This window comes from Heloderma suspectum, chromosome 1 (genome assembly GCF_057233095.1).
Source record: "Heloderma suspectum isolate Gila_16-S chromosome 1, 16-S_ref, whole genome shotgun sequence".
Classification (NCBI taxonomy): Eukaryota; Metazoa; Chordata; class Lepidosauria; order Squamata; family Helodermatidae; genus Heloderma; species Heloderma suspectum.
Genome location: NC_139458.1, coordinates 183,122,658 through 183,230,913, shown reverse-complemented (window position 1 = coordinate 183,230,913; position 108,256 = coordinate 183,122,658). Strand labels below are relative to the sequence as shown.

At 43.0% G+C, this 108,256-nt stretch overlaps 1 protein-coding gene across 1 annotated transcript; it reads right to left on the bottom strand.

The window, feature by feature from the left end:
* Window positions 1–17,918: 17,918 nt before the first annotated feature.
* On the bottom strand, window positions 17,919–104,188 carry CSRNP3 (cysteine and serine rich nuclear protein 3). The gene is made up of 5 exons (XM_084829696.1): window positions 104,044–104,188; window positions 51,770–51,940; window positions 30,506–30,765; window positions 24,894–25,190; window positions 17,919–21,478 (listed from the first exon to the last, which is right to left on the bottom strand). Exons 1-5 carry the CDS (start codon window positions 104,186–104,188, stop codon window positions 20,399–20,401), a joined length of 1,953 nt encoding a protein of 650 aa, XP_084685822.1. The 3' UTR covers window positions 17,919–20,398.
* Between the last annotated feature and the right edge of the window lie 4,068 nt (window positions 104,189–108,256).

Genomic DNA, 108,256 nt, shown 5'->3' with positions numbered 1-108,256 from the left:
ATTTGTGTACAATTCCAAAAAGTTGAAAAAATGCCTGTAAGTCCACAGAATCCACACGAATTGGAAGATGCAAGTCCACTGTGGAATCCGTGGGTAAAATTCATAGAAATCCAAATTCATTTGAATCTGTTTCGGATTTCTCCAAAGTCCATAGTAAAGAAACCTATTCCTGCTGACCACACCCATAGCAACTGCAGCATCACAGTTCTGTGACCAACCCTAAAGAAATGTTTGAAGTTCTGCAGGCAAATTACACTTGTTGGTGTGGTTGCATTGCACACCCTGTCAGGGGAAGGAGTAGACAGCCTGATGAAAACAGAGCAGAATTAGGGAATGGGTAGCAGAAACAATGAAAGCCTGAAGCAAGTGTTGCAAAGTCACCTGATGTTTACTTACTCACTGATCAGCTGTCTTCATCCGGCTATTGGGCGGTATAGAAATTAAATAAATAAATAAATAAAACTATAGGCTAATTAGCTGGGATTGGAGGGAAGCCTGTTGTGACAGAACGAACTCCTACATTCTGAACAGACTGACAGTGATCAGGTTCGGATGACACACCGCAGTTAAACAGCCCTCGCATAACTCCCAAACAGACCTTTCTGGGTTTGCACGACTCAACAGCCCCCGAACGGGGGATGCATATTCAAAATGGTGGCCACACACACTGCAGTCTCACCTGTAGTGTTGTGTGAACAGCCCCAGAGTCTGATTTAGCACCCTGGCAGTGAAATTCTGAATAGCAAAGTAACCTCTTTTTTTTTTTACAATAGGCCAACTGGTCTAAACTGGCTAGCTCTTCTGTAATGGAATTCCAAAAACAGGCAGAACAGACTAATAAATAAATTTCTGACTGGCTACTTGGCCTACTTACACTAGAAATGGAGTTTTCCCACAGGTAGTCCACACAACAACCTGCCTACATCAAGAAGTGGTTTTTATTGGCCTCAGATTTCCATACACCTCTGTATTTCATCTTCCTGGAACCATCCAGATCAGGAATCCAAAGATGGTCTCATGCTCTCTCATATCCTCTTCCCTGCAAGGAACTCTACACATGCTTTGAAACCCAAGATTCTACTCAAAGCATGTAAAATGTAAGTAGTTAAGTTAGATGGACTTTATTGATTTTATTTGCAAGCCTGTGTGTGTGTGATTGTTGCCTTCCCTTTTTTCCACTTTTCCTACATATATACATGGACATTTGGCTTCCGTGTTTTTAAAAGTTGTTTCAGATTTCTCATTAAATCTTCCCTTCGTGTGAAGATTGCATGGGTATTAAACTATCCTTTGTGGTGTTAAGATATTTTACAGAATTTTGTTAAGTGACCTCTGGGCTTTTGGAAAGTAAATCCAAATCTCCTTACTGTTCAATATTTCTAGAACTGGATTTAAGCGGGAGAGGCTTTTGGCAGTAAGACCTAGAAACTCCCCAAGCAGTTGGACAGCCTGGAGCAGCCTTCCCCAACCTGGTTTGCCAGCTTTGGACTACAATTCCCATAACCTCTGACCATTTTGTCAGGAGCTGTAGTGCAAAACACTGCAGGGTGGTGGTGGTAACCACATTGGGGAAGGCTGGCCTAGAGTGTTCAGGCTACAATCATCTTGTGGTAACAACTATTTCGATTCTGTTTGGGTAAAACCTTTATACAAAAGGGTGCCTGCCATTTGAAAAACCATCATATTTGGGTTTATCTCTCCTAGTCTTGACAGTCCTAAAAAAGGGTGATGACAGGACCAGGATTTAATGGGTGTAATGACCACTCATGAAACACTTGCTGTTCTGTCTTAACTGTAATGTAATTCAATGATAAAAAACCTGCTTGGTTAAAACCAGAGTAAAGCTATCACATGTTGGGTCAAGCTCCGCAAAGCCAAATTTCACAAATTGTACTTGCTTACAACTTACATTCCATGCACCCACACTTTTCCTGGGTCTTTCAGGCCCAAATCTAGATGGGGAGGATGAAATGCTTGGGACCAGCAAAAAGATGCCCCACATTGTCCTGGTCCCCACTGTCATGAAACATGTGAGCCTTAATGAATTGCTAGAAGAATCCTCCTGTGAATTGACCCACGCCTATTTGTTGCTTGCAAGAAAGCACAGTTTGTGACATTACTCAACGCCATCGCCGATCATGGGGTGTATTGTTAAGGCATCACCTTCGCTTCCAATTTCCTGGCTTTGTAGAGCTTGCGCCAACGTGAGATAGCCTTAATTACTCTGGTCTTAACTAGCAGGTATTTTTTTTATCATTGAATTGCTCTGGTTTTTAATAAGGGTATTATTACAGTGTAATGATCCCCAGATACCCACTCTGCCCCCCCCCCCCACACACACAATCTCATGTCAAAACTATCACAGTGGTCAAAACACATACTAAAAAGTCATTAACTGAGTAGATGTATAGAAATGAATAGATATGTCCCTATATGTTCAAAATAGCTTACGTCTGAGTAAGCCTGCACAGGGTTCCAGCATAGCCTTTTCCTCCCTCTTCATCAGTGATCTGTCAATCAGTGAAAGTGATTCTCTAAGTGTTCCAAATTAACACACTCTTATCTCAGTTGACAGTTTCCTGCTGCCCCTCTCCCACTGTCAGAATGCTGATAGGAACACAGGAATTCTTCTCAAACACTAAAGTACTGACCGCATTCAAGCTTCAGAGTGGAATGGCATGCCCGGCATATCTTTGCCAGCAATTGCTGCCATAGGCTTTCATGGGGCAGAAAAACCTCAGCTTTTTAACCACTACTCAGATCTTCACAAAATCGATATAAGATACATCTCAGCAAACCTGAATAAAGCTCATCAGTAGTTTTCACCAGAATTTGAAAGAAATATATGATATGCTGAGCTGCAGCTTGGAATAAAAGTACAAATATGTCAATTTTCAGCACTTTTTAACTTGCTGTGCCTGTGACAATTTTTACTGGTTCACTTTGAAATTTTGCACAAATACTGAACCTTTGAACTGCTGAATCCTTTCAGAATGCTGTCCTTGAAATCCATTAGAAATTCGTGGAGCATATCACCTCAAAGGTGTGTAAATTCGGTAGTCCTTGAAATGACATGGAATATTCTGTATTGCATAGCTGAGAACTTGTAGTGCTTAGATAATAGATAAGCTAGTCCCCTCTCCCCTTCATTTACTGCCTTTGGGGACTTCTCTCTCCTTTCCTAGGCCCCAGTTCCAAAACCCTCATTATGTAGGCCCACTTACCTTACCAGCTCTTTGGAATGCTGGCAGCTTAAAAACCCTCTGCTTTTCCTGCCTGTTTGGCTGAATTATCCGAATGTCACAATTGGTGTCTGTGATACCAGTTAAGAATATAAGAACAGCCATGCTGGATCAGACCAAAGGTCCATATAGTCCAGCACTGTGTGGCACAGCATCTAATTGTGTCCATGCAGAGGATGAAAGGAACAAACCAGAGACACTAATTTAAATGGGTTATTAAATTGGCCACAATTTTAGTAATTTTTTTAATAGGATTGGCGGAGGCTGTTCCCATTTAGCTCCTCTTCTCACAGCCACACCCCAGCCGAGCCAATCACCCTTTTGATTGGCTTGGCGCTATCAGGCTGCAGGGAGGTGCTGCTGCTGCTGCACAGGCTCCTGCCAGCTCTCTTCCTTTCCCGCCACAGGACCATGCAATGCCCACAATGATGGCTCCCCGGTAAGTGGGGAACTCGATTTCTGTTCACACAGTGGTCAACCAGCGGCCTGTAGGAAACCCATAAGTAGGACATGAGTGCAATAGCACCCACCTGCTCATGTTCCCCTGCAACTAGTGTTCCCAGGCCTCTGACACTGGGGATAGCATATAGCCATCAGGATGAGTAGCCATTGATAGCCTCCTCCATGAATGTGTCTAATCCCCATTTAAAGCCATCCAAATTAGTGGCCATCACTACATCTTGTTTAACTATGTGCTGTGTGAAGAAGTACTTTTATCTCTCCCAAATCTCCCACCAATCAGCTTCATGAGATGACCTCAGGTTCTAGTATTATGAGATAGGGAGAAAAATGTCTCCCTATCCGCTATCCATACCATGCATAATTTTGTATACCTCTATCATATCTCCCCTCACATGCCCAGATGTTGTAGCTTCTCCTCATGGGGGCATTACTCCAGCCCCTTGACCATTTTAGTTGCCCTTTTCTGCACTTTTTCCAGCTATACAAAATCTCTTTTGAGGTGCGGTGACCAGAACTGTACACAGTGTTCCAAGTCTGGTCACACCATAGAGTTGTATACGGGCAGGATAATATTGGCAGTTTTATTTTTTATTCCTTTCCTAACTTCCAATTGTCTGTCTAGGTGTTTTAAACTTCCTCCCATGAAAGAGCAGAATCAGATACCCTGACATGCCCCCAAGTAATCATCAAAAATTCCCAGGGTATGATGAGGGAACCATGACTGTTTGGTAATACAGATGTGCTCTTAACGGGCCAACCCTGACCTGAATTTTCTTTATTAACTTGTCCATAGCCTCAAACAGCCTGCATTGCCAGTTGCCTGAGCAAATGAGCACAGTAAGCGCATTCCTTGTCTGTGTGCCGCCACTGTAAAACATAGGTGACTTCTGACTTTTCCCTCATTTGCACGTACATCATTTTAATTCACCAAGTCCTCATTTGCTGAATTATTACAGCTGTCACGACAACTTATTTGTTGCATTACAGGGCTGTCCATCCAGATAGGTCCAACTTTTAAGAGCAGCCACAAAACAACTGGGTTGGGCTTATTGGTGATAATAAATATGTATGGTGCTAAACCTAGTGATCCCTTCATGGATCACTGACTTGTTGTGGCGAAGGGGCTTGCATAACTCAGTGAAGCCATAAGCTATGCTGTGCAGGGCCACCCAAGATGGACAGGTCATGGCGGAGAGTTCTGACAAAATGTGGTCCACTGGAGAAGGAAATGGCAACCCACTCCAGGATTCTTGCCAAGAAAACCCCATGGAACATATCACAAGGCTAAAAGAGATGACGCCGGAAGATGAGCCCCTCAGGTCGGAAGGTGTCCAATATGCTACTGGGGAAGAGCAGAGGGTATTTCCAAGTAGCGCCAGAAAGAGTGAAGCGGCTGGGCCAAAGCCGAAAGGACACTCAGCTGTGGATGTGTCTGGTGGTGAAAAGAAAATCCGATGCTGTAAAGAACAATATTGTTTAGGAACCTGGAATGTAAGGTCAATGAATCAAGGTAAGCTGGAGATGGTCAAACATGAGATGGCAAGATTGAACATCGACATCTTGGGAATCAGCGAACTAAAATGGACAGGCATGGACGAATTTAATTCAGGTGACCATTATATCTACTACTGTGGGCAAGAATCAGAAGAAATGGAGTAGCACTCATAGTCTACAAAAGGGAGGGAAAAGCAGTACTGGGGTACAATCTCAAAAACGATAGAATGATCTCAGTACGAATCCAAGGCAAACCATTCAACATCACAGTAATTCAAGTCTATGCCCCAACCACTGAGGCCGAAGAAGCTGAGGTTGATCGGTTCTATGAAGACCTACAACACCTTCTAGAACTAACACCAAAAAAAGATGTCCTCTTCATCATAGGAGATTGGAATGCTAAAGTAGGAAGTCAAGAAATCACCGGGATAACAGGCAAGCATGGCCTTGGTGTACAAAATGAAGCGGGACAAAGGCTAATCGAGTTTTGCCAAGAGAACACGCTGATCATAGCAAACACTCTTTTCCAACAGCACAAGAGGCGACTCTACACATGGTCATCACCAGATACTCAAGATCGAAATCAGATTGATTATGTCCTTTGCAGCCAAAGATGGAGAAGCACCATACAGTCAGTAAAAACAAGATCTGGAGCTGACTGTGGCTCAGATCATGAGCTTCTTATTGAAAAATTTCGGCTTAAATTGAAGAAAGTAGGGAAAACCACTAAACCATTCAGGTATGACCTAAATCATATCCCTTATGAATATACAGTGGAGGTGAGGAATAGATTTAAGGGACTAGACCTGATAGACAGAGTGCCTGAGGAACTATGGATGGAGGTCCATAACGTTGTTCAGGAGGCAGCAACTCAATCCATCCCAAAGAAAAAGAAATGCAAGAAAGCAAAGTGGCTGTCTGATGAGGCTTTACAAGTAGCTAAGGAAAGAAGGGAAGTGAAAAGCAAGGGAGAAAGGGGAAGATATATCCAACGGAATGCAGATTTCCAGAGAATAGCAAGGAGAGACAAGAAGGCCTTCTTAAATGAACAATGCAAAGAAATCGAGGATGGGAAAGACTAGAGATCTCTTCAAGAAAATTGGAGATATCAAGGGAACGTTTTGAGCAAAGACGGGCATGATAAAGGACAAAAAAGGCAGGGACCTAACAGAAGCAAATGAGATTAAGAAGAGGTGGAAAGAATACACAGAAGAACTATACAGGAAAGATCTGAATGTCCCTGATAGCCATGATAGTGCGGTCACTGAACTTGAGCCGGACATCCTAGAGAGTGAAGTCAAGTGGACCTTAGGAAGCATTAGTAACAACAAAGCTAGCGGAGATGACAGTATTCCAGCTGAGCTATTTAAAATCCTAAAAGATTATGCTGTTAAAGTGCTGCACTCAATATGCCAACCAATTTGGAACACTCAACAGTGGCCACAAGACTGGAAAAGGTCAGTTTACATTCCAATTCCAAAGAAAGGCAATGCCAAAGAGTGTTCAAACTACCGTACAATTGCGCTCATTTCACATGCCAGCAAGGTGATGCTCAAAATCCTACAAGCTAGGCTTCAGCAGTATGTGAACTGAGAACTACCGGAAGTACAAGTTGGGTTTCGAAGAGGCAGAGGAATTAGAGATCAAATTGCCAACGTTGGCTGGATGATGGAGAAGGCAAGAGAATTCCAGAAAAACGTCTATTTCTGCTTCATTGACTACGCTAAAGCCTTTGATTGTGTGGATCACAACAAACTGTGGCAAATTCTGAAAGAGATGGGGGTACCAGACCACCTTACCTGTCTCCTGAGAAACCTGTATGAGGGACAAGAAGCAACAGTAAGAACCAGACATGGAACAAACGATCGGTTCAAAATTGGGAAAGGAGTACGACAAGGCTGCATATTGTCGCCCTGCTTATTTAACTTATATGCAGAATACATCATGAGAAACGCCGGGTTGGATGAATCACAGGTCGGAATTAAGATTTCCAGGAGAATTATCAACAACCTCAGATACGTAGACGATACCACCCTAATGGCAGAAAGTGAAGAAGATCTCAAGAGCCTCTTGTTGAGGGTGAAAGAGGAGAGTGCAAAAGCTGGTTTGAAAACTCAACATTAAAAAAACTAAGATCATGGTATCTGGCCCCAACACTTCCTGGCATATAGAAGGGGAAGAAATGGAAGCAGTGACAGAGTTAATTTTCTTGGGCTCCAAGATCACCGCAGACAGTGACTGTAGCCATGAAATTAAAAGACGCTTGCTCCTCGGGAGGAAAGCTATGGCAAACCTAGACAGCAAAGTAAGAAGCAGAGACATCACCTTGCCGACAAAGGTCCGTATAATCAAAGCTATGGTATTCCCAGTAGTAATGTATGGCTGTGAGAGCTGGACTATAAAGAAGGGTGAGTGCCGAAGAATTGATGCTTTCGAACTGTGGTGCTGGAGAAGACTCTTACAAGTCCCCTGGACTGCAAGGAGGTCAAATCAGTCAGTCCTAAAGGAAACCAACCCTGAGTGCTCATTGGAAAGACAGATCCTGAAGCTGAAGCTCAAATATTTTGGCCACCTAATGAGAAGAGAAAACTCCCTGGAAAAGACCCTGATGCTGGGAAAGATTGAAGGCCAAAGGAGAAGGGGATGGCAGAGGATGAGATGGCTAGATAGCATCACCGATGCAATGAATATGAACTTGAGCACACTCTGGGAGAGAGAAGAGGACAGGAAGGCCAGGCATGCTATGGTCCATGGGGTCACGAAGAGTCAGACACGACTTAACGACTGAACAGCAACAACAAAAACCTGGTGATAGTTTTCTATCTATATAGTTTAAAAATATACTTCAAAACAATACAAGATAGTATACTGCTATTATTTGGTAGTGGTTGTTTTTGGTGTGGTTAAGCTTCCACAGCACAACCACATAGTATTCTCTCTCATTGTTTTTAAGTATATCATTTACAGCATAATAGCAGGGTGATTTTTGGTATTGTTTTGATGTATATTTTTAAACTATAGAGATCTAAAAAAATATTATTAGATTCAGCTCCATACATATTTATTATTGCCAATAAGGCCAAACCAGTTGTTTTGTGCCTATATTTCTTAAGGTTGGGGGATAGTTCCTGTTTTTTGTTTGGTCAACTGTGAGAGCAAGCATAAGAAACAGTGCACTAGTCTAGCCAAAACTTTACCTTAAAAATATGCAAGCTTGCTCCATGAAGTAGCAAGGACTTAAATTCCTTGTCAACCAGACTGATCAGTGTAAAGTGGGTTTGAATTCTGTGTGGCCATCAGTGGCAAGACAGCAAGATTGGTGGGTGAGAGGGAGTAGAGATTATGATGGCAGGTGTGTGTTTAAAGTGAACCTTGAACAGAAGTACAACTCCTAGAAGAGATCCTTCCCATTGTTAAAAGCATGCTGAACATGGTACAGATTCTTGTTTTATCCAGAAGTAAAGAAGTAGGTCTATGCGAAAATAAGTTTCTAGGTTTTCTTTAAAGCTGTCTTCTGAATTCAAGTGTTTATAAGAAAACTGTGTTTATATATTTTTCTGTGTCAGTATGTCTCATCCACCAAAGGAAACCCTGGAGCTCCATTAATAATTGTTCACAGCAGAATAAATACCAATCTGGCAGCAGATGTTGATTTCTTTCCCTTGCATCACTCTGGGTAAGATATGTCATACACACAATATCATTCTGAGAGCCAGAAAGCCATATTCAAAATACAGCATTTTTTCGTTACAATTTATCAGCCAGAATCTATTTTTATTGGTTATTTCTGTTTTCAAATGCAAATAATTAAAGGATAATAATTATATAGCTCTGTAGCTTAGCAGATAACATTAAGCAGCAGCTTTAGTTATATTACAGCTCACACATTTTAAATGCTTATTCAATTAATTAACCAGCAGAGGATGCTGTTGCAGAATTATTTCCAACAGTGTATGAAAATGGCTTCCCAATCTTATGTATAACCATATGGAACAAAATTCAGCTGATGAGACTGGTGATGTTTATGATGGAACATACAGGTAGTAGAACATAATTTTCCCCACATGTGAAGTAGACCTTATCATAATTACTCATGGAAGCGTATGATTGGGTACTGTAAACATAAAAAGAAAGAGATGAGCACTTCTTGCCAAAGAGTGCATATAAAGCCACTAAGGGCTTACCCAGATTAGATGGTGATTTATTTTGGAGTTCTGAGAGTGCTGTGGTTTCCAGAATCAATGGCCAGTCCATACCACTGTGCTTTCAGAATGACAGTATCCAGACCGCCTTTCTTCTGTAGGGCTTTCATGACTGGCTTCCCCTGGGGTCATGCCATTAAATCTATAGCTGCAAAGAGCAAGTACAAAGAAGACAGGGAGCACTAAAGGAGAGAAATCTGAGCAGTTTGAAAGCCCCTAGTTCCTCCCCCATCGAAGAGAGCATGCAGGGGTAAAAACTCAGTCCCTTTTTCTGCTCCAATTTTTTCCTTCCGTTCCTCCCCCAGAGAGTTGTGTGCGTGGATACGGCTGTGGGAAAACTGGGGCAGGCTGCCTTTAATATTTCCTTTGATGAAATCTCAGGCCTTGCTGGGGTTTCTGTCACTAAGCTCCTTGCAGTCCTAGAAGGTACCATTTCACCACCACACACACCCCACCCCATCATCCTTTAAACTGCAGGCTTCTTGCTCCTGCTGATTCTGTTGTTGGATGATTAGCAGAAGCAGCAGAAGTGATGTGGAAGGAGGGGGAATGGAGAGAGCCCCCATCGAAGTGATGGGGGAAAGTGGGGCTGCCGGGATTCCTAGTGGCAGTGCAACTTACCCCAGAGACTTGCAGAGAGCATTCCTTGACCTCTGGAATATGTAGGGAGGGACACTTGTCTCTTCTTCATGGGGAGGAGTCGCTATGCTCCCCCAGGCTGGCCCTGCCTAGCAAGCCAAATATTCAGGTTGACTTGGTCCTCCTAGGAGCCCAGCTTCTGTTGCTTCTTAGATTTTTTTTTTTTTATTCCTGCAGTCTACTGCTTTTTTTTCTTTTCTTGCTCCTCTTCTCTGCCCCACTCCCAACACAATGTATCAAGGGACTCTGCCACAGGGTTTGAGGTTGCAGCAGGTACCTCTCCACCCCAGATCAGACTGCCTGTCACTGCAGCAACTCTCTCAGCACATTGGCTCTTGTCTCTTGTCTCTCCTCTCTGGACCAGGCATCCCAGCTGGGACCTGGAGGGAGCAGTGAGTGGAGCAGCCAGGAAGAGCCATTTGTCCCATCTTGCTCGCCTACCAACATGGCAGGGAGAGGACACAGCACCTTCAGCGTGATTGCCCGCACTCAACCACCACGGCAAGAAAATGTGCATAGGCTCCCCAGGCTTCAGAAGAAGGTCAAACAGCTCAACAAAAAGGCATGAAATTGGCACCATATCTGGAGTGGCATCAAGTCTTGGTAGGGGTGAGCCTCAAAACTAGCAAACCCACCACCCCCGCCGTTCCAGACATCTAGGTGAAGGGAGCACTAACCCAGTTCTCATTGTAGATCCAAAGCCTCATCACCTAACCAGTGCTGAGGGCCCTGCCAGATTGTGGGAGGGGAGGAGTGAATCCTCAGAAAGACTTGGGTGACTTCCCTATCATAGATACTTACGAAGTGGCAACATGGGTTTCTGTCAACACATTTACTAAACATTGTAAGATGCAGCCTTTGGACATAGGTTCTGCAGAAGGTTCTGATACCAAAAGGCACTGTTTTCTTACAGACCACCTTAAAAGTCACTGCTCTCTACGAAGTCCAAGGTCAAGGAATTCCCTAGATGACCTCTGGAGGAAATAGAATTTTTCCTTTACCAAGAATGTCTGTTTTCAGAGTCTTGTAGAGGGCATTCCACCCACCCTTCCTTTTGGGAACAGCACATAGATTCCAGATGGGGGATTAGGTTGCAACATCAGCCAGCATCACATATGGAGTCCTGGGATAAGTTCATTCCCATTCATGTACGGTTCTGTCTGCTGTTTAACTTATTCAGTTTTACATATATAAGCCAGTTGGTGTAGTTCTGTCTGTTTTCAGTATGGTGTTGAAGGGCTGTTTGTTCTACCAGTCCAGTCTGGAGGTAGGGTGGGGCTCCTCCCTCTGAAGAAGCAATAAGTTGCCCTGCCTACATGTCCCAGAGGGAGATGCCATCCCAAGGTCAGTCAAGGAATGCCTGTGAGACTCAGAGAACAGACATTAAACATTACAAAAAATTGTTTTTACAGGGTAGAAGTCCTATGAAGAGTACCATGATGTTGCATAGCTTATGAAAGAAGAAATTAGACATTTCCGGGTGAAGAAGAGGGTACCCATGGTAGAGATGAAACCAGGAGCTACAAAGCCTTGATCCTGCCCCCATATGTTGCATATACCAAGGGTAGGCAGATGGTAGACTGTGATCCACTGATGAAGCAAAGCCCACGTTCTGGTGAACCATTTAATGCCTGTTGGTTGCTGAGATTCTTGCAAAGGATATTAGACTAGGTGGACCTTGATTTGATCTAGCAAGGTACTACTTGTGTTCTTAAATAAGGGTGCTCATTTATCAGGATCACTTATCACAAATCAGTTATGCTTAACAGTTAAAAGATGAATATGCACTCTAGCTTTGTCAATTTAAAACATATCAGTGGACCGTGGGGATTCTAGTAAAACAAAAGCAAAAACAGCAGATCACACATGACCGAGGTCACTCTGCCCCTGCTATATATAGGGCTACAATTTTGCACATGAGGCCATACCACTCTGGATAAAAAAAGCACTATGTGACTTCAAGATGGTACATATGGGTAAGCCCTGATTAGTTTTTCAGATTAACAAAGCAGTAACTCCCATACAGAGGAGAGATAACGCATTAATATTTTAACCTCAGAAGAGTCTTATCTCTCACACATGCACACGCACTCAGTACAAAAGAGACAGTAGTTGATGTAACGTAGAAACTTGATTTACTTTGTTGCAAACAAATGGACAATAAATATATATTGTACAATATATAGTAAAAATACAGCATAATACGAGTGCCACTAAGAAAAAAAATAACCTAATTTTAAGACTTATAAATGCTTATTTTGTAATATATACATTGCAGAAATAAGCCACAATAAATACATCAAATTACATATCATTCATCATAAATACTGAAAATATAAATACAGAAGGATACAGTTAAAATAAAGATTACAGCATAAGGTCCAAGTTAAGGTTTTTGTTGCCTACATTACCCTTTTGGTATTTGTGAGGTTGCAACTTATAAAACAAATTAAATCAGCACATGGAGGGTATAATACAGTATAATGTCAAATATAGTGTGTGTGTAGGTTTTTGAGTTCTGAGTTCTATTCTTTTGTCATAAATGTCTTGGGTGTGCGGGTGTGTTGGGGAGATATGCTTGAGGAACAGAAATCTGCAATGACCTCCAAAATCTGCACCATGTAAGGCAGGGCAGGCAATGAGGAGCCCGTGGGCACCACCATGCCCCCGGGCACCTTTCCTGGCACCCACCAATGTGCCCTACCCCTCCCACATAATAATGATACACATTTTCTTAACGGCAGCTGGGATGGCTGTGAAATAAGTTTCTGTCAGTGCTGAAAACTGTGGGTTCAAATAAATTGTTCAGTGTGTTGGGGCTCAGACCCCACCTCTACCTTGTACTCAGTCTTTACGGCAAGTTAGTTGTCCTTTGCCATGCCTCCCACGGCAGTCATTTTGTGGTGGTGCCGAGGACAGGTTCTCAAATTGCCAAATGTGCCCACAGCCCAAAAAATGCTGCCTCCCCCTGGTGTAGTGTCTGATGCCTCTGGCCATCCTGCTTGGATCAGGGGTATATGGCCACTAACTGGAAGCTATGTTTGCATGTTGTAACTCAATGAAATGCTTTGGCAGTGGAGGGCAGCTTCTGCCCATGACGGGTGAGTTGGGAGACCCATTCGCCACAATCAAAAGGTGGCCTAATAACGGGACAATCTTGTGCATCTGCCCTGAAAGCTGTGTTGCTGTTATTTACAATTTTCAAGTAGCTGTGATAACTAGAATCCACATTTCTGTGAAACATCCACTTTGAATCATTCTCTTTCCTGAATGAGAATTGGAAAAAACATTGGAAAAAACAATTGGACCCATGGTTGTATGCACTATTTACTTTGTTTATTGAGACCATTCCTGATCACGGAGTTACTGAGAAGCTTTATCAATTTCTTTCCATATATCAGTGGCTATCAAAAGAGAAACAAAAGGAAGAGGGTAGAGCAAATGATGAAAATCATATGTAGCTCATATTTGTTCAAAGAGATCTCTTATCACAAATGTGTCCATCTTATGACAAATGTTGATTGAGTTTGCTAATGTACAATGTGTGGATCAGTATAAGGTACATCGTTCTAACGAACTGTTGTGCTGCTTGTGTGGATTAATGAATGCTTTTTGAAAAGCCGTCACACCAGCAAAACAAATCGAAGAGAGCAGGAACAGGTTGGTTTCATGATGCTGAATCTCGGGTTCTTGGGGTAAACTTTCTGTTGTACTATTTATTCACTGTTAAATTTCTAGTAAAAAAAACTCCATTGAATACTTTACATGTGTTTTGACGAAGTGCATTTCAGATGCATTTCTATGGCGTCATCTGTAATTTAGCCCACTGAACCAAGATCTAGCTAAGATTACTTAGCATAGATGAGGATAATGTGGCAGCTTTATGAATCAATGGATATGAAACAGTGAAAGCTTTATATTTATGCTTTATTAATATGACTTTGGGCTTTGAACAAATGAGTTTCAGGTTGCTTAGGAATTCTACTTTTGAGGGAAAAAATACTTCATTAAACCTACATATTAAGATTTTGCTTGGGAAGAGAGTGGTGTTATCACAAATAAAAAGCAAGGTTCAGTTTTCACCTAAATTAAATCAGTTGGCCTGCCACTCCAATCCTATGGTTTTCTTAAACTGCAAAGATTCAATTACCTGTTTTGCACAACAGCTCACTGTAGCTTAAATTTATCCGCTGAGGTTGTTGCGTTGTGCCAGGCGCCCATGGGTGCCATTTTTGCATGGCACCTGACTTGCCATGTCATGTGAACCCAGGCAGCAGGGATTGTTTGAGGATTAAACAACTCTCAAAGAACCCAGTGCTTGCTTTAGGGTAATTTGAGGGTTGTCTAACCCTCAAATGACCCCTGCCACCTGGGTTCACATGACACGGACGCAGCACAACAGCCCCTGAGGGTAAATTAAACCAAGGTAGACTGTCGTGATGTGCAAACAAGCCCAGTAAAGTAGCTTGCACTGCACAGGCTGAAGGATGGCTCTTTACTTTGGAAGTAGCTGGACCCAGCTGTATCAGTTCCCCTTCACATATCTCCTCTATTCTTTTCAGTTACAGCTGATGCGTGCTCCACCCTTCGTGACTCCATTTTTGTTCCAAAGATTCATAAAAATGGCTTACAAGGACTGGAGCCTACACTGTTCTTGCACATCTAATAGAGTGGGGTGGAGTAGAAATGCTAAAAGCAGCTGGCATGAGTCCCTAACACTAGCATTGGGACACATTGTTGCCTTAGGCACTGATGTTAGGATGCTGATTCATGATCCTAAGAGCAGCAGTGTAAGTATATGGGATATACATATATTGGTCCATATATTCCTAATGTAGAAATGTCAGCTTTCACACTTCCTGGACAGCCCTGGAAAACCATTCTGCTTGCTAACGTAAATATTTGGCATCTTCCTCTCTCCTTCATGAGACTACATTCTCTACCCGGGTGGGTAACACATGACATCATGTGCCACCCATGACTGTTTTTGCTGTCCCTCTGCCCCGTGAAATTTGCTATGGCGGCAGCAAAAACATGGCAACTTTGCAAAGAAACGAAGTGTGTTCTGATTGCAAGCAAAATCATGCTCCCAGAGCACAATTCTGCTTGCAGACAAGGCACGCATTCTTCACATGCCTTGTTCCCTTGCAAAATCACTGCTTTTTTTTTTTTGCTGCCACGACGGCAAATTTAGCAGCAATTGTGGCGGTGATGGTGCCAATTTTAGGAGGAGTGGGTGCAGCCCCCTGACCTCCAGATGTTGCCTACCCCTGCTGTAGCAAGTAAGGATATATATCAATATTACCTTCAAGAGTCACATTATTTTCTTTGATATGTATATGTGTTTGCAGCAAGTATGAACAGAAAGCACTTGACTACGCTATACAATTTGTGCCTCTCAGTTTCCACCCAGGCTTGCCTATCACTGTCAAACAAGATAGGTTCTATTTAGGTTGATTGCAACATTGTAGTCCTCCCCCGACCCCTGCCCAATTCTCCTTCATCCTCAAGGTCATGTTTTAAACATGATCCTATTTTCCTGTGAAAACTAACAGGAAGACTAAAGGAAAATGTTTAAATGAGGACCAAAGACATTATTTGAACATCCTAGGAATATTGTATTTTTTTCAAAGAATTAGAGTTTTCCCATCTGGTACAAGATAAATTCAGTCACCATCATCCAGCAGAACAATCTGTACATGGATCACATTCACATTGGGCCCCACTGGCAGAAGGATGCAATGTGAGGGAAAATCTGATCTCCCTCTTAGTTCTCCCTCTCACACCTCATCCATCTGTGCATGGGTCCTGATGTGGAAAGGGCCCTGTAGGCAGAAAGTAGACCTCCAGATTTTTTTTTACTTAAGACTCCCAGCATTCCCGGCCATTACACTGGCAGGGTCTTCTGGGAGTTTAAGTCCCAAAGATCTGGAGATCAACCTTCTGCCCACCCCTGCTTTACTAGATCCTGGCTCAGACAGTACCAATTGCCTGTTTGCATCTATCAGGGCAGTGAGTTTACAGTACGACATACATGGTCATGTAAAAAATAATTGTATAATCACTGCAATTCCAACTCAGGTTAAGGGTTTATTAAGTAACCAATACCATAGCTCTCTTGTTTATTGCAGAACTTACACTGGGGAAAGCAGGGAGTGCACAAACTCAGTTTTTTTTCCAGACTCTTTTATATTCAAGTGAATAACAAAACTATAAATACACACCTGGAAAAGAATGTAACTGACTCTCATAACATGAGAACTGCAGTACTGGGCCAACTTCTCTAACTACTCTGGGCATCCTGCTGCCCAAGATGATACGATTGTGTCCTCACAGGTTTCTCCACATGTGCTACATGCCTTCTAATGTCAAGAAAACCATTGGTAATGCCAGGAACCACTGGGTTATATTAACATAGAATCCCAAGGAGATTTCATCATGGAAGGTTTCAGGGCAGAACATTCCAGTCCACCAAATATTTTTTTCTTGAGCAGAATCAAATGACTCTGCCCATGAGTTCTATCCAACATTGAATATCTGCCAGTGGAACAGATTTCCCCTCCCCTGTGTAGTCTCCCTCAACCTCTCGCCCCAAATTGCTCCACAGAGTTGAGGAGATTGGGGAGGGGGCACATGAAGGAGAAGAGACAGTGGAAAGTCCAACTGCACAAGCAGACATCTGCTCACGCAGTATTGGATTTAACACAATAATATGATATGTAGGTGAGATTTAATTGGCTAGGAAAGTGCTCTCCATTGTTTTCCTTCTGGTCTGCTGACAATGTGCAGGATGATTTGTTATTAGACAGAAACAGGCAAAAAAGAATGTGCAGTTCCAATGGTAATGTCGTGTTCCAACTTGCTGACTAGCTTCCAAAACTAGCGGGCATTAACTATCTTATGCACATAAATTTAGCATGATCATCTTCATTATCTGTGCAAGAGAGCCTTGTGAAAATTAAAATATAACATGCAAAACTCGTACAAAACACATTCACTGTTATTTGTCATTTAGTCACAAGAAGCCTTTTGGCACACAGAGGCAAGGTTCACAGATATAAAACCAAAGGCTAATAATGCAAGGAGTACAGCACTTAATTAACTGAACCATGGGAGTTTATTCCACCATCCTCTCCCACGTGTTCTGCTATAGATGACCAAAAGAAGACAGGAAAATAAGATTCAAATGAATCCACAGAGCTTTCAAATATGAGAGAATTATAAATAGGACATAAGCTTGACTTGCTTCTGACATCCAAGTGACTCTGGGCCTTGCCGTGAGGCTGATGTTGACCAGGCTGGTGGAATATACAGGGCAGATAAAATCCTAAACAAAACTATTAAGGAAGCTTAAGGCTTCATACAGTTACATGGCATTTTCCTTCTTGGAACATGAGATGGTTGACAGAAGGGCCATATCACCCTGCCCAGGAGCAGGCAAAAGTGTGCATTCACTTGCTGAAATCGATGGAAAAGCCTTGGTATAAGACCATACTCTTAAGTCTACAGTAGTGAGGGGGAAATGCATTTTTATATGGTATGTACAATCTTGATCAACACTTCTGATAGGGCTATAATTTAAATATTAATTATTAAAAGACAGATTTAGCTAATTATTTTCATCACAGTGCCATGCAATCAAAGGCGCTTCCTCAATAGCCAGTCAATTTCTAGATTAGGCATTTATTTAAATGGGTGCCGTTACCCAAACAACAAAAAGTGATATACTGTACTTTAAATCACCATTTAAAGGGGCACTTATAAATTTAAAACATAGTGCACCATTATTTTAAAGAATGGATGATGCACAGGTGACCTACTAATTCAGTTTTACAAATGTAGAGCTTCCAGTGTTTTTTGTTTTTGTTTTTTTAATGGATTATCGTACCAGAACAAGGTGAAACTCTGACTCAGGTGTTAAGTGGGACAGCCAGAGGTCAGATTATTGTACTTCGGGTTACAATCATAGGTATAATTCTTGAGATATCACAGAAAATTATAAACGGATGTTTTCTATTTGGATCTACTTGATCCAGAAGCTTATTACTGGTAGGCAAGCTCTGATATGCACACAGAGCTAGCACCTGCCTGGAAGGACCCCCTGTTCACTTCAATGGAGGAAGCGACTCTGGCCTGCATTCCTTCGCATAGACAGATTCACCCCCTCCACTGAAGGAAATGGAGGATGCTGCATGTGCAGGAGCTCCATGTGCACACAGGTCTTAGATTAGAGCATCAGTCAATCAATAATTACAAATAGTACCATATTTTAAATCCATAACTAAAAATGGGCAATTGTGGACATTATCCTGTTGACTTCAGTCAACTTTCAGATCAAGGCTTTAATATGTGTACATTACTGTGGGTGAAATCTTGATTTGCACTGAAGTGAATGGCTGAATGCGCATAGAACCCTATCTTCCATTTACAAGTGCTCAGGGTGGGCCCCTTTCTCAACAAACAGAACCATACTCTCCTCTTACTAATCACATATTTAGGCATTCAAGAATTGGCTAGGGAACGTCTGCAGAATGTCTTTCTGATCATTTTTACATGATGCCTATATGGTACATTTAAAAGATGATGATGATGATGATGGTAACCCCACAATCCAGCATGTCTCCAAGACTTTTCATAGCCTCCACAAGTAAGAGGAGGCACTAAAGTGCATTAGTTAAGCTTGATGTTTGCAGGGCAACAAGAGGGTACGTATGCAAACGCTACAACTCTGCTCTTAAAAAGGAGCACAGAGGACACAATCCACCAAAGGGTATTTGCAACTAAGTCCCACTGGAAGCAATGGAATGAGGCTTGCAACTAAACAAGGCTTCATTGCTTTCACTGGCCCTTAGGGCTACTTTTCAATTACTTCACTACTGTAGTTGCCATTTCCATGTGGCTGCTTCTCATACCACTCTAGTACTGTACATAATAGGGAGACAAGGTGCAGGGACTAATGAGGAACAAGTGTGCCACTGCGGTGTAGTGATTAAAGCAGGGGTGGGCAACGTGAGGCCAGCATGTGGCTCCCGAAGCCTCCCCATGGAGCCCCCCGCAACCCCTTGCCACCACTATGCAGCTAAAATACAGGGTGGCAGCTGCAGGAGTGCAGCCCATGGGGCAAGGGTCTGGGGTGTGTGTGTGAAAATGGCCCCTGGACCTCTTGAAGTTGCCCACTCAGACCAGTAATCACCGGACCCAAGCCAATCCTTCCATTAACAGCATTAACACTCTCCACTGATGGGAAGGTGCCAGTGGGAACAGGGAGCTGGTGGCAGGAAACTCCCCTGCATGACCAGTACATGTGGGAGAGGGTGAGGGAACGATATGAAGGGTGGCTGGACTGTGTTCATATTTAGCATTGGACATTCCCTTTGAATAGACAATGGAAAGATAAATGCCTGAAATAAAATAATAAAACATACAAACTAGTTGCAACTAAATTTTGCTGGACTGTGCCCAGCTTCCTGATTATGTTGGTGTCATTATTTTAAAACAGAGGATTGTCCCACATTTCATCTTTCTAGAAAATGTACATACCTATGAGTACAATTCAGAAGGTGGAGCTCCTTGCACATCCTTCACTCCTTTCTATGAAGATTGAGCAGGAGCTTCAACAAGAGCTCCACACATGTGCCATTAAAATGAATGAAGCATGCCCAGCTGGCTGTACTTCCTGGACTGCCCCTTAGATTCCTACTTGTAAATATGAATAGACTCTAGGGCAGGTCAAAAAATATGGTTCCATGTCAGCTTTAGACAGCATCTCAAAAGATGTATATATAGCTTGCCTAATGAAAGTTGAAGTGGCTGTGCTGTTCTGCTCAAAAGTTCAGCTCCAATGAACATGCTGTTCATTTTTATCAAGACATGAGTACTAAGCTACAATAAATAAAATATACATTACTGAACAATTCAGGGTTTTTTTTGTAATCACATCTACATTTAAAAAGTCACTATCTTCAAATATGTGTGAAAATTTAGTACTCTAAACATGAAGATTCGAAAGTAAAATGTTCATTATCTTGCACAGGCCCGACAATAAAATGAGAAGCTTTGAGTTAGATAGCCCAGCTTCACATAGTTTGACAGGTAGGCTTCTATTTTTTAGTGGTTTTTTTAAATCTAGGTATTTTCTATCAAAAGACCATTTGATTTTTTTCCTTTAAATTTTACTTTTTACACGAACTGTTTTTGTGCAATGGCTACAACCAGTATAGCTTGAAAGGGAAAACAAAAATCAAAACGTTAACCACAGTCTGTCCCCCTTACCTCCATTGCTAAGGGGAAAAAGATGGTTCCAGGGAATCCAATTAAAATAGAGTGCATTTAAATATAGGGATTCAGTCCTAAAATAATTTAAACCGGTACTGTTTCCATGACAGGTGATTTGATACACTCTTCACGCAGTCTGCTCTTTTCTGAAAGGCTGAGTGAATTCTCAGTGGGATGATCCGGGAGGTGAGTGCCACCGTTCAAAGTAGAAACAAATCCATCTTGAGAAGGACTTTTCAAGAATGAGGGAAAGTCCAATTGAGAGTGTCTTGGCCTATGCTCAGCATATAAACTACTACACGGACCAGCATTATCACTTTCTGAAGATGAGCAGCAGACTATGACAGACGGATTTGAAGAAGGATAAAGTGAGCCGCTGTAACTTTCCTCTGATTGCCGTGTATAGTCAACAAACTGTTCTGAAGTTGGATTATAAGGCACCAGGGAAAGGTTACCATTCTTTACGGTATCCCTTTCAGAATAAGTCTCACGCATCTGATTAGGAGTGCCAGGCCCATGGTTCTCTATTTGGTAATAAAGTGATGAAGAGTTGGCATAGTAGGAGGAGGCCTTTGAGTGGTTTTCATGCATGGTGGTGCTATCGGAATAGCAAAGGACCGAGGGAAGAGCTTGTACCATGTCAGCATGAGCACCCAATCCTTCCACAAAGTCATCCACTTTTTCATCATCTTCCTCCTCCTCCTCTTCCTCCTCCTCTTCCTCCTCCTCTTCCTCTTCCTCATCATCTTCATCTGTTTCACTTGGTGCTAAACTCTGTGTGCTGGAATCTGTAACTCCACTGCAAAAGCTACTCGCATCTTCCTCCTCCTCCTCCTCTTCCTCCTCCTCACCTGGACAGTCCAAGTCATCAGCTGACTGCAAGTGCATTACAGTAGCCCGAGGTTCTGCTTCAGTTTCAAAGCTGTCTTGAACCGAATATTCTAGAGGGTGGGTTGTGGGGCCCATTGAACTGCTGTGAGCACTTATCTCACTGTGGCAACCATTCAGTGCAGGTACTTGCTGCTCTCTGTTTTTCTCCAGTTCAAGTTTCATTATAGTGTGCAAAAAGTGAGTCCGAACACGGATGGGGTTAAATTCAATTCTACCTGCTGTATTGCTACATCCTTCTTTAGTGCAACCACATGGGAAAGACATACGATCCACCTTTAGAAAAGAGACCATGGATTAACAGTGTGTGTCATGAGGGTGGGGAAGACAATCGTACTACAGACCCTTTACAAGCTAAAAATGGACAATAAAACAAGGAGCTTCAGCTAGGGAACTTGGAAACATGGTTGTAGGATGGTATATGAAATAAATGGATTACATTAAATAAAAACTGCTCAATACACAATATCGTATCTGGCTGAAACAAATCCAGAACAGAGAGCTATTTGAAAGGAAGAACCTCAAAATCAGTAGCTCTGTTGAAGACGCAGATGGCAGTATAGATGTAGGTGCTGATTGCTTGCTATAGTTAAGCAATCAGGAGTGGGCCATGGGCTCTCTTCAGGAGCCTGAATCCTCTTCCCAAGCCATGCTGGGCCTACCAGCTGTTAACGGATATATTACCATTGCTATTAACTATGATTAGGGCTAACCAGGGTTCGGGCTCACTATGTGAAGCCATGGTTTGATGCTGGTTTCAAATTCGGGGTTAACTGGGAACCCCGGCTAACCCTAACTGAACTTAATGTCCATGCTGACATAATGGTTAGCCATGGATAGGATTGGGAAGTGGAATTCATGCCTCAGGATTGTGGACGGGACTATGTGATCCCACATCCTTAACCATTGGCAGCATCAGATCTGCACCAAACCTATAGGAGATGTGAATCTGCAGTGCAGTGCAATGCCACAGCAAAGCAACAGAAGTTCTGGGTCTTAAAGGCAGGGGGGCAATCATTTACTATAGTTAAGGACTGCCAACTGCTGCATTACAAAACTGACTTCTGGGTTTCTCATTACTAGATAAAAATGATTATAAACAGACATAAATGAGATAAACAATTAACAATTATCTTGAAGGTCTATATTAATCTTAAATGGTCAGATGCTGAAAATATGCCCCTGGAGCTGTTTTATGGCCATAGCAGGTACATTTATCTGTGATCTGATTAAGACAAAAGCTTTGAAACATATCTTCTTTGCTGTTTTTTTATACATGAATTTAGAGTGGCTTCTCTCGGCTACAAATACCCAAGTATAAACTAAACATGTATTGTTGTAAAGAGTGTTCATGTGTATAAACTGCTATTGCCCTCTTTTAAATACAGAGAAGTGGCTGCCTTTTCTAATGGCAATTTTAAAGCAAAAGCAGCAATTTACATGCACGTGGGGCATTGAATTTGGAAGGTGTGCATTTTATACTCTGGCATTTATGCTTCATTACAAAATGTAGCATATAGCAAATGCCTTAGTACTGATTCTTCTTCTTAAGGTGTCGTCTCCTATCGGAGATTCAACCCCCCCCCCTGCTTTTGTACAGAGCTAAGCAACAGCGTTACAGTTCTTCCTAACTCCTGAATTTCCATTTTTTAGCTGTAGAAGTCACAAGATGGCTTTAGTCTACTCACTCTTTTCCACCCCAGCATATGGGGTGACTTTTGCCATCACCATGCAATAAACCAGTGTGGACTACTTATGAGTACTAATGCAAAATGCTTTCATGTATTTGTTTATTTTGGCAGCTTGTAAAATTATGCTGGAATTGGCAGCCACTGAACATTAAAGCCCATTTGGCAATCCCATTCCACCTCGTTCTCACTGGGCAGCAGCTCCAAAAGTTGCCACAAGAAACAGCTGATCCTTGGAGGCTATCCCATGAGATGGCATGTTCCCCAGCAAGACCCTGGAGCCACACTATTGACAAGCAGTGAACTTTTTATGGGAAAAATTATGGGTGTTCCCCTGAGCTATCTGCTGTGTACAGCTTGTCATATATATATGACTCCATATAGCCAAATGGCTTGTGGGAAACGCAGGAATCTCATTTGACTAAACATGGATCTCTGGGATCAGAAAAAACAGCAGGAATTTGGAGAGGGGTATCAGTTTTAAAAATTCAAATAACTAACATTATACTATTATGAATGTGACTGTCAGGCCTAAGAAATCCCAGACAAGATTTGTTGGTTGGAGGGGGTTAGGATAAAGTAAAAGGAGGAGCTCTACCAGTGGTGGGGGCACGGCAGCCCTGCAGACCCTCGTTACGCCCATGGAAAGCTCTGCAGGTGTGAATCTACCGCTGGTGGCAGGCCTCAAATCAGGGATTTCTGGGGCTGAGGTGGGAACGACTTTGAATCCACTAGATCCAAAGTCCCCACATTCACCCAAGACGTCTCCAGAAAAGGCCCCTCACTGTTTTTGGGGGGTGAGGGGATTAAAAAATATAATGATCTGCTGGAGGAAGGGCTTTTCTAGATGAGGCTTTTAACCCACCACTTTACCATGGCTTCTGTTTCCAGATACTGTGTGGGATTAAGGTCAGATTCTCTACACAAGTTTTTTTCCTGGGGGTTTCCTTCTCTGCCTTTCTATACGTTCCACTACTAACCTCTAGGTGGTGCTGTGATATACTGGAATTGTGCAACTACACTACCATTTCATTCAACCACTCCCCAAAATACCAAACTTTTCTTGATCAAAACCACCCATAAAAATGCTTGGAAAGCACAGGAGAGGCTCTGGAGGATGACAACATCGTCTAAAACAGCCGCAATCTAATCACGAGCGCACAATAAATGCCTCAAGTAGAAAAGCTCTTAAAAGCTCATTAAAGCCAACCCCCATCTCCTGCCTTAGCCATGGAGAACTAGCAGGGCTTTGGAAGCAGTAGACAATCTTCCACTTCATTTTCCCACCCCACCCTCCCACTTAGGATGGCTCTGTAGCTGTACATAACCTGGCCAACAGATTAATAGTCTATAGTGGCTGGAAAATCTCTCTGGCCTGTGGCATGAGTTAGTGGGAGGGACAGAGAAACAGTCTGTTGCAGTATGAATTCAGGCACAGACAGAAGGAAGGAGCTGGGCATTTAGTTGTACTTTGCTAAAATGGGGATACATAGCCAGGAGTGTGGGGCTCAAAGACTTTATGCTATTAGGGAATCTGATGCAGGATCAGTACTTGTGCTACCTGCTTTAGGAATTTGTCTGCTTCCAATATACTCTGCCTATATATTTGTAAGTGGATCGATATTAGAGACATCCCCTGTCTCCAGTGTTCTCTCTTATTACAAGGAGTCAAATACCATAGACTAGCCTTCCCCAACCTGGTGCCCTCCAGATGTTCTGTACTACAACTTCCAACATTCCTGACCCCTGCTCATGCTGGCTGGGGCTGATGGCAGTTGAAGTCCAAAACATCTGTTTGGAACCAGATGGGGGAAGGCTGCTAGAAAGACATCACACCTCAAACTTCCTATCATTTGGGTGAGTACCTCTTTGGGGGATAACTGTCTGTGGGGAGGATGGCATTTGTTTTGTTTTTACAAACCAATACCTGGAAATATATTTTGGCTCTCCCTCTTCTCTCTTCTGACCCCCACCAGTTAAGTATAGCTGAGTGAAGCTCTCACCTGGCATTTTATGCCTGCAAGGCTGCAAGTACAAGTTTCTGGGTCACAGAAGACTCGACAGTCACAGCCGCAGTCCTCTCTTGAAAGGCGGATGGCTCGCAGCTCGTGTTTTTCTTCCACATCAATCTTCTTGACTCCAGAGGCCCGCAGCAGCGCCCTTCGCTTTTTTGTTGGCAGAGGTTGTAGAAAGAAGTACTCGTCTACTTCTGTGTTGTCGAGATCTAGATCGTCGTCAGAAATGTCATCCAGTGTCAAAGTGTTTGCTTCCTCAGATTCCACCGTCCCATTTTTAGTCATCTGTAATACACCGTCGTGAAAGAGATGTCAGGGCTTCACTGGGAAGAGTTGTTCTTAGCTCAGAAACAGCTTACAAAGACAACAAACTCACATATGCGGGAGTCAGAAGTATTTTGCAAGGCTATGTGAAATTGGCTTTCGCTAATCAGAAACTCCAAAGAGATATTTGAAGGGGCTGGTTTGTTTTAATAGCTCTTTACTCTTTCAGAACTTTTGAACATAGGAAGTTGCCTTATACTGTGTGAGACCATCGGTCCACATAGCCTGGTATTATCTATTCTACCTGGCACCAGGTCCTTAGTGTATTTTTGGGGATTAACCCAAAAAACCTCAGTACTTATAATAGGGGATGCTGATGTTAGGATCAATGCCCTTGTGTGAAGGTAGCTGCAGATACGACTACTACTCAGTGGAGCAATATTAATGATGTTTCATTAGGTACTAATAAGTAACTGACACATTGGAAAAAATATTGCCATGCGTTCAGTGGATGATATTTTAGATGCAACTAACATTAGAAAAGGCACAGTAAGTAGATAAGTGGATGTGACATTTCCAGAATCAAACAGAAGAAGTTGTTTAGGATCATCACTTCCTTTCTCGCGTATTGCAGCAGAGTGCCATTCTTCTGAAGATATTAGCTATTGCTTAATTTAATTCTTAGTAATGTCTGGACTTTGAACTTAGGGGTGGGAAGGAGAACAAGATACCTGAGTGACTTGCAGTTTCTCTTCCATTGCCTTGCTGGGTTATACCACCAAGGTCCATCCAGACAAGCAATCTGTTAACAGTGGCCAGCCAAATGCTCCCGGGAAGCTCACAAGTGGTGGATGAAGATGGTGGTTTGTCCTGTTGTTTTCTCCCAACATCTTGTATTCAGAGGCATACTGCGTCTGAATATGAAGGCTCCATTTAGCTGTCACAGCTAATAGCCACTGATGGACCTATACTCCATTTATCTGTCTACCCGTTCCCTTTTTAAGCTATCTAGGGCGTTGATTATTTCTACAAGTTGTGGCAGTGCATTCAGTTAATCAGGCATTTGAAGAGGCACTTTCTTTGTCTGTCTCGAATCCACCATAAATCAGTGCCATTGGGGAAGGAGTTTGATTTCTAGTATTACGAAAGAGAGAAACATTTCATACGTGTATACACCTCCATCATATATTTGCTTCATCATTTGCACCCTTTACCGTTTGCTTTCCCCCCTTAAACTGGACAGCCCTAAACACTTTAGGCCAGGAGTGAAGAATGTGTGGCCCTCCAAGTGCTATTTGACTACAAGCTCCACCACCCCTGACCACTGGGGCTGATGGGATTTGGAATCCAACAACCTCTGGAGGGCCGCAGCCAGGTCCCCTGTCTTTCTGCTTTACTCTTTCCTTATAAGGCAAGTGCTCTAGCCTCTGGCAGGGGTGGTGGAACATAGGAAGCTGCCTTACGGTGAGTCAGACATTGGGCCATCTAGGCCAGTATTGTTGACACTGACCCATATTCAATGCCTGGCCTCAGCGTGTTGTGTTGTGTGAACCCAGTGGGAGTTGTGCAAGGGTTAAATACTAGCATAAAGTGAGCCATTTACCTGGCTGCAGCAACACATCACAAATTGGATTCAGACGCACCTAACAGTCCTTAGGGACTAGTTGGTCATTCTGACATTGACCCCCTCCCCCCCATTACCACAGATTGCAAAACGTATGGTCATTTTAAATGTAGCGGATGCACAGTGTGCCTTATCTATTCAAACCGCCACTTTTGAACATCCAACATTTTACATTACGCCACTTTTCTAAATGCACCACTAAACTGGTTACTTACATTATTATGTACATTATTATTTGTCCATGTGGACTATTATATGTAGGAAAAACATCACGCAGCATTCGACCATGGATAACAGAACATCATTCTAAACTAAGACATCAGGTTCTAGATGCACCTTTAGTGCAACACTTCATTGAGCATTCCCATCACTACAATGATTTCAGGTTTTTAGTCACTGATCGAGTGTATGCTCAGAAATATAACTGGTGCAATGACAATAAGGAAAGAAGCTGAATGGATTTTAAGGAAGGAAGGTGAATGGGTTTTCAGGTTGGAACCTGTGCAGCCTAAGGGGTTAAATATGAGTTTAGAATTGGTGTCATTTTGGGGTAGGTGACTGCATGTATAATTTCCTGTTAGAATATGAATTACCTTGGTTCTAGTGTGTATTTAAGAAAATTATCTAACATGTAGTTATTATGTATATGTGGCTTTAAGGGATGTATATATAAAAAAGACCTCAAGGGTAAAATGAACACACCTGCCTGGAAAACTCACTGCCATTGAAGCTTACTGATGGAGCAATCCTATGGCCGTTAGACAGCGGCTAGATGGCCATAGGATATGCTGCTTTCCAGGAACCGACCTCAGAACATGCGCTCCGTGGTCGGTTCCCAGAAAACTGACCTCCCCTCATGTCCGCGCTGGCTCGGAGGCAGCGCGGAGAAGCCTCGTCCTCTGCGCTCAGAAGAGGAGCATGGAGCAGCTGAAAAGGGGCGGGGCTGGAGCATTTGGGGGCGGGGAGAGCGGATCTGCCTGTATAATACATCCTATGTGTCGTACAGCAGCCTCCTCTCCCGCTCGGCCCCCCCACGGCTATACAGCCGAAATCAGCTGTCTAGCAGAAATAGTAGGGTGGGAGAGGCGTGGAGGGAACAATGCCGCTGTGCTTCTCCTGCCTTGCTTTGGGTAGGCGGTCGCCTCTGAGTTCAGATTGTGCCTAAGTCACCTGGGATTTGAGGTTTGAATAATTTGGAGGTCTTTCAAAACTGTTAGGTTTGTTGGTATAACCATGTTATTGAAACTACATTTGTTTCTCAGTCTTCGCTTGAGAGAACTAGTAAGATATTTTGGGTCCGAGAGACATCTTAAATGATTGTCTTATCTTCACTCCCACGGTGTGTGCTCATTAGTGGCAGTGAGTTTTGGAATACTTTGAAGTCGTTATCCACATAATTCGTATTTCAAATATTTTATGCTTATGTTGGAACTGTGTAACCTCACATGGGGATTTATATTATAGTATGTTATGTTTTCCAGTTAATGAAATTGTATGCATGAAGTATTGGTTTTCTGAAGAAGCTGTTTATGGTGAAACAGGATTGAAACCAGATTCCTGTAATCTATCTACATTTATAAACATCCAAGCTTCAGCTTTGTGCTTTAATGTTAATACGTGTTGTCCTATGCCTTTGTAACCACTGTGTTTCACTCCTTGTCAGTTTATCTTATAATATAATTAGTGGAGTTCCCCCTATATCAGTTTTGACACTGTATTGGTCTGTTTACCCCCTTTTTGTTGTTACTAATTATATCATTATTCTTTCATTTTTGGTGCAGTTGTATGCTTTTTAGTATTGATTTATTTGGTTTGCATTCAACTGGTGCCCTGGGTTTGTGGTTCTGATTGTAAAAAAGCCTTCCTCAACTTAGCGCCCTCCAGCTGCTGTGGACTACAACTCCCATCATCCTTGACCATTGCTCATACTGTCGGACTGATGGGGGTTGTAGTCCAAAACATCTGGAGGGCGCCAGGTTGGGGGAGGCTGTTCTACAGAGCCACAGGCCCAACTAACAACAAAACAGCTGGGGTAAGCAGCAATATCTTATTTTACTTTTTGTTCTGAGCAACTTGTTGGAAAGGAGCACTGTGTCGTTTGAAACTTGCATAAAACATTTTTGATTCATAGATGATCCAGTAAGGTGTTCTCTTTTCAATGTGTCATGCACTATGCAGTCGGTAGGGGGAGCTCCCAAACAGTCTGCAACAGGGAAGAGACTGTATCTGGAACACACAGCAGCTGATTCTGTTACTTTTTGGTGCGGCAAATTGGTAGTCAGTTTTGATTATGGATCGGCTCTGATCTGTTTCAAAACAGCTTCTGAAATTAGCGGTTTAAGTACTACTGCTAAGATTTTTTAACTGTTATGCCTATGTTTAAGATTAAGCAGATGGCGTGCATGAGAAAAGTGACTTCTCCCTTGGATCACACTGACACTTTCCTGGCTATCATTTGCCATGTGACCTCTGTCCATCTGAGAGGAAAATAAGGGCACAGAAATGATAGCAAAACCACAATGAATTCCTGGGACTGGGACCTGAGTCATACAGGGAACGGGATAAACAGACAAGAGGCACCTGACAAAAGCAAAGAGCTAGGACTCTTGGGGCAGCCATGCTGCTGGAGCTGACAGAACTACTGCCCAACCTCCTTCTAGGCTCTGTGGATGAGAGTAAGACAGGCCTGCACAGCTTGTGACCTACCAAGCCCAACAAAGCCCACCAGCCATGTATGACGGCTGCAGAACCCCTTTTAGCCCGAGGGCCAATTCTGTTTTGGAGAAGCCCTTGGGGGCCACATTCAGTGGTGGACAGGGCCAAAATATTAAAAATGCCAGCATATTTTAGCTTGAAGTTCTTATTGCCAGTAACTATGCCTTCCAACCTTTTAGAATGGGAGGGAAAATGCACACAAAACAGGAAACCACCAAACAACTGGTGGTTGGTGGAAAGGAGGTGAGTCCAAGAGAAGGGGGCCTAGCCTTCTGAGGAACCCTTGGGGGGCTGGCTTGAGATCCTGGACCTGGGGGTCTGCACCTCTGGTGCATGGTGACTTGTCTCCAGGTGTTCTTTCCCACTTGCCTGGGACTGTAAAAATGGGGGGTTTATCAAGGCAATACAAGACCTGAACACAAGTTGTGCAGATACATCCAGACAACAGGTTCACCCACCTTCAGAGGCATGCCCAGTGTCTGTAACCTTCTCCTAGAGGGCGGGAAGGAACCCTCGTCTAAACAGAAAGATGCAAGGCACGCTTCAGAGTTTTCTGCAACTAGGTATCATATGGAACAAGTACAATTGGCTGTTGTATTTTACTCAGCAGCCTGATGCCATGTTACGCTGATTCAAAGGGACAGGGAGCACTTCCTTCTTATCTGGCCAAAATAGGTACTCCACACCTAGCGGCTTGCTTAACCACATTTAAATTCTGATCAAAGTGGGAATACCGATGGGGTGTAACGAATTGCCATCATATCTGCATAGCAGGAAAGAAGCTATCGTCTTAAAGAGCTCAGGTGGAAGCCTATTAAAAATCTGATGAGTTAATGTGAGAAACGGGAAAGGTGCCAGCTTGTTTGGGGCAATTGAGCTGCAGCCATATCAGAAGTGGAGATGCAACCTTGCCAAGGTTGTTAAGTGCCAATTCCACTGTTGACGCTTCCGTGCTCATGCAGCCGGAGACAAGGAGGATCCCTTGCCTTGTTTTTACCTTGAGTTTTAAAGAGTTCAGCTTCTCCTCCCTAAGATGCTCTCTCAACATCTCTCGATGAAGCCTTTCTTGTTCCATGGCAAACTCCCCAAGTGAGTACTGGCGCACACTGTTGTGACGGGTGGACATGCCCAGGGTGCTGCCTCCTTGGCTGGGGACGCTCGTGAACCCTTGCCTTCTTGTAAAGTAGTACACAGTGACGCAGTTAAAATGAACATTCTTTGTCCTCTTCCGCTTCTCTCTCTTCAGAATCGACGAGGCTGAAATGAAAGCAAGTGACAAGTCTGAATAAAGGCCATTCTCCCCATTTCACTGAATTCATTCAGTGAAGTCCTTCAGGATAGCGGATGCAGGGCTTCTCTGCATGGAGAAGCAGGGATGTGGGGTGGGAGTGGTGGGGGTAAAAGCAGGCATAACTGCAAGGGAGGAAAGGCAGGGCAAGGAGTTATCAGGACATTAAAAACTGCAGATGGGAGGCACTGTTTTATAAGAGGCATTTCCTTCTGAGTATGAGAGAGATGGGAATGCCTGTTCTAAGACAATGCCTGATGTGTGACATATGTGTGTCTATATATACAAATGCGTGTATCTGTCTATCTATATACATGTATGTATATTTCCATATGTATGCATTTTAAAGCAAAAAAGTACACTATTTTTTCTTGTATGCACATTTATGCAGATTTAATTGATGACTCAGCTAAAAGTGGTATGATTCATCCATTATTTAATCCAGGGACAGCCATTGTTATTGTTGTTATATAGGTCCATCATGGCCATTTCCCAGAGCAATTTAAATGTTAAAAAAAAGGTCTCTGCCCTGGGGAGCTTACAATTTCTATTTTGACACTGACAGCAAGAAGACATCACAGGGAGAAACTAGGGTAATAAGGGATGAACCAAGGGTTACACACGTAAGTACAAGTACCCTGGTGAGGTGGCAAAGTCTTCTGCTGCCTCTCAAACAACTCGACTCTTCTGTTTCAATAGCCCCCCCACCCACTTACATTACCGCATTTTAGATTCATGGTATGCCTGAAAACATAGAGCAATCATTTCCTTCCTGTTTGAGCAGCTGTTCTCAAATACTGTCTTCTCCTCAAAAGCAATCACAATTCAGAAGACGTTCGACATTTCACACTCTAGAAAACTCCACCAACAGCAAAAGAATTGTGCGCTAGATGTGGTAAATGGGGCCTCTACATCTAAATAAGGTTGCTTACGCAAGAAATGCTGCTATTGTGCCCATAAGATGATAGCTTGCTAATTACCCCAAATATCCTTAAGTGAGAACAACACTTCCTTTTAGATACATGATGCCAAGCGACAGTCAAAGTTCATTCACACATCCATCACTGATATCTCATCATCCAACAACTCATCTGTGAATTGCCTTCATGGAATATTGGGTTTGCAGGAAAGTGTGATGAGAGGAAAATTCTTTATATGGCGTATATACTGGCTGTTTCACTTGAACTTGTGATTGAGAGATGAATAGGCACGTTTTAAGCTTATCCTCAAATCAGGCTCATTCACATATGTTTTGGGCAAAAGAACCATGAACCAAGCAGTTTTTCCATCGTGTCAAACCTCCTATTAATTATCAAGCCATCATATAAGAACCTGGCAACCAGGCTTGGCCATCCTATGATATACCAACTGGAGTCACAATGTGTATTGTTTTAAATATGAAGAAAGAGGAGACTAAACTGATCACATGGAACTGGCCCCAGAGATTAATTTGAGCTAACCAAATCATTAGGTTAGGTTAGGTGGTTTTAATGTTCTATTTATTTTAAATTGTTTTAATGTGTGTTGTTTGGTTTTAATTTTTGTGAACCGCCCAGAGAGCTTTGGCTATTGGGCGGTATAGAAATGAAATGAATGAATGAATGAATAAATAAATAAAATCTAAAGGCGCAATCCTACACACGTTTAGACAGAAAAAAGTCCTACAAATCCCAGCATTCTCCAGGCTGGCTGGGGACTGCTGGGAGCTGTAGGCACTTTTTCAGTCTAAACATGCATAGGATTATACCCCAAGCCTTGGAAATTCTATCCAGTGCTCAACCTTGGAACACGAACAGTAAGAACAAAGGTGACAGGGACAGGGGTAAGAGGAATATCTAAACAGGAGCAGAGTGCCTTTTCTGCACCACTAAAGAACTAGAACAAGTCCCCGTCTGAGATTTTGGGAAAGATCTTCAAGATTAGAGGGCGCAATTTCCAGGCAGCTCAACAGCCAGCGCCATCCATTTTAGAACTTAAGTACTGATCAGCCTACATTCCAAGATAATGTTCTGGTACTTAACAGAAGAGGCATAGGGCTTGCTCATGCACAGAGCTGGATTGGTTACTTAAAGTAAAACCAGATTTAAGCAAAGCAAATTTAACTACCAGCCTAATGGGCATCTCGCCCTTTCTTTTCCTTGCTCAGATACCATAAATTCTCTCTCCTGGCACACCCTGAGGTTGACTGGGCCTAGTTCCATGGTGCATTAAGAAAACAGGAAGGGCCAATATGTGAGAAATTAATGCTATCAATTTAGAAGTCCACCACACCGGTGATACTTAAGTAACAAATATGAACTACCCATGTCTGCCTTGTTTTGTTCATGCCTTCTTCTCTCCATGTGCTGCCCTATCAACTGAACATGTGGTGCAATTGTTACATCAGAAATAACTCAACCAATCCGGGGCATTGGTTTTCCCACACCTCTCACATGTCATGGATATTTCTCCCTTTCTTAAGTAACTGAAATGCACGTGATGAACGTTAATTTTGAAACACTGCCACCTATTGTAATCACAGAATAGCATAGCAGGGTTGGAAGGGGCCTACAAGACCACTGAGTCCTACCCCCTGCTGTCTTAAAATACTGAATTCTTACTTTACAGCTAACTGGAGATACCTCTTTTATTGGAATTTGAAGTGCTTTCAGTTTCCCACACAGAAGCAAGTTGCAGCTGGCCTGTAGTGCAAAATGGGAGCCCCACAAACACAGCGGCTTGACTTCCGAAGTCATGACAGCAGTCTGTCTGATTTACTGGGAGATGGCAACAGCAGACCAGTGACACTAGATGATGGGTTATGGCTGTGCAATTCAGGTATGATGGTTGCACAGGTATGATGGAAGAAATGTAAAAGTCAGAAGGGAAAGAACTGAAATGATCAAAGAAGATGCCGACAGCCTTTGTAACACAAAGCCATACAACTTAACAGCAGTAGCACAACAGGATGCGTAGGGCTGGCTAAAAATTGTTTCAGGCAATGTGGAGTTGTTTGGCCTCCAGCCCCTCTTCCTGCCACACATCAATAGGGAGCGATACCAGGGTTTTTAATCTTAGGCTACAGATGTGTCTCAACTTGTCATGTTATGGGTGAAGGTTTTCTGATCAAAAGCAAAGCAGAGCCAGTCACTAAAAAAAGACCCCAACACATAACGCAATGATTTTCAAACTCTTCTCTGGGGAACTCCACAGTTCTTCAGAAGGTTGTCAGGGGCGCCTCAATGAGAGGATCCCTAATGGTGGATGACAGTCCCTGAAAGACAAGTTTCCGCACCACTGCTAATCTTCACCTCCACTGCCAATGACCAGCTGCAGGGGAGCACTGGGTGACACTGTGCAGAGGCAATGGTGGTACAGGAAAATAGTTTCTTCACCGCCATCACCACCATGGATTAGGCCCTAGCCCACGTTCGGTCAGAGTCATCCCAAGTCTTCCTCCCTGATGCTCAAGCCATCTACCTATGTGCTTCACTGCCCTACGCTCTTCAGAAAAGTGGGGAGCCCGAGCTCTGCACAACAGGAGAGTGCACTTAGAAGTGATTGTGTCAACCACCTGTGGAATCTCCCCATTCCACAGATCAACCAGGTCTTTGGCAGGATCACTAGGTCTAGCAGCTGGGAAATCTCCCAGAACATATAAGAAGCCTCCTGGATCCATCAGTCTCTCAGGATAGATCATTTTGATAGGTCCCCTACCCTGCAGTGGTTTGAGAGACCCAGCAACTCTAAACCCTATTAGGCAGTGATCTGTCCATGACAATGGAGTTCTAGCAAACTTCCCCACCCACAGATCACTTTCATCTTGGCCTTCAAAGTACAGGACTCTTACACTGCAGATCAGCATGTGCCCTGCCATCCAGGTGGGGCCAGATATGAAATGAAACAGGCCCATGGTTGCCATGTAAACCATGAAAACCTGAGCTGCTTTGGATGAGCAGAGACTCCCCCTCCTGCCACAGCATCACCCACCCATGCCTTGAGTTGCACAGCATAGGCAAAACCTGGAAACAAACGTGAGCAGAGTGTGAAATCCCCAATTTAACCTTCGCCCATGCATCCAATATAGCCCAAGACAAGGGCAACACAAGACAGAATTTCACCTCTACATAAAATTAGTAGAAAAACACGTGCTGTCATTTATGCTACTCTTTAGACTTCCAACACAGTTAAAGCTCTAGTCTTTTGTAACCAGAACTAAAATACCTTCCTAAGCCATAATAGTGCCATAATACAATATTTTCAACCTACAGGAAGCAGATTTCCTTTTAATATATAGGTTTCATTTATACCTCCAGGTGGCCTGTTTCATCAGCTTCATAAAAACTGAGTACAATATCACACAGGGCCTATATTACTTTACAGCTACTATTTCATTGCTTTTATTTTTAATTGCAACCGGGAATGCTGTTATTACATACTCGCCCCGATTCAGCAAAGGACAGCTATGTGAGGAAGCAGGCTTTTGAGCACACGGATGATATGCATCCATATTGCTGTTGAGAAATTCACTCTTAGGGTGGCTTTTAATATCCTGCAGTGATGTGAAGGCTCTGTATGAGCTAGTCTAAAATCTGTAGAGTTGTAGTCATTCCGATTAGATACTGGACATATTGGAGTAGCAGGGAGTTTAAACATATGCACACAGAACACATGACATGTGTTGGATCATGACAACCTCCCAAACCTAGGGTGGCCAGATGAAAAAGAGGACAGGGTTCCTGTAACTTTAATAGTTCTACAGAAGAAGGATTTTCAGTATGTGTTGCTTGTCATGCAAGCAGCATCTGCTAAAATCCCCTCATCTGCCCATCGATTAAAGGTGTAAGAGTCCTTCCCTTTTTTGTGTCCGGCCACCCACATGAAGGTGTAACACTGTGCTATAAGCAAGCACACATTGATCTGTTTGCACAGTCTGATAGTAGAGCTTGCCTACCTTGTAATTAAATCTATAAAATGAGCTAACTGGCAAAATATTTTACCATCCTGTCTAAATATAGACATTTGTGGCAAATCAACAACCTGGAACAAAAAGAGGATTAAGCCTCTTCCAAGTTACACACATTCCCTGCCCAGTCGCCTAGAGGCCATTATTGTTTGCCACAGGTGAACAAGCAAGTGGACAATCACCTTATACCAATAGCAGGATCTGGTTGTTTGTTTTGGGTAAGAGCTTGGGTAAGTTTGTCAGTATAAGGCTCCAGGTTCTATTTCCAAATAAAGGATCTCTTGGAGCCATTTTAAAAAATGTCTGTATTATGTGCAGATCCTGATCTCACACGGGGCTCTCAGTGTCTCCCATCCAGACTGGTGTGTGGTTTCACATGTGATTAGCTTCAGGAATCCTACCATATCTGGAATTTTCAGATCATCTACTGGGCCCTACTGTATGAATTCTGAGAAAGATACCCATCTGAGATTTCAAGACCTAGCAAGCCCTTTAGTCAGTCTTCATGGAAGCTCCTTACACATAACCCTGCTGAGGTAAAATCTATCAAGCTTTCCAAAAATAGTTCGGGGAATTCCGCAGTCGGGGGCGGGATGGGTGGGAAGAGTCTCAGTTCAGTTAAAAATAAACCTGTGCCGGGAATGGAAAGCATGTTTGCCTCATTTGCACACATCTTAGCATGAATGACGCGTCGAGCCTTTTAATCTTTTTCAAGCACCAATTTTTACTGTAAAAAGAAGTTATTCAGTTACTAAACATAAATAAATTGAGCTTCGGCTGGCTGAGATCCAACATATAAGCACTTCCCTCAGCAGTCTCAGCTATTCTCCTCATGTCAAAGGCACATTAAAATGAATGCGAGACATATGGGCTCTGCAAAGGAGCCCCCGCAGCTTTACAACCAAGAGGGCAATGCAATTCATTTACCACCATCACAGAAATATTTTAGGGAGGGGGCAAGTCTCAAGGCTAGAGAGAGTAACACAGAGCAGTCCGTTTATTTAAAATACAAGCATTGTGGCAGATGACGACGCTATTCTTGAAACCACTAACCCATTTCCCTGGGTGTTTTTACATCTCCTCAACACTACACTGAAACATTATAGTGAAAAGGATTAACGCTGTTCTCCACCTACTCCAAGAAATTTCATACATAGTATTCATCAACTCTAATGAGATAGAACTGTCAAGTGTAATATATCATGGTAATCCAGGTCAAAACATCACTTTTCAAAAAGGGCCTGGTTAACATCCATCCTAGAAAGCAAAGCCTGGGCAAAAGGATCACACTAATGAACTTTAACGTTGTACACTAAATAAAATAAAATGCAAAATAACACAAACAGATGCTACCTTAATGCTTACTTTAAAATACCTTTGTTCTTCCTTACATACATACAGATGCCTTCTACTGAGTCAGACAAATGTTCCATCTACCCCAGGTTGGTCTACACTGATCTCAGGCAGAGGCCTCTCCCACTTGAGGTCCATTAACCCAAGAATGCAAGAGGTTGAGCTTAGGACTTCATATGTGTGCTGCTGCTGAGCTATATGTGGCTCAAATGCAGCAGCCCCTTTTATTTGGATCCTTGCAAATCCAAATTTGGGGGGAACTTATACCCCCAAACTTCAGAACTGGCCTATTCAGGGAAAGGAGGTGTTCACATGTTACATGAGCATCAACCCCTAGATGCCAGTTTGCTGATACAGCCCCCTTAGGATACCAGGATCTAGACCACTGTGTCGCCAAGCCTTAGGCATACACAGGATAACATTTATGAACCAGAGAGTTGGAATTTACAGCTGAACTACCAGATGCGTGCAACAAGAAAATAAAGGGAAAGCATCCATTCCATAGCAAATATATCCCTTTGGGCCTCCTAATGATTCTGTTCCACTTCCAGTGTCCTCTCAAAGCAGCAGTCATTTTCAAAAACCACTAGTGCATATACATTTCTAATGCTGCCCAATCATGAACACGTTTACTCAGAAGTAAATCCCACTGAGTTCACGTCTGCCTAGGATTGCAACCTAACTCCAGGATATACAGCCCATAGGGGTTGTTTTTAATCCCACAATTAACATTTCATCTACAAAGAGTGTTATCGTCTACATCTCAGTCAACCCCATACACACACCCTCCACAGCTTTATTGCTTCCTTGCCATTTCGCCAGCACTCTCTGCTCGTCATTTGGCAAACCATAACTCTCCGCCTCTGTTGTTTCTTGCTCTGTCACTGTTGTTAGGAATAGTCTGCTGGCCCAGTGCAAGTCCATTATTCCTTTGTGGTAAAGTAAAACTTGCATTGTTCACTCTTATTCTTTGTTGGTGTTCTTAAACTAATCCCCCATGTTAGTAGTCTGCAGTGTATAATCTACTGTGTGTACCACACATCTGCAAAAGCACCTATTATTTGGTGTCCTCTGCATATTGCATGTAGAGAGGAGAGTCTGCATACAAGTGTGAATAAAGACATGGGAGCAGCCCCAGTACCTCTATGGTAGCTTTATATCTGTGATGGCCCATTCACAGCTGCAAGCTGTGAATGTTAAGAACGTAAGAAGAGCCATGTTCTGACAGTGGCCACCTGGATGGCAATGGGAAGCCCACAAGCAGGACCTGAGTACCATCCTGCTCGTGTTCCCCAGCAACCGGCACTGAGAGGCATGCTGCCTCTGATCCTGGAGGCAATATATATTCATCATGACTAGTAGCCACTGAGAGCCTTATCCTCCCTTAATTCGCCCAATGCCTTTTTAAAGCCGTCCAAGTTGGTAGCCAAGCTGCAGTCCTCGAGTGATGAGCACGTATGTGTGAATCATGTTTGAGCACAGAAAACTGCTTCGTGTGGCTAATTATTTCACTGGCTACCCCCTACCCCATAAACTATGTGCACTGGTAATAAATTTTGCTGTCCACAAACCTAACTGAATTATTCTATCTATGCCCCTGACACTTTCACAAGTTCTCAGAGAAGCAGCCATATGAACTAAGTATGAGAGTTGTTGTTTATTCAGTCAATCGCTTCCGACTCTTCGTGGCTTCATGGACCAGCCCACGCCAGAGCTTCCTGTCAGCCGTCGCCACCCTCAGCTCCCCCAAGGTCGAGCCCGTCACCTCCAGAATATCATCCATCTATCCCGCCCTTCCTTTTGCTTTCCACTTTCCCTAGCATCAACATCTTCTTCAGGGTGTCCTGTCTTCTCATTATGTGGCCAAAGTACTTCAGTTTTGCCTTGAATATCATTCCCTCAAATGAGCAGTCTGGCTTTATTTCCTGGAGTATGGACTGGTTTGATCTTCTTGCAGTCCAAGGCACTCTCAGAATTTTCCTCCAGTACCACAGTTCAAAAGCATCTATCTTCCTTCGCTCAGCCTTCCTTATGGTCCAGCTCTCGCAGCCATAGGTTACTACAGGGAATATCATTGCTTGAACTATGCGGACCTTTGTTGTCAGTGTGATGTCTCTGCTCTTAACTATTTTATCAAGGTTTGCCATTGCTCTCCTCCCAAGAAGTAAACGTCTTCTGATTTCCTGGCTGCAGTCAGCGTCTGCAGTAATCTTTGCACCTAGAAAGACAAAGTCTGTCATTGCCTCCAAGTTTTCTCCCTCTATTTGCCAGTTATCCATCAAGCTGGTTGCCATAATCTTGGTTTTTTTGAGGTTTAACTGCAACCCAGCTTTTGCACTTTCTTCTTTCACCTTCGTCATGAGGTTCCTCAGCTCCTCCTCGCTTTTAGCCATCAAAGTGGTATCATCTGCATATCTGAGATTGTTAATGTTTCTTCCAGCGATTTTAACTCCAGCCTTGGCTTCATCAAGCCCAGCACATCGCATGATGTGTTCTGCATACAGGTTGAATACGTAGGGTGAGAGTATACAACCCTGCTGTACTCCTTTCCCAATCTTAAACCACGGTGTTCCGTGGTCTGTTCTTACCGTTGCTACTTGGTCGTTATACAGATTCCTCAGGAGGCAGACAAGATGACTTGGTATCCCCATGCCACCAAGAACTTGCCACAATTTGTGATGATCCACACAGTCAAAGGCTTTAGAAGAGTCAATAAAACAGAAATAGATGTTTTCTGAAACTGCCTGGCTTTCTCCATTATCCAGAGGATATTGGCAATTTGGTTTCTAGTTCCTCTGCCTTTTCTAAACCCAGCTTGTACATCTGGCAATTCTCGTTCCATCAGTTGCTGGAGTCTACCTTGCAAGATCTTGAGCATTACCTTACTGGCATGTGAAATAAGTGCTACTGTTCGATAGTTTGGACATTCTTTGATGCTTCCCTTTTTTGGTATGGGGATATAAGTTGATCTTTCCAATCTGTTGGCCATTCTTGTGTTCTCCAAATTTGCTGGCATATGGCATGCATCACCTTGACAACATCATCTTGCAAGACTTTAAACAGTTCAGCTGGGATACCGTCATCTCCTGCTGCCTTGTTATTAGCAATGCTTCTTAGGGCCCATTCAACCTCACTCTTCAGGATGTCTGGCTCTAGCTCACTGACCACACCGTCAAATCTATCCCCGATATTATTATCCTTCCTATACAGATCTTCCGTATATTCTTGCCACCTTTTCTTGATCTCTTCTGCTTCTGTTAGGTCCTTGCCATCTTTGTTTTTGATCATACCCATTTTTGCCTGGAATTTACCTCTGATGTTTCTAATTCTCTGGAAGAGGTCTCTTGTCCTTCCTATTCTATTATCTTCTTCCGCTTCCGCACTGTATTTGCCTTCTGTTTTCTTTTTTGTGCTGAGTTTTAGGGTTTTTCATGTTGAAACTGTTGTTATTGTTATGTTTTAGTAGGTTTTAGATTTGTAGGTCACGTAGAGAATTCATTTTATGAGGTGATGAATAAATATAAATCATAAAAGAAATAAAATGGTTGACTGAAGTGTGATTGGGCCACTTTCTTTTCTTTTTTTCTTATTCTTTTTCTGAATGAGAAAGCCATTACGCAGAGCTAGTATTCCATTAGGCAGATGGATGGGGTCAGAAGTCAAAAACACATTTCAGTGTGCCTTATTATAGAAGGATTTACTTCGCTACTTACATAGGTTAGGCAGGCTAGGGTTTGCTCTTGTTGATCAGGCTACTGTTCATTAATTGGAGGGCTTTGATGGCTCAGCTGTACATTTAAAACAATGGTGTTGGCTGGGAGTCATGTTAAATAGAAGGGACGAGGTCAGAGAGTCCAAGCGGCCCAGTTCACTTATACAGGCTGCATTTCGCTCTCCAAGTTCAGGACACAGCCTGCTTTGAAATGCAATTGCCACATGACTCATGTCGCTTCAGCGCCTGAGGTTTGTAACTGCTTCCCAGGGGGGGAAATATTTCTCCACTGTCTGCTGTAATAACCAGATGAGATCCCATTCAAGGCCCTTTCTGAAGCAGCAACAGCTTTGCTTTAGCACTAGGCAGGCTTCTGGCTGAGTACCAACTCCTTTTTCCCCAACCTCATCACCAAGGTTATTTCCTGACAGAGCCAGGATATGTGGAAATAAGAAGGATTATTTGTTTGTTTGTTTTCTGTGCAGCAAATCTGAAACCTGGAACATGTTGCCTTATGCAAATTATGCACACAAGACCTAAGGATAGAAAACCTGGCTTTGTGTATTTATCACTTAAGCAACAGAAAGAGAAACTAGTAGGTGTGAGAATTAAAATATGTTATTTCTTTTTTCTTTTATTTTCTTTGCTTGGAGCTGATTTACAGTGTTCTTAGATGCTGTTGTAGCATCTTATAAATTCTGGTGACAGAAGCCATTTGGATATTACTGACCCAACTTCAATTTGACTTTGAGCTCTTTTTTTTAAAGAGACTCCACAATTTCTAAAATAAACATTCACAGGACAAAATGCACATCCTTTATTTCAAATGTCTGTTCTGTGCTCCCCTGTATAGGATATTGGAGGCATGGGGTGGAAAGGAACCATACTAGTTAATCTCTACAAATAATACAATTCTTGAAGTTAGTAATGTCTTTCAGTTGAAAAATTGCTATTGGTTTTCCTTTCTGGTTAATTAACACTAAGATTTGATTAGATTTAGGAAATAACTTTCTACCTGCACAGCAATTGTCTTTTAATGTGATGCTTGTGTCATAGGAGAGGGGAAAGAGTATTCTACAGTGTGTGTTTGTGTATTGTGTGTGTGTGTGTGTGTGTGCGCGCACGAGAGAGAGAGAGAGAGAGACAGAGAGAGAGAGAATATGTGTGTGAGTATGAAAATGAGTAGATGCAATGAATTTACTTCAAGGATTCACAGGGATCTCTTGGGGGGGTCTCCATGACAACGGAAGGAGAAGCAAATGGAGGATTATCCAGATTTTCCTAGGAATCAGCTTTGGTGCCCTTTGGTCTGCACAGGGCTCCATGAGTGAGTGCACTGCACCAGCATAAGTCGCTTCATAGAACTAGGGATGTCAGAGAATTCCGCCACGGACTCCAGTAAGGCCGGATTCTAAGGAATCCGTGGCAGAACAGCCTCCCCCCCGCCGCCACCCCGCAGAATCCCCCAGGACGGCGCTTACCTGGTGGTAGATGCAGCGGCGGCAGCTCTAGTGGCGGATGCGGCGGCGGCTCCAGCTGGTCTCCCAGGTTGCTGCCAGGCTGCTGCGGCTGCAAATGGCGACCGTAGTAGCGGCCGCCATTTGTGACCTTGCAGTCAGCTGTGATAGGCTACGTAAGTATTTATGTAGCCTATCACGGCAAAGAGCAGGGACACAAATGGCGGCCGCTACGCCATTTGCACCCCTGCCCTTTGCCATGATAGGCTACGTAAATACTTACGTAGCCTATCACGGCTGACTGCAAGGATGCAAATGGCGGCCGCTATGACAGCTGCCATTTGCGGCTGCAGCAGCCCGGCAGCGGCCAGAATTCCGTCTGTGGCCAGAGCTGCCACAGAGCAGAGCCGGTCCGGGGGGGGAGGGACAGAGCGCCTCCCCCCCACCGCGGATTGCCCGGTGCGGAGCCAGGTAAGACTTTCGTACATCCCTACATAGAACATACTTCCCGGTGGGATGGGGGATTGGAGTGAACATCATCCGACTGGCAGGGGCTGCTCAAACAAAGAGAGAGCCCCCCCCCGGTCCAGGCTCTTTCCCCCCTTTCTCCTTCTATAAAATCCTGGGAGGTTTCTTCCTGTGTCTCTACAAAAGTATTCTCCTTCTCTCTCTCTCTCTTTCTCCCCCCCACCCCATGCATTAATTACTTGCTTACAGGAGAAAACATTATAGAAACACAGCTGTAAATCCTTCTCCCTCCCTTAAAACTTCTGATGGCGTGATCCTGTAAAACTCCACATTAACTACTCCCTTACAGCTGGCAAAGTGCTTCACAGCCTTTAGGAGACTTAACCCTGTGAATACTTGAAGCACCCTGGCTCTAACCAGCCCTTTTTTTCTAATCCCCTTTCTCCTTTCCCCTGAATCTCCCGATGCAAAGGAGTGAAGCTGCAAATTACTTCCAAAAAGAAAGGAAGTAAACATCAAAGACAAGCCTCACTGAACACAATGGGAGTTACTTCTGAGTATATACACATATGTTTGTGGTGGGAAAGACAGGGATGGGAAACACAGGGACAGGAAAGAAGCCCCCTTTCTAACCCGATGCTGCGCACGATCGAAGGTGTGAATTAGTTATTTCTGAACGGCAATAAACTAAGCAACAGAGAAATGCAGCTTTGAGATAGTGCTTTATAGCCTTTAGGGAATTAACGCTTTAAAATGTGCTATTCCGACTGAGGGGGATGTCTGTAAATTCTGAAATGTGCATTCAGGGGACAAGCCTCATTGACCACAATGGGAGTTACTTCTGAGTAGACACTAATTGGTTTGTGCTGGAAAACATGGGCCAGGAAACACAGGGACAGGAAATACCCTTTGACCAGGGTCATGATGAAAGGCACACCCCTGGGCAGGGCCAGCATACCTTAGGTAAATGCAGGAGTTGGGGCGCACAACTATACTGCAGAGAATCCGACTTAAGGAAAAGAATTGGACTTAAAGTAGTCTCAGGAAATCCAGGTTTTCCACAAAAAGCTCCAGGGTGGCTGCAGGATGGCCATGACGTCATGTGCCCCAAACAACCTTGAAGCAGAGCCAGCTTGCAGCAAATCGACTGTGGAGACACGCCCTAGGTGATTTTAATTTGTGGCTAGGCTATTGAAATGAACCCTGTTTGTGTTTGTGGCCACTAAATGTATTCTCTACACACACACACACACACACACACACACACAATTTATATATAATAACACAAATATTACTTTTCAACCAGCCAAACTAATCACTTTAAAGCTGGTCCTTCATGTTTTGTTGTTGTTCAATCGTTAAGTCGTGTCGGACTCTTCGTGACCCTATGGACCACAGCACGCCAGGCCTTCCTGTCCTGCACTCTCTCCCGGAGTGTGCTCAAGTATATATTCATTGCATCGGTGATACTATCTAGCCATCTCATCCTCTGCCGTCCCCTTCTCCTTTGCCTTCAGTCTTTCCCAGCATCAGGGTCTTTTCCAGGGAGTTTTCTCTTCGCATTAGGTGGCCAAAATATTTCAGCTTCAGCTTCAGTATCTGTCCTTCCAATGAGCAGTCAGGGTTGATTTCCTGTAGGATTGACTGATTTGACCTCCTTGCAGTCCAGGGGACTCATAAGAGTCTCCTCCAGCACCACAGTTCGAAGGCATCAATTCTTCGGCGCTCAGCCTTCATTATAGTCCAGCTCTCACAGCCATACGTTGCTACTGGGAAAACCATAGCTTTGATTATACGAATCCTTGTCGGCAAGGTGATGTCTCTGGTTCTTACTATGCTGTCTAGGTTTGCCATAGCTTTCCTCCCAAGGAGCAAGCATCTTTTAATTTCATGGCTACAGTCACCATCTGCGGTGATCTTGGAGCCCAAGAAAATAAAATCTGTCACTGCTTCCATTTCTTCCCCTTCTATATGCCAGGAAGTGATGGGGCCAGATGCCATGATCTGAGTTTTTTTAATGTTGAGTTTCAAACCAGCTTTTGCACTCTCCACTTTCAGCCTCAACAACAGGCTCTTTAGATCCTCTTCGCTTTCTGCCATTAGGGTGGTATCATCTGCGTATCTGAGGTTGTTGATAATTCTCCCGGCAATCTTAATTCCGACCTGTGATTCATCCAACCTGGCGTTTCTCATGATGTACTCTGCATATAAATTAAATAAGCAGGGCGACAATATACAGCCTTGTCGTACTCCTTTCCCAATTTGGAACCAATCGGTTGTTCGATCTCCGGTTCTTACTGTTGCTCCTTGTCCCTCGTACAGGTTTCTCAGGAGACAGGTAAGGTGGTCTGGTACTCAAATCTCTTTAAGAATTTGCCACAGTTTGTTGTGATCCACACAATCAAAAGCTTTAGGATAGTCAATGAAGCAGAAATAGATGTTTTTCTGGAATTCTCTTGCTTTCTCCATGATCCAGCGAATGTTGGCGATTTGATCTCTAGTTCCTCTGCCTCTTCGAAACCCCGCTTGTACTTCTGGTAGTTCTCGGTTCACATGATGCTGAAGCCCAGCTTGTAGGATTTTGAGCATCACCTTGCTGGCATGTGAAATGAGCGCAACTGTATGGTAGTTTGAACACTCTTTGGCATTGCCCTTCTTTGGAATTGGAATGTAAACTGACCTTTTCCAGTCTTGTGGCCATTGTTGAGTGTTCCAAATTTGTTGGCATATTGAGTGCAGCACTTTAACAGCATCATCTTTTAGGATTTTAAATAGCTCGGCTGGAATACTGTCCTCTCCGCTAGCTTTGTTGTTACTAATGCTTCCTAAGGCCCACTTGACTTCACTCTCTAGGATGTCCGGGTCAAGTTCAGTGACCGCACTATCATGGCTATCAGGGACATTAAGATCTTTCTGTATAGTTCTTCTGTGTATTCTTGCCACCTCTTCTTAATCTCATCTGCTTCTGTTAGGTCCCTCCCTTCTTTGTCCTTTATCATGCCCGTCTTTGCACAAAACGTTCCCTTGAGATCTCCAACTTTCTTGAAAAGATCTCTAGTCTTTCCCATTCTATTGTTTTCCTCCATTTCTTTGCATTGTTCATTTAAGAAGGCCTTCTTGTCTCTCCTTGCTGTTCTCTGGAACTCTGCATTCAGTTGGATATATCTTCCCCTTTCTCCCTTGCTTTTCGCTTCCCTTCTTTCGTGAGCTACTTGTAAAGCCTCATCAGACAGCCACTTTGCTTTCTTGCATTTCTTTTTCTTTGGGATGGATTTAGTTGCTGCCTCCTGAACAATGTTACAGACCTCTGTCCATAGTTCCTCAGGCACTCTGTCTATCAGGTCTAATCCCTTAAATCTATTCCTCACCTCCACTGTATATTCATAAGGGATATGATTTAGGTCATACTTGAACGGTTTTAGTGGTTTTCCCTACGTTCTTCAATTTAAGCTGAAATTTTGCAAGAAGCAGCTCATGATCTGAGCCACAGTCAGCTCCAGGTCTTGTTTTTACTGACTGTATGGTGCTTCTCCATCTTTGGCTGCAAAGGACATAATCCATCTGATTTCAGTATTGACCATCTGGTGATGTCCATGTGAGAATCGCCTCTTGGGCTGTTGGAAAAGAGTGTTTGCTATGATCAGCGTGTTCTCTTGGCAAAACTCGATTAGCCTTTGCCTGCCTCATTTTGTACACCAAGGCCATGCTTGCCTGTTATCCCGGTGATTTCTTGACTTCCTACTTTAGCAATCCAATCCCCTATGATGAAGAGGACATCTTTTGGTGTTAGTTCTAGAAGGTGTTGTAGGTCTTCATAGAACCGATCAACCTCAGCTTCTTTGGCCTCAGTGGTTGGGGCATAGACTTGAATTACTGTGTTGTTGAATGGTTTGCCTTGGATTCGTACTGAGATTATTCTATCATTTTTGAGATTGTACCCCAGTACTGCTTTTCCCACCTTTTATTGACTATGAGTGCTACTCCATTTCTTCTAAAGGATTCTTGCCCACAGTAGTAGATATGATGGTCACCTGAATTAAATTTGCCCATGCTTGTCCGTTTTAGTTCGCTGATTCCCAAGATGTTGATGTTCAATCTTGCCATCTCATGTTTGACCACCTCCAGCGTACCTTGATTCATTGATCTGACATTCCAGGTTCCTAAACAATATTGTTCTTTACAGCATCAGATTTTCTTTTCACCACCAGACACATCCACAGCTGAGTGTCCTTTCGGCTTTGGCCCAGCCGCTTCACTCTTTCTGGCACTACTTGGAAATTCCCTCTGCTCTTCCCCAGTAGTATAGGGATGGACGAAAGTCACTTACCTGGTGCCGCAGCTTGCTTCGCGGTGGGAGGGAGGCGCTTCGTTCCTTTCCGCCAAAATTCTGGCCGGGGGGGAGGCGCCCCATCCCTCCGGCTGAAATTCTGGCCGGGGGGGAAGCGCGCCGTCCCTCTGGCCGAAATTGTGGCCGGGGGGGAGGCACCCCGTCCCTCCGGCCGCGAATCTTCCTGGCCAGCCGGGACACAAATGGCGGCGGCTGTAGCCGCCGCCATTTGCGTCCCTGCAGTCAGCCGCGTGATAGGCTACGTAAATCCTTACGTAGCCTATCACGGCTGACTTTGGGGGGGAAAAAAGGTGTGTACGCAAATGGCGGCGCCCATGGGCGCCGCCATTTGCATACGCTTTTTTTCCCCCCCAAAGTCAGCCGTGATAGGCTACGTAAGGATTTACGTAGCCTATCACGGTGTTTTTTGAAAATTTAGCCGTGATAGGCTACGTAAATCTTTACATAGCCTATCACGTTTGTTGTTGTTGTTGTTGTTTTTACTGGGAAATGGCGGCGGCAGCAGCCGAACCGCCGCCAGGAGCCGCCAGCGCCGGGGGGGGGTGGTGGAGAATTTCTCCACCAATTTCGGGGGCCGAATGCGTTGGCATTCGGCCTCCCAGAGATTCATGGAGAAATTCTCCGCCATCCCCAGTAGTATATTGGACACCTTCCGACATGAGGGGCTCATCTTCCGGTGTCATATCCTTTAGCCTTGTGATACATTCCATGGGGTTTTCTTGGCAGGAATACTGGAGTGGGTTGCCATTTCCTTCTCCAGTGGACCACATTTTGTCAGAACTCTCTGCCATGACCTGTCCATCTTGGGTGGCCCTGCACGGTATAGCTTATGGCTTCACTGAGTTACGCAAGCCCCTTCGCCACAACAAGGCAGTGATCCATGAAGGGGTCCTTCATGTTACTCTGAGGCAAATCCTGATCTCTACAAAATATCAACATCATGATGAGCAAACTCTTGTCTTAAGAGTAGGAAAGCTATTTCAACATCCAGCAGCTGTCAACACCACAAACAAAACTATAACAGTGTAATTTGCTTCACACAGCATATGTATTTTAAAACAACAACAATATAATACTTTTGTTTCACAATACTACCTGAAAAGATAGCTGGCATGAAAAACAGTTTTATTCAAGATGGTCGTAGATAGTATTGCCTTCCATAGTGTCATTCTAAACAGTACTAGCATATACTGCAATTAGGGATGTACGAAAGTCATTTACCTTTTCGAAGGGTGACATTTGCGGTGGGGGGGAGGCGCTCCGTCCTTCCCCCCGAAATTCTCTCCAGCTGGCTCCGCTCCGCGGACATTCCGCAGAGCCACGAGCCGGGGCCACCCGCAGCCGGACATCCAGCTGCTGGGCAGCCTGCAGGGACGCAAATGGCGGCTGCCGTAGCCGCCGCTATTTGCATCCCTGTATTTTGCCAAGATAGGCTATGTAAATATTTACGTAGCCTATTACGGCGGGGAAAAAAAAGGGAACGCAAATGGTAGCCACTACACCATTTGCGCCCCTCTTTTGCCGTAGTAGCCTACATAAATATTTACGTAGGCTATCACGGCCTAAAAAAAAGGGAACGCAAATGGCGGCCGCCGTAGCCACCGCCATTTGCGTTCCCTTTTTTTTGCCGTGATAGGCTACATAAATACTTACGCAGCCTATCACGGCTTCCGCAGGGACACAAATGGCGTCCCTGCATTAGCTGTGAGAGGCTATCACAGCTATAGTGATGAAGTGAATGGCAGCCACGGCCGCAGCCGCCATTCGCAAGTCAGCACGAACGGCAGCAGGTAGGTGTCCCGTTTTGCACGCCTTTCACGGGCAGGGGGGGTGGCTTTGTTCCGCCACAGATTTCGGGAGGCCGAATTCTCTGACATCCCTAACTGCAATGTCTCCTGATTTTTAGCTTCATCCTATGTGCCACCACACTAGTAAAGAGTGCTTAGAGTCCTTAGCATTTATAAAAATATATGAACCTCCAAGCTTTTGTAGGATGCGTACTAGAACAGCAGAACAATAGCATTGCACCATGTGCAGCCCACTAATATCACCATGTGCATTATACAAAGATGCTTCGCAGTCCAGAATTCATTTTTTTAGCAATTTATCTCCACTGTTTCTAATAAAATGCAATACAAAATATACCAAAACCTGTAAAATTTCACATAAAAATCCTAGCAGGCCCAGCTGGTAAAACTAAACCATTCTAAATACTTGTCAATTGAAGGATTCTTCCACATCTCAACTTCACCAACCAAGCACCCTCACAGTCATACCAAGAGCTTTCCACATGAGGCTGTTAATAGTTGTTAATTGGCTGTATATACTTTCAGTTCACCGCAGAGTTGAGATCCGAGCACTATGAGAGGGCCTTTTCCTTTCCTACTTTTCTGCTACATAACCTCTAGGCGGCACTGTGGTATAGCGGAATAGCACAAATACACAAGAGGAAATCACACTTTTTTCGCTTTCACAATTAAATGCTACATTTTCCCTGCTCTAAAAATACTCACCCAAAATGTTTGTTAGACACAGAAGCGAAACTGGAGGGTCATGACATCGTCTAAAGAACCCATAAACAACTGTGAGTAGGGAATGACGAGTTCTAATGCCTCATATAGAAAAGCCCCAAGAACTATCCTTCCCTCTTGTGAGAGGCCCCTCATATTCTACATGTATTTCTTCCTCTTTCCTCCCCAGACATTTCCCCCAAAACTTTTAACATTGTTTCTTCCCCCTGCTCTCTGGAGATCTCCCACGGATCACTAACTTCCTGACATGGCCACTCTCTCTCCCCCTCCATGCCCACCTCACGTAGGAAGCTGCCTTATGCCAAGTTGGTGCATCCAGCTTAGCGCTGTCTGCAACAGGGTGGGAACTTGTAGCACTCCTGATGTTCTTGGACTCAAACTCCCCTCAGCCCAAACCAACTTGGCCAATAGTCAAGGCTGATGGGAACTGCAGTCCAACAATCTCAGGAGGGCCACAGGGGTTCCCAACCCACCCAGTCTAGACTGACTGGCAGCTTCTCTCCATATGTTCAGACAGGGGTCTTTCCCATCCCTACTTGGAGATACCAGGGATTGAACCTGGGAGTTTCCGCATGTAAAGCAGGTGCTTTACAACTGAACTATGGCCCTTCCCCTCCTCTTTCTCATCCTCACCCACGCACCAGGATATGTTTTCTGCTGCTGATCAGAGAACCAATAGAATCCATGCTGGATCTTTCATAGATTGACAATGAAATGTTTCTGTCTGCCCCATGAATTCCTACTGTTCAGTGGTTCTACTAAGTGGAAAGAAGCAGTCTTAGATTTCAGGACTGGCAGCAGAAGAGTAGGCTTGGGAATGACTGACCTACGTTTGTGTTCTTAGATTTTTCAGAGCCAAGCGCAATCTTTTGCTTAACATTTGATAACCACAGTTTATCGTGGGGTGGCAAGAAGACATAGTATAATAGATTTGGCCCCAACCCACATGGTAATGTGGCCTTGCACATTATATTATTGCAACTGCATTGCCACAAGGTAGCTTTGCATAACTATAGAATCAGTTTAACCATGTAGGTTATCGCAAGAAAATATAAAATATGAAAATGACTACTGCTATTATACAGCACTCTAGTCTCGTATAAACAACACGACTACTAGCTTGAATGGCAACTTGCTTCATCTGTGACACAACATCTTATATAGTTCCTATTTATTTCATTATTTGTATTTCAATCATTTTTACCCTGACTTTCTCTATAGAATATGCAAAATGGCCTACAGAATACAACAATATAAAACATAAGCATCTAAATTCATAATAATTGTCAGATTAAAGCATTACATAAAGCATGATAAATGGCAACTGAAAATAAAGTATTCTCTTTAGAGTTGTCAACAACTGAATGCTTATTGAAACAAACACATCAACTGCCCTTTGAAAGACAAGCAATGAAGGAGACAAGCACCTCTCTCCTGGGAGGGGGTTCCATAGGCTACGTGGGTGGCATGACTACAGAAAAGGCCCTGTGCTTCGTGTTTGTCCGTCTGCTGTACATTTGACAGCAATGGGACAGCAAAGTAGGGTCTCTGTTGTGATCTTAATGCTCTGGCAGGTCCATATGGGAAAAGGCAATTCTTACAGTATCCTGATCCCAGAGCATGTAGCGTTCTAGAGGTCAAAACCAATTTAGGTCCAGTTCAGAAAGAAGGCAACATTATTCAACATTACTGTTAACATAAATTATGGTGTGCTAGCATAAGCAACCATTGGTACAATGTCAATAACATTTACTGGCACAACAGTTTCCCCCAAAAAACCCATTGTGCCAGCAAACACTACTGGCGTTGCACTAGAGCTTGATGGCACTAGCGCAACGTAATTTACATTAGTGCTAATGTTGACTAGGATGCTGCCTACAATGTCCCACAATAATGGGGACACTGACACATAATGGGGGCCAGAGCCAACCTCAGCACACCCAACATCATGCAAATTGCATTGGTTGTGTGATGCAACGTGGGCATGCTTCTGAGGCTAGTCCTGATACTCAGCACACAAAATATGTTAACTTGGGGCCAAATCAGTCTATTGTCTAATGAAATTGTAGTTCACACACCAAGTTTAGTAAAGAAAGATCCTGGTATAGAATTTGCTTGTAACAATCTACCGCTCATTGTTATTTGGCTGTAGTACTTACGGGTAAAATGATTTGAAGTGGAAGGATTGACACTATCACCACTGTCAGCGCTTTCACTGCTAGAAACGTCATCATCAGATTCCCGTACAGAAGAGCAGGGCGACGAGCCATCAACTTCTTCAAACTTCCTCTTTAAAATTCCACTCATAGCTGCAGTGCTGTCACATGTACCTGCAATAGGAACAGGTGCAATGAAGCAAGGAAACATTTGACTGCAGACCAGGCAATCAAGGTCTTTAGAATCATTCTTTGATGGGTTTTTCATACCTGAGAAGCCTCAGCTTCTCATGATAAGTTCCACGGAAAATAATGGGACAGAAGTTTTAACATTTGAGCCAAAGGAACTCACAGGTTTTGTTTTTTTAATTGTTTATTAAAACGCTTATGGAATCAGAAAGAAACTCCAACTACTGAACTGTAAAATGTTTTATAGAAAGACTGGAAATCTAACTCAAAATATATGACTATCAGTAATACTGACATCCCCTTCATGGATCACTGCCTTGTTGTGGCGAAGGGGCTTGCGTAACTCAGTGAAGCCATAAGCTATGCCGTGCAGGGCCACCCAAGACGGACAGGTCATGGCGGAGAGTTCTGACAAAATGTGGTCCACTGGAGAAGGAAATGGCAACCCACTCCAGTATTCTTGCCAAGAAAACCCCATGGAACGTATCACAAGGCTAAAAGAGATGACGCCGGAAGATGAACCCCTCAGGTCGGAAGGTGTCCAATATACTACTGGGGAAGAGCAGAGGGAATTTCCAAGTAGCACCAGAAAGAGTGAAGCGGCTGGGCCAAAGCCGAAAGGACACTCAGCTGTGGATGTGTCTGGTGGTGAAAAGAAAATCTGATGCTGTAAAGAACAATATTGTTTAGGAACCTGGAATATAAGGTCAATGAATCAAGGTAAGCTGGAGGTGGTCAAACATGAGATGGCAAGATTGAACATCGACATCTTGGAAATCAGCGAACTAAAATGGACAAGCATGGGCAAATTTAATTCAGGTGACCATTATATCTACTACTGTGGGCAAGAATCCTTTAGAAGAAATGGAGTAGCACTCATAGTCAATAAAAGGGTGAGAAAAGCAGTACTGGGGTACAATCTCAAAAACGATAGAATAATCTCAGTACGAATCCAAGGCAAACCATTCAACATCACAGTAATTCAAGTCTATGCCCCAACCACTGAGGCCAAAGAAGCTGAGGTTGATCGGTTCTATGAAGACCTACAACACCTTCTAGAACTAACACCAAAAGATGTCCTCTTCATCATAGGGGAATGGAATGCTAAAGTAAGAAGTCAAGAAATCACCGGGATAACAGGCAAGCATGGCCTTGGTGTACAAAATGAAGCAGGACAAAGGCTAATCGAGTTTTGCCAAGAGAACACGCTGATCATAGCAAACACTCTTTTCCAACAGCACAAGAGGCGACTCTACACATGGACGTCACCAGATGGTCAATATCGAAATCAGATGGATTATATACTTTGCAGCCAAAGATGGAGAAGCTCTAATACAGTCAGTAAAAACAAGACCTGGAGCTGACTGTGACTCAGATCATGAGCATCTTGTTGCAAAATTTTGGCTTAAATTGAAGAACGTAGGGAAAACCACTAAACCATTCAGGTATGACCTAAATCATATCCCTTATGAATATACAGTGGAGGTGAGGAATAGATTTAAGGGATTAGACCTGATAGACAGAGTGCCTGAGGAACTATGGACGGGGGTCCGTAACATTGTTCAGGAGGCAGCAATTAAATCCATCCCAAAGAAAAAGAACTGCAAGAAAGCAAAGTAGCTGTCTGATGAGGAAAGGAGGGAAGCGAAAAGCAAGGGAGAAAGGGGAAGATATATCCAACTGAATGCAGAGTTCCAGAGAATAGCAAGGAGAGACAAGAAGGCCTTCTTAAATGAACAATGCAAATAAATTGAGGAAAACAACAGAATGGGAAAGACTAGAGATCTTTTCAAGAAAATCGGAGCTCTCAAGGGAACGTTTTGTGCAAAGATGGGCATGGTAAAGGACAAAGAAGGGAGGGACCTAACAGAAGCAGATGAGATTAAGAAGAGGTGGAAAGAATACACAGAAGAACTATACAGGAAAGATCTTAATGCCCCTGATAGCCATGATAGTGCGGTCACTGAACTTGAGCCAGACATCCTAGGGAGTGAAGTCAAGTGGGAAACATTACTAACAACAAAGCTAGTGGAGATGACAGTATTCCAGCTGAGCTATTTAAAATCCTAAAAGATGATGCTGTTAAAGTGCTCCACTCAATATGCCAACAAATTTGGAATACTCAACAGTGGCCACAAGACTGGAAAAGGTCAGTTTACATTCCAATTCCAAAGAAGGGCAATGCCAAAGAGTGTTCAAACTACCGTAAAATTGCACCCATTTCACATGCCAGCAAGGTGATGCTCAAAATCCTACAAGCTGGGCTTCAGCATCATGTGAACCGGGAACTACCAGAAGTACAAGTGGGGTTTCGAAGAGGCAGAGGAACTAGAGATCAAATCGCCAACATTCGCTGGATCATGGAGAAAGGAAGAGAATTCCAGAAAAACGTCTCTTTCTGCTTCATTGACTACACTAAAGCCTTTGTGTGGATTACAACAAACTGTGGCAAATTCTTAAAGACATGGGAGTACCAGACCACCTTACCTGTCTCCTGAGAAACCTGTATGAGGGTCAAGAAGCAACAGTAAGAACCGGACATGGAACAACCGATTGGTTCAAAATTGGGAAAGGAGTACGACAAGGCTGTATATTGTCACCCTGCTTATTTAACTTATATGCAGAATATATCATGAGAAACGCCGGGTTGGATGAATCACAGGTCGGAATTAAGATTGCCAGGAGAATTATCAACAACCTCAGATACGCAGACGATACAACCCTAATGGCAGAAAGTGAAGAGGTTCTAAAGAGTCTGTTGTTGAGGCTGAAAGTGGAGAGTGCAAAAGCTAGTTTGAAAACTCAACATTAAAAAAACTCAGATCATGGCATCTGGCCCCATCACTTCCTGGCATATAGAAGGGGAAGAAATGGAAGCAGTGACAGATTTTATTTTCTTGGGCTCCAAGATCACCGCAGATGGTGACTGTAGCCATGAAATTAAAAGACACTTGCTCCTTGGGAGGAAAGCTATGGCAAACCTAGACAGCATAGTAAGAAGCAGAGTCATCACCTTGCCGACAAAGGTCCGTATAATCGAAGCTATGGTTTTCCCAGTAGTAATGTATGGCTGTGAGAGCTGGACTATAAGGAAGGCTGAGCGCTGAAGAATTGATGCTTTCGAACTGTGGTGCTGGAGAAGACTCTAACGAGTCCCCTGGACTGCAAGGAGGTCAAATTAGTCCATCCTAAAGGAAATCAACCCTGACTGCTCATTGGAAGGACAGATACTGAAGCTGAAGCTGAAATATTTTGGCCACCTAATGCAAAGAGAAAACTCCCTGGAAAAGACCCTGATGCTGGGAAAGACTGAAGGCAAAGGAGAAGGGGACGGCAGAGGATGAGATGGCTAGATAGCATCACCGATGCAATGAATATATACTTGAGCACACTCCGGGAGAGAGCGGCGGACAGGAAGGCCTGGCATGCTATGGGCCATGGGGTCACGAAGAGTCGGACACGACTTAACGACTGAACAACAACAATACTGACATAGTTGTTGAATTATCACAAAAATCAGCCTCATACAAAACTGATCCCTGAGTAATTTGGCTCACTCCATTATAGGTTTCAATAAATCTTCAAAGGCAAGATGTGGAAGGATGAGGAAGAACAGCCCAAGTATGGGGAAGAGTACACATTCCCAGAGATCAGAAGTCCAGGAGCCCCCATCCTGGGCTGCAACCCTATTTCTATGAGGAAAAAATATGATGCTAAATTGTAGCTCATGCTTGAGGATATTTATGGGAACCTAGTTCCCTGCATCTATGTACCTACTGAGATTTGCTGGATCCAATCAGAAGCACAGTTACAGCTGAATAAGCAACATTCTGATTCACAGGGTGTTGTGTAGCACAGAGACTATATGCTTGTGCAGTTAAACTAGTAGCTTGAGGGAAAGATTTGTGCTTCCCTATGTGACATGCTCTGTCAAGAATGACCAATCCCAGAGTTCCATGTGCAGGAGGAAAGGACTGCTGGTAGGAAGGGCAAAGCACCATAATTATCAGAGAATGTCATTGATCCCAGGGACACTAGAAGCCAATGTTGCTGGTTTACAGGCCCAAAATATATGTGAATTGACACACACAAACACACACCATACTGTCATGTATGGGTAGAAATACAAACCAGGCAGCCATAAATATAAGGATATTAAACAAAATTAAAGGAAGGAAGGAAAAGGACACAATCAGCCCTCCAGTTTTTCAAAATGGACAAGGCCTTTCTACAGTCTGGCTCAGTCAATACACGAACTAGGACCAACCAAAAGGTTAAAATACAGTCAGCAAGCTTTGTAGGCTCTCTTTGTAGGCTGGATGTTATCTGCAACAAAAATAGCAAAGGGGACATGCTAGATAAGCCCCTGTGTGGGCACATGTCATTTTAAAAATGTTGAAAATGTAATTTGAGAATTAAAATAAAAACTTGTATTTTGTGACTTATGAGATTGTCTGGACATATATTGGATGGGATTGTAGTATGTTTGCAGGAGGAAGGCCATGTTACAAGTTTATACTGGGCCCCCAGAAATCATGCTTGGGCCTTGGCAGGAAGCATCTACACCAGTGGCAGCTACTCATGTTTCTAGCTGGTCACTATAGCATTCAACAAGCAAAACAAGAAATGATTTGGGAAGGGCAAGTACATCCCTGAGGCAGTGCAAGTACTGTGTGGCCAGGAGTCCCCTTCTGTGTCCTGGACAGTTCTTTTAAAGTTCTGTCTGGTTCCAAATCGCCTCTAAAATTCTGGGTTTTTAGATGGATGCTCTGCATGTGAGTGTGGTTTTCGTTGTTGCTTGGGTTTTTTCCCTTCTTCTACACATTTTGTATCTCCATGGATTTAGTTAAGGTTGGAGCAGAACACACTACAGTCCCCATCCTGTCTCCCTCTATCTTTCTCCTTTAAGGTAAAGGTAAAGGTGTCCCCAACCAGTCGTGTCCGACTCTAGGGGGTGGTGCTCATCTCCATTTCTAAGCCGAAGAGCCAACACTGTCCGAAGACACTTCCGTGGTCATGTGGCTAGCATGACTGAACACTGAGGTGCACGGAACGCGGTTACCTTTCCCGCCCAAGCAGTACCTATTAACCTACTTGCAATTTCTTGCTTTCGAACTGCTAGGTTGGCAGGAGCTGGGACTGAAGACGGGAGCTCACTCCGTCACGCAGCACTCAGGTCTCGAATAGGGATAGCGGAGAATTCTGCCACGGATTTCAGTGAGGCCAAATGCACTGGCATTAGGCCCCCCGAAACTCGTGGCGGAACGGCCTCCCACCCCCCGCCACCCCACGGAATCCCCCCGGGACCTGGGGTGGATGCAGAGGTGACGGCGGCTCCGGCAGTGGCTCCGGTGGCGGCGGCTGGTCTCTCGGCCGGCTGCTGCGGCTGCAAATGGCAGCCGTCATAGCGGCCACCATTTGCGTCCTGCCAGGCTGCCGTGATAGGCTACGTAAGTATTTACGTAGCCTCTCACGGCAAACAGCAGGGACGCAAACGGCGGCCGCTATGCCGTTTACGCCACTGCTCTTTCCGTGATAGGCTACGTAAATACTTACATAGCCTATCACAGTAAAGGCAGCCACGCAAATGGCAGCCACTATGCCATTTGCGTGGCTGCCTTTACCGTGACAGACTACATAAATACTTACGTAGCCTATCACAGAAAGAGCAGTGGCGCAAATGGCGTAGGAGCCGCCGTTTGCGTCCCTGCTCTTTGCCGTGAGAGGCTACGTAAATACTTACATAGCCTATCACGGCAGCCTGGCAGGAAGCAAATGGCGGCCGCTACGACGGCCACCATTTGTGGCCGCAGCAGCCTGGCCACAGCCGGAACTACAGCTGCGGACAGCTCTGGCCGGCGGCTCTGCGGAGCCACTGCGGAGCAGGCCATGGGGGATTCTGGTGGGAAGGATGGAGTGCCTCCCCTCCACCGCGGATCTCCCACCGCGGAGCCAGGTAAGGGATTCGTACATCCCTAGTCTCGAAATGCTGTCCTGCCAACCTTCCAGTCTGCAGTTCAGTGTCTTAACCACTAAGCCACCGCGGCCCCATCTTTCTTCTTACTGAACTACAAATCCCAAGAAGCACTGGGAGAGGAAGGAGTGCAAGAGCCTTCCAACAACTTCCAGTTGATTATTAAGAGCACAATCCTATGCATGTCTAGAAAAACAGTATTCATTTCTCATACACCAGCCAGCATGGCTGTCTGGAGGGATGCTGGGAGTTGTAGAACTTTTTTCTGTCTAAATGTGCATTGGATTGCACCTTAAGAAAAGACAAAAGAAGAAATATAGAGGTGGCAGCATGACTGCTTGCTTGCAGGAGCAGCGGCAATGTGCTCACCAAGGGCTTCTTCACACGGAACTTTTATCCTGCTATTGAGATTGCTTACTCATGGAAGTTTGCAAGATGATGTCATGAACCTCCAGGGCACATCTAGAGGTATTTCCTGATTATTCCATCTCAAAAAGATCCGGAAATAATGAGCTACCTAAGTTGGGATGTTGCGCTATTAAAACAGTCACTAGATGGCAATGTTTCATTGAGTTCTATGGAACCTTGGAAATTAAAAGCTTCTTCTCTCAGCAATCACGTGGTCACCACCGTAAATGCAGAAAGGCTCCACAATGGGAGGACTGAGGGGGTTTTCTTTAACGTAAAGGTAGCCCAAATCTTGAAGTGCCTGTTTGCCCTGATGCTCAGCCAGCTAGCCAGCTGCAGATAAGCAAGGAGGGACTGACCCTGTGTGTATGTCAGCCTTCCCCAATGCTTGCTCTCCATATATTTTGGTCTACAACTCCCAGAATTCCTCACCCTTGGCCATTCTGGCTGGGGATGATGGAAGTTGAAGCTCAAAACATCTGGGGGGCACAAGTCTGGGAAAGGCTGGTATAGATAATAAATGAAGGGGGTGTATATGAGGGAGGGAAGGAGAGAGAGTGACAAGAAGAAAGAATGAGAGCAAGCAAAAAAGGAAGGTTTGGGTGGGGAGGAGAAATGTACATAGCATATACTGCAATTTTTGGAAAATATTTATGTCTACCCCTACCTTGTTCTTTTGGCTTGGGGCCCCACGCGGGGCCTAGAGACATGTTAGAAATAAAGAGAGTACTAGAAGCCAGCACTTCAAGCATAGAAACCAGTTCCCTTACCTGAGAGAAGGGAAGGGCTTCCCTCATTACTGCCAGCAACGGAAACAGAACCATGCTTGATGGTTCTGATATGGTCCCATTTTATAAGTTATTATCACATCAACCAGTTTCATTCATTCAAATATTTATTTTTGTTGCTATGCACTTTCATCTATTCCTCCCAGTAAGTAGCCTGGGAATCCCTGACTTGATTCTCTTACCTTGCTAGCCCATTTGTAGTATTGCCCATGCTGTTCTGTGCACTTACATTGCACAGTATGTGGGAAAATCTTACAGCCGAATGTTCCAAGTGAAAAGTTAGCCCCACCCACATTGGGCAACATTATGACCTCATAACATGATGGGTGCAGGCTATAACCATGCACGCATCATGCGTTCTCAAGCAGAACCTTTTCCATGCTAACAGCTGGCCAATTTCCACTGCATTGTTAATAAATATTATAATACCCCATACTATTTATAAACAAGAGCAAGAGATGGGCACCAGTCAAATGGATCTGGGGATAGGAAAGGTGAATACTCATAATCTTTTCTGAGAACAGTATCCTTGAATACTGTTACTCAGGAACTTAAATGTCAGCTGCCTATTCACTGGGTCATTGTAATTCAATTGAACTTCGACTTTTTGTCTAAGACTGGCTTTGGTCTCAATCTTGAACAAACATGCAATGAGATGCCAGATCTGAATACATTACCATACATAATAGATTATATTTTACAGCTCTCTGCACACCTTCCCCCAAAACGAAACCTCTGCTGTATGACTAGGAAGCTTGCAGTTTTGTGCAAGTAACACTGGTCTAATAAAACTAAGATACTTTCTTAGGTTGAAATCCTATACACAATTGTCTGGGAGTAAACCCTATTGAACACAATAGGGTTTACTTCTGAGCAGACATGCCTATGACTGCATTGTCAATCTACTCATGAGGAATTGTTGGCAGTGTAACTAGTAATTCTTAAATCTCTGTATATTTGCAAGTCATTACAGAGCATCACAGGACTAGAAGGTCATGAACACTGGAGGTCATCAAATCAGCCCCATAACAAGGCAGAACCCTCTCACATAGGCCATCTGAAGATTAGCCTTCATAATCCAGATCACAGTGAGCAACAACCAAGGCAGGAGCAAATAAGGTGCGACACACAGAGAGCGTGTGCACAGCACACAGCCTAGACAACAACTGGATTTTGTTTGTTTTGAGGAGACAGAGCACAATTACAGTGCCTTGAAAGTTTATTTATTTATTTGATTTATTACAATATTTCTGTACCACTTAATAGATTAAAATCCCTAAGCGGTTTACATTAAAATGCAACATAACAGTATAAAAACAAGATAAAAATAATAAATAATTAAAAAAAGTTAAGAACATTTAAAGAATATTACATCACCATAACAATAAAACAAGGTTGTAACGAAGTCTCACTGGTCAGGGAAGGCCTGTGAAAATAGATCAGTTTCCAAGAGGCATTTAAAAGTTGCCACTGTTCCTGTCTCTTGGATCACACGTAGGAATGTTCCATAGGGTGGGTGCCATCACTGAGAAGGTCCGCTTGTGTACCACTACCAGCTGCTGTTTCACTGGCTGCAGAACAACCAGTAAGGGTTCATCAGAGGATCTCAGGGGTCGACTGGGTATAAATACAGGAAGACAGTCAGCTAGGTATCCTGGTCCTAAGTCATTTAGGGTTTGTATGTCAGGAACAAAACCTGGAACATGGACCGGTAGCTAAATGCCAGTGCAGTTCTTTTAACACAACTGTAATATGTGTTGGCATGCATCAGAGAAGGACTTACACATGAACAGAGGGGAGTTGGAGAGAGGTATATTTCCCCTCCTTGCTTCTCTATCTTCCTTGCAGTAAAGACATCTAGCCAAAGAGTGCAGTTTCCAGAATTACAATTACTGGGGGAATGAGGGGTGGGGACAGCAGGGAGCTGGGAAACAACATTCCCAATCTAGGCTGCCCCCACTACGCCTTACCCCCAAAGCAGATATTACCATTCATTATTTTATTTTATTTGGGGATTTCTTTCCTACCTACCCACTACAAAGCAAGGTGCACTGAACGTAGCTAATATTAGAAAAGGTTAAAACAGTGAAACCAATAACACAATTTAAAAACAACAACCAAACACAAAAGACACCAGCGGATCATTAACCTATACTCCAAGAGAGAAAAATAATCAAGCCACTGGGGTTTTGCCACCGCGTCACCAAATTTGGACTCTGGAAACTGGCCCTGGGACCACCTGAAGTTGCCTATCCCTGCCCTAGTGCAATCTTATTTAGCATGTTTATTTTTCTTGTATTTAGTAAACAATAAAGCTAAAAAAACAACAACATGTTAATTGATTTGTCCCATTACACTACAAGTATTTGACCTGAAATATTTGAGGGGAAAAACACACTCAGAGCACTAGTAGTCGGAGGGCTCTGGGATCAGAGCCCTCTGTCTATCCCAAAGCCCTGCCAGCAAGAGCCAGGCAGGGCAGGAGGAACAACAGAGGCAATTTTGCATCCTGTTCCTCCTAAAAGAAAGCAAATACAGCTAGACATATATCTGAGCTCGTCTAGCTGCCGTACTTGTGGTGGGTGAGGATGGAGAGGCCATAGGATCCTGCAGATCTTGGCCTCTTCTCTCCCTGCCCACTGTCCCTCCCCCTTTTTGCCTTCCCTGAGCTCTTCCAAGGTCACTGTTGCAACCTCAGCCGAGAAGCTGCTGCAGTGCTTTCCATGGCAGCTGTAAGGGGGTGAGGCCAGGTGAGGTGGAACAGCTCATTGTCGGATTCACCCTCCCAAGGTCACAGCCTCAGAAGGGGGACTCTGATATATCTTATGGTCCCTCAGACACTCTCCCAGGACCCATAGGATTGCTCTGACTATGTGATCTAAATGGTATAAGACGTAGATTTTTTAATGAGAATACTGTAAAAATTTAAAGACAACAGCATGTACTTCCCTTACATTATTTAAATTTAAGAGACAAAAACGGTACTGAAAACTGTTGACACACTAAAACATTTTAGCAACCCAAAGAACTGTGCATGAACCACTCATTTACAATTTTGAAGCTGCCAAGCTTACTTAATACTGTATTTGCAATTGGCATCCATTCATTGCCACTAATGAACTTATAAACTGGAAAGTTTTCCATGGAAAAAGAAAGCACTGGAAACATTTCCAGGAAAAAAAATCCATTTTGAAAAATGTTCTGCTCCGCATCATCTTTCATGACATGACCCTTTGCCTTCAAGACTGCAATGACACTATAGATACCATCATTCTGTTAATACAAGGTTGCCTTGCAAATAGGCCTACTACAATAACGAACCCAAACCTCTATGTCCTGCATTTTGAACATAGGCAGTAATTCCTGATCTTTACAATCAGTTTGGATAATGTACTACACTATGAGATTGGAATGCATCTAATCCTTTAAACATCCAGCCAAGCATTTACTATTTGGCCTTCTGAAGCAGTCCATATAGTAAATTAAAAATGGGAGGAGGAGGTGACAGTACATATGATTATTAACTGTTTTATGTTTGGATTAGAAATTACTGATAGTGTCAGTTTAGATTTATTGTTTGATCTGTTATGCTATTGTATTCAGTTCATTATTAACTGCTGCAATTTTACAGGGAAAAAGTGGAATGTCTCTTTGCTAAATACTGCATTTTTTCTGTAAACGTTTTGCAGAACATTATACATTATAAGCTGATAATGATGCTCCATGTAGAACATGCTTACACGCACTGACATTTTAAAATCCATTCCACATTTTTAAAAGATTGCAAGTGCAACTCAAACATCATTCCTGTAATTGTCAATACTTTCTGCAGAAATCAAAACCCACTGGATTTAAATCTAAAATATGTCTCTTAAAAATTAAGGTAGAGGCCTGCTTAGATTTCTATGAATAGAAGTTTAACATTGTATATTGTGAATAAAATCAAAATGTAAGAACTACTATTCCTCTTCTTTTCTCTTCCATAAACAATGGATTTACTGAAACAGCGCACAGATGGCTGTCTCTTTGTACCATCTATAACTAGAATTCTCTCTCCTTTTTATGATTTCCTGTGAAAAAGACTAACTGTCCAGGGACGCGTGTGGCTTAAGCATTTAGGTTTAACATAAAATCCCTGCTGGAGCAGACAAAGGGTCCATCCATTCCAGGATCTGATTTTCAATAGTGGCCAGCCAAATGCCTCCAGTAAGCCCATACATAATTCATAAAAGCAAAAGCCCTTCACCTACTCTCTGTCCCCAGTGTCCAGAAGTACAATGCCTCTGCGTACATACAGTCCCAGGGACTGCTTGTCCATGACAAAATGCAAGATTGCCACTTACAACACATGGAACCCATTTAGGGAGGCCACTTGTGAATCAGCAAAATAGAGGACATATATTTGCATAAAATTTGCATTTACTAATTTATATGTATAGACGCAAATTTATAAAGAACTATTGGAATTTAAATAGAAATACAGTACATCTCACCACAGTACAGAAGACTACAACCAGGTAACCTGCATATCTGTCTGTTCGGTCTGCTGCCCTGGTACTAAGTAGCGATGGGCAACAGTTCTTATGGTTCTTTATCTTAAAAGCAGAATTGGTCAAGACAGCCTTTCAAGCAGAGGACACCTTCAAATGGAAAACAGTCCTTTGCTAGCCCCTTAAATAGAGGACTGTCCTCTGTAAAAGAGGGCACATGGCCAGCCTATGCCCATTCCAATGACGAGCACTAAACCCTGTACTTCAGCCTAGGGATGTATGAGAAATTCATTTCAGTTCGTTTTTGATTAGGATTTTACCCAGTTCACACCTTCCGGAACGAACACGGGCTCGGACACCATCTGCAGTCAAAGTCCAGACATTTCTGAGCTTGAAATGTGATTTGGGGACTCCAAAAAATGTGTTCGACAGCATGTGTACATTTGAAAAATGTTCATAAAAATGTGTACTTTGAAAAATGTGCACAATAGATTCATTTGTTGTTGTTTATTTGTTCAGTCGCTTCCGACTCTTCATGACTTCATGGCCCAGCCCACGCCAGAGCTTCCTGTTGGCCGTCGCCACCCCGAGCTCCCCCAAGGTCGAGTCCGTCACCTCCAGAATATCATCCATACGCACTAAAATACGTAAAGATTTTCATGCAAAAAGAAAAAAGCAACGCTTGTAATCTGATACGGACTCAAGTCGGAACAAGCTTCAAGATGAAATTCAGAGAACTTCAGCGAGCTCGGGCTTTGCTGATTTGTACATCCCTACTTCAGCCACTGCACCCACTTTTCTGTCTGAGCCCCTCTAACTCTAAACATTTATTCCTTCCCTAGGCATGGCAGGGGCAGGGAAGGAATGGGTCAGGTAGTGCTACACCGAGAGCATTTCAGTGAGGCCTATAGCACTGCCAAACAGAAATATTAAGGAATACATGCCCTACGTTAGGGAGCATTTTGACATTCTGGATTCATTGAAAATATGTACATAAGGTCGGTTATGGAGGAAAGAGGTGAGGGAGGACAGGGCTCAGAAAGGCACATCTGATCATATTGCTCGAGTATGACATGTGGTTCCTGCTCATGTTACACTCAGGTGGAAGAAGAAAAGCTGTGCAAATATGAGCTCCCAGCCATGATGCACATGTAGCACTATACAACTGCTGGCTGGCTAGTGGTAAGCATGTACAATAGTGGTGACAGGTGAGTTATTCAGCGTCCCAAATTGTGGGTACAAGCAGTTTCCTTTCCCTATGCCTGTGCATATTCCAGTGCAGGGAAACCCTTAGAAGCAGCCATCAGATAAGTCCTTTAACAGCACAACAATGCCCATTTACAGAAAAGGTTCTACAAACCCATGCCCAATGAGTTGTACATTTTCAGAAATACTAGTTGATAAATTACCTATATTGCTAAAAATGACATATGAAGCGTAACAGAAATGTTTTATACTTTAGATCATATATGTTAAATATTTTAAGAACAAAAGCTTAATTCCCTACCTGCTCTAATAAGGGAGTAAAGACTTAAGTTTAACATGCCTCATACCCGGTCAACCTATAATCAAGATCATAACTGTAAATATATAGTTGATATTTGACCAACTATGAAATTCAAATATAACAGCAGCAGCACCAACAAGAGAATCAGCTGAGAGAGACAAGTAAAGGCTGAACAATGTGAGCTAAAGGTCTGGAAAGTGACTAATGCAACCATTTACAAACTTGATTTAAATGACTTTCAAAATTTGTTACTTCAAAGCTGGGGGGAAGAAGGACATTGGTGGGAATGAGGGAGGAGGCCAAAGGAAGGAGAGCACTGGGAGGAAGGAGAACAAAAGAAGGGTAAAAGTCAAGCCAAGGGTAAAGGTATAAATTAGCACTGCCTCTGGCAAGAATCAATTAGTGCGGGACAAGTCGGGCTTTACAATATTCTTTCATTGTCTGCTTTCCTTCCTGGTTACATGATGTATCCCATTCAGCAAAAATCCCCCTTCCACATCTTTAAACACAGCAGGAAAGTCTACATTTTACAAAGTTACGTCAAGTGGTGAGGCATTATTTCAGATAATAATATATAAATAAATAGGAGATATTAACTTTCTGGAAGAACACATGCTTTATATGAACAATTCCGTTGCAGCCACCTGTTCCAGCAGGATAAACCTGCAACAGGAACACCTTTTGTCCTTGGGACTGAATGTTGCAGTAACACAACTGGGCTTACATACACTCCAAGTCTTAAGGCACAACCAAGAGAGGCAGCAGGCTGTAGCTGCAATGGTGCCACAGCAATGCTGCCACTTTCATATGCTGGATAGAGCCCTGTCATGCTCTTCCAAGTCCGGCAGCTGTAAAGATACACTGCTATTGATTTTGTCTGGGCAGGCAAATGTATCAGAAACAGGTTTACAACTCACCTTACAAATTGTTAGGGTAGAGCACTGAATTTAAGGTGAATTATGGATTGTATGGAAATTATTTCACCCCTCACCTCAACGCATGATGAAATCAGGAATGGGCCTCAGCCTCATGCACTTTATCTTTATACCCAACACAATGCACAGAAGGGACTGCCTCAGCTAGTAGATCCTAGGTTGGAACTAGATCAAGTTAGGGTGCAATCCCATGCATCTTTAGACAGAAAAGAGGCCTACAACTCCCAGCATTCCCCAACCAGCCATGCTGGCTGAGCTGCACTTAGGTCCCAAGCTAAGTCATGATGACTAGGATGCTTGAGGAATTCGATTTTGTGAATTCTGATATGAACGGACCTGATTTGCACCTCCCAAACTAATGTGCAGATCAGAACTTAAGTTATCCACTGGCTTGCGCACTTAACGAATGTCCCAATGCAGTTCTTGGCTCGAAAAAGATATCAAAATGCATTTGAAATTGAATGTTTTGAGACAAAGTGTGTTTAGAAAATTTAATAGAAATGCATACTTTGAGAGATAATATATTTAAAAGTATGCATCTAAAAACATATTTAAATGAGAATTTTTGTGACAATTTTTAAAAGCTTCACAGATTAATGCAGACATAGGGCAGAACGAACTGATGAGTAAACACAAGTGGAAGTGACATAAACTAGAAATAGACTAATTCATCCATCTCTAGTCATGACTAACTTTTTACATTGTTTTCAACAGACTCATGTGCAATTAACATGGCTTGGATCCAGCCTCCCTTGTTTATTTGAGCATGTGATCTCTCTTGATCCTGGATATTGAACCTGCTTCAACAGATGATTTTAAAAATCAGGTATTTAATACTTCTGAAAACCTAGGAGATTTCTTTTGGTGAGGGGGAAGAGAAGGAAGAGGTTTTTTGTTCCTGTTTACTATTCTGTACACGTCTCTTTTTTTCTAAAAAGCAGCCAAAATCAAAGAAACAAAAACAGAAGAAAGCATGCTTAAGAAAAGAAAGAGATATAGAACAGGATGAATCTGAAAAAACAGAAGGAAACATTGATAATTTTTAAATAATGTTTTTAAAGTCATTATAGAGAAGGTTATCCAAATAATCATTACCACACTGCAGCCATTTTCAAGGAGGGTCAGCAATAATAAATGCCATGTTATTTTTCTACTCGATTACATTTAAACTGGCAAATTATATGAGCTGCATATGTATGATTAGTAACAGAAAGTCATTATTTTGTGTTCTGTTTATATTGGCTCATATTTTGAAGCCAAGGATTACTGCAGAGTGTTTTAAAAAATCTACTGAATCTGTACTACTTGTATGGAATCTGTAGTAGATGCATTAAAAACAACCGAGTATTCCCTCCATGTTCAAGTGGCATCCTTATAAACCAATTTGTCTCAGCTTTATAATTAGTTCTGAGCAAATACAAAGACTGACAGCTGACAAACAGTGAACCAATTCATTTTTCAAAAAAGCTTTCTTGATCTCAGAACAGATTACACCTGTCTCAAGCAGTACATACAATTGGCCATCTGCTGTTTCCTTGGGACGGGTGCTTAAAACTTCAAGGTCTGGTTATTATAAGCACCTTTTTAGAACAGGAGTGCTGCTATCTGCAGCAAGTGTCTTTATCTTTTCTACTTATTTAGAAGATGCAATTTTGAGCAGGTAGCAACCTTACAGGGAAGCTTTTAAAAACCTTTTTAGCCTCTTTAAACCAGACACATATAAAACGGGAGGAGAAATTAATATTACAACACTTTTTTTATGATCCAGCATTTTGGCATAAATGTATAATGGCTTTTCACTGATCGGATTTCTGCATGAATCCTGCAAATAAATCAACTACATGCCTAAGAGACATTCCTCAATTTCACCCCATCATTCCCCAAAGAAAAAAACGATTTTGCCTCAAAATCTTAAAAAGAATAAATGTTATGGTTTTGTGATAACATTGGGGATGCTCTTATATAGGAATGCTCCCCTCGTTATAGTAGAAGAGCCATTAAATTTAAGTATGTTTTCACTGTAAGCATTTAACAAGCTCATATATATTTCATATTGAAATCTATAATGCTTGCTTTACACAAATATGCTAATTAAATGAGTGGTGGCCGCAATGAGGCTTTCCCCCGGTTATTTTAGCTTTGTGTAACAGATTTTCTGAATGTTGTGCAATTAAATTTAATGGTGAACTAAATAGCTATAGCTCCCCCTCTGCTTTTTTTTTTTTTTAATATGTTACTTCACAATATCTATGGTCCAACGTTCTCAGGAGAGACAAAATTCATCTAATCCATTCACCCATAACCTTCCACACATTAACATTCTTAGTTCCTTCACTCTAATATTCATACATGGCTACCTGTATTACAAACAAATAGCAACTCAGGTATTTCAAAAACTGAAGTTGAGCCTACCACTGGATAATAAGAGCTTTGTTGGACTGCTAGGGGCAGTGGTCATTAGAAGATTTCAATTTACAGTCAGGGGATGGAGTGATGGGGGGGGCAATGAAAGACCAAATAGGGTCCATGGTTTGATAGCTTGAGAACTACTGTCCAAAAAATAAAAGGCAAATGACATTGCATAGTACATTAACAAAACTGATAAATTTATTAACATACTAATATATAGTATTGAGTCTTTACTTCTGTTTTTTTCTCTTGTTTTTCTATCAACATTTTTTTTAAAATAGCTAATTCTTGCACCTTACATTTCTGTGGGATTTAAATGATTCCTGGACTTCTTGTAGAATTACGAAACACAGATTTTCAGGGCCAGTTCGTGTACACAATATCAAAAGGTGTTCCAGATAGAAGGTATAAGGATTTTCAAAGGAGTCGAAGCATATTATTAGCGAGAATCTCACCATCTGCTTCAAAGGACCAGGGATTCACAGCTCGGACCCAAAGACTGGAAGGTCCCATGAGCCCTGGAGCTAGTTTCAGGAGGATGGGAAACTACAGATGGGGGGGGGAGACACCCCCCCAAGAGTCGGGTGGACTCAGGCAGTCTTTAGAATGTGGTGCATCATTGGTCCTATGAATTTTTGTACCATGCTCCTGGTTACAAAACCTTTTTGTACAACACAGCTATACTTCACAGCCAGTTCTCCTGAGTACAGGAGAAGCAGCAGTACTGAAAGCTGCTACAGTGCCAGCAGAGAAGCTAGAGACATATTGCAAACTAGGACAAGGAGATTAGAAGATGGCCTGTGGGACCAAGCAGGGTTTTTTTTTAACCAACCTCTTAGACTTGTACCATCCAATGTTTCCTTCATTAAAAATGTTTAAAAAATCACAACAGCTGTAATTATCAGCTGCCATCAACCCTAAATCAGTTTGCATACTTTTATTTTAGTCTCTAGGCCAGACTTCCCCAATCTGGTGCCGTCCAGATGGGTTGGACTACAACTCCCATCAGCCCCAGGCAGCATGGCTCAAAGGCTCTAGACATTTGGGGTTGCTTTAGTTTCTCAGATAAAACTAAAATATCTGTTTGCCAGGAACATACAGAACTTAAGCACAGAAGAAAAAGAGAAATAGCACATTAAAAAATATATTTGTAGGAAATCTGATCACTCAGCATTCAAAATGTAACAGGAAAAAATGTATTTCTAAGTTTAAATAAAAGTTAGCTTTCTTTATCCCATGATGGCATAAAGCGACAAGGCACATACATGCTTTAGTTACCCATTTTCTAGAAGTCTTTGTTCAGGTTATTCAACTAGTTCAACACCACGACCAACTTGGGGCTGCTTAATTCAAGCTGTCATCAGGTAGCAAGAGAGAGAAGATGGAAGAGTACCGAAAAGAGCTACACCCATCCCACCTGATGTAGACCAATCATATCTTACAAGACTACACAAGGCTAAACTTGTGAAAAGCCAATCAGGGAAACTCATTCTAAGATGAGGCTCCCACTCTTTATTCCAACGAAACTTGATTTGAATTGAACACTCTTTTGAGTGTAGAACCATTTGTTGAGATAGCCAGGAATTGGGAAGTTCCCCTAAAACATTTCAGATACTTTAATTATTGGCTAAACATTAACCAGACCAGATGAAGGGGCGTGGGGAGAGCCTGATCTTGTTGCCTGGGTGACAGAAACGCATTTACTAAGCAAGACAACTAGCATTGCTAACTTCCAAAATGGAGTTTTTCCTTTTAAAATGGAGGCCGGTAATGTGAAACTGACCAATGTGAGTCAGGTTCATCACAGACCCCCATTCCTGGTATTGACAGGATTTGGTCTTCTGCTATGGGGAGTAGAGATCCTAAAGGCACATCATCTCAAGACTGCTCATTTGCATACAGCAAGGACTCTGGAGTCTGGCAACATATTTGTCTCCTCTATAATCTCCATTTTAAGTTTTATTGGGGGTTTTGTGGGGGTGGGGAGGAGCTCCTAAGCTCAATGTAACAGATAACAGCTTGAACATTTACGGGCAATGGCTGCTGAAGAATGAAAATCCCAAAGGGACCCTTTGAAAAGAGGGGTGTGTGTATGTGCGTTCATAATTTCTCAGGGTTCTGTGGTCTTCACAGTCTACCCAAAAGATTCTAGCCTCTGTCCACCTTGATCTCCATAACCCTAGTCTAGGGCTAGATCTACACTAGTGTTTTTTATCAGTATTGAAGTGCACTGATAACTGTTGGGGCACATTACGTATTCCATATACCGCTTTTCTAGCCTTAATCCGAATTATCCAAATTACTGCAAGAGATGTCACTGTGGGTGCTTTGAGGTATAAATGTGCAAGAGGGATAGAGCGTCACCATGATGGGATCGTATCGATATGACATGTGATGTATAACTGGCCCCAAATACTTCTCCTCTACTGCACCCATGCCTTTCCATTTTTCTTTCAAACTCTGCAATAACCCATATATTGCAGTTAGAAGATATTATGCCACTTCATATACTTTGCACACTTATTCTGAATGTAGAGTTTGGGGGTCCATGATTCAGAATGTAGATTTTCTACGCACCCAGCCCTTGTTAACTACTTACCCTAGAACAGACCCAATGAAATCAAAACAGAGTACTCCTAAGTAACTGACTTAAAAAATTTAAAGTAACTTCCATTAAGGTTTCAGCGATACATTCCTCTGAAGTTATAGTCCTCCATTGCAAAGGTGCATTGGTAGAAGGCTCCAGAGGCAACCGTAGTCACCAAGTAAGATTTAGGCCCAAATCCCATGGGATAGGCACCCGAACATCCGCCATCCTAAGCCGTGCCAGCAAGAGCCCAGCAGAAGAGGAGGAATAACGATGGCTTTTTTAGCCTCTCCAGCTTCCAAAAATGCATTTTACTTTAGATGGGTCTTTCAGTCTATCTTACTCACTCACCTTCCCGGAGGCAGGGATGGGAGCTGAGAGGCCTTTGGATCTGGAGGATCCATGGCCTGTCCCCTCTCCACCCACTGGTCTGCTTCCAATACACTCATTTTCTCCCCTCCTGAGCTTACAAAGCCAACCTCAGGAGAGGGAGCTGCCTCTGAACTTTCTGAGGTAGCTGGGAGGGGTGGCAATTTGCTGCCTGAGGCAGAATGGCCATCTGCCATTCAAATCCATCTGCCCAAGTCAAGGTGCATAGCACCCAGGACCAGCCACGTTATCATGGTACATTAGGCAGAAAGTTCCATAAGCACCTTTCCCCATCTATGGCAGTAGAAATACAATAATAACAAAGTTAAATGGCTAACAATTCACTGCCCTGTTATGACACTCAAAATCTGCTGTTTAAGGCAGCTGCTTCATTCTGCCTTAAGGTAGGGCCAGACCTGCCTGCAATTAAACTGATCCTTATTTAAATATCTATCCCTTACTAAAAACAACTTGGCCCTCAGGATCATAACTGATGCTTCTTAGCACAGAGCATGGCACCTCTACAGTACTATATAGTACTATACTACACAGCCCTGCAGTGTTTTTTTACTCTTCCTATACTCCTAAACTGTAGCCTGTTCAAGACTATTGCTAGCCAGCCAGCTTTCCTGAGAATACCTGGCCTGGGAGTACAACCAGATAAATTCATAATACATGCAAATAAATATGAATCAGGTGCACTTTGTTTCTGATGCAAAACTCTGATTCTGAGGTCTGAAGGCAGGGGTTACTCTGTGGAACACAGGGAATGTAAATAACGTTTGTGGCAAAATCCAACTTTCGAGGGACAAAATGCTTGAACGTTGTGAAATTCATGTTTGTAAATTCAAAACCAAGGCACAATCCAAACAAAGGGAAAGCACTTTTAACCAATTTCCGTGAAAAATTTAAGCACATGCTTAACTCTCAATGGGATTTTAAAGTCTGGATTGTGGCATCAGTTTTGGTTTTCTATATTTATTGCCTTTATCTATACATTGAATGTCCAGTGTGCCATTCAATATGCTGAAGTGATATGAGGGTCATCAGTGCCAAAAGAACAACCTAAATGGCAATTATAAGACTACTAGAGTAAACCTTAATTCAGCAGTGAGTGGGGTGGGAAGAAATGTTGCTAAAGGCAGATGCCTGCATAATTAAAATAAGGTGCCAGACTCAACTATCATTTAGGGGGTGGGAAACTGATTTATCAAAATAAAATCACTACTCTACAGTGGATAGATGGAATTTTACTCCTAGTTTGCATATTTTATTAACTGTAGTTATAATGGTGTCAATTAATTCTACATTCTTAATGAAAATGTAGCCTCCAAATTAAACCTCCAAATTAAATGTTTCTGAAAATATTAGGAAAATGCCACATTTATGTTAAATAAAGCTTTCCACAAGCTATTTAATTTATCAATTTTTATTTTATTACAGTTTAAGATCTTAAAATGCACTTAGTTAAAACAAAGCTTCCAAAATGCCCACATTCATGCTAGATGCTAGGTGCGCATTTTAAAGGGTGATGCACAGCATAAAAATGCTATCTCTAGCACCCAGGTTTATACGGTGGTCCTTAATGAATCAGCCTTACATGCACATCCCTTAACCTCTACCTCACAACACGTGATTGGCACTGTCAAACCTGCCATGCCTCCAGTCTGTTATGGGATGAACATGGTAACCTCACGCAAAGCCCAGTGCTACACATTAAAGTATGTGGATTGGGGAAAACAACCCGTAAGAAGTCGAGTATATCATGTATGCCCATGTTTAAGTGTATTCATATTTTTTATTTCAAAAAAATCCATGTGGAATGAACTCATCTTTCATTCAATTCAATGTTTAAAATTCATGAAAGCTCACGTTTCAAATTACCACCGTTTCATTTTAACAGGCCTAACATTTAAAAATTAAAAGACACCGATCAATAGCACATCAAAACATAATCCGTCTCTCGACAGGAGAGAACAAACAGCAGGCCTGCCATTTTCAAAACTGAGGAATACACACACAACCACCAAATGGTGAATCGCTTTATAAGTACACTCAGAGCGTTTCCAGAACGAAGAACAAGCAAGAATACAATCTTTAGATCATACCTGAACTGTGATCTAGCTGCAGATAGGCTGCACGGGCTTCCCAAGGTAGGAAACAAAAACTCGCCTTTCTCATTTTGTGCCGGCAAGGGCTCACTGCAGTAGCCTGTATAGTCCCCCCACCCCAGTCAACTGTTACAGCCTTCCCACAGCTCTGTGACCTTTGAACTCATTTCTCCCCCCCTCCGCCCCCCAGCTCCAGCCCTCTTTCTGCAGTCAAAGCTACTGTGCATGCCTAATTTGCATAAGGCTGGCGAAAGGCCTGCCACCAGCTAAAAGGAGAATGCTGCCTTGGTAAGCAATTGTAGAACTGCAGTTCTGTTGGAATAACCTGAATCACTAGAGAGTCAGTCGAGGCGGAGGAGGCATTAGGCACTACGTTTGCACCAAGCACAGCTGTGACTCACAGTGTGTCGGAAAACTACTCTCTCATTACAACTAACAGAGGGCAAAGCTTTTTGATTCTGAAGAATATGGAACAGCACACTGTCAGTTCTGCAGGATCGCCCACCAAAATCCGGCTCCAATGGCTGGTTTCCAAGGTGACCAAAAGAGTCAAATATTCTGCTTAAACCCAGGGAGGAAAGTGACTGTGAAATCCTCTGCCACTAGGCTCTGCAGCTAGCCAGATATTTTAAACGAAGGGTGTCTGTCTCAATATATGATATTTTAATTTGAAATGTAGTTGCTTCATACAGGCTCATCATGGTGCAACAGCTAGCTAGCTATAGCTGAAGGAGCATGTGGTGCCCATGACAGTAAAACGGCATGAATAAAAAGGGGAGGAAGAAGCCTTGCTCCGATTTTCACATCAGTGGAACGGCTTAACAGCCCACACCAAAATCACACTGCTAAACTCTGCAGACCTGGGTCTGTATTCAACATGGTGCCAAAAGATTAAGAAGGAAAAGAGTCCCCCACCCCATCAGATTAATTCAGTAAAATGTGTCAGGAAGTGGATGTTTTATTTATTTAGAAAAGTGCTTCAGCGTTGTTTTATTTCCTGCTTTCTCCCATTTTGCTTCCTGCAGGATATATCAGTCTTGCTCAAAGCTAGTGCTTCCCTATTGCTGCAATACATACTAAAGAACAGTTCCATTTATTTCAGATAGGAAAGGATATATATTTCATTGCTTTCCAAAATGCTGGACCCCCTCATCACTACAACACTGTTAAATTTTATGTTTTATACGAAACTGATTTCTCAGAATTAAATATTACAAAGTAGCAATATTTAATTTTACATTCTACAAATAATGACCGAGATCCTTCTTTGTCAAAGTGAAACAGAAAAGAGAATTGTATCTCGTAGAATGAATGATTTAAAAAGAGTAGAAAAACACAAAGGAGATAACAGTCGAATGTATTCTTCTTAAAGGCTGGTGGTGGGATGTGTTGAATGCAGTTTCATTATGTGTGTGCATGTGTGCATCTGTCTTTGCATCATCACCCCTAAAATATTTCACAAAAGACAGTGTTAAAAACAATCATACACATCCTAATTAACATTCCAGTGTATACCACTTATCATTTAAAGCATAAAAGAAAATTGCCATAGTTGAAACCACATGGTATCCTCTCAAAATAATGAGGTTGACAAGACATCAGCATAATAAGTTGTTGCTATATTAAAATAATACCGCATTTCATAATTGGCTACTGATCAGTGTTAAGGGTTGATTATAATGAGTGGATGTTCCATTACTCATGGATGTATAACGTTGCTGGTTGCAAAGATTTAAGACCCAAAAATATTCTGTACATTAACTGACTGCTATACTTTGTACAGTTTATTTAGCTAGGCATTAAACTCATGTGCATCAAACAAGCCACACCTTACTGAATTCAAAAATAGCAACAACTAATAAATGTTAGCAGCCAAAAATGTTACAACCAAAGCATTGAATTACATTCAAAACATTTAAATACCTGAATAATGTGAAACAGAGAAAAACTGACCTGTTCAAATGGTTGCTTTTCCAATCCATGCGCTTTTCCTAATAATTATGCACCAAAATAGGTTGTCATTTTGTAAGTGTGTGACGTATTATCTGCCTTCCTAGTTCCAGCGGAATCTTCTTAAATTTCCCAGCCCTGTGTTTTATTGCCAGTACCATATGCTTTATTGTTCAGCGACAAGAGCTACACTCTGCACAAAGACTCATTACCTACTGCTTGCTTAGCAGCTTCAGTCTCTCTGACGCTGCCTATGTGATCACATGGGAGTTTTGTCTGATAAAACTGAGCATACTACTGATTTCACTGTCTATGGATATTTTTATCAGCTAAGGTCTACTATGAGGAAAGAACAACAAATGATAAAGCTGCTTTAAGTCATTAATGCAACACAAATTATGGAAATCCCTTCACAACCTCTTTCCATGCCCATTACAAACCCCTTCGCAACCTCCTTTACAAAACATGGATTCATTAGAGATTTGAAAATATGATTAATATTTGTTCTGTGAAGGCTAATGACAGTATCACAGTATCCTGTCTTTATGCAGGATGTAATCTCCATTCATATAGCTAGTCATAAAAGGAAAAAGTGGCATCTTGCCAGTGAACTTATTATACAATATTTCTAATACTGTACAAAGGCTGAGGTTGCAATCCTAAACATACTTACTAAGAAGTAATCAGCGTGACTTACTTCTGAGTAAACATAATTAGCAAAGAAGACATATAAAAAGCCTTATTCCCAAAGGTTTGGATTAGGCTCCCCCCTTTTTATTATGTTAATACTTTGAGTTAAATCTCAGTACTCAACTGAACAGAAAAAATACTCAACTCAGTAAAATCTGCCCCATTGGATTAAATTACATAACAAATATGGATTAAATTACACATTCGATAAATATTTTTGTATAGTATTCTTAAATATTCAGATTTCAAGATGTATAAATGGAAGAAGAAACCTTTAATTCTATTTATTTATGACCTTGATACTTGTTTGAACAATATTTCTCTTGAGAGGCAATAATTGATAGATACTTCCACAAAAGTATTGCAAATAATCATAATAATGGAGTACCTCAGAAAATGCTGTGTCATTTTCAGGAGAAGAAAGTGTAATTTTACTGTAGAAAATGTGAAATCCCCAGAAATTGTTTTAGTTAGAACAGCTACATAGCTGTCTTTTTCTCTAAAAATCAGCCCTGCCTAATTAATGAATTCTTCTGTCACTCCCTGCACAAAACTATACTAATCCATGATAAAATAGTCATTGCTAGAATAATCATTGCTAGAATTACATTTACATTTTGAAAGTAGACAAATGGTAAATGGTAATGTCATTTACTCATTAACATTCTGCAAATGAAAAAAAAACCCTGCTTGTTATCCTTTTCAGTGGTTCACTCATTAGCATAAATAACTGACAGTTTGTTGCTCATTAAGGGTATGACCAACGTTGCAAGTGGAGTCAGTAAAAACTATGTTAGTGACCTCAATGGATTCAGGATTGGACTCCAACTAAAAACCACATACTAGAGCTCCAGTTCTAAAGTCTATAGCACATCTCCATCTTAGTTTAACTGAGAAGTGGGTGCAAGCCTGCCATGGGGAAAAAAAAAAAAGCCCACACAGTAAGATAATTAGAGGATATCCTCTTTTTAAAAATTTTAAATGAAATATAAACAGATCAAAATGTTTAAAATTTGACTATCCATTTTAGTAATTACATAGTACAAAACATCTAATTGTAATGAGATGATGGAAAAGATACAGTATATGAGTTGTTCCATAGGTCTTCAGGTAAGTCAGGTAGGTTAATCTGTTGTTGACTTATCTCTAGATTCTTTTCTTTTATACCCATAATGATATACGTAATAATTGCTTTAAGCGCCACCATTTTGGAGAAAACACTATAAGGCACTGATTGAGCAGATGGTTCATGGTGAGAATCTATAGGGGCAAAGATGATAGCTTTATATGTTAATGAGAAAAAATTAAAAATCAATTAAGCATCTTTTAATTAAGAGCTTCTTCAGATAACAGCAATGCTTCTTAAAAACTGATGATGTCATAGGATACTAAGGAAAAATAAATAAATAAATGGTAGCCATTTTGTTGCAGCAGACAGAAACAGCAGCAAAACAAATGCTTAGCAAATGGAGGAAGATGAAAATAGATGGGAATAAGAAGTGAAAAGGCCATTGTTACACACTTTGGTAAGATGACTGACTGACAGACGGATGGATGGACAGGTAGCTAGAGGATGTTCAAGAAACATTGATTAAAATATTAAAGGTTAAGCAAACTAGCAATGAAATCTGCTCCTACAGAGACAGACACTAACCTATATTGGATGATCAGTTTCATGGTTTGCAAATTTTTAGTTTTCATTTCTGAAACCTAGTGTTTCCCCAGCTGTATCCAAAATGTTAAAAACTCAAATTCTTGCAGGACATTTCTAACAGGATTCCACTGGAGTTAATTTTAGAAAATGTAATTAGGAAAGGAGAAATCATCTCCTTTATCATGGGTTTTGATATCTCACATCCTTTCTGACCCACCTTTTATAATCTGAGTGTCAACAAACATGGAGACAGAGATAATCTGGTAGAGATTATGTATTTGGATTTTCAGACAGGTTTTTGACAACTTTTCTTATCTAGGGTATTTTAATAAACTTAACCATCATGAGATAAGTAGTTGGATCACTAACTAGTTAAAAAAAAAGGCAGAGGTTATGAATGAATGGAGTTTTCACAATGGAGGAAAGTAAGCTGTGGGGTGCCCTAAGAATTTGTTTTGGTATTTAACATTAATACATGATCAGGAGAACCCTTCAATCCACAGGTGGCAAATTCTGGATTCAGCCCATTGTAAATAAGTGTAAATGATGCACATTGGGCCAATTTTTTCCCCAATTTCATATATACACGGATGGTATCTGAAATGGCTGGGACACTCAAGGAAAGTCATCTTGGAGATGTAGACATGTAGTGGATGTTGGTGACAACATCAAATCAGTGTGTAGCTAACATATGAGGAGAGGCTAAAACAGCCTTCCCAACTGGGGGAAACCTTCCAGATGTGTTGGACTACAACTCACATCATCCCCAACCAGCATAGTAATTCATGCTAACTGGGGGGTGCTAGGAGTTGTAGTCCAAATACATCTCAAGGGCACTAGGTTGGGGGAAGGCTGTGCTAAAGGAGAGAAAGATAGATGTTTATAAAATGATGAATGGTGTTGATAGACTGGATAGAGATAATTTTTCTCCCTCTCTCAACATAGTAGAACTTGAGGTCACTCTGAGTGCTTCTAGATGCTACCAATCATAGTCCTCCTAGCACTAACAATCAAAAGGCATTGAACAGCTATTCTGTCTTTCCCTCCTTTATGGGTTTTCTGCAGTTAAAAAAAAGGCAGAAGAAACAGTGAGAAAATACAGGAGAGTTACAAATGGACACATGGCCATGGACACAGGCGTTTCAAAACGTGGAGCTGGAGCACAGACATGGCTTGCCATTTCTTAGCAATAAGTTCCAAGGGGACATCACGTTGCTCCCCAAACTGGGCACCATCTTATCCCGTGGAAAGGCAAGGAGCAGAGGTTCCATGAATACCCATGTGATACTAACAGCCAGGTCAGGAGAATGACAATGTGTGTTTGCCTCAATCCAGCGCTGTCAGAAAGTAAGTGCAGAACTTCTTCCTGTGTGGTAGTTATCCCAGGCCTGGCTCGGCAGGGCAAGGGTCTCCCACCAGGCCCTCACATGCAGCCTTCTTGTGACAGGAAAAAGAGAAGCCTCCAGATGTCCTGGCAGTCTGAATGATCAGGCTGTGGGATGTGCTAAGGCGCCACTTATGCACTGCCAGAAAAGAAGACAAAAGAGGGCACTGATTTGCATAACATTTCCATATGCTAATTTATATGTATAGATCCACATTTCAAAATAACTTAATAATGTAAATAGAAAGACAAAACTCTTCACCACAGTTGGAAAGACTGACAAGATGACATGTATACCTGCTCAGTCTGTTGTCCTGGTGAGAGGCAATTTGAAGGCCCGCTGCTCTCTTCTTATGGTTCTTTATCTTTCAGCTGGATCTGGACCCAAGACAGCCCTTCAACTAGAGGACACTTTCAAATAGAGAACTGCCCTCTTTTCGCCCTTTGAACAGAGCACTGTAAAGTAGGACACATGGCCACCCTAGGACATGCAGGTTTGGGAGAGGCATCATGACTGTCATTTGACAACTGAGGAGGCAAAGGCACTGATTATTTAACCAGGAGTTCATGGGGTGATGAAGAGGGGTGGGTTAGGTGGTTCATAGATCCAGCAACCAGCACACTCATGCTGATGACATCAGAACATGCTATTTTAGGGAAACAAAGATGGCCAATTCATCCAACTCCATCCATTATACTACCACGTCCCAGCAGGTAAAGCAAAGCCTCCTTGATGTCCCTCCCATCAGCTGCCTGGAAGTGCCTCACTCCCAGCAGCTGTTGGTGCAGAAATACCCTTTACACAGTGGAAAGGAGTATGCCTTGTTTTTTTTAAGCTTACAAAGCCCCACACTCTAAAACAAAAGGTTAGTTAAATGGCCTGGACATATTGGGTGTGGTGTGGAGGATGTTTGACACTAATTACATCAAAAGCAATATGTAATAATAAGTTCCTCTGGTGATATCCATGCAAGGATCATACACCAAGAATCACGACTGCAATGAATGTACTATCTAGGGGAAGACCCACATTTTGCTCTTGGAATGCTTCTAAATAATTGCCATAAAAGTATAACTTTGAGACTTTGTGCACAACAAATTGAAACGAAACACACTTATTGTGCCCCAAACCAGAAAGGCCTCCTAAGACAACTCCTAAGGCAACTTTCTCAACTCTTAAGACAACTTTCTCAAACAGGGCCTGCCACTCACCATTTAATTCAACACGGAAAATGTTATGCAACACTTTGGTGGAAACGCGCACATCCACACACAGTCTTGAACATATAGAGGTAAATGACACCCATCAGAGGCAGTAGTTCCATACGCTCCATACATGGTTTATGGAGCCGCAACTGATTCATTGTTTTAGCCATGTCAGTGCTGCACAAAATAATTAGGGCATAATGCCCCCATCTGCTGTGTACCATATTTCATGCTGGCACATCAGCACTTCACAGAAGCTTTGCTATATTCTTCTGTTGTACTGAATCTGCTGCAAAGGGTACCAGTTAAGGGAGTTGTTCATGTGTTATCACGAGGCACAAGTGATAAGGAACCTCAGGAGGGCCTCAGGAGGAGCTTATTTCTACGATAAGGAGGAAATGCCAGAAGGTTCTAGATTCTAGCATACATCAATTCATAGGACTAAAGCACAGTAAACAGTTATTTGTCAACTCGGCAAGAAATCTGCATATTTCTCTGCAGTACAGTGCTTTTATTTTCTGTATTTTGTTCTGTTCCTCCTGTTATGTCCATATTGAAGTGTAAAGACAGGCCTTCCTAAGATGTGCAGAAAGTTGCTGAGGAGAAAACAAGCTTCTTGCCAACCTTTATGCCAGCCCTGTTTTATGTGTCCTGATTGAACAAGAAGGCAGTGGGCAGCTGACCTGATCTGCTCTAACAATTGGTACTATGTGAAAAACGAAATGCTACTTCTGCTTACTCTGCTGAGCAATTGGGCTTGGAAACAAAGCAATGTCTTTGCGATTATCTTCTTGCTTCTCTGTGGCCTACCTACTGGAGATGCTGAATGTTCACTTCACCCAGATGCACAAAGAGTGAACATTCCCTTCTAATTCTATACCATTCCGTAAGATAAGGCTCAGAATGTATTTATTATTTATTTAATATTTTTCTGATACTGCCTTTCTGCCAAGGCACCCAAGCCAGTTTATAATATTTAAATACTGAAACAAACGTTACCAAAAAAATCAGAATATCGTTCTCTCAGGCCAACTGAAGGTCTCTTCAGGAGCCGATGGCACGAGCTCCCCGGGCTGGGCTTCTCCTCTTCATTCTTTGTCAGAATGCGCAAAGATTTTGTTTTTCTTGGCTTAAGACACTGTTATGTTCTCCCTTTTAACTGTGTCTATGGTATATGGCAGCCAAGCTGTCTTTGACAGCTCCTTGCGCTACCAATCAAAAGACATTGTGCAGCTATTCCATCTTTCTCTCCTTCATGGATTTTCTCTGGTAAGAAAAAAAAGGAAGAAGTGATGATATAACATGGAAGGGTTCCAAATGGAAGTCGATGTTTTCTGGAAAACCCCTGCCCCAATAAAATTATGTGAATGAGGCAGGGTGATTACACAATAAAAGCTTTGTCTGGAAGCACCCTATGAATGTTTTTGTTAACTTGCTCAGTGACAGAATTGAAACTTGTCAAAGGTCAGTACAGTATCAGTGTTTATGATCTGACATTGTTTAATAAGGGAATTTCAAAATGTTAAGATCACAATTTATCTGTTTATTCCAACTAAAAACACAGGGTAGTATTCCAATGGTGTCATTCCACAACCTCAAATAGAACTAGCGGAGCTCCGCTGAATCTTTCCATTGTGAAAACAGTTGCCCATTACACTTGCACAACCAGCTGTACTAGGGATGGCAGCGAAATCCGCCACTGACTCCGAATCCGGCCCCCTGGAGTCCGTGGCGGAACTGCTGCACCCCGCCACCCCGCAAAGCCCGGTTGGGGCAGACCCTACCTGGCATCGGCCGGTCCGTGTCCGTAGCAGACGCCATTTGCGTCTCTGCTCTTTTCGAGATAGGCTACGTAAATATTTACGTAGCCTATCACGGCCAAGGGCAGGGACACAAATGGCAGCGGACGGAAGTCCGGCTGCAGACGGGCCTGGCCAGCAGCTCCGCGGACTCACCACAGAGCACAGCCGGCCGGGAAGGATTCCGGGGGGAGGGACAGATCGCCTCCCTGCCCCGCGGACCCCTTCAGCGGACTGATAAGTGGGTTTCGTACACCCCTAAGCTGTACTAGCAGTTGCACAACAAGAGTTCTGTGCAACTGGTTGCACAAGCATAACACATAACTGCTTGCACAAACATAAGTTTAATCGGATTTTCTTGCACATAGTTCAGAACCTAGTTTCCACTAGTGCAACATCATTTGCGCTAACAGAATGACACAGTTGGATACTGCCCATAGCCCAAGATGCAGAGCTCCATGTGCACTCTAAAGCGCAAATGGAGCTTTTGAATGAGTAGGCTTTCTGACACCTGTAAAGAATCACTGGCTCAGGGTGACAATTCACAACAAAACACTGAATACAATAAATGCATTTAACGCTGCAATTTTCACATCACTTATTCAGGAATTGCCCCACTGAAAGATTAAGTGTTTTGAGGTTTGCAGTATAATTATATTTTCTGCTCAGAGCAATTTGCTGTTTCTCACTAGACAAAGTAAAGTTATCCACAAAAAATAAAATAAAATTCCATTGTCTCTCATCCAGGAAGAGAGGAAAATAGAGTGACAAGGTAGAAAACAATTATACCCAGTTGAAGGTCTAAAGAGGCATCAAATAAGCATACTTTTGTAATTAAAAAAAAAAAAGATGTTGCCAATTCCATTCACAGCTTTGCTCAATAAAGCAGGTTAGGCCAGCAACACCCGCCCAGACTCCTGTTCCCAGTAGGAGACTTAAACGGTGCCTTTATTCTGTACTGCTAGCATCAGAAGCTGTATTATACTCATTGTCAACATGTCATCATCACATTTCCACTCTAAGGCCCTTGCAGTATGATAGGAAAAAAAGGAAACTTCTATTAGATTTGTAAATCTACAGGTCCCTTTCTCCCACTACAAAACCGCTCAGCGTTAGAGTTGACATCAGACTTTCCTTAAAGCAAATGTAGGGGTTCCTCCTGAGGTGAGCTATCTGAGGAATTTCAAGGGGAGACAAAAGGGCTTCTAGAACATGAGCAACATTTTTCCGAGAAGGGGTGTGTGAGTGTGTGTGCAGGACAGGGGGCAGTCTTGCACATCTCCAACATTTGTTTGCGTTTGTGCTCAGATATCATCACAGGGACTTCGGAATCAGTTTTGTTACTGAAAAGGTTCAAAGACAGTACATAGCTAAGAATGAAATGACAATTTACTGTTAATTATATTCTGAATTCCATATCTTTACTGAGCGGTTTTCTTTTAGGAATGGTGTAAGGCAGGGGTCTCCACTATTTTTCAAGCAGGGGCCACTTTCATTCCAGGCTCCACCGCCAAGACCACTTGGGGGCATTTCCCAAGCCATGGATTCTTGTCTCTCCATTGTCTAAGCAAGGTCTTGTCACTCAGTCATCAAGTCACAAGGCAGGCAAATTCTGACAGGCTCCTTTGATCCTTGGATCGGGATGGATCTTTTTCTCGTCACCAAGGGGGTACTCCACTTTACTCAGTGATGCAAAATCTCTCTGACAAGATCCATGTTGCTTGCTCTCTCTCTCTCTCTCTCTCTCTCTCTCTCTCTCTCTCTGCCCACATACTCGATTTTGCCTCCAGCATCTGCACAGTGCACCACTAGCCACCCATGTTGCTCTTTGCCAGCCACAGCTAGATGGCTCATGACTCCTGCTCCTACATTCTCCTCTCTCCCAACCCCTGCTACCTTACAGCTGACAAGTGGCAGATCTGCCAATGCCGCAGCCTCGAAGCCTCCTCTGGTACCCCAGATTGCAGCAGCTGGTTCACCGCTAAAAAAAGCTACAAGGCAAAGCCAGGGAGCCCCTGCTGAGAATGAACAGTTGCTGCAAAGAGCGAGAGAGGTGGAGAGTCACAGCTGAGGTTACTGGGAGCCACCAGTGGCCCTTGCTGTGAAGAACACTGTTGTAAGAAAACCTGCATGCTGCCATGATGTGCTGATGTACGCCTAAGGCAAACCGAACTACGTTTTTAACATTATACTTAAAAATCTCTTCTTTTAGATATAGTTTCAGGTCCTATTATTGATGTTATTTATTGTATTACACTGGAAATAAATGGATAATAGCATTCAATCCCTATCTGCCACCTTGTCTCCCACATTGTTATAAAGCTGTCATTAAAAGTTGAAAAAAAAGATAGTACTATGTTCTCAGAAGAATTCTTATGTTGCTTCACTCACCACTGTGCATAATACCCTCTCAGATGCTTGTCTAGAAGCAGCTAGGATTTTCCTTTAATAATATTGGGCATTTATCATTTGCCACATCAATTCTCCCTAAGCCCCTGATTCTTCCAATGGAGGGTGAAATAAATGAAAGTTCTTATTTACTTAGTTGTGTGTGTGTTATCAACACAATTAACTGAAAAACTGTCATGTAACGTGATGGCTTAGGGGTGAAGAGATAACTTCACAGCCACACACGCATTGCCACTTTCCTCCCTTGCTTCTCTACCCCTCCACCGCCCCCATGTCGTTCCCCTCTTTTTGCTCTATTCCTTTCTCCTCCATCCCTCTCAGTACCTCCCCTCGCCCCAATTGCTTGGCCCCTTCCTATTACACGTTCCACCTCCAGGCAACACTTCCTTGTACTGCTGTTACAGCCTCTGTGCCAGTTCAACGTAACTAGGAGAAAGACCAGAGGAGTGGGGGCAGGACAGGTCACGGTGATGCCTAACTGTGTGTAACTCTCCCAAAGAGTTATAACAGCTATAATATGCTGCTATATTTGCTTGTGTTTTTTTTTAGTATTTTGCCCCCTCCCTTTGCCTTTGGCCTCACCCACCCCTGGAATGCAATCCCCCGCCCAAATTTCTCCTAAACTGAATTTAGCGAGAGGTTCACCATCCCTGCCTCAAGGTGAATTTGGGAGAGAAAGAGGGAGAGAATGTATGGGAAAGCAGGACTGGTCCAAGACATTTTGCTGCCTGAGGCAAAGAAGAGATCCCCACCCTATTACATGCACAGATGCTGACTGCACTGGCGATGTGACAGCATCCTCCATCGCACTTGCGGGCAACAGGCTAGTTTAGGAGGCACAGAACAGACTGTAGCATGCACAGCTCTGCCCTCCATCAGAAGGCAATGGTCGTGGCGGGGCCTTAGAAGGAACAGCTGTGGTCTGCCACATCTCCCCCACTGTCTGCCACCTGAGAATCAAAAGTCCTCTCTCCTCTTCCTCTTGACTATGGCTCTTGACTTGCAGAAGTGGGGACTATTTCTTTCCTGAGCCCAAGTCATCAGCTGCTCTGGGGAGAGTGGGACTCACCTCCCGTCATTCACTCCTCCCCAGGGCCGGCCGTCTCATGAGGCAGGGTGAATCCCCCACCTCAGCCAGTGGATCTAGGAGGGTGGTGCGGTTGCCGCCGGGAGTCCCATCGTCGCTGCCACCACTGCCTGCTGCCGCTGCCCACTCTGTGCCTTACTCTGAATAAGGCATAGGCGGGTGGCCGCACTTCAGAGCCATGCCAGCTGCTACCCTGCTGTGGCAAAGGCTGCAGCATGAGAGTGCCTGGCACAGCTCTCCAAGGAGCCCACCCAGCCAAACACCTCACTCTGAGGGATCCTTTTTCAGAGCAAGGCACAGGCGAGCTCCAGGGCCACCTCCACACCGTGAGGTATTGAGGGCGAGGGGGAAGGCAGCAGCGGGCAGGGAATCTTGCACTCCCCCACCCCCCCACCCCACAGCAGCACCGGGCTTTCTCCAACTACCAGCAGTGGTGGCAGCAGGAGATCTTGCGCCAGCCCCGCTCTTCCCCAGGCTAAATCCCAGGTTGCAGCCAGGATTAGGAGAAACACATTGTTCCCCTTCATCCGCTGCCCAGTCTATTTAGGCCCTCTTTAGAGTTGGGGAAGAGGCAATGAGTTCTTGATTCATTGCTTCTTCCCCCTCCCTGCCTCCCATTTCTCAACATTCTGTTTCTTGGTCACACTCAGGACCAAACTACAGCAGGGAGAGGCTGTAGCTCAGCGACAGAGCACCTGCTTTGCATGCTAAAGGCCCCAGGTTCCATCCCCGGCATCTCCAGGTAGGGCTGGGAAAGAATCTTGCTGAAAAACTGGAGAGCTGCTGCCAGTCAGTGTTGACAATACTGGGCTAGACAGACCAGTAGCCTGACTCAGTATAAGGCAGCTTCCTATGTTCCTATATTAGCAAAACCTGATTGGTTCTCCCAGTATTTAGATATTTACTTAAAAGCAGCCACAGGGGCTTTGTGATTTATTAGGTTCACAGCACTGGAGAAGAAGTCTTTAAGTATTCCCTCCCGCTTTTTTTCCCTATTTAAATCTCCCCTCAAAACTTTTTTTTTTTAAACTGTGCTCCTCTACTCAAAATCGGAGCTCCCCTCCCCCGTGGCTGCTTTAAAAACTGAGGAAAATAATGGTGGCAGATCTGATTTATTGTTTATTGCTGATATTTATTTTATGAATGTTTAATTTGTGTTGTTAGCCACCTCGAGTTGTTTTACAAAAAAGAAAGGCAGGATATATAATTTTCAAATAGAGAAATAGAACATTAGATCTCTTGTTTCACTTGTGGTTTAGCCCTAACAGTAGGGGTGTTCAAACAAACCCCCTCACATGTTCAAAACATGTCGGGGAGACCGCATTGGTCAGACCTGCCCTCTGCCACCAACTCACCTAATGGTCACCCCTCCCGCCATCCATGAGTTCAGTGTTCCACGTATGTTTGCAAAGAGGAGGGGCCCCAAATGGCCTAGGATTAGGGATGTGAGAACTCACCCCAGCTCAGCTTCTCCAGACACCTGCTGAAGCAGCACCCCCACTCACACCCCACCCAGACCTGCGCTTGGGCCACCCCCACACTCGGCAAGTTGCCCAGGCTCACACCACAATCTAATCCAGTGAGCCGTTTTCCCAGCTTTGATTTCTACATAAAAAAGGAAGTTAAAATGCGCATATTTAAATATGCGCCGTTTGGGGCCTAGAAAGCTTAATAAGCGCAATTTTAGAGGGATTATATCCCTAATATTGCGCATATTAAGCTTTCCCGGCCCCAAGCTACGCATATTTAAATATGTGCATTTTTAACTTTCTTTTTTACGTAGAAATCAAGGGTGGAAAAATGGCAGCTGGTCACCGGATGACATCGCGGTGAGTCTGGGAGGGTGCGAGCGGGGATGAGTGTGGGGCGAACGAGGACAGCGTCTTGATGGGTGCAGTCCAGGGGTCATGGGCAGAGGGGGCCTGATGGATTCCCAGACCCAGTCAGGCGCCCATGACATCCCTACCTAGGATCCCCCTCACCTGGAGGAGCTCTAGGCTTGTATGCCAGCACAAACATAGAACCCCTTCTCACATGCGCTGTAGTCCAAAACTTCTGGAGATCTACATTCTGCCCACCCCTGTTCAGAAGTACTATACAAATGTTATTAATAGTATCATCACCATCATCTGTAAAATTGGCTCATTAGTAATCAAAGTTTCAACAACTAATAGGGCAATATCCAGTACTGCCACTGTGCTTCCACTCGATCTGGTGCACAAACGGGACCCACTGCTTGAACAATGGGGAGCTAGCAGTTCTAAAATCAACCCCAAGAACAAGTGGAAACACTCGTTTCCAGATCAGGACAGGTCAGCGGAGCTTCCTTCTGCAAGCTCCACCAACCTGCCCTTTTATGGAAATGAGCATTTCCACATGTTTGGGATTGATTTTAGAAACACTATCTCTGTGTCACACTAATGGTGGGACCTGCTGGAATGCAGGCAGACTTGGATACTGCCCATAGGCTCTGATTATATTATTATTATTATTATTATTATTATTATTATTTCTTAGACGCCTTCTCAAAAAATACTGTCACCCCATCCTATCTGGTGTTGCTGACAATTGTGAGAACATAAAATTGTGAGGCACCTCTGAGCTCTGTGGCAATGTGAATATGCCAAAGCTTGCTCTTGACCTTGTGGACAGCCATCTGGAAGCAGATTCTTTATTAATGAAGCCAAAAGAGGTTTTTCTACTGACCTTAGACAAGCTGTTGAGCAAGAAGGGAAACTACATCTGGTACAGAATGCATGTACATTATTCAGTCAGCGCCAATCATGTGCAGGTCACAGCCACCTTACGATTTTAGATTTATTTCAATGTTTCCAATAAAAAGAAATGGACTGCAATAAAAACTGCATAAGGGGTATAGCGGTAACTATACTTACAAATGAGGGATTTTAAAATGTGTTGCATCCATAATATTTTATTTATAGAAGGTTACATACTGGCTTAGAGTAGGTCTATGTGAGTAGAAGGAACACAGAGAGGGTTACCTCAATTTCTTCCATCTGCAGCCTTTTCTTTTTTTATTATTATTTTTTATTGTAAATTTCAACAGAACAAAGCAAAACAAAACCATAAAAGAAAAGAAAAAAGAAAAAGATATGTCAACATGATTGAATGTATCCATTTCAGTTAATACATGTGAAATGTACAGCTTTCTAAAAAATAAAAGAGACTATACATAAACTTCAACAAAGACAGACCAAATACACACACACACACACACGCAGCCTTTTCTGTTTCCGATATACTGGCTCCAGAGGGTCAGGGGACCGCCCAGAGTGGCTTTCAGGGCCATAGAGGGCTGCAGATAGCGGGGAAACTGGGATTCCCCCATCTCTTGCACAAGAAGTGCTCTCCACTTGTCTGGTGGGTTGGCCAATGAATAGCAGAAAGAGTAGGAAATAATGGCAGAACTGTTGTGGTCACACTAAATAAGCACTGATATTTTTTAGTCAGAGAAAATTCTTAGGAGCAAACTTTCCGTCTCTTATGATTGGGAACCATTGCCTGCCCTGCTGAAACCATCAAGACAGAAACTAGGAAACACTCATTACCGGGAATCACCTTCACATGAAAGACTAACTCTACTTGTACACATTTAGGGCAGTGGTGCAGCTAGGGTGCCATTAGTCCACGGCTGCACAGTGCCCCCCACGACCCCCATGGCAACCCAGAGAGCAACAGTTGATCAGAGCAGCAGAAACAAACACCATTGCTGCAGTCCCGATTTAAATGTGTTTAAAATGCAAAACTGCACATGGCTCAGAGTATTTTTTTTCTTTTCTTTTTAAATCAGCATTGGCAAACGGTGTTGTTATTATTTGAACATATCAGGATGTAGAAGCAGCTGTAAATCATGGAATGGTGGTTGGGCGGGGGGATGAAGAAAAATGTTAGTTTTGTGCTTCATATGCCTGTCTAAAGCCCCCCACCCTTAAAACCATGCCGTCCAGGGTCTAGAATTATTTAGCTGCACTACTAATTTGGGGAGCAGCAAAGGTTTTTTAAAAACCATTCAAACTCTCCACATCCTTTCCCACAGGTAATCCACTATAAATGCAGTGGAAATTACTGTGTGTTCTATGGGAAAGGGTAATGAAGACTACCTGTCAAACCAGGCCATTATTTTGCTACACAATGTGAGCCTTCTCCCAGCCGCCCTGCTGGCCTATCAACCCTCTGCTTGCACATTTCCGCACGCTGAATACCAACCTACAGGAAAAGAATGAATTCAGAACCTCATGCTGACCTTTCCTGCCAGCTGGTGTTGACCTTTCTGACCTCATTAGAGCGCTAGGTATGGAAGCCTAAATAAAGAGTTGTTGATATACTTGAGGATGGATTAAGAGAAGCAGGAATTTGCCAGGCTAGAGCATAGTTATACATGTTGCTGAAGCACTGAGTTATCATGCTTTTCATCAGACTGTCCAAGAGATGATCAGTCTTCTCTTGCATGTGTGGAGAGAGCCAAGGGAGAAAACAGCTGAGGCTTCAATCTGCAACCCTATTATGCCAAAGCAGATCCATTTGCTTCAGGGGGAGTCCCGTAAAGGATTATGGATCGATACCTGAGATTCACACTGAAATCAGTAAAGCAGGGGTAGGCAGTTGCGGGAGGTCTGGGGGCCATTTTCTCTCTCTCTCACACACACACACACACACACCCTGCCGGTGAGCTGCACCCCTGAAAAAGAAACAAAAATAAGTGTCCATAGCGAGCTAATTTTTGCAAACTAATTGCAAGCTAATTTTGATCCCTTTGGCACCCTTTGATCCATCTACAGACACCATTTTTAAAATAACAATTGAGGGGGGGGCTACAAGAGTGGCAAGATCCACAAGGGGCCTGTGGCCCATGTGTTGGCCACCCCTGCAGTAAAGGAATGGCTAGAGTCATAGGCTGCATGCAGAGTGGTGCATGAACCTTGGACAGATTCAGGCACTTATTAGATGCTTCCATACAATGCACTCTGAGATTTAACTGAGACAAGAGGCACGTCTGCATTGTAGTGCCAATTCACATGTTATTCTGCTAATAGAGCTGGGGTGGGCAGAAGGTAGATCTGGATTTACTGGGAGATCTCTGGGTGATTTGCAGTCTATTGGCAAGGATTTCTGACTCCCAATTGTTTAACAATAGCTGCAACAAAATGACAACCCCCACAAATTATACTGCTGAAATGAAGAAAGCTTGGGGTAACCAGGAATGGATTTGTGAGCTCCATTCAAAATTTTGGTATTCAAAATAACTTCCTGGGCTCAGAATTCTTTCAGTTTAGGTGTATGTCTTTTGGACCAGGCTACACTTTGTGGATGTCATGTTTCTAGTAAAAAACAAAGTAGATTCCACAAGACTGATGTCTACCCACCCCTGTGGTAAAGAAGTTTCTTCAACATGGTCAGGTCCCTTGCCAGCCCACGGGTATCATGCTGGACAGGTGGATGAAGATGCAGAAGGTAGATTAACAGTGCAATCCTCTACATGTCTACTCAGGAGCAAGCCTGATTGAGTTCAATGGACCTTACTCTCAGGTAACTGTGTATAGCAGCCTTCCCCAGCCTGGTGTACTTCAGCTCTCATCAGCCCTAGCTAGCATGGCCAATTGTCAGGAATGCTGGGAGTTGTAGTCCAAAACATCTGGAGGGCACCAAGTTGGGAAAACCTGCTGCATGGCATTCCAACATAAGTGTAGGAAACGGAGGTCAAGAAGTTTGAGAAACACTGCTTGTACAGTTATTTGTACGGATAATAAGGGATTAACATCTGTAAATTAAGGCTATTTTCATGCAACTTCCTAAATTAAGTTAACATTAGGTTGGATCCAGTTATAGTCATACTTGGAGTAGACTCACAGAAATCAATGGGACTTAAGTTAGTCATGATTAATTTAAGTCCCACTGATTTCAATGGATCTACTCTGACTAAATCTGGATCCAACCCATTCTTTTAAATTAGTATTACATTTTTTTATCATTCATCATGACGACCCTTGGATTCTGTTTTAATATAATAGACCCAGAAGAGGGGAAAAGAAGCTGTAGAGATAAATTAAATAACCTCTATTGTTTTGTCTATTTCCCATTCTTATACTGCCTTTCTGCCCAATGGGTCCACTGGACAGTTTTGAGGGATGTTTTTTGCTGTTGTATCATTTTGTTTCCGCATACTGTCATGTCTCCATTGTAACAACCTGAAGAAAAATGACAAGCTTATTCAAACCTCCCTTTGAAGCAATAAAGGTCTATATAATCCCATGTCTTCACATTTATAAATCTATGCTCATTGTATTCAGAGTGTAGCCCCAACCCAATAACCTTCTACATTCTAAAGGTGGGATGGTATCAGCTTGCCAGCTGCAAGGTCAGGGACCTTATGATGGTTCCCATTCAGCTGTCCTCACTGTGCAAGTAGGATTAAATGACACCATAGTATAAAACAGCTGAGTCTCATCTTTACCACATTTTTCATTGTTGATATTCAGGCATAAATAAATAAGGCATCTGATGTTTGCCATGGAGTAATAACCACTTAAAGAATGAGACTGCAAGCTGAAAGTTCATACTTTTTTTTTTTTCTTTCAACTCATGATTTATTTTAGAAGCAGTGAGTTTTTAATGGACTTTTGTGTTTTGGTGTTTTTAAAAAATCTTTTAAAGCTTGCCAGTTCAGTGGAGGAAAGCTCTTCTGCTGTTGTGACCAGGGGAAAATGAGAAGTAGAATTATAATCACCTAGCAATTACTCCCTTTTATGTGGAGCAAAGGCAGCACCTGTATAATTAAGTATACTCCACATCTTTCAAAGACTCAAGATTTCCTCCCAGTCCCTCAATGTGACATGGAAAAAGAAGAAGAGGGGTAGGGGGATAACCTGAAATCAAGATCTGCAGCTCTCAGTTTGAAGGATTGACTCTGAAAATCGAAAGTCATCTCATACATCAAAGAATGCCTCTGATTGCCCTTACTCTCTGATTAACATACCATTAAAGCAGTGATTGGTGTTGACATTTCTGAAGAAGGCCAATCCATGGGGGAAAATAAAATAGAGTCTAAAGCATTGCCATATACTGTGGAGGCAGGAGAGTTTGCCATCTGATGTGATGGGGTGGGGAGATAATCTTTGAGGGTGAGCAAGGAGAGTGGTTGTCTGATAGAAAAAAGACGTGACAAATTCTGACAAGTAGGGCAAAAACTCTATGCAAAGGTAATATTGTTTGTGTAGGCTTCAACCTGAAGAGATCTTTTTTTTTCTCCTTCAGACAGCATGTCCTGGCTTGGTAGTGGTTGTCTAGGATTATGAATCAGCCACAAGAGCAAAGTCACTACTGAGAAGACTCAGAGGGAAAAAAATTCTCATCGGTCTTGTTCACATGTTTTGATACGAAACAAAACAGTGCTACTTAACTAGTCAGCCTGTAGCAGGATAGCATGAGGATGATGGTAAGAGATAACAATTTTAAAAGCAAAAAATTGCCATGGGTAAACTGCCATGGTAACGAACCATACACTTGTGAGCATTCATATCTTCTGAGAATGCATGCAGCATAATGCTCTGTGGTTCCCTTAAGATGGGGGTTGTGCCCTCTTTCTATAATGGGCAAGCCACCCAAACAATGACAAAGAAAGGGAACAGTACAGTTTCTCTCATAAACGCCCTGCACAACTGAAAGAATGTGTCGAAAAAGCTCTGCACAAACCTTTAATTAAAAAATCCACCCCCCAGATAATTAATGAATACGCTCCCAACATTTTCATCATAAAGCCTACAAGAAGAATCTTCCCCCCCTCCACCCCCCATTTCAATCACTCTCAGATCTTTTCAATAAAACAAAGACTCCAATATAGGAAGAGTTGGTCATGAGAAAAACTCCACTGAAACCAATGGAACCAGTTACTCATAACTATCTTCAAGTCCCATTGTCATCAATGGGACTTGGTAGTGGCTAACTTTATCTCAAATTGAGCTGTGGAGCATTATGGTATAATGACTGCTGGTTAAGCCCTTTTCAGGCATTCAACAGTTGTCATCATGGAGGCAGATGGGATGTACACTCCGTCCCCATCCATTCCACTCCTAACCTTTCCATGTTGATGGGGAAGGTCTGACTGCACAGGGTCCCTGAATCTGTTGAGTACTGTAATTATGTTTAGTCACACATGGTTACAGCCTTTCTTTAGACCTGCCCCATCAACACAGGGAGGTTGGGACTGGAAAGGACTGTGCCAGGCATCCCCATCTGTCCTCCAGGAACACCTGAAGAGGCCTAGCAATGTAGCAAGAATCAGAATAAGTTCTAAGAAATCATGTGCTGGTTTGTACGTAACACTAAGTCAGGATTTAGCATTATGTGCATGAGCCTCTGTGAGCTCAAGTGAAGCCTCAGGCTTATGTACTTCCCCACCCCCTCCTCCTCATTTGGCTGAAAAGAGGCTCCTAACACATTTCTTAGTTCACTTTCCTGATTCCCTGCTTGTTGCAATATACAAAACAGAAATCATGGTTTAAAACAAACACTTGTTGTTTGTCCAGGGTTTGTTGTTGGCTTGTTTAGCAATTGACTAGAATTTGTTTTGAAGCTCGATATCTGGTTTGTATCTAACAACAAGTCAGAGGAATCATGCAGGGAGAGAAGAGGGGAGCGAGAGTATGTGAGCCTAGGGCTTCACAAGAAGCTCTTGAACATAATGCTCAACCATGGCTTAGCGTTACAGGCAAACACAACCAGTATGTCAGTTTCTTAAGGCAGTTCAGAAGCACAGCTATACCACAACATCGCTGTGATAAAATTATTCTGTTTTAAACTTTTAAAGGTTTTGATGTTGTGATTTATAATGATGTTGTACTTTATGATTTTGAGTTTTGTGAACTGCCCAGAGAGCTTCAGCTATTGGGCAGTTTAGAAATGTAATAAATAAATAATGCACCACCGTTGTCACCTCTTCAATTGTATAAACCAATTAATTCTTAGCATGGCACTTTTCCCATGCACAAGTAGCTTCCAACAAAAATGTCACCCAAATACATATGCTTAGAAAACTCTATGATCCAGAGGTCCACAGCATCCTAAGGGCCCTCAGACACCCTGCCTTGATTGGATCAAGCTCTACCAGATGCCACGCAGGTTGCACCTAGGACTGCAGGGACAAAGAAACAAATAATGATTGATTCCCGTATTTTTGAAAATATAACATTGAGGAGTAATTCAGATCCATCAAAGTAATGGAAATACTATAATTTACACTATAGCATTTTCAGAATAGGCTTTATTTGTTGTTTAATTCAGGAAAATGAATGGCTTCTTTTTTAACAATAAAACAACACTACCTCGATAACCAGGTAAGACAGGTAAGCAAAATCAATAAATTTTAGTGTTCTCAACTTTAATAAAATCAGATGGCACATCTGGTAAAAATGTTCATTTTAATTATTTTATATTGCTAACATTGATTGCACTGAGTAGCTTGCAAATTCAATCTGCAATCTTTTATGAGGTTCCTTTATGTCTGTGTTCTGTGTCCTTACGTTTAGTGGTGGTGATCTCCTGTTGATACCTGAGTCTCTTCCCTGCTCCAGGTTCAGAGTGTGTGAAAGTCATGGCTGGTGGTTTTGGGGGGTCTTTGTTAAAATGTATTGGAATTCTCCACCACAACTCCTTTACATTTGTAATTAAAGGGAAAAAAGTCTAATAATTGTTTGAAGTTATCCTTCTTTTAATGGTTATTAAATGGTTATAAAATATCAATGAGAAGATCATGATTTCTTATCATTTATTCAATATTCTAAATTATTCAATGCATGTTCAAGTATATTGGTTAATTTTTGATTAGGTGTTTTAGAACATTTGGGAGCCAACAATGATATATATTGGTGACTGGTCCAGTAAAGCAGGGTAGTTCCAAGATAATCCGAATGAATAATTCAGCTTTACCTGTCCATCTCTTGCTGAATACCACTGGGGCGGGGAGGGGGGGATCTTCACAACAACGGAATGAGAAGAGCATTGGAGTATTATCTGGATTTTCATGGAATTGGCTTTGGTCTGCCAGGGACACACAAAGCAAGAACAGCCGAGTGTACCAAACCTTTAAAATCCGGTTTTCACCAGTTGCACAATGCTTGAAAAGAGCATATTTCCAGGTTGGGTGGGGAGAGTAGAACTGAATGTCATCAGCCTGGCAGGGGCTGCTCAACCAATGAGACAGGCTTGTTTCCCCATCCCTGTCCAGGCTCCTGCCCTGCTACTACATGATTATGAATGGAGAGTAACTAATTCACAATTCCATTCCAGCAAACTGTCACAGAGTTACACCCCCCCCCCTCCACACACACACTTTTCCTCAATGTGCGCACTTTCGCATGAAGAAGCCAAAATCCCCGATTCTCCAGTGCGGAATCTGAAGGCTCCTCATGAGACACCCCCCCATTTTGCCCCATTCCAGCAAACTGTTGCGGAGATATAGCTTCCAACTCCCCTTTCTCCTTCCTTGGGCAGTTCTCCCTGCTCGCAGTGACAGACTTCTCTGCACCTGTCAGGAGTGTTTCTGAACACAGGGAGTTGAATAGCTGTTCAGATTCTGAAGGAGAACCGTCAGACATGGGAGAGGTGTTTTCCCAGGCTAGTCCAGATATGAGTAGGCCTGCTTCTCAGGTTACAAACATCCAGATGGCTGAGCATGAGGGTCCCTCCTTACCCCCCCCCCGAGAGAAGCAGTGAACAGGAGGAGGCGGGGTTTGGGGAAGATGACGTAATAGATGCTAGATGCATAGGAATGTACGAAACACCTACCTGGTTCTGCGCTGGGGCATCCATGGTGGGGGGGAGGCGCTCCGTCACTCCCCCTAGAATCCTCCCTGGCTGGCTTCGCTCCGTGGCAGGTCCGCTGAGCCTCCGGCTGGGGCCAGCTGCAGCCGGAGTTCTGGCTGCAGCTGGGCTGCTGCGGACGCAAATGGCAGCCGTTGTAGCGGCCGCCACTTGTGTCCTTCCAGGCTGCCATGATAGGCTACGTAAGTATTTACGTAGCCTATCACAGCAAAGGGCAGGGGCGCAAACAGCAGCCGCTATGCCGTTTGCGCCCATGCTCTTTGCCGTGATAGGCTACGTAAGTATTTACGTAAAGTATTTACGTAAAGGCAACTACGCCAATGGCAGCCGCTACACCATTTGCGTGGCTACCTTTACCGTGATAGGCTACGTAAATACTTACGTAGCCTATCATGGCAGCCTGGAAGGACGCAAATGGCGGCCGCTACAACAGCCGCAGCAGCTGGCCAAGAGACCAGCTGCCGCTGCCGGAGCCACCGCTGGAGCTGCCGCCGGAGCCGCTCCAGGTAAGCTTCATCCCGGGGGGATTCCGCGGGTGGTGGGGGGTGGGAGGCCGTTCCGCCATGGGTTTCGGGGGGAGAAATTCATGGCGGAATTCTCCACCATCCCTAATGCAGACGCAGAGCAAAGACAGAGAAGGCAGGGGCAGAACTTAAATTGTCTACCCGATTGGCCTTATGTGAAAAGTTGTGCTTAGAGGCCTCATGAGAAGAGACAGACCTCCCCCGCTTAAGTTAGGCTAGCCAGACCACCTTCTTCTTCAAATGGTGGGCAACTCTCATAAATCCCATTTGAATCCCCTGAAGGCATTCCTTTGTAGACAGTCTCTGAGAATTTGCATCTGTATGACCCTGTGAAGTAATGGATTAAAAGCTATAGACTGAAGCCTCTTGTCTGTGTATGTTTGGGCATTGAAGTAAAGTGGGGGCTAAGGGAATCTTGACAGCACCCTTGATCCAGAGACCATGGTAGATTGCTATTGCAATTAAGCCCTTATGCGTATAAGGGTTTTTTGCCCTTAAGCCCTTACTGCAAGCATCACAGTAGCGAAGTTACAAGAAGCAAAGTTATGAAACATCAGAGAAGCGACTTCACACAAGATCAGAGACACGACTTCACACAACATCAGAGAAGCGACTTCATATAACATCACAGAAGCTAAGTACGCAAACATCAGAGAAGTGCATAATCATCAAGAGTAGTTACTCCCACTGGCAAAAAGGAAGTGCAATCCAATTCTGAAGGCTCAAAAGAGTGCTCTAGCACTTTAATGTGTTGGAAAGGCAGGTTAGTTATTTTAGTTACCTAGATTACCAAGGGCACAGCCAGGTGAAAGACACACCCGTAGGAATGCCCCTATCATACTGAATTTAAAGTGGAGGGATCTGCTCCTATGGGTTGCAGGACCCTTGGGAATGGGTGCAGGGGACTGCAGTGGAATGGGAGAGCTGGCAGAAATCCCTGCTTTTTGTAGAAGCAAAAAAGCAATTTAAGATCCAAACCATTATTCCAATAATTCACAAATGGCAGCCACATATCCATCACATCCATGTTTTTATCTAATCCTTCTCAAAGACCCACAGAGCATTAAGGCTATCAGCATATCCATTTCTCCTATATCTACTGGCTGACCACTTATTTTGGCCCTCCTGAAGACTTCTGATTGGGAATATTTGCAGTAAAGCCTAAAGCATAGTTTCTAATTGTGACTTCATGGGCATGTGAGAATTTCCAGAATGACCAATGACATAAGTAAATTTGGAAATCCTGCTAGTGAAAATATTGGTGAACACAACTACAATTCATTATCCACACATTTCATTTTTCTTAGGGCTTAGGGCTCTAGAGCAGGCATGGGCAGAAAGTAGATCTCCAGATGTTTTGAACTTCAACCCCAAGCATTCCTGACCATTGGCTTGCTGGCAGAGGCTTCTGGGAGAAGAGTCCCAAACAACTGGAGATTTACCTTCTGCTCACCCCTGCTCGAGAGGGCCATCTCACCCCATCTTCCCAATGACTCACTCTGAGAGGGACCCTGCTTCACAAGGTAGAGCCCTTCCTCAGCGTGAGGCATTGTGCATCAAGGTGGCCCTGAAGAGTGCCCACACTGCCAACATGGCAGAAGTACTGTTTATAGTCTAACAGCTTACCACTGCAACAAAGCAGCCAGCAGTGCCCTTAGGGCTCTCTAGCATTATCTCGCCCTGTCCCAATGCCTCATTCTGAGGAAGGGTCCTACATCATGAGGCAAGGTCCTCTCTGAGCAAGGCAACATGGCGCAAGATGGCCTTGGAGAGCTTGTAGGAGCATCTGTGCCAGTGCCAGGCTGGTGGCTCTGATGTCGGTGGGGTGGTGAATCCGCTCTGGGTTTCAGTCAGAACCATTCAGAACTCTAAAGGAGCTGTCCGAGGTACTGAACCACCCCATGTCATCGGAGTCACCACCCTCCATTGGCCACTACTGCAGTAGCAAAAACTAGAGGAGGATGAACAGCAGCATGTGATATAGAGCCAGCAAGTCATTCCAGCATGGGGCAAAGGGGAGGAGGAGGGCAGCATTTGCTGGTGCAACTCAGGAAGCAGAATGTCTTTGGTTGGCCCTGTGGGCACTGCCCTACTTGTAATTAAAAAACAGAGACAGACAGATTCCCCCCCCTTTCTGATTCAGATTAGATTGAACAAAAACTGGATTTATTGAATCTGTAGGAATATAAAATGGATCTGTTTTTTAAATGGCTCAGTTCTGAATCTTCTACTGTGTGATGAGACCAAGGTATCATGATGCAATGGGATCCGTAGTTCTCATGCGACTCAGATGCTGTGGCTGCATCGTATACACACAGCGGCGTTGATGAAGGCCTCTCAGCAGCCTGTACCCCCACACAGCCCAGATAGGATTGTCTTTGCCATCTCTGGTAAATAATGCGAAGGGGGAAGGTTCTGAGGGATGTAGATAGGGTGGCCACTTAGGAATCGTCAATATAAGAGCGGAAAACAGGACTCAGATTTACACAACACTTGCATATGCTAAGTTATATGTATAGATGCAAATTCAGAAATAATGACCTGGTGCAGATGACACAACAGCCCAGCTTGGGTTAATAAACCCTTGGGGCACCATTATGAATATGCAAGCCTTGACCATGGGGTTGCTGTGGCTTGTCGCGTTGTGTGAACATGGCTGGTGGGGGTTATTTGAGGGTTAAACAACTCTCGTATAACCCACAGTCTGTTTTAGGGTTATGCCAGGACGGTTGAACCCTAGGTTCAGACAACACAAAAAGCCACAGCAACTCCCAGCCAGGCCTTGCATATTTGTAATGGCGGCCGGCACACACTGTAGCTCCTTGCAGGTAAATTAAACCTACAGTGGGCTGTTGTGTTGTGCAAACTTGCCCAGGTACTGTAACTTAAATAGAAATACAATACATCTGACCATAGTGGAGATGACTGTGACCTGGTGAGTCATGTGCCTCCTCGGTCAGCTGTTCTGACCCAGGTGCTAATTGTTGATGGACAACTTCAAGGCCCTGTGCTCCCTTCCTTCTTTATCTTTAAATGGGTTTTGGACTGGACAACCCTTCAAATAGAGGACCATCCTCTCATAGCCCTTCAAAACGAAGTTTGTCCTCTGTAAAGTAGGACACATGGCCATCCTAGCAGAGAGGATGATAGGTACAATCCCTTTTTGTGTCATTGGAGCACACTTGATCCCTCAAAGCTTGCCATGACTCTCCCAGAGCAGGTAGGTCTCTTTCTGTTGCTCCTACCACCCCATAGAGTCATCCAAGGGGCAGGGAGGTCTCTAGTGACTATAGGAGAAGTATGACAGATTCAAAGGCCTCTGAGGCCTGGAGTGCTATGATAACATCATTGTGTTGTCTGTTGAACCTTGCTTACTGAATTCAGGCTCCCCACAGGTAAACACTGACTATATACATTACTGGTTTATTAAACAGACTTATATACACATCCATGGCAGGGCTCTAAACACAGGCCTATACCAAGGCTAATACTAGTCCAAGGGAAAAGAGTGATGGGGAGGTTTGAAGGCTGGCTTGTATTTGAAGGGACAGTACAAAATTAATTAATTCACTGTGCCTAAAATCAACAGTAGGAATTTAACCAAGGCCTAGAAGCCCCCTTTGGACCTTGTCCCTCCTATTGCAATATGCTCAAGCTAGCAATCATTGATCAAGGTCCTTCACTACAAAAGGCAAGTTCTGCCGTTACAACCAGTTTACAGCTGTCCCTGGGTAGAGGAAGTGGTTAGTCCTCAAACTTCTTCATGACCCTTTCCTCGCGCATGTACAGGCTGGGCTGCTGCTGAGTCCCCATCACCCCAGCATGGCTCACACCAGCCACTATTTTAATTTCCCCACAATGCTCCCAACATAGTGTCACTCCAGAGCACTGTGGGAACTTTGAATGGCAGCTGCCCTGCAACGGGTCGGAGGAATGCTGCTGCCACACAGCAACAATCAGGGTGCACTGCTGCCACTGGGTAAAAACAGGAAGGGGCTCCTCCAACTCTGGAGCTGGCTCTGAGCATTTAACAATATCACCCCAATACAAGCAGCAAACTCTCACATGTTTCCTCTGCTACCCTACCCAACACCCCTTGTCAGCGTCTTCCAGTTGCCTCTAGAATCCTTCTCATGCCCTCATTATTGCACCAAAGACTCCTTCATGCTATTCTTTCATTAGTGTTTGTAGCAGAAGTGGCAACAGCAGCAGCTAGCAGAGGTAACTGAATGCCGGCTAATGATGTTGCTATTGTAGAAGGCTTCCCGTATTTTCAAATTTTTCTGTGGAGCCTAGGAAATTAGTAGACATGGTTTGCTGTCTGCCATCAACAGGAATTCATATTTATACAGCGTTCTTGCAATTATGGTACTGATTAATGATAAGTGCCCTGCTGTCTGCAATCTATTCCTTTGAGGGAACCACACTTTATGTTCCAAAAATGTTTTATACCTCTTAGCGATGCATTATTATTCTTCGCAGATCAAAGATCATGGTTGCCATGGAAACTGCAAAAAGTGGAAAGCTAGTCATGACATAGCAATGGCATAATGGGGAAGATCTGCTGGGAAATCACTCACTAGCCTGGGGTTTTGTGTTGGAAATGCTTGGGTGGATTTAAGTGGAAAGCCAAGTCGTCTCTGAGATCTAAAAGCGTTGTGGTATTAAATGCAAAATATCAGTAGCTGTTACAATCAACATGCTTGACTGTGTGCAATGCAACAGTACCGTCATCCTAATTTTTTTCCCCCAGATGAGATGCATGAACACCTCCATAATATGAATATCAGCTTATAAAACCCACAGCAAGCTTTTGTGGGTGCCCCATACTCTAAACGGAAATCCAACTCCTTGAATGAGGTGTGCTGAATTTTAAAATACAGGCAAGCTAAAATTGCAGGCTATTTTTGACAATTTAACAAAATATTTATTGTAGGCTTAAAATTCTGTCTACATCCTTTGTCGAATTGAGGGTAATCACAGTCAGTTATGCACTTCCTTGTCAACATCACAACAGCAATAATCACATTGGCCAGTAGCAGAATCAATACTTGGTTTTATGGTAATCAATGGGAAACTAGTTGCAACATGTGGGTTTCCAATGTTTTATTTAAGGAAGCGTTGTTTTTAGTAGAAAGGAGGGTCTTGATGTCTCCAAGTTTCATCCTTCCAGACCTTGTTGTAGAGAACATTAGAACTTTCCATTTATTTAAATCACAAGCTTTCCTGGCATGGTACACTATGTTCAAGTGAAATCTATTAAGCGTATGGATAAACAATTAGAGTTATAGGCAGGCTGAACCTACTGTTCCACTTTAACTGGTGGGCAGATTGCCTGAGTTACCACAGTTAAAGAAAGTATCCTAGCAGAGTTAATTGATTCTAGTTCCTGCTGGAGAAAGCCAACTCCAAAACAACTAAGGCGAGCACAGATCTGCACCACCATCACCTCATGTTCCAGTGGCCTAAAAATTTCAGATGCCATGTAATGGGGCTAAAGAAGACCGTAGTCCTCTCTACCAGTGGTCCGCCCATTACTCTACCAAACAAGTGCAATGCACTACAGAGCCAGAGCAAGTGATGGTGAAGTGTTTTTAACCAAAGACTCCAAGAGTGAAATACAATTAAGTCATCCCTCTGATGGAATAGCTTCCATCAACAGAACGGGGTGATTTCCTTAAAATCTCCTCCAGAGGGATGCTCCAGCTGTAGCAGGGATGAGAGAAGGGGAAGTCTCATTGCACAAGCAGAAGACCACGCACATGATGTTGGATATTGACCCTAACGATATTCTACAGCAACCCTAAGCATAGCATACTGCTGTAGTCATTCTGAAATTATGATAGCATGATTACATAATCATGATTAAGAGGTCATCATCTGAAAGAAACCACCAGATTAAATTGGTGAAAGTCTTCTATAACTAAAACCATGTTAATCATACAAGTATATTATTTGCTATCCATACATTATCATATTCTGATGGATCCAGACTTGCCTTTCCACAGATGGAAGAACTCCTTTCATTCACAGAAAGCACTGAGATCCAGCAGAGATTCCCACCAGAGGAAGGAGAGGGGAGGTGATTTTTACTGATTCCTTCTTCCATCTGCAGCCCCCAGCACAATCTCTCACACTATTCCAGGGGTCCCCAACCCTACAGAGCAGGTTTGCGGGGGGGGCAAAGGAGGGTGAAGTAGGATGGAGGAATCAGCTAAAATCACTCCCCTCCCTTCCTCTAGAAGGTGTGCCTATGGGTGGAGTTCCGCTCACAGATAATCTGGATACAATCCATTCTCTCTACAAATCCATTAGGCTCTGGGGCTGAAGGCAACAATCCATGAATAAATAGTTAATTGGTTGATTAATCACACAGTGCATATTTTCGGTGGAAATGTTGAAACACCCAAGAAAGAATATTTAGAGTTTATGGATTTGTTTTACTTTAAGATAATAATTTGCTCATCAGGAAAAAATTCATTGTTTTAGTTTAGCTGAAAAAAAATGTCAGTTTTGTTACATATTATTAAAAATTAAAGTATCACCAGCATCCAGATGCTATGGTGCTCATATTAACTGGCTAATTAATTAATCCATTAATTAAAAGCAAGCCAACTAGCTGATCATCACAGAACTTTACAAAGCTAACAGAAGTATTCAAAATAAATCATTATTCTGCCATCTACATAGCATTGAAGTCTATGGGGGAAAACAACCACCACAACGATGATCTTCATGGGGCCTGATGACACCCACCGTTTTTGAATTTTCCTTCATGTCAGAAAATTTCTCACATTTGTAATAACTTTTAATTCTGTACTTTAAAGCTTTGACTGGACGTTTGTCCTATGTTGGTTTTACATACGTATTTAAGTGGGAAAAAATATTCTGAAGTAAAAACATTGTGATAAATAGTCACTTATAAAGAGTATGACTCCACCCTGCCTAGCATCTCCTACTTTAGTACTTACGAATAAAACCATGTGAAGTGGACAGACTGACACTATCACCATCGTCAGCGCTTTTGCCGCTAGAAACTTCATCATCTGATTCCCACACAGAGAAGACTGAGGAGCCGCCAACTTCTTCAAACTTCCTCATTAAAATTCCACTCATAGCTTCAGCATTGTCACATGTACCTGTCAGAGGAACAGGAGAAATGAAGCATGAAAACATTCGACCGCTGACCATGCTATCAAGATCTTCAAAGTCATTGCTGGAGCGGGGGGGGGGGGAGGTTTGCAAACACTTTTGGCTTCTGCTTCTCCCTGGATAATGGTACTTTTACCAGCAGTCAAAGTGGAATTAAAAACTAAACTTGAACACACTTTGTTACATACAGAACTTTACTCCCGTGATTGAAGTGTAAGTATGTGTGTAGATGTGTAACTTTGAGAGGAACAATCAGATCTATGGCCTGGCTCAGACCAGGGTGGCCCTACCATTAGGCAGTGAAGCAATGGCAGATGCTGTGGGGCAGCAGCAGCATTTCCCTAGTCATTTGTCCTGAGCCCCCCTCTGTTGGAGGATAGAGCTGTGTGTGCCACACAGCCTGTTCTCCACGTCCAAAACTACACTGCTTCTCTCAGGTGTGGTGGAGGATACTATCCCATCACCGTTGTTGAAGTAAAATTTAACTGTCAGTCCACCACTTTAGAGTGGTGATGGTGGGGATCTTTGCCTCAGGCAACAAAATGCCTTGGGCTAGCCTTGGCTCAGAGCCAGGTAGCAACAATCTTCCTGTGGTGGAGTGCTTAGAGTGCCCCTACCCTTCATAACAGCGATAATAGCTTTGCATGCAAAAGGTCACGGGTTCAACCTCCAGATCCCCAGGTAGGGCTGGGAAAGACCCCTGTCTGAAACCCCGGAATGCTGCTGCCAGTGTAGACCTGGGTTAGGCAACTTGTGGCCAGCACAGCCAATGGTGAGGGATGATAGAAGTTGTAGGCCAAAACATCTGGAAGGCCACAAACTGCCCACCCCTGGTGTAGACAATACTGAGCTAAATGGACCAATTGCCTGATTCTGTCTAAGGCAGCTTCCTATGTTCCTGTACAGATGGCTGGTCACACAGAGGCCTAGTCTGAGCAAAGGAATAACAGCACAGAGCAGGCATCTGTTCAATTAGGCATCCTTGTGGAATGCCTCATCAAATGCGACATTATCTGCATGGTGGAAGGAAGAACAGTGTCCCTATTCTTCCACTATCTGATGGCTCTCGCCACCCAGGTAACTGCACAATTCCATTCACAGGCAAAAAGGTGAGGATACCTGCTTCTTCCGCGGTCCAAACCCTGAAGAGGCGGCCGCTGGCCGGTGTGCTCATGTTTTTGCCTACATCACTGTGAGTCATGTTTACTCAGACGTAATTCCCACTGTGTTCAACATCCTAACTGGTCCTACATTATATTATTATTATTTGACACGGAAAAGGATGTGTTGTGTCCAAACACTATTCAGGGCTGGTTTTCATTGTTGCAGCTCCAAAGCAAACCCATGAAGGTGCACTTTTTATGTCAGGTCTGCATTTGCCAAATGCTCAGAAATCCTACTCAGGAATTCATTATCCTGCCCACAGGCAAAAGAACCTCTGTTCTTCTGCTAAATTTATATAGACATTCACAGGAGGTTCCTTTGAAGCTATACAAACGAAATTCATTTGTTGAGGTTCCTTCAAAGCCACATGACTGCAATTCATTTGTGAAGTTACCACTTACAGTTTCTCATTGCAAAAATTCTCTGCAATAAATGAGGGACTAACAAAGGACATTTAGCCACAATTCTTTCATTTGAAGAAAGCACAATTCTTTAATTAGAGTACTGAAGCCTGACTTATTTTAAGGTACCTAAGAGCACACTTATTTGAAATTATGTATTGAAAGGAACAAATGGGATTAGCTGTGTGTTGCAAAAGAGTTGCCAGCCACCTAGTATTTGACTAGAAACAAGTTCTGTCATGTAACCAGTATGGCAGCCTGAAAAGTCAGTGGTTCAGATTCTCTTCAGGCTCCCATCTGATTATTTATTTATTTATTTATTTATTTAAGAGATTTAACATGCCCTAACAAGGCGGCTTCCACTATATAAAACAATACATAATTGAAATGAAAAACATATCACAATACCGTAAAATGTCATAAAATCCCAGAAAAACAACAGAAAAACAATTTGTGACCTCCTTTGAGTCTACCTTGTGGGAAAAAGTAGAAGATAAGTTGAATAAATAAATAAACAAACAAACAAACAAATAAAGTCTAATAACAATGGAATTATCAATAACAATAACCCAGAATAACAACTTTAAAAATAGTTACAACTATTTTCAACCAATGGTAAAATCATTTTAAAACAGCAGCTCTCATTATCAGTCTGAGAGAAAGCAACTCAAAACAAATGGGTTTAGAGTCCGTTTGAAAACCTGAACTGATGGGACCATACATATTTCAGTCAGGATCAAATTCCACAAATGTAGAGCCACAGCTAAAAAGGCCCTGTTCCCAGTGTACACCAATCTAATCGCTCTTTCAGGAGAGCATATCAGCAGCACCTCCTAGTCTGATCCTCAGATTTCATCCAAAGTATGTGAATGCCCCCAACACACAAGATTTTGAAAAGGTTCCACCTCTGATGCCCTAGCACAGCCTTACCCAACCTGATGCCCTCCAGATGTTATGGACCAACTCCCATCATCCCTAGGCAGCATGGCCAATGGTCAGAAATGCTGGGAGTTGCAATCCAAAATATCTGAAGGGCACCAGGTTGGGAAAAGACTGCCTTAAGAGATTATTCTACACAGGCTTTACCTGCCCTGCCCTGGCCCCACCCTAAAGGATCAGTAATGGTTTTAGCTGTGTTTCTAATGGTGTGTTTAGTTTTAATCATTTTTATTGTGTGATACTGTATTTTAATGTTACATTTGTTTGTGAGCTGTCCATAACTTCTGTTATGGGGTGGTTATATAAATACAATTAATAATGTAAAAAAGGGGGTTAAATGAAAAGTTGGCTAACATATGCCAGCTGGAGCTTTTCTAGATGAGGCTGGTAACCCACAGTTTCTACTTCCAGTTTCATCACAGAACTGAGATCAGATCTCTACTCAAAGAGCTTTTCCTTTCCTGCCTTTCCATATTACATAACCTCTAGGTGGTGCTCTGGTATAGGGCAATAACACAATTACACTAGTAGGGACTTGCGCTTTGTTTCAGGATGGAAAAAAATCCTGGATTTTCCCTGCTCCCCCACCCCCCTGTAAAAGAGCTCTTAAAAAACAGAAATGAAACTGGAAGGTCACAATGCTGTCTAAAGCACCCGTAAACAACGGTGAGTGAGGATTGATGAGTGCTAGCATACAATAAAAGCCTCACATATAAGCACCCCTAAAGTCAATGCAGCCCCTTGAAAAGCTGATATTTGGTTGGTGATTGTAAATACGTTTGAAGCTTGTACATCTCCCCACTAAAAATTTCCCTTCAGGCCTAGTCAACACATACAAGGTGGCAATGAGGTGGAGGAATCTTGAGGTAGTACCACTTTGGATTCCAGGTGGGAGAAACACAATCTGAAGGCTCCCCAATCTAAAAAAACAACAACCACATACTCCACAAACAGAAAGGAGAAGCTGAGCCAGAACTTTTTTTTCTGTGAGTTTTCTGCCCCTCAAAGGCAGACGCTGGACTCTGGTGTTTGCGTGATATTGAGGGAAGTGTCAGATTGCTTACTAAATAAACGGAAGCTATCACTTTAGCTTCAAAGAAAGGGTATCTTTAATGTATATTTTTCTATTCCCTATTACAGTACCTCACTAGAACCAAAATAGCCTCCAATAAAGAAAATGTGCCCCTTTCTCTGCAATAAATGAGGGACTAACAAAGGACAGCCCCAACTGATTAACATATTCCCTCAGTGATTAAAATCTGCCTCCTCTCATTCATCAACGAAAGCTAAACTGACTAAATGTACAGTTCCTGTCCATGCAAGAGCTGTTGAATCTAGACTGATACAGGCTCTACACCGCTGTTGACAAATGGCTGTGTTTTTACTGTAGAGTAAGTACTTCAGCATAGGAGATCATTGCCTTGTCGTGGTGCTGGAGCTTGAGCACCTCAATGATGTCATGAGCTAAACCGTGAAGGAACACCCAAGACGGGAAGGTCATGGCAGAGAGGTCAAACTAAATACGATC

Bases quoted from the DNA above. Each gene is read 5' to 3' on its own strand.
- CSRNP3 (XM_084829696.1), bottom strand. From the start codon at position 104,188: ATGAGTGGAATTTTAATGAGGAAGTTTGAAGAAGTTGGCGGCTCCTCA. The intron at 51,941-104,043 runs GTAAGTACTAAA...TTCCTATTGCAG, and splicing joins CACTTCACATGGTTTTATTC to GTACATGTGACAGCACTGCA. The intron at 30,766-51,769 runs GTAAGTACTACA...CTTTCATTTCAG, and splicing joins CACTTCAAATCATTTTACCC to CCTCGTCGATTCTGAAGAGA.